Raw genomic sequence first — 125,446 nt, forward strand, 5'->3', positions numbered from 1 at the left:
TTTATGGCAGACAGTCATAGCACTTGAGGGAAAGAGCCCTATACAATGTCGTTAGAAAACTGTAACAGGGCTCAGCTTCACTCAACTCTGAGAGAGTGGCCTGGCCAGTGGAGACTACAGTTGCCGTGTGTACCCTTAAAGCTGGCCAGAGCTGGGCGCTCTGGGAGGGGAAGTGAGAAGACGCCAGGTGGATGCTGGAGTTAGTGGAGCCCCAAGAAAGCTTGAACCTGGCTTCACCTTGTGATGGACCCACACCAAGGACTTGGGTGCCAGCACCTGTGTAGGACATCATAATTCCTAAACAGATAGAGTCTGGTCAGGTCCGGCCCTTTCTGAGCCGGACACTCTGGCTAGCATGATGTCTTGGAAAGGAATTTCCAGACTATTGCTAATGCTCCCAAAGCCTCTGCTTTTTCCATGTGACTTCAGACAACTCCATTCTGACTGTGACTCTCCAGACCTTCCATGCAAAGCATCCTGGGAGGTTTCTTGTAGAAAAGCAGAGTGTCTCCTCTTGTCATGAAAGGCTAAGCAGTTACAGATAAAACAGGCTACGTAGTCTGCAGGCTACGATGTGGCTAAGGACAGTAACTAGAAAAATACCCAAGAAAGCAAATAAAGAGTGGGGGTCAGAGTTTCCCGGGAAGATGGATGTCTGACGTGAAGGATGGGGCACACAGGAGAGGAAAGGGTCTTATCTCCCATCCCCCACAAGCTTGCAGCTTCCTGATCCATCACAGGCCAGGTCTCAGGATGCTCTCTCTCTCTCTCTCTCTCTCTCTCTCTCTCTCACACACACACACACACACACACACACACACACACACACTTGTTCCTTAAATTCTACAGCCTGCCCCCTGAATTCCCCTTCTGGCCCTTTCCTAGGGTCTAATGTGGGGAGCTGGGGGCCACAGATGCCCCATGGGCCTGGGAAGCCAAGGGAGGCCAGGAACACACAGGGTGGCCATCTCCTGGCCTGGTTGGCAGTGTGGGAGGAGTTTATCAGGGAGTTCACACAGATGGTAACATGCATAAGAGACCCTGCCATGGGGCAAGTGTGGGGCCGGGTGCCTGGTTAAAGAAGGCGGCGGTCACAGCCGAAGATGAGCTGCTTCAGGCCTGTGATCTCCAGAGTCTGGGGGAAGGACAGGGGTCTCTCAGCATTGTCCTATTAAGTCCCTAGGAAGACACACATGAAAAAAGAAGCCAAGTTTGGGAGACAGACACACTCATCAATGAAATGTCTTTGCTGAATTTCTTACAAGGACAGGTCTAAAAAGAGTCCTGTGACCAGACACACCCCCCTCAAAAAAAAAGCATTCTGGTGTGAAGGGCCAGGGAAAGGTTCTTGTTTCTCAACCTCAACTTCTTTCCAGGGAAGGGAATGCTGGGCACACCCTACTGGCAAGGCTAAAAGTAAATGTGACACCCTCCATAACGCTATGGTCCAGCTAATGCCAGCCATCTTCCCTCTCTCCCCACCCAAGAAGGTCAGAGACTATAAGGGAAAGGGACTGGAGCAGTCTGAGACCCAGCTGGACCAGGAAGGGAAAGGATTCAAAGAGACCAGTGACTAATGTATTGTCAGGTGGCCAGGTCAGTGGCATCATGGTGGTGGTCCACGGTGCTTAGCACCAGGTCGCCAGGTCAGAGGCAGCATGGTGACGGTCCACTGTTCTGAGCATCCATTCATGTTCCTCCTCTGATTCTCTTCCAGGGGCGCTGCATCAACTTTACCAGAGTGAAGAACACTCAGGCCGCCAAGTACCCCCTCAACAATGCCTACCACCCCAGCTCCCCACCTCCTGCTCCTATCTACACACCCCCACCCCCTGCTCCCCACTGCCCTCCTCCAGCCCCCAGTGCCCCCACTCCTCCCATCCCCTCCCCACCTTCCACCCTCCCCCCTCCTCCTCAGGCCCCGCCCCCTAACAGGGCACCACCCCCCTCCCGACCTCCTCCAAGACCTTCTGTCTAGAACCCAAAGTCTGTGCTCTGGGCTGCCTGAGAAACTCCCGGAGGAGGTTCCTCTATTAGAAAGATCTTCCCAGCCCAAGGTGGTGAGCGGTAACTGACCTGGCACGATTTCAAAGCAAGTCGTGATGGGCAGAACAAAATGGAAATTTTGAACTGCCTGAAGACGGACAATGAGACAATTGCAGTCACATTTCTAGCCTGTGACCCCTCACCTCTAGAAGAAGGTTCCAGGGATGGCTACACTGCCAAGATGCTCTCAACCAGATCATGTCCCATGGAGACCAGGAAGAAAGTAATTTCTGAGAACAGAATACAGCATTGGATAAGAAATAACCTGGTTGAGATTCTGAATGCCACCTTCCTCCATGACTTGACTCTTGACCCTTGGACTGGGAACCAGGCCATCTTTACCCCTGGGCACTGGCCAGCAACTCTGAAAAGGTGTGGTGTCCCCAGGGTGCATCAAGCAGGTATTCACCGGGGATCTGCGGGATGTCTTGTATAAGAACACATGCTCTATTCTCCTTCCCAAACCCCCCAGTTTCCGGTGAGGAGGGAAGCAGTCTTGGCGGTGGGAAAGGTGTGTTGCCATGCTGAGACGTTAATGGAGCCAGTCCTTAGCACCGATGAGCAAGTCTTGATGGGAGCATCCAGCTGGTACATCTAGAGGTGGCTGGCTTCAGCCAGGCTCAGTACCTAAACCACCAAGCCCTATCATTGTCAGAGGCAACCTGCTAACAATTTGCCTTATACATAGAGGTTTGGCCTTGGCATAGGTCAGAGGTGATCACATGGCACCTTCCACATGAGGTCACAAGGTCCTCTGTCTTCAGTACACCGGAGATTTCGAGAGACAGTAGTCCTGACCTGATAAGAAAACTATTCCCCGTTGATTCACTCGGAAACAAGCCATTGTGTATAGAAGCAGGTGTGTTTCTCCTTGGCCCTTCAATCTATTCACAAATATTAGCAGTTGTTGAAATACACCCTGTGTGTAACAAGAAAAGCCCTGCCTGAAGCTGCCACCACATTCCTCCACATCTGCCGCCTGATCAGTGAGCCCTGTAACCTCACATGAATCCTGGGCATTGTCACCCAACCATGAAAACAGAGGTCATTGTCAAAGGCAGTATGCAGCCCCTCCAAAACCATGCTCCTACCCTCAGTTTTCCATGGGTCCTGAAATTCCCGTCTCAGGCACCCAAAACTATAAACTCTTCGCTGGAACAAAAAATTGAAAATAAATAGCAAATAAATAGGTTTAGGGACTGTGTCTGTGTCTGCGGCCCACAAAGACCTTAAGAATGAGTTAGCCTCCTTCCTTCTGCTTGTTTAGAGCAGAGGCGTCAGATGTGGTGCGTTCAGTAGGCGCAATTCCTGTTCCCCAGGCCGACATTCCTAATTAGCCTCAGGACTACTTCTCAGTTTAGCCCAATGATATTTTGCCACAATACTTCAAACCGCAGCTCTAATGGCCTGTCAGTCATTACTTAGAATTGACAGAGATAAACACTATTTGCAATCCCCACCTTAGAGAAGCAGAGGAGAATGGGGGAGCTACCGGCATGAAAGGTATTGTCTGGGGAGAATCGACCTAGGGGTGCCTAAGTCCATGACCCATGATGGCCCATCTGCAGTGCCAACACCAAATTGACACTTTTGTACCCCAGACATGGCCTCGCCATGACCTGCTTTTCAGGACTTAGGGACGTGACCTCCCTTACTCTTACTGTGCCCTGCACTTGCCACTTGTAGAACAAAGCTTCTTTAGTGCAAGTCCCTCATTAAACAAGGGTGGTGGCATTGCTGGGCCCCAGACACCCATTCCCAGGAGAATGGGCTCCCCAGGCTCACAGCATGCAAATGATGAGCCCCCTCCCCCTTGGCTACTGTTTTGACTGCTGGCAGTACAAAACGGCCCCCCACACACACACCACGACTGCACATTTGTGTGGCCATAAGAAAGTCTGAACCAAGATGCTGGCGTTGCTGTTCAACAAAAGTGGGCTCCAGGGAAGGCAGCAGGCTCCCAAGAGCAGGCCACCCTGTGCCCCGTACGGTTTCCCAAGAGGCCATAGTAAAGTGTCTGAGGAATAAGGAATGTTGGTACATGGTGATTCTGAGAAGAATTTGCACGGTTTGACCTTAGAATTGACTCAGTATGTCTTCCCTGGTCATTCAGAATTATGATTAGAAGTTTCTAGAAACTGGACAAGGTTACTACCTTTCATAGTAGGCTACTCTGGGCAGGAAAGTCTACCTGGTTTACAAAGTCCATTGGTTCTATGTCATTCCCAGGAGATGGTGGTTCTAATTAGGAAACCGTGTGTGTTATTTGTTTGACCCCTTGTTATTGTCCTTATGGAGTTTTTTTTTATATAAAAGCCAAATTTTGTTGTATATATTCATATTCCACGTGACAGATGGAAGCACGTCCTATAGGTGTGAATAAAAAGAACAGTTGTAGTAAATTATTAAAGCCAGTGATGTTTCACGGCAGGTTACTCTCCAAGCTGTGCTTGTTGATTTCCCACGACCATACCGCTTTAATGTACCAATAGTTACTGAACCGACGACACCCTCATTTACACAACATCAATGACAGCCTTGCTGAGAACTGCAGTCAGTCCCTCTGCTGACAGCTCGCTCACAAACAGGGTCCTCCCAGGCACCAGGGACAAAGCTATCAATAAACCAATGGAAAGTCTTGACTCTCAGCCAGGGAGGGGGGGTCTCACTAGGACCCTTAGGAGGAGCAGACATGATCTTCACTTGCCACCTGTACACAATGCGGTGGTGGGAAGTCCATCAAAGGATGAGTGTAAGATACTGACCAACAGTTCAGGAGCAGAAGGAATTCATGCTGTGTAAAAGGGTGGAATTCGTTTGCAAACCCTAGCAAGCCTGTTCGTACTCACCAAGAGGAAGGGAAGGGAGCAGCATTCTGGCCAGCTGTCATCTTAGCTGAGTCTGGCTACACTATCATGCTTGGAGAACTGATTTCAAAGCATTAGAATATGATTTCTGGATGCACATAACATTAGACTCTTCTTTTTTCTATGATAATTTAGTTATGGATGTTCAGCACCTCCGAGTCGTTGTTATGAAAGACCTATCATCACTGTACCGTGCTGTAGGAGACTAGGCTGAACCTGTACAATGGTATACCCTGGAAGTTGCTTTTTTAAAAGAATAATAATAAATACCTAAAACCAGCTCTTTTCCTTTTTATTTGTGTGCTTGTCATTAAAATAAAGTACACGCTTTTGTCAAGTGCTAACCAAGGGGGTCATAAGGAAATAGCTGGCAGGCTGGTGAGAGGGCTCAGCTGGCAAAGGAGCTTGCTGCCAAGCCTGACAACCTAAGTTGGATTCCCGGAACACACATGCTGGAAGGAGAGAACCACTCCTAAGAGTTGATGTCCTCTGACCTCCACAGGCACACTGAAGCACACAAGCACCCGCATACACGCACACACAGGCACACTGAAGCAACACAAGCACCCATATACACGCACACACAGGCACACTGAAGCACACAGCACCCGCATACATGCATACACAGGCACACTGAAGCACACAGCACCCGCATACACGCACACACAGGCACACTGAAGCACACAAGCACCCGCATACACGCACACACAGGCACACTGAAGCACACAAACACCCGCATACACGCACACACAGGCACACTGAAGCACACAAGCACCCGCATACACGCACACACAGGCACACTGAAGCACACAAGCACCCGCATACACGCACACACAGGCACACTGAAGCACACAGCACCCGCATACACGCACACACAGGCACACTGAAGCACACAAGCACCCGCATACACGCACACACAGGCACACTGAAGCACACAAGCACCCGCATACACGCACACACACACAGGCACAAAATAAATGTAGAATAATTAAACAGAGTAGCCATCATTCTGAACACTGAAACACATTCTTCTTCAAATTATTTTCTATCCCTTAAAAATCTTTACTGCTTTCTTTAGCTCTAAGATTTAAAATGGTCCTCATTTCTAGTAATAATTTTCTAATTTATTTTTTAATTAATTTATTTTTATTGAAAAAATTTCCGCCTCCTCCCCGCCTCCCATTTCCCTCCCCCTCCTCCCACTCCTCTCCCCCTTCCCCCACTCCTCTCCCCCTCCCCCCACTCCTTTCCCCCTCCCTCTCCAGTCTGAAGGGCAGTCAGGGTTCCCTGCCCTGTGGGAAGTCCAAGGTCCTCCCCCCTTCATCCAGGTTCAGGAAGGTGAGCATCCAAACAGGCTAGGCTTCCACAAGGCCAATTCATGCAGTAGGATCAAAACCCAGTGCCATTGTGCTTGGCTTCTCATCAACCCTCATTGTCTGCCATGTTCACAGAGTCCAGTTTTATCCCATGCTTATTCAGTCCCACTCCAGCTGGCCTTGGTGAGCTCCCAATAGATCAGCCCCACTGTCACAGTGGGTAGGTGGGTGCACCCCTCGTGGTCCTGACTTCCTTGCTCATGTTCTCCCTCCTTCTGTTCCTCGTTTGGACCTTGGGAGCTCAGTCCAGTGCTCCAATGTGGGTCTTTATCTCTATCTCCATCCATCGTCAGATGAAGGTTCTAAGGTGATATGCAAGATATTCATCAGTATGGCTATAGGATAGGGTCATTTCAGGTTCCCTCTCCTCAGTTGCCCAAGGAACTAACTGGGGACATCTCCCTGGACACCTGCGAGCCCCTCTAGAGTCAAGTCTCTTGACAACCCTAAGATGGCTCCCTTAATTAGGATATATACTTTCCTGTTCCCATATCCACCCTTCCTTTATCCTACCATCCCATTCCCCTAAGCTCCTCCCATCCTCCCCTACTCACTTTTCTCTCCCCATTTCCTCTTACCCCCATCCCACCCCACCCCCAAGTTCCCAATTTTTGCCCAGCAATCTTGTCTACTTTCCATATCCAGGCGGATGACTATATGTTTTTCTTTGGGTTCACCTTATTTAGCTTCTCTAGGATCACAAATTATAGGCTCAATGTCTTTTATTTATGGCTAGAAACCAATTATGAGTGAGTACATCCCATGTTCATCTTTTTGGGTCTGGATTACCTCACTCAGGATAGTGTTTTCTATTTCCATCCATTTGCATGCAAAATTCAAGATGTCATTGTTTTTTATCGCTGAGTAGTACTCTAATATGTATATATTCCACGCTTTCTTCATCCATTCTTCCATTGAAGGGCATCTAGGTTGTTTCCAAGTTCTGGCTATTACAAACAATGCTGCTATGAAAATAGTTGAACAAATGCTTTTGTAATATGATAGGGCATCTCTTGGGTATATTCCCAAGAGTGGTATTGCTGGGTCTTGGGGTAGGGTTGATCCCAAATTTCCTGAGAAATCGCCACACTGATTTCCAAAGTGGTTGCACAAGTTTGCATTTCCACCAGCAATGGATGAGTGTACCCCTTACTCCACAACCTCTCCAGCAAAAGCTATCATTGGTGTTTTTGATTTTAGCCATTCTGACAGGTATAAGATGGTATCTCAAAGTTGTTTTGATTTGCATTTCCCTGATCGCTAAGGAGGTTGAGCATGACCTTAAGTGTCTTTTGGCCATTTGAACTTCTTCTGTTGAGAATTCTCTGTTCAGTTCAGTTCCCCATTTTTTAATTGGGTTAATTAGCATTTTAAAGTCTAGTTTCTTGAGTTCTTTATATATTTTGGAGATCAGACCTTTGTCTATTGCAGGGTTGGTGAAGATCTTCTCCCAGTCAGTAGGTTGCCATTTTGTCTTAGTGACAGTGTCCTTTGCTTTACAGAAGCTTCTCAGTTTCAGGAGGTCCCATTTATCCAATGTTGCCCTTAATGTCTGTGCTGCTGGGGTTATACGTAGGAAGTGATCTCCTGTGCCCATATATTGTAGAGTACTTCCCACTTTCTCTTCTATCAGGTTCAGTGTGTTCGGACTGATATTGAGGTCTTTAATCCATTTGGACTTGATTTTTGTGCATGGTGATAGATATGGATCTATTTTCATTCTTCTACAGGTTGACATCCAGGTATGCCAGTATCATTTGTTGAAGATGCTTTCTTTCTTCCATTGTATATTTTTAGCTCCTTTATCGAAAATCAGGTGTTCCTAGGATTGAGGGTTAAAATCCGGGTCTTCTATTCGATTCCATTGGTCGACTTCTCTGTTTTTATGTCAATACCAAGCTGTTTTCAATACTGTAGCTCTGTAATAGAGTTTAAAAGCTATTTACAGCAAGCCAACAGCTAACATCAAATTAAACGGAGAGAAACTCAAAGCCATCCCACTAAAATCAGGAACACGACAAGGCTGTCCACCCTCTCCATACCTCTTCAATATAGTGCTTGAAGTTCTAGCAATAGCAATAAGACAACATAAGGGGATCAAGGGGATTCATATTGGAAAGGAAGAAGTTAAGCTTTTGTTATTTGCAGATGATATGATAGTATACATAAGCGACCCCAAAAACTCCACCAAAGAACTCCTACAGCTGATAAACACCTTTAGTAACATGGCAGGATACAAGATCAACTCCAAAAAAATTAGTTGCCCTTCTATACACAAAGGATAAGGAAGCAGAGAGGGAAATCAGAGAAGCATCACCTTTCACGATTGCCACAAATAGCATAAAATATCTTGGGGTAACTCTAACCAAGGAAGTGAAAGATCTATTTGACAAGAACTTTAAGTCTTTGAAGAAAGAAATTGAAGAGGATACCAGAAAATGGAAGGATCTCCCTTGCTCTTTGATTGGGAGGATCAACATAGTAAAAATGGCAATTCTACCAAAGGCAATTTATAGATTCAATGCAATCCCCATCAAGGTCCCATCAAAATTCTTCACAGATCTTGAGAGGACAATATCAACTTTTATGGCAAAACAAAAAACCCAGGATAGCCAAAACAATCTTATACAATAAAGGAACTTCTGGAGTAACTTTCTAATTTAAAAGTGAATTCTTGGGGGCTAGAGAGATGGCTCAAAGGTTAAGAGCACTGGCTATTCTTCCAGAGGTCCTGAGTTCAAATCCCAGCATCCACATGGTGCCTCACAACCATCTGTAGTGAGATATGGCACCCTCTTCTGGCCTGCAGGCACACATGCAGACAGAATACTGTGTACATACTAAATAAAGCTTTAAAAAAAAAGTGAATTCTTGGTAAGTGAGAGATAAAAAGTAAAGACAGAGAAATGCCGACAAAAAATATCCTGAGGCAGAAACAGGATGCTTGCTGCTAGTGAATGACTAGCCAGGGCTGTGTAGTCAGCTCCTGTCTCGAATGAACACACACAACCACTGTGTGGGTGCTATGAGTTGAGATACACCTCCACAGGCTTCTGGGTTTGGACACCTGGGACTCCCAGACCTTAAGGAGCTGGGGCCTGGATGGCAGAGGAGAGTCACCCAGCAGGATTGAGGGTTGAAACTGTAGATTTGCCATGGAGAAGCAGTAGCCACCTTGCTCCTACCACCATGAATTCACTCGGCCACGCCTTCCTTGCCGTGATAGATGTGACTACACCCACTCACCTCAAGTTGTTCCTGCCAGGTACTGGACCTGATAGGGAAGTAGCTAATATAACCAGTGAGGACTTGACCTTGTAGGGAAGTAACTAATATAACCAGTGAGTACTGGACCTCGTAGGGAAGTAACTAGCATAACCAGTGAGTACTGGACCTCGTAGGGAAGTAACTAATATAACCAGTGAGTACTGGACCTCGTAGGGAAGTAACTAGCATAACCAGTGAGTACTGGACCTCAGAGGGAAGTAACTAGCATAACCAGTGAGTACTGGACCTCGGATGGAAGTAACTAATATAACCAGTGAGTACTGGACCTCGTAGGGAAGTAACTAGCATAACCAGTGAGTACTGGACCTCGGAGGGAAGTAACTAGCATAACCAGTGAGTACTGGACCTCGGAGGGAAGTAACTAGCATAACCAGTAAAGACTGACTTGGTTGCTGGCGCAGAAAGGAAATGAATTCTTCTCACAGAGCAGTTGACCAGGCAATGCTGTGATGACTCCCTGTCCATCACAGACTATGTCACTGTTTTTATCCTGTCTCTGCCATGACTTCAGTTGTGCTGTGCCCCGGCCCTTCCAAGGCAGCTGTTTGCATATAGGGAGATTGTCTTTTCCTAGTTTCCTGGCTTGTTTCTTATAGGACTTCATTAGGCCTAAATTCAACATCTGTCAACACAATCAGACCACCATTTTTTCCAAGTTTTCATTAATATTCACTTTAAAGTTTTGGGTAATGGATGCATTTTTTAATTGCATCCTTAATACAAAATCTGGGATAATTAACTAGCAATTTGAAGGGAAAAAAAGAAAAGCTGGATTCCTATCTTACTTCTTACACCAACATCGATTCCAGTTGTCTTATATTGAAAATTGGGGCTGGAGATATGGTCAGCAGTTAAGAGCACCTGTTGCTCTTCCAGAGGATCTGAGTTCAGATCCCAGCACCCATGTCAGGGGATCCACAAGCACCTATGACTCCAGTTTTAGTGGGATCCAATGCCCCCTTCTGGTCTTTGAGAGCACTGAATTCATATGCTCATATACACACAGATATATACACAATTTATGAACATAAATAAAGGCAATAAAAATAAATCGTTTTTAAATGGAAATTTATATGGTATGGTATAATTTAAAATTTTTACATTCCACTTTCATGGACTTGTCAACTTTCTCCTGAAATCACTTCTAGCTCTCTGAGTAGTGTCACAACGCATCATCAAGATGGGAATGGGAATATGAACCAGCTGCCCACCATGAGCAAGAACTGGAGTCCCATGGGTACTAGATCTCATCTCAACCTGCCTCGGTTAAGGTTTCATTTGCTGTGATGAAACACCATGACTAAAAGCATCTTGGGGAGGAAAGGGATTATTTCACGTTACACTTCCTCATCAGAGTCCAGCATCAAAGGAAGTCAGGGCAGGAACCTAGAAGCAGAAACTGAAGCAGAAGCCATGAGGAATGCCGCTTACTGGCTTACTGATATTGACTTGATCAGAGTGCTTTCCTACACCTGCCCAGAGGTGGCACTGCACCCTATATCCTGGGCCTCCCACATCAATCATTCATCAAGAAAATGCACAATAGACTTCTCTACAGACAAATCTATGGACACGTGCTCTCAGTTGAGATTGCCTTTAGCTTCTATAAAGTTGACCCCCCCCCTCAAAAAAAATAGCCAGCACACGGTCATTTTGAAGCATTTGTACTCAGGCATAAAACATTGAGAATACTATAATATAGATAATATAAAATATATACTAAATTTTCTGTTGCTGTGATAGAATACACAGACAATAAAAGCAATGTGGGAGAGAAAGGGTTGATTTTGGTTTGTAGTTCCAGAGGCCATGCAGTCTGTCATGGTAGGGAGGCATGGGGTAGATGCAGGAGGCTAGCCTGGCAGGAGGAAGCAGAGAGACCACACTTCTTCTGCACACAGGAAGCAAACAAAGAGAAGCGGAAGTGGGTTCAAGCTACAAAATGTCAAAGCCCGCCCCCAGGGGTGTACTTCCTTCAGCAAGACTCTACTTCCCAAAGGTTCCAAAATTCCCCCAAGTGGGGACAAGTGTTCAAATCCATGAGCCCATGAGGGACATTTTTCCCTCAAACCACCACATGTGATATACAGGCAGGGCTGGCATACACCAAACACGTGGTTTTTGTTTTGACGATCGCACTGTGATCATTAGAGCCACCATAGCCCATGCCAAAGCTAACCACATCTAAGAAGTCTTGTGCTTCCACCTCATGTGACCCGACTCCTCTCTTGTCCCCTCAACATTCACATAGCCACAGAATTAGAGATGCTGTCTTCTCTGTTTGGTAGGACATGTTATTTAAATATTTGGAAGTCAAAATTGCAACATTTTTATCATTTTTCAAGCGCCACTTCATGGCATTTGGTAAAGCAGTGGCGGCAGTCCACACAGCTTTGCTAGTCAATAGAGAACGCCAGGCAGAGCTCCTTTGGAAGCTGCCTAATTAACTGCAGTCAGGACTTCCAACAACACGCCGCCAGACTTCTAACACACCGCCAGTGCGGAGCTTACCGGAAACACTAAAATGGGAGGAGCTCGTAAAAGGCGGTTTCCCGTATGTAACCATTTGAATTTTTACAAACAATTTGAAAAGCTTGGGACTTGATAGCTGTGTGTGCCCCACCCAAGTGCAGAAAACATGCTTTCTTCTATTAGAGAAGGTCACTAAACGAGGGACCTGTCAGTTACCCATGCTTCTTTCATGCCTAAAACTGTTCGCTCTGAGAGAACCAGAGCATACTGACACCCCATCTATGGATGCCACCCCAGCTCTGCAGGGTGCACAGGTTATGAACTTTTACTTAGTGTTATTCTTCATGTTACTTACAGACTAGAATGACGGCTTCCTGCTCATGCAGAGGGCCAAAGTTTGGTTCTCAGCAGTCACGTCAGGCAGTTCACAACTGCCAGGGGATCTGATGGCCGCTTCTGGACTCCTTGGGCACACGCATGCACATGTACATATCACACCTGCAGGCACATGTCAAACACACAAAGATGTATTAGAAATAAAATCATTTTTTAAAAAAAAGATGGACTGGAATTAATGATGGTCTTATGTTTCCAGCCACGTTTCACATAGATAAGGATTTCAGGCAAATCTATAAGACAGAGCTAACCCACTCTGTGATCCATTATCTTGGAGACTGGCTTCTGCCTGAGCTCCACTGAGCTCCACTGCGCTCCATTCTCCAGGTTCCTGCTGACCGCAAGGACTGCAGACCCCAGGCATCCAACGGACAAATCACCTTGCAGGGAGAGCAACAGGTTGCAGTTCTCTCTCCAGCAAGAGAGGTTTCCTTTCTCACCTCAAACTGGCACGTGTTTGCTACAGTCAATCCTCCTAACACCAAATCCTGGAGTGTCCTCTTCCCTCCAGACAAGAACTGGTACGAGGGGCAATCCTCAGCCATGTCTAGTGTCTCCTCTAGCTCAGTGCTATGATCACATGGGGATCGAGATAAGGTAGAACCCCCATCTCTTCCGCATTGAAAATTCCAGATGTATTCAAGCTGCTGCAAAAGAAGATTGCTTCTAATCAGCAATAAGCCACCCTGTGGATGCTGACTCTCATCACCTTGCCAGCCAACCAGGCCTTGCCCCCCAGAAAGGAGCAAGAAAAGGGTGGAGAGGAGCTGCCGTGTTTGTGGCTGAAGTGGGGATTCCGAGGAGGCTGGGTCCTGCGGCCACTATCTGTCCCACAGATGCAGGACGTCTGTGCAGCCCAGTCACAAGCAGTTCCACATGCAGTGCCTTGCTCAGTCAAGCCAGGTAAGGAAATAAACATAAAAGAGGAATTTCCAAGAGTTCAAGAAAACTAGCAATGGTGACAGAAGCTTTGCTTGGGATAGGAGTTCCTCTCAGGAACCAAGGGCCGCCAGGTATGGCGACATATGCCTTAAGTCTCAGCAGAGGCAGGGGATCTCTGCCAGTTCCAGGCCAGCCTGGTCTGCAAAGTGAGTTCCAGGCTAGCCAAGGCAGCATAGTGAGACTCTGTCTCAGGAGAAAAACAAAACCAAAAACAACCAGAAAGTACTTGTCTTGCAAGTATGGACCTGCGTTTGGATTCCCAGCACCCACGTAAGATCTAGACACAGTGTGTGCCTGTAATCCAGGTACCGCAGGAACAGGGTTGGAAGGCTCACGGGCCTGCCTATCTAGCTGACTTGGTGGATATCAGGTTCAGTAGGGGACCGTGTCTCAAAGAATAACATGGATGAGCCAGTGAGCTTGCTCAGCGGCTGACGGTACTTGCCACCAAGCCTGATTCCTAGGACCCACAGGGTGGAGGAAAAGAAATGACTCCTGGAAGCTGTCTTCCAGCCTTACACACAGGCTCTGGCAAGCACATATGTGTGCCTGTGAAGTTAATAATGTCATTTTTAAAAAAAGATGGAGAGTGGACAAGGAAGACACCTATGTTGACCTCTGGCTTCTACACACAGGTACACAACTGTACACACACACACACACACACAGACACATTAGAGAGAGAGGGAGAACACAGAGGCAATAAATAAGATCTCAGTTCCCACTTCCACACCCCCTTCAAGCAAATAACAAAGTATTCCGAAGTGTGGATTCTCCCCGGATGGTACTGAATGGGTCCCTCTGTCTTCTCTGGGTCACTCCTCAACGTGTACATACATTCTATGTCAACTGGGGTCAAGTCCCTTTGGACTTTTGGCTTGGGTAGAAAACTAAAAACAGCTGCCAGGGACTCGGGGTGGATGACAGCAGACAATGCCAGTCCTGGCCTTCACCAGGGACTCATCAGCTCCATTTTGCCTCGTTTGTTTACCGAGCATCCTGTCATGGGACCGGATCCCTGTTATGTCACAACTGTGTGGAGCAAGCTGCGTGTCTGTGTCAGTCATGAGTCAAACTCTTGTTGACAAGCATGTTTGTGTGCTCACAGTCTGGTTGTCCTCAACTGCCAGAAAGCACCCCTCTCTTCTGCTGCTGTTCAGTTCAGTCACGTGACTACTTACAGACATTAATTGCTCACTTGCTATCTGTTTCCCTTTGAATTAATTGAACTTAGTTTTGAATATTTTCTGATAGACAGAAAAGTAAGCGAAGAGAGAACCTGACATCGATCACCCCAACCGTCCCTGCTGTCAACAGCCTCTGTGAGCCCAGTAAGTTTATTGGTCTTGACTTGGTGTTGATGCCTTATTGTCCACCCATGTCCACAGCTAGCCTTTGCCCTGCTTTCTAGAGGTCTGTGGAACAGGCGAGTGCACTGCTCTACACACGCACCCACCAGGAGTCACACAGTGATAGGTGGAATAGATACCTCGCCCTCAGGAGCTCCATGCTTTCCTGTTTCTCCTTCTTCCCCTCCCCCAGCCCTTACCCCTGTATATAAGAATCTCCAAAGGGACAGAATCCATATGCATGCAAATCTGCATCTATATAGAGGTAGGGCAGGGATAAATTTCAAACTGTTTGCTGCGAACAATCCTTCCTAATGCCAAATCCTGGATTGTCTTCTTCCCTCCAGACAAAAACTTAAGGATTTCATTCATGTGACTATCTATGATGACTAAGAAATCTATCTGTCTTTGTTAGGATTTCTATTGCTGTGAAGAGACACCATGACCATGGCAATTCTTTTAAAGGAAAACATTTAGTTGGGGTAGCTGACTTACAGTTCAGAGGTTCAGTCCATTATCATCATGGCAGGGACCAAGGTAGTATGCAGGAAGACATGGTGCTAGGGAAGGAGCTGCTACATGTTGATATGAAGGCAACAGGAAATGGACTGAGACACTGGGCAGTTTCTTGAGCATAGGAAACCTCAAAGCCCGCCCACACACACTTCCTCCAACAAAGACATACCCACTCCAACAAAGCCACACCTCCTAATAGTGCCACTTCCTATGAGCATATGGGGGCCAATTACATTCAAACTGCCACACGTCAGCCTGAGAACTGCAGCTTGAGGAACAGAGCTCAGATCCTACAGGGATAAGGATCTGACCTCTCTCTATCAGGCAGTTTATCTAGAGAAGTCAAAGATGACCAAGATTCATGTCAGCTTCGGCATCAGCTACAGCAACAACTGAGTGCATTCCGCCGACTTTTTCTCACATTAGTGTTGGGGACTGCGGACCACCAGACCCTGATTTTCTTGTAAACAACTTGTTTTCCTCTGCTCTGAGCAGCCTGTAGCTTCTCTGAGCACGAGACCCTGATGCTGAAAGATCCCGAGAGCTGGGACATGGCCAGAGCCCTATATAAGCTACCCCTGAGCACAATAAAGTGGACGTTCTTGGCATTCTTGTCTCAAGGATGTTCCCGTGGCCCTATCTGTCTATCTCTGTCTCTGTGTTATGTTTTTAAATTTTCAGTCTAGTTCCCGAAGCACGTAGTGAGTAGAACATGGAATGGAACTAGTGTAGTGTTAGAATCAGTTCCCAAGAATTGAGACAAATTAGAACCTAGAAATAAAATACTCAGATTCGAAGAGGAGGCACCAAGGGCTGCTATGGCAGAGTGGGTTCTCTGCTCAGGAACCCTCTGCAAGGTCAGCGCCTTGTTCTCACACTGCTGAGACTACCAGGGCTAAGGCTCCTAGCTGAGTCCCTTCTGAGACAACTCCCTCCCCAGCACAGAGACTTCCTTAGTTACATTCCCATCCAGGAAGACAGACGAAAACCACAGGCTAGCTGGTAGAGTGCCGCAAAGACCTCCCCCTCGCCTCAACTTCAGAACATTCTGAAAGACTCCCTGCTCTGGAATTCCCCTCCATCCGTCAAGGCCTCTTTACCTACGTTGCACAGCTACTGTTCCTTGCTTGTTTATGTCAACAATCTGACTTGATTACATTCCAGCCATATTTTACAAACTGAAAATATAATAAATTTGTTTGAGTGAATATGTTCAAACCCTTATCATTTCAGTATATATTCAATATTTTAAAACAAACTTAAAAGAGATAGTTTAATTATTTTCTATTAAATCCTCACAGCCCACGGGGCATTTTATATTTACAGTGTTTCAATGCTAGCTTGACGCATTTCACAGACTCGAGAACCACATGTGGCCAGCCACTACCACATTACACAACACAGTGATTGGGAATATTCCAATAAGTAGAATTGCTGGGTCATAAGACACACACTTCAACATCAATCAATGCTGAATTTTTTTTTCCAGCTTTTGTACCAATTTACACTTTTACTGAAGCCCTTGAGAATACTGTTGTCCCACAGCCTAGACAAAACCTGGCTTTACTCGGAATCTGTGAGCTCTGGATAGGGGTGGGAGGGAAGCACAGGAAGAAAGAAAAGCATCTAGAAGTATTGCAGAAGCTAGACGACTGGAAAATGAAAATAAACATCAGGACAGCCCGCACTTCAACGGAACTTGTAAGGGTTCCTCTCATTATCATGACTGTATCAACTCCCACCTGGTGTGTTGTCCTACTTAGGGTCACCATTGCTGCGATGGAAGGCTGTAATCAAAGCAAGCTGAGGAGGAAAGGCTTATTTGACTCACACTTCCACAGCAGTGTTCACCATCAAAGAAAGTCAGGACAGGAACGAAGCAGGGCAGACCTGAAGGCAGAAGCTGAGGCAGAGGCCATGGAGGGTGTTATTTACCAGCTTGTTCCCACGGCTTGTCCAGCCTGCCTTCTTATAGAACCCAGGACCACTTACCCAAGGATGGCACCACCCACGTTGAGTTGGGCTCTCCCTCATCGATACTAACTTGGAAAATGCCCTACAGGTTTAACTGCAGCCCAGTTCTTTGGACACATTTCTTTAATGGAGGTTCCCTCCCCTCAGATGACTTTAGCTTGTGTCAAGTCAATATAAAACTATCCAGTATAACTACACTCATGAACACTGTCATCACAAATATGACTTACTAAGGCTACGATTTCAAACGCTCATTATGTCATAAGTGCTATGGTGGGAAAGAGGAAAGGACTCTATGACATTGCAAGGAGCATAATGGAATATTTGGCAAAGCTTCAATGAGGTCTATGGATTCATTATTAATGTAATGGGTTTTGCCAGTGTTGTGTAGTTATGCGGGAGAACACACCTGTCTGAAGGATCCACACACGATCTTAGGACTGTAGTCATGGGTACGGATGAAGCTGTGGCTGTAGACACAGGAGGATGCAGATGCTAACAGGATGGGGAGGAGTGGAGCAGCCACATCTGTAGCTCGTCCAGGGCAGCTGAGTTGAAGAATCAGAATGGAAAGAGCTGAGGGTTTGAGGTGTGGACGGAGCAAGCAGAGGTGGGGGCCCTAAGCAACAATGGGGTACAAAGAACTGGGCCAACAATGCCTGGTGCTCAACACCTACAAAATCGCAAAGCTTTGCTGGCTGCAAGCAACAAAAGTCGACTCTGGAAGAACAGCGTCCAGAGCAAGCAGGGACCCAGGCTGTTCAGGGTTTGCAATATCTACTTTGTACCACACAGTCTCGTGGGGACTCCTCTGATGTAAGATTGGACATTCTGGCAGCAGGAACTAGTGTAATACCTGCAGACCCACACCAACCAATACAACCTCACTAGCCACACGTGTCTGTTCTAATTTAAATATGTAAAATGTAAAACCCATCCCTCAGTCTCACGAGTACACACGTAACAAGTGATCACCAATGACTGTGATCACAGTATAGACAGAGAAATTTCAATCATTGCGAAAATTCCAGACATTCCACAATTCTGCAGAAAACACTGGACGTCGTGTTCGAAAGGACATTTGACTGTTTTGACAATTTATAGATGCAGATGATGTTGTCCTCAGAGGGTCCTCGAAGGCTCGGAGTCATCCAGACGAATCCCAAAGAAATCCATCAGCTCCACGTGGCTGAGACCTGTGTGCAGGTGAAGCCAGGTTCCTGGGTTTCTGAGTCAGTGGAGAACCCCGTCAGAGTTTACTGAGAAGATTATTTTAGGAGTGATTCAACAAGGGTGCTAACCGAGGGAGAAGCACTCGGGGAAAGAATCAAACACACCAGAGTTGAGCATGAGCTTCTCGTGAGAGATTCACACAGCTGCTATAGTCTTCTGAGTGTTTAGTAGAACTGGCTGGCTGAGTCATCAACAACTTGGGCTTTCATTCATGAAAGATGTATTGCGATACCGAGTTTAATCTCTTTTCCCACAATCATTGGCCTGTGAAGATTTTCCCCTCACATTTCATTTTGATAAGTTGCAAGTCAGAAAGTCACCCTTGTCCTTGAGGTTATCCAGTAGTTGGTGTATAATTATTCATAATTCCCTTGTGATAATTGATGTTATTATTCTTTTTGCTGCTGAGACTTCTGTGCTTCTTAGTTGATCCAACTAAATGTTTGTTGACCTTGGGGGACAAAAATAACAATTTAGCTGGGTGGGATGGCACACACCTTTAATTGCAGCATTTGAGAAGCAGAGGCAGGTGGACCTCTGAGTCTAAGGCCAGCCTGGTTTACAGAGTGAGTTCCAGGGCAGCCAAGGCTGATTTAATGAGACTGTGTCTCAAAAAACAAGACACACACAAGAGAGAGAGAGAGAGAGAGAGAGAGAGAGAGAGAGAGAGAGAGAGGGAGGGAGAAAGAGCCAGGAGTATGGAGAGAGAGAGACTGAACCTCAATTCTGTACTAGAAGCCAAAGAGATTTTTGCTGATAAAGATGGCTGTAGTTTTAGTTCATAGTCCTTGATTCATGGAAAAATATCCGGCAAAGCATGAGAAACCGTCTTCCACAAAACCCAAACATTCCACTTCCTGTCGGGTTCAATACCAGGGAAGTTCTTTGTGCTGAATGGGAATGGTTTTGTTAAGGAGAAAGATGGTAGAGAGAGCCTCGGGAACATTCAAGCTGTGGAATCCTATGAACTAACTTACGGTGGAGCTGTGGGCTCCCCCTTCCAGCCACCCCACCTCTGCATTGTGGAAAATATTGCTCACAGTTTATCCATTACACAGAATGGTTTGGCAGGAATAATTCTTGACCAAGACAGCGTCCAATAATTAGGCCTGTAATATTATCCACGGAAGTGAGGAAATTGACCTAAACATCCGCATTCAGAGCTAAAAAGTTGGAGCGTTGACTCATGCTGAGAGAGAGAACCGTGAGACAGGGCGCTTTCCAGCAGCTGTGACTGCCTCATGTCAGAGCTGACAAAGGCTGATGGCTCAGCGCAAGCTGAAGACGCCACCTATGTCCCCAGGGTAGACCAGGAATAAATACAAAGTCTGATGCTATTTATTCAATATCTGAAAACATGAAAATAACCCATGTGCTGTTTCATGTGTAGTCATATATTTAATAGAAATGCAAACCCTTAGAGCTGGAAAAATAGCTGTCATTAAAGTGGTTACCACCCAAGAATGAGGCCCTGCCTTCAGATACCCTGCACTGATGTAAAGAGCAGGGGTGGACATAAACGGGTCTGACATCCCAGCTCTTCAGGGGTGGATATAAACAGGTCCCTGGAACTCACTGGCCAGCCAACCCACCTGAATCAGTAAGCTCAAGTTCATTGGGAGACCTTCTAGAGAATGGTTCTCAACCTGTGGGTCACAACAGTAGCAAAATTACAGTTATGAAGTAGCAGCAAGAATAATTTCATAGTTGGGGGTCACAACATGAGGAACTGTATTAAAGGGTTGTGGCACCAGGAAGGTTGAGAACCACTGGTTTAGGACAATCAAGGTAGACACCTGACACTGGCCCTGGGCCTCCATGCATATGGACACACACACACACACACACAAACATGTACACACACATACACATAAATGAATATTGACACATACATGGAAAAAATAAACGCCAGCATTACAGAGTGGCAACTCCTCAAGAGAAGGAGACTTCAGGAAGGGATTCGGAGCCTGCACTAGATGGCTTATGTCAATTTGACATAAGCCAAAGTCATCTCTGAGGAGAGAACATCAATCAAGAAAATGCCTCCAGCCGGGCGGTGGTGGCGCACACCTTTAATCCCAGCAATGGGGAGGCAGAGGCAGGTGGATCTCTGTGAGTTCGAGGCCAACCTGGTCTACAGAGTGAGCTCCAGGACAGGCTTCAAAAGCAAAGAGAAACCCTGTCTCGAAAAATAATAAGAAAAAAAGAAGAAAAAAGAAAATGCCTCCAGCCAGGCAGTAGTGGCGCACACCTTTAACCCTAGCAGTCAGGAGGCGGAGGCAGGAGCATCTCTGTGAGTTCGAGGCCAGCCTGGACAGCTAGGGCTGTTATACAGGGGCCACCCAAAAAAACCTCTGTAAGATCAGGTTTTAGCCATTTGTTAATTGGTGAATGATGGGGGAGGGGCCAGCCCATCATGGGTGGGGCCAGCATTGGGCAAGTGGTCCTGGGTTTTATAAAAAAATCAGACTGAGCAAGCCAGGGGAAGCAAGCAGGTAAGCAGCAACCTCTGTGGCCTCTGCATCAGTTCCTGCCTCCTAGTTCCTGCCCTGCTTGAGTTCCTGTCCTGACTTCCTTTGGTGGCAAACGGTGCTGTGGAAGTGTAAGCCAAATAAACCCTTTCCTCCCCAGCTTTCTTGGCTACACTGTTTCATCACAGCAATAGAAACCCTAAGACAGAGTCTCTGCTGTACACAGTAACATTTCATTCTCCTTAAAGAAAATCTGACAGTAGTGGCTTCATGTTGGCGTCTTGCAGAGCTATTGGTAAGAGGCATCAGTTACCACAGCCATTTGATGTTTGTTTGTAATATTTCATAACAGGGGCTGGAGGAAGGGCTCAGTGATGGAGAACACTGTGTACTGCCCTTGCAGAGGACCAGAGTTCCTATCCCAGCATCCACATCTGGGAGTTCACAACCACTGTAACTCCCACTCCAGAGGAGATCGGATGCCCTCTTCTGGCCTCTGCGGATACCGCATTCCCACTTAAACTCACACATAGAAACTCACATATGTACATTGTTGGAAATATTATTTTCAGGTGTGTGACTTTTGTTTATGCTGCATTTGTTTACCTCTGTGAAGCTGTGTTACTGTGCCTGTATGAAACACCTGATGGTCCTAATAAAGAGCTGAACGGCCAATAGCAAGGCAGGAGCAAGGACAGGCTGGGGCTAGCAGGCAGAGAATAAAACAGGAGAAATCTGGGAGGAGAGAGAAGGAGAAGCAAGAGAAAAAGGAGAGGAGGACATCAGGGGTCAGTCACCCAGCCAGTCACAGAGTAATAAGGAAAGTAAGGTATACAGAAACAGAGAAAGGTAAAAGCCCAGAGGCAAAAGGTTGTCAAGATGATTTAAATTAAGACTTGCTGGCCAGGCATTCATAACTTAAGCCTCTGTGTGTGATTTATTTGGGAGCTGGATAGGGTGCCCCCAAAAGAGTCCAAAAAGCCAAAAGAGTAAAATATCCTACAACAATGCACAATTTATTTTTTTATCTTTAAAATGTTTAAAAGCAAAAGAATCTTGCTTTGTGTTTTAGTTGCTTCAATTGTACTGTACTCCACACTTTCCTTGAGTCTCTGTGCAGCCCAGGATGACCTTGAACTTCTTATTCTTTGGCTTCCGCCTCCCCAGGGCTAGGATTTCAAGCCTGTATCGCCACACCCAGTTCCTGTGCTGGGGATCGAACTGAAGGCTTTATGCACGCTAAGTCAACACTTCCCCAAATGAACTAGGTCCCCACTCCTGCAAAGGAAAAGTTTAATGAAATGATGTCCGCTTCCCCCATTTAGTATTTATATGACCTGAGCTTCCACTTTTCTCCAGCTTCAAGCCATAAAAATTTACTGCCTACTGGACAAGGTGTCAGAGCATCCTCAGGAAAGGCGTGACACACACAAAAGGTGCCTGGAAGCCAGCCAGACTCCTCCCAGACTTCCCCCACTGAAGTGAGGCTGCCAGTGTGGCTGTGGCACCAGGTATGTGTGTGTGGTGGCCTGGACAACTGGACACAAGGTCATTATGATTTGCCGCAGAGAAGGTCCAGCAGCAGCCCATTCCCATTGGATCAGCAGATGGAGGAGTGGAGCTGGTCCTGGCATTCCTGCTGGAACAGAAGGAAGGGGTGCACTGGAGGCCTCTGCTTACCTTACCTTCCTGGCGAGGCTTGCTCTTTCCACCTGTCCGCAGGTATTCACGCTGTGAACAGGAGCAATGGTCCTTGTGTGCTAGCACTTGGGGACTCAGGTTCCATTCCACCCTGGTGATCTGTGTCTTTCACCATCTGAGCAGACTCGGGGCTGGAACAGCTAAGAGCACAGAGGCCGATTTGGGATACCTCCTGCCTTGCCTCACTCACCTTCCAGTCATCAAAGAACCTCTCTCCACCTCAGAACTTCTCTGGAACACTACCTTCCTTAGATATCTGATCAAGAGCATTTCAAGTCAAAACAACAGAAGAGGTTAAAAAAGGGGGGCTGCTATACATCTATATACATGTATATATAGATATATATGATGGATTGTTCTCTTTATTGAGACAGATAGATGATAGATAGATAGATAGATAGATAGATAGATAGATAGATAGATAGATAGATGGATGGATGGATGGATGGATGGATGGATGGATGGATGGATAGATAGATAGATAGATAGATAGATAGATAGATAGATAGATAGATAGACAATTGTAGGCATGTATGAACTGAATCCTGGGGCTCCCAATTTCATAAGACAAACACCAGTGAACAAAAATTATGTTTGTGTGTGTGATAGAATTCCTGGTACCATAACAGTGGAGCCTTCAGCACTCCTCATCTAATCTGAAAATCAACAAAGAAAGCTCACATTTGGGGCTGAAGTGATGTCCTGCTGCCCAAGAGCACATACTGCCCTTGCAGAGAGCCTGAGTTCAATTTGCTATCTGCACCAGGAGGCTTGTACTTGTCTAAACCTGAGGCCTCTGCTAGCCTCTGAGAGCAACTGCGCTTGGTTGGACATCACCACACAGAGATACATGCACAGATTCACGTAATTTAAAATAATGAAAATGAATCTTTAAAAAAGGAAATCAGAGGTAAACTGTGCCATACATGACACAGGCTGAGTAGACAGCTATGGAATATTCCGCCACCCGATAGCTGCAGAACACACATTCTTCGTGGAACTTTGTGCAAACAGATCATGGTTCAGAACATAAAGCAAGTCTTAAGAAATACAAAAAAATCAAAATGCATCCTTGTATCAGATCATAGCGGCATAAAGCTAGAAAGTAAACAGCAAGAGCACCCACAGAAGCTGCACCAGTACTAGAGATTAGAATTGCCCTCTTGAATGGCCGGTGAGTCATTGATAAAACCGTGATAGAAAGAACAACTATCATGACTTCTGGAAGGTGGTTCAAAGAAAAAATTATAGCTCTAAAATGTTTGCATTAAAAGATCAGAGCTCTCAAAGAAATAACGATGCATCCCAAAGTCTTACGAAAGCAATAACAACCGCAAAGCAGTTAGTGGAAAGAAATAGCTAAAATCAGGGCAGGAAATAATTCAAAGGCCACCGAAAGAGTAAGAGTCAATGAACAAAGAGATCAAACTAAACAGAGAGAGAAGGCCCAAGTTAATGAAGGCGAGCTGAGAAAGAGGCTATTACAACAGATGCCCGTGAAATGCAGAGGACTATTAAACAGTGGTTCTAAAAGTTAATTATAGAAAATCCCAGAATGTCTAAAGGAAAATGGATTGAGTTAACCTGAACGTTAACAAAGCTAAGTCAAGAGGATATAAGCCACTGAAACAGACCCAGAAAAAGCAACAAGATTGGAGCCGTAATCACCTACCCCAAACAAGAATCCCAAAGAACTCACTGCATTCTACCAAGTCTTTGGAAAGAGAGCTAAGAGCACCCATGCTCCCCAAACTGTCCACAAAGTGAAGGGAAGGAGCACAACTAATAATTCTGTGAAGTGGACATTGTCTTGATACCGAAGCCAGAAAAAGACACAAAAATCAATAAACCGTGGTGTTGTACACCTTTAATCTCAGCACAGGCAGGCAGAACTCTGTGAGTTCAATGCCAGCCTGGGCTACAAAGTGAGTTCCTCTGGAGGTCCAAAATGTGAGCCTGATTTCCACCTTGTCTGATGGTCAGAGAGTTTGGAGGTAGCTCAAAATGGTTGACAAGCATAGTTGCATGTCCCAACTCGGAATGTGATTGCTTGGTTCTTTTTTTTTGTTTGTTTGATGTTTTCTATTGATTTTTTTTTTTGAGCTCTGCATTTTTCTCTGCTCTCCTCCTTGCCTCTCCCCTCCCCTTCAACCCTCTCCCAAGGTCCCTGTGCTCCTAATTTACTCAGGAGATCTTGTTTGCTTGGTTCTTTTGACGTGAAGATAGCTCCATTCCATCCTGATATACTTCTGCCCCTTCTTTTGTAACTATGAGGTCACCTGGGAATGGGCAGCCTTCAATACGCAGCTTCAATGAGCAGCTTCGCTACATAGCTACAGAATGCTAATGGTTTGATGTCCCAGAGTGATAAAGTGAATGGCTATGAGTTATCTTTTATATTACGTTAATAAAGTATTTTGTCACCGTCTTCCCCCACCCCCACCCCATTTACATTGGGTATAAAAGCTGTGGAAAAATAAACGCGGGGGATTTCAGGGTTTCGGTTATCACTGGAATACCCTCCTGATATTATTATATGGTTTCTGTCTTATTAGTTTTCATGTGTCTTTATATTCTTTACTTATATTTCTAAAATTCCAATGCCTCTACCCTGGCAAGAGGTATTTTGTTGAAGCCGGTCCTTGACAAGTTCCAGGTCAACCAAGACTACATATTGAGACCCTGTCTAAAAATATATAAAATAAACCATGACCCTGAACACAGATGCTGAACTCTGCAACAAAGACTTGCAAACAAAATTTAAGAATAGTTTATGAAGAGCATACACCATGATCTCATTCCAGGGATGCAAGGATAATTCCACACCTGCAAATTAATAAATGGAACAGCACACAGGCAGACTTATAGACAGAAACCACAACACTTCAATAGACACACCACATGCCTTCAGCGAGGCTGACTGTCCCTGTCAGAAGGTTGACAGAGGTTCCTAGGATTCCTGGACATGCTGAAAGCCCTACACAACAAGCCCCTAGTAACTGTGATGCGGCGCGCGGTCAGGATCTGGTATCAGCCACCGAGGAGGCCGCCCTCTGGGCACACCTCTGAGTTGTTATCTTCCTTAGGGTAACTGAGGCAGGAAGGCCCATTCTTATAAAGGAGGGCAAGGCAGTTCCCTGGACTCGGAGAAAGCAGCTCTCCTCTCCAGCCATCTGCTTTGCCATACCCCTGCCACCTTAACTCACCACCGCGGTGTGTACCCTCCAACTGCGACCCACAATGTGCTCTCCTTCCTTAAACTGCTTTTGTTGGGGCACTTTAACACAGCAATGGGAAAATAGCTAAGACACTAACACGTCTAAAGTCCTCTAAAGTCTAGAATAAGACGAGAGTCCCCATTCTCTCGTCTATTTAGATTAATGATAGAAGTCCTAGCTACAACTACAATAAAAAAAAACAGTAAATAAAAGGGATTGTGTTGTATACTTAAAAACAATAAGATGGCCAGGCAGTGGTGGCGCACGCCTTTAATCCCAGCACTCGGGAGGCAGAGGCAGGCGGATCTCTGTGAGTTCGAGACGAACCTGGTCTACAAGAGCTAGTCCCAGGACAGGCTCCAAAACCACAGAGAAACCCTGTCTCGAAAAAAACAAAAACAAAAACAAAAAAATAAGATGATAAGTAAATCTCTAAAACTGGTTCCCCCAAGGAAGAAGAATTTAGGGAGGAAGATGATGGTATGAGAATGTCTTACCACATTTTCTACTTGTTCATTCCCTTTTAGTCATATATGTGTGTGTGGTGTGTAGTCTAAAATATATGTATTTTTATATCTATCTATAAATACATATATTAGACTATATATACACAAGTATATATGCATGTATATATGTATGTATATGTGTATATATATATATAAACTTTCCGTTTTATAATTTTCTTTTAAAGCTGTAACTCCTTGACAAAAATCTAATGAAAAACGGAAGCTTACTTTTGGCAGCCTTTGCAGAAGCACTGCTGGAAGCCTAAGGTGCCCTAAAGATCGGAAGAATGATCATCAGCACTCCAGCTTTGGGTTGGGCAGGAAAGAACAGTTCAGAGTCTGCAGAATGGCATCTGCAGGAGGTGCGGGTGCTAACTGGACGACTGGCCCACAAGTGTTGCCGAGGTCCTTGTTGGGTGCTTAGGGACACGGTCACAGGCAGGTGCTTCCAAGGGCCAGGATGGTAGACATGCAAGCATAGGCCAACACGCCCAACAGTGTCCTTTGAAATATTCCATTTTTCTGCACTTACTAGAAAAATGGCCCCAAGCTGGACTTCCTTTTTCTTTTCTTCTCTTTTTCTTTCTTTTTTGCGTTCTGGAGAATCGGCTTCTTCTCTGGTTCCCAGGAGGACTGGCTCTCACGGTGCCAGCCCCAGGTCTCTGGGAAGGGAGGAATGGAAAATGTGCAATTTCAGCCCAAATCCTGACAAATCCTGGCTCAGCATAACCGGTGAGAATTAGCTTCTCAAGAAACACTGGGCCGGGCGATGGTGGCACATGCCTTTAATCCCAGCACTCAGGAGGCAGAGGCAGGCGGATCTCTGTGAGTTCGAGACCAGGCTGGTCTACAGAGCTAGTTCCAGGACAGGCTCCAAAGCCACAGAGAAACCCTGTCTTGAAAAACCAAAAAAAAAAAAAAAAGAAAGAAACACTGGGGCTGGGGAGAGTCGGTGTTCAATTCCCCCATGCCTGATGGCGTCCAGATTTACAGCAGGACGTCCCTTTGTGAATCCCAAATATGCTGTCTAGTCCGACAAGACCTTCTCCAGCTGGACTGAAGAAGTAGGTGCCAGGGCTTTGTGAGGAATCCTAGGAGAGACAGACAAGACCACAGCCCAGTGAGCCTGGGAGTGCAAAGGCTCAGCCTGACCCTGTCTGCCCTGCCTGAGGGCTCCCAGCTGTGAGGAAGCGAACCCCCTCCCCTAGCTGTGCCCAGAGGGGCAGGAAGTCATGCCAACACAGATTACACACCCAGCAAAACTGAGCGTGCATTTTTGAACCAGGGCGATGGGGTGAGAGCTGTGCTCTGGAAATGGGACAAAGAGCTGGGAAGCATCAGGACTCACTGGGGAGAAGGCTCAGTGGGTAAACGGACCCGAGGTCAGGTCCCCAGCAATGAGGTAAAAAGTCAAGATAGTGGGACATGCCTGTCACCCCAGCTCTGGAGATAAAAGGATCCCTGCAACCCAATGGCCAGCAAGCTTCAGGTTCAAATCCTTTCTCAAAATACAAAGTGAATGGCCAGGAGTGGCAGTGCACACCTTTAATCCCAGCATTCAAGAGGCAGAGGCAGGCTGATCTCTTGAGTTCAAAGATAGCCTGATCCACAGTGAATTCCAAGTCAGCCAGGGCTACATAGTGAGAAAGATATTTGATACTGACCTCTGAACTACGTGCACACACACACACACACACACAGAGTATGTTTTCTTTTTCTTTTTTGGGGGGTGGGGGGGTGGGGGTTCGAGACAAGGTTTCTCTGTAGCTTTGGAGCCTTCCTGGAACTAGCTCTTGTAGACCAGACTCACAGAGATCCACCTGCCTCTGCCTCCCAAGTGCTGGGATTAAAGGCGTGCGCCACCACCACCCGGCATTTTTTTTTCACACAGTATGTTTTTATAAGCAAAGAAAACACATTAAGACCTTACAAGAGAACGCACCCTAGTGAGGAGAGGCAGGCTCCAGCTCTGGGCAACACCAAGGAGAGGAGATGCAAAGGGAAGATGGAAAGGTGGCTTCGTGGGTAAAGTGCTTGCCCTGCGAGCCTGAGGACCTGAGGTCTGATCCTGAGAACTCATGGTAAATCAGGCACGGAGCACGTGTCAGCTATACCAGTGTGCCCTCTGGTGAGAGGACAGGGAGGGGCAGCTCACACGCCAGCTATGCAGTGGAGAGCAAGAGAGGCTGACATAGTGGGGCACGGTGGAAGGTGAAGGTAATACCTGAGGTTGTCCTCCAACGTCCACGTGTGCGCCGTGGCACGTACGTACCGGAATCACACACACATGCGCATGTGCACATACACACACAGGGAAATGGCATACCTGAGATAGGACGTAATAAGAGTACAGGAAAAGGAAGGCATTGTAGCTCATTTTTCCTTTATTTCACTTCCTCCACTGATGACGATCTTATTTGAAATCTTTGAAAAATTATACGCCAAGAAATATGCAGCTGACTCCTTAGGGAGGGGAGTCATTTTCCTCCTCGGTGTAGCCACTGGCAAGTTTCCCACACTCCAGCAAATCACCTGTTTACTGGAATAAATGGAAGCAGCACTAATTCAATTCAATGGGTCACAAAATAAATAAATAAATAAACTAATTAACATTTTAAAAAGCAGGGTTGATGAGATAACATGTTGAGTGAAAGCTTGCCATGCAAGACTGATGGCCTGAGTTCAATCCCTGGAACCCGGTGTGGAAGGAGAGATCTGATTCCCAAAAAAGTCCTCTGGCTGCCACATGCATGCTCACATACCCACATTGTACATATATGAAGAGAAATAATAAAAAATTAAAATTTTAAAAATTGCTGGGTGGTTGTGCTGCATGCCTTTAATCCCAGGGAGTTCGAGGCCAGCCTGGCCTATAAGAGCTAGTTCCAGGACAGGCTCCAAAACTACAAAGAAACCCTTTCTCGCAAAACCAATAATAATAAAACAGCAGGGGTTGGAGTGATGACTCAACAATCTAGAATGCTCACTGCTCTTGAAGAGGACCCAGGGCACTTCCCAGTACCCACAGAGTTTACAACCTTCTGTAATCCCAGTTCCAGGGGTCTGATGCTTCTGACCTCTGCAGGTTCCTGCACTAATATGGTACAAATATATACACACTCAGGCACACACACACAATTAAAATGTGTTTTAAAAAATCAAACAAAAGGAAAAATCTCTAGTTTGTTTTATTATTATTTTAATTGCTAGATATAATTTTTATTATTTTTTAATTGCTAGATATGAGAATTACATTCTTATAATTCTAGCACTTTAAAAGCTGAGGCAGAAGGAGCACCATGAGTTCGAGTCCAACCTGGACTACACAGCAAGACCCTGTCTCAAAACAACAGAAAGCAAACCAAATAGTCTCTTGCTATTTTCTTCTCATTTCTGTCCCATTTAAATATATTTTATTTTCATGTAATTGGCAAAACACTTCTTTTAAAAATTGCTGATGCCTGACCTGGATTCCATCCATAGCAACAAGGGCTGGGGTGGAAAGAGACACCACATTCACATTCGTGCAAAATTCTGATCCCAGGTCTTCCGTTTGACCCTGCAAGGAGAGTACAAGTCCAACACAGGCAGGGTTTGTGACTTCAGAAAACTCAACCATGAAAGAATGGACTTGAAACACGTCATTCAAAACTGTAAAATGGAATCCCACCGTTCACAGTCAGATAAATGCCAGTTTCTCGGGCAATTCTGTGAGCCGAAAAGGGACCTGAGAGGCCTGTTGAGTCACACTGTCACCAATCTAAAACTGGACGCTCCGTGACCACTCAGCCCTGGCGGAGATTTTGCTCCCTGGAAAGAGGGGTTCTTACAAAGCACAGCACCTGCTTGGAGCTCCAGGGAGCCTCCCAGCACCCTGGAGAAGCCGCAGTTGTCACAGCCACCTTGCTCTAAACTGAACGCTTAGCTCTCTGCAAACTTCATCCTCTGGGACAAGCAGTCCAGACACGCTGTCCCGGAATGCACGTAGCATCTGATCCCTTTAGAGCTGAGGATTGTACTCCTTTCTTAACAGAAAAGCAGACAGAGCTCTCTGGTGCTCATAAGCCCCGAATCAGAGGATCATGTGTGCCTAGCTCTAGCGCTCCATCGTCTCGCTTAGCTGAAACTGTTTTCTGTCCAGGACAGCCAGTTGTTTCTGAACATCTGCCACTGGCCCGTTTCAGGGAATTTTCCCTGTGATGAAAGGCAGCCATGATGGCGTCACATCGGGACCCAGCTGGCCGGGGATGAGTGTAGAGAGACACAACTCTTCAGGGTCCTCCTTTATAATCCAGGTGCGTGCGTGCCGGCGGGCAGGCGGTAAAGTAGGTGTCTTATATTTTTACATATTTTATTGCCCAAGACAGTTTATTAAAGGGCCTGTTAAGGAGGCTGAAGAAAGGACTCAGCGGTTAAGAGGGCTTGCTGCTCTTGCACAAGACCTAAATTCAATTCCCAGCACCCATGTGGGGCAGTCTCCTACCTCCTGTGACTTCAGCCGCAAGAGGTCCAGGGCCCTCATCTGGTCTAGGAGGGCTCTGAATACGCATACATACTTGCAGACATACAAACACACAAAAACCAAATGAATCTGCAAACGACCTGTTACAATCACTACTTCTTTTTTTTTTTTTTGGTTTTTCGAGACAGGGTTTCTCTGTTTTGGAGCCTGTCCTGGAACTAGCTCTTGTAGACCAGGCTGGTCTCGAACTCACAGAGATCCGCCTGCCTCTACCTCCCAAGTGCTGGGATTAAAGGCGTACGCCACCACTGCCCAGCTCACTACTTCATTTTTAAATTGGAGAAAAAGAGACACTCCCCTAAAGTGAGGTGTAGTGACCCTGTCTGTCTCCGTCCGTCCATCAGGTTCTTCACTCCGCTACGGCTCGGCATCAGGGTTTGAGATCTGGCAGGGCAGCTCTCTCATCCCCACAGTTGTTTTTATTCTGTCCCTTGGCTTTTTTGGATATGTCTTTCCCAGTTCTGCCATAATTATCTTAAGAACTTTTATTGAAATTGAGTAAACTTGACTAGGAATTGTTTATTCTGCTGACTCCTATACTAAATCTTTCTCTCCGGGATATTTTGTCTCTCACTAGCTAGAACTGGCTTTATGCCTTTTAATAATTGCTCTTGGGCTGGGGGTGGAGTGCAGCTGGTAGAGGCTTGCCTAGCATATCCAGAGGCCTAGATCTGATCCCTAGGGCCACACAAACCAGACACGGTAACATCTGTAATCTCAGCACTAGAGAGGTAAGGGAAGGAAGATCAGAAGTCTGTCATCCTCATCAATAAAGACAATTCGAAGATAGCCTTGGGCAGCATGGGACCCTGTCTTTAAAACAGATAATAAATAAATAAATAAATAAATAAATAATAAATCACTTGTTTTCCATAAAGTCTTACACTCGTGTATCTCCTTCTAGAAGTTTGTGGCTTTAGCCTTTGCTATCGTTATTGTAAATATATCTTAACTACAGTTACTGGCTGTCTTAGTTAGGGTTTCTGTTGCTGTAAAGAAACACTATGACCACAGCATCATTGCATATAAAGGAAAACATTTAATTGAGGGGGCTGGCTTACAATTCAGAGGTCCCGTCCACTATCATCATAGTGGAGAGCAACAGCGTGCAGGCAGACCTGTGCTGACTACACCTTCATCAGAAGGCAACAGAAGTAAACTGAGTGTCACACTGAGGAAGGTCGAGCAAGAGAGACCTCAAAGCCTGCCACCACAATGACACACTTCCTCCAACAAGGCCACACCCACTCCAACAAAGCCCCAACTCCCAAAAGTGCCACCCCTTTTGGGGCCATTTTCTTTCAAGCCATCATATTCCAGTCCCTGGCTCCCAAAGGTTTGTAACCACATCATAATGTAAAAAAAAAAAAAAAAAAAAAAAAAATACATTCAGTCCAACTTCAGAAGTCCCCATAGTCTATAATAGTCACAGACTTATTTAAAAGTCTAAAGTTCAAAGTTTCTTTTGAGATTCATGCAATGTCTTAACTATAATCCCCTGTAAAATCAAACCCAAAAACAGATCACATACTTCCAACATGCAATGACACAGGACACACATTACAATTCTAAAACATAGGGAAGGGAGCACAGTGAGGAAACACTGGACCAAAGCAAAAACCAGCCGCGCAAACTCTACATGTTTGATGTCAAAGCGCTCTTCTGATATCCATCGCCTTTCAGCTTTGTTGATTACAGCACACTTCTCTCTCATGGGCTGGTTCTACTCCCTTATTCCATTTCTTAATCTCCTTGAACACAGAGTTTAGCTCCATTCTACTTCCTCGTGCCCCTGTTCTCAATCTGTACATTCTGTATTTTACCCTTCTCAGCTTGCTCCTTTTCATTATAAATCTTCACAGAATTACCACTAATAACCACACAACAGAGTTTATTCTAGGCTGTTTTGAGATTCCCTCTGCCAACAGAATTCATCCAAAACTCTTCACTTTAGCCTTAGGCAGACTTTTCGACAAGGGCATCCACGTTCTTCACTAACACATCACCAGAATGATCTCTAGGAGCACACTAAAATTCTTCTCCTCTAAAACCTCTTACCTTAGTACCTGACAGTCCAAATCACTCTTAGCTCTGATTTCCATGCTCCTACCAGAAGGGCTCACTAAGCAGCACTTAAACCATTCTGCTGCTTCCAAACTCAAAGTGCCAGCATCAAATTTCCCCAAACAAAAACATGGTCAGGCCTATTACAGCAACACCCCAGTTTCTGGTACCAACTTCTATCTTAGGGTTAGATTGCTGTAAAAGACACCATCACCATGACAACTCTTAAAAAGAAAAACATTTAGTTGAGGTGGTGGCTACAGTTCAGAGGTTCAGTTCATTATCATCATGGCAGGGAGCATGGCAGCATGCATGGCATGTGGTGCTAGCTACATCTTGATCAGAGGCAACAGGAAGTTGACTGACAATCACACTGAGGAAAACTTGAGCAAAAGACACCTCAAAGCCCACCCCACACTGTGTCTCACAACCTCTGTAACTCCAGCTCCAGAGCATCTGACGCCCGCATCTGGCCTCTGCAGGAACCAGGCATGCATGCAGTGCCCTTACATTACATGTATACAAAGCACACATACACATAAAAATAAAGCAATCTTTAAACTCCCCCCCAAAAAAACAACGTAAACAATAGCAACAACCAGAAAATGAACAGGAAAAGCTTTCTTGACATCTTTCAAATTCATTTCAATGGATGACTTTTTTTTAACCCTAGGCCCTTTTCACTGAGCATTCAGCCACATAATTACCCAGCAGACTGCTTTCTTGTTCCGGTTCCTGTATAGAACTGGCCCAAGGCCTCCACTGTCATCTGCTTAGTCCCCATGGGGCCCACCTAATAGCAGCAGGACAGGCACACCCTTGCTCCAGCTGGGTGCTTTGCTCCCCTCCAAACCCTGCCTTTCCATTGCTCAGGTTCCAGTAACTTGTCTAATTTGCTCTCCTTTGTCCCACATTTCTGTTTTCTTGTTAGTCTGCTTCTCCTGGGTCCCCCTGTTCTCCATAGAGACCCTCCAAGCTGACCAGATCTTAGAGCCTCTGATTGAATCAGGGTCTGTGAGTGTAAGCAACCCCTGCCAGCAGAAACTTCTCCAGAAGTTGGCCAGAATCTTCTGGGGAAGAAAGGGCTGGCTCTGTCTGATTGCTGACTGCCTAACTTCTGCCTAACAATCACCTTTCTGTGCTTGTGCTGAGTGAGATTGGAATGCTTCTCGCCTGCCAAGTTCAAAGGATGAGCTCATCCTCACAGGGCGCTGGGGGAGAAGCTCAGGCAGGAATCTTGTACAAAAGAAGTGGATGGGGCCTGTAAGACTCAATGCAGTGGACCCTGGAGAGTGCCGCTGAAGCGGGGGCTTGTGGCAAAGCGGGCTGCTGCTGGGGGCCGTGCCACGGATGCTGCTAGGGGCGGTGCTGTGACTGATGGTGGTGGTGATGCTATGGCTGATTGGTGGGGCTGTAGCCCTTGCTGCTGCTGCTGCTGCTGCTGCTGCTGCTGCTGCTGCTGCTGCTGCTGCTGCTGCTGCTTCTGTGGCTGTTGCTGTGGCTGTTGCTGTGGCTGTTCCCGGTGTTGCCACTGCTGTGGTGGCTGCAGCTTCTGGTGGGGGTATAGTGTTGGTGTCATTGCTGAGGCTTCAGCTGCGGCTCCTCTTTGGGAAAGGAAACACAGCAGGTTTTTGTTTTTGTTTTGTTGTATTATTTATTTGCCTTTCTCTTTTTAAGCAGCACGCACACATCTCTTCAGGGTTGAGCAGGCTTAAGGGTCACAGCTGAACATGCAGTGTTTGGGAGTGTCTCTTCCATGTGTGAAGCCAAGAGGAAAGTCAGTATTTCAGAGAAGGGGAGCTGTGGAGAGTCCTGATTCTAAAGCCCCTTCCAAACAACCGGAGCACCAGTGCTTTCTCTATAGACGCTGTGTGTGGAAAGGCCAAAGGCGCATGGCTGCACTTGAGCAGTGATCAGCCAAGCCTGTGTGCCCATCCCAGGGAGACTTTCTGGTTGGTTGTGTTTGCTGTCTGGAAAGGGGAGCTCGTGAGTCCCAGGATGACCTTGTCCTCACTGCTGTCCTTAGCTTCAGCTGTCAGTCTGACACAAAACTGTCACCTGAGGAGAAAGAACCTGGAGGAACTGCTCAATGAGTGACCCATGACTTTGTCTATGAGGCGTTAAAACAACAACAATAACAACAAAGCTATTGATTGGCGTAGGTGGTGCGGTGCCCTTTCTAGGCAGGTGGGTTTGGGCTGTATGACAAAGTTAGCTAAAGCAAAGTAAGAAAGGCACTGTGTAGCCAGAGATGACCTTGGACTTCTCACCCTCCTGCTTTTTCCTCCCAAGTACTGCGTCTACAGTCCTGTTCTACCTTCAAGTCCTCACATCTTAACCCCTGTAGGTCTTGGACCACCATCCTTTGGGTACCAAGACTGTAAGAGATGTGGGGGAGTGTCCCATGAACTTGCTGGTGACAAGAGTGGACAAGAAGGTGTGGTGTTTTGTGTGACTTACATTTAGGGCACTCAGACTTCTCCTGTGGATCTGAGTGGTGATGTGAAGCACGATTCTAATTAGATCTAATTAGTCTAAAAACCCGGTCAGACATCGAGGGTGAAAGCTGACAGATTGGAGAAGCCAACCAGTCAACCACTAGAGAGTTCCTAACGCTACGAATTCTCAGACCAAATGGGGCAATCCTGTCTTTACGAATTCTCAGACTGAATGGACTCTCTTTATATTTCTGTCACCACCTCCCTACTGCTGGGATTAAAGGTGTGAGCCCCCACTGCCCAGCTCTGTTTCTCTTTTAGACTGGTTCAATATCCTATAGCTCAGGTGGTCTTGAACTCCTGATCTTCCTGCTTCCTCCTCCCAAGAGCTGGGTTTAAAAGTCTCTTCAATCTAGAAGAAACTATAAGCTAAGGAGTGATTCCCTCTGTTGCATCCAATTTTCCTCTTCTTTGTAGGCTGATAATGGTTTTGTTCTCCACTTTGAAATCACAAAGTGGTTCCTCTGGGGTCTCTGTGCTCGAATTTATAATGTTGGTTGGTGGAGGGAAGGGAGTTGGGAAAATGTGGTTTCATCTCATCCTTCAATAGCCTTAGCCTCTACTGTGAGCACAAGAAACACGCGTGCACTGACAACAAAGCAAAACAGAAATCTATTCAAGGTCATGCTTGCTGACTGAGATTCAAATACGTTTGCTCTGGAGCCTAGAGCCGTAGTACTAGATAAGAGATAGCTATTTTATCACTACCTCTCCCAAGTGTTCTAACGAATGGATCCAGAGTCTCTTTAGACCATATAAGTCTTTAGATATGGAGACAGGTATGCATTTTCATTGTTTGACCCTATATTGATAGTTGCCCATTCCTTCTTCCTGCTTGGCTACCGACAGAAACCTGCCATTGTTGAGACCTGCAGTTGTCCCGTGAAAAATATTACCTCAAGGTTATTTTAATTTTCAAATTTAAATTTTTAGATTAGCCTAGAAAGTTTTATTGCAGACTGTCATACATCTACGTATGGCGGTTTGAATTCTCGGCCCATGGGCTCATATGGAGTAGCACATTAGGAGGGGTGGCTTTGTTGGAGAAAGTGTGTCACTAGAGGTGGGCTTTGAGGATTCAAATGATCATGCCGGCCAGGCCCAGGGTCTCCTGGCTCTTCCTGCTGCCTGCTGATCCAGGTGTAGAACTTTTGGCTCCTTCCCCAGCACCATGTCTGTGTGTGTGTGTGTGTTGCCATGCTTTCTGCCATGATGATAATGATAAACCTCTGAACTTGTAAGCCAGCCCCAATTAAATGTTTTCCTTTATTAAAATAAAATAAAATAAAATAAAATAAAATAAAATAAAATAAAATAAAGGTGTGTGCCACCACTGCCCGGCCTCTGGGGTTAACCAGTGGTTAGCTCTGCCCTCTGATCTCTAGGCAAACTTTATTTGTCAGAACACAAGCAAATATCACACAACAGTACTGACTGTGGGCAGCAGCTCCAAGAAGTGCCACCCCCACCAAGAGCACCCTGTCCAGACTTTCACCCTGTAAGACCCAGGCCTTACCCTGCGGCTCCCAGCACATAGCCCGCTCTTTCCTTCAAAGCAGAGGCAGTCATCCTTCCCAAGAGATGAGCCAGGTGGGGTATTTGCCCTTTTCCCGGGCTGGGAACATTCCTAAATAGCTGCCCAGGTTTTCCAGGAAGGCTGAGTTTCACCACGACACCTGGAAAGTGCGGGCATCGTGGTGTCCCCATATATAAGGGCAGGGTGGCAGACGAGCAGAGGCCAGACCAGAGCTCTCAGCCTTCCTAAAGCCTCCCTTTAGTCCGGCTCCTCGTGGTGGGACTCCCAACCGTAAGATTATTTTCATTGCTACTTCATAACTGTATTTTGCTACTGTTATGAATCTTAACATAAAGATCTGTGTTTTCCAACAGTCTTAGATGTGAAAGGGTTGTTTGACCCCAAAGGGGTTGAAACCCACAGGTTGGGAATCTATACCATGGCTGACTTCAGGGACAGGGCTGTGCTCTGTCCCAGCAGGCTCCTCTATATTGTGGCTGTCCCTGACAGTATCAAATTTACAGTATCTAGGGACAGCTTTCCATAGTCAGACATGACGTAAGTAGCTCGGAGAGGGCCAGAGGAAAGCTCAAAATCTCAGGCCCAAGTGGCTTCTGCCCTCCAGGATCTATGTGTTCCCCGGGGATGAATGTGAGGGGGCCTGAAGGAACAAGACAGCAGTTCTTGGGCCGGAAACACAGGCCATTTGGTAGAGTGCTTACCTAGCATCTGCAAACCCCTGACTCTGTCCCCATGACCACATAAACTGAACATGGCCGTGCACATCTGTGCACATCTGTAATCCCAGCTCTCAGGATCAGAAGTTCAGCACAGGTCTACATAGTGAGTTCAAGGCCACACTGGGGCATGTAGAGTCTGCTGCAGAGGGAAGCAGTTCTTTCCCAGAGAGCTAGTTAGAAACAAGCTTAGAACCTTCTGCAGGCACAGACTTGGATCAAATGGCTCACACAGACACCACCTAGTTCAAAACCTCAGAGAATAAAGGAGCAGAGCTGTGTAGTCAGAAGGTCAGGAAAGCTCAGAAAAGGGGAGACTGGGAGGATGGGCAGACAAATAGGAGAGGGGTTTATGGGGCAGGGGTCTGGAGAGAACCAGTAAGGTCATGGCAGAATCTATAAGGAAGAGACACTCCCCACAGATGATTCTGGTTATGGCTTATTGTGACAGATGGTTTGTCCAGAAATGAGCCCAGGAGAGGAGCATGTGTTTGATACCTTGTCCCAAAACAAACCGGTGAGACAAGGAGACCCGCCAACCTGGGGCAGTGCTGGACAAGGGGAGCGTGAGTTTAAGAAGCGGTATGAAGAAAAAGCCAAACTGTAATTAGGCTTATCTATGGGCCACCAGCTCACAAAAAGCAACACAGAGACTTATATTAATTATGAAAGTTCAGCTTTAGCTTAGGTTTGTTTCTAACCAGTTCTTATAACTTAAATGAACTCATTTCTATTAATTTACTTTCTGACTCATAGCTTTATTACCTCATCTCTGCAATGACCATCCTGCTTACTCTGTGTCTCCACCTTCTTCCCAGTGTCCTCTCTGCCTGGAAATCTTGCCTTGCTATGGGCTTTTCAGCTTTTTATTAAACCAAGCAGAGTGACACAGCTTCACAGTGTACAAAAAGATTATTCCACACACTTCCTTCTTTCTGTCTGGAAAGAAAGAAAGAAGGAAAGAAGGAAAGAAGGAAAGAAGAAAGAAAGAAAGAAAGAAAGAAAGAAAGAAAGAAAGAAAGAAAGAAAGAAAGAAAGAAAGAAAGAAAGAAAGAAAGAAAGAAAGAAGAAGCAGGTACTTGTCACCTCCAACCCTCACCCCAGAACTCCAGGGCAGGCAGCCTGCTTACCTCAGTCACCAACACTCTTTATGGGTCCCTGATGGGCTGTGGACTGAGAACTGTCCCTACCTCCCTGACTTCAGCTATTCTCCTGGTGCCAAAAGGAATAGAAGCCCAAAAGAAAGTGGTGTGAGAACAAAGACCTCATGAGAAAAAGTGCCAAGAGCTTCCCAGTCCTGCTTCTGCCCTTCATCTCCAAAGCCTTGGGAAGATGCAAAGTTACAGTCAGATGTCAGATGCCTCCTAGCTGGAGGACACAGCAGCCGGTGTCCTGGGCGCTCCTAAGTCAGTTCAAGAACACCCAGGTATCCCCCCCACAGCAGGGTAGAGGGGCCTGAGCCACAGTAAGAGAGCACCCAACACACCTAGGACTTCAAGACCCAGCCAGAAGCCAGCTTCCTGTTGCTCCTCTTCCCGGAAGCCAGACTCTCCCAGGGAACTGTCATTTCCTGCTCAGTTAAGGAGACAGAAAGAAACCTACAGAGCAGGAGGGGAAGGGCTTTGGTCCAGGTGCAGTTTCTGCCAGGAACTGGGTGAAAATGGCAGGACCTGCAGTCTGCTGGCTCTCTGTGCTCTGAGAACTAGGAATGCTCTGAGCCAAGGGTGTGGCCTTCCAAGGGCAAGCGGGCCTGTTCTGCTGCTGGGGCATATATATATATAATTTTATATTTATAATACATATCAATATTTAATGTATTACCCTACAAACTTATGGGCTTGTGACATTTTATACACCTATGCAATTATACGTTGCTTTTTATCATCCTCCTCCACTGATTCCCCCTCCCCTAAATATTCCCCCTTCTGTTTTTGTTTTGCTTTTTGAAACTACATACATTGATTGTCAAGGCTTCAGGTAGCCTGTGTTCATAGCTTAACCCTACCCCAGAATGAGATTTGCCTTTTCAAAGAGAAGCAAAGGCCCACCTTGGGTGCCCCGCAGGACACTGTGAAGTTACATGACCCTTGGATGGAGATGCTGTGGGCTGATGCGGGTTCTCTCTGATGCCGAGGTGGAGGAAGGGGTGTATCCCTGTGTATGTGGTGTGCTATGGCCTCCTGAGTTCCCTACCCTCGGTGCTTCCTCGGTCCCCAGGTCTCTCCCTTCACTGTTTCTGCGAACCTGTTACTATTTCCATGTCCTGGATGTTTACATAAATTTAAATGTCGGTTCCTCGCATGAAAGCAAGCACCAGGCATTTGTCTTTCTACAGCCTGGCTTCTTTTGTTTAGCTTCACATAATGGGCTCCAGTTGCAGCCATCTTCCTGCGAGTGTAATTTCATTTTTAAAAAGTTTTTCAGATTTTATTCTATAAATAGTATTGTAAAAACATTTTATTTAATTAATAATTCTGTTAGAGAAAACTTTCTCCTACTTACATACAGTAACACTGGTCATTCTTATTAATTGTTTTTATTAATAATTGCAGTATTTTACAGCTTCTTTATTTCTTTTTTATTGAGGATAGATTATTTTCTCATGCAGTAATTTCATATTTTACAGTTATCACCATGACCTCCCTGAGCCCCCAGCACTCTCCCAGGCTCGGGCGCCGCCTTGCGGTCATGTGCTCCCTGCAGCTATCGGTTCCTGCCGAAATCAGGGACCTAAAGAGTGCCAGGCTGCAATCGCCCCCAATCCTCTTAAAAAAATCACCTGAGACCCGGGTGCAGGTAAAGAGGAGACGCACGAGCCATCTGGATCTGCGGGGACAACTTCTGTCCTCCCGGGAGGAAGGAGCTCTGGGGGAGGGCAGCGGGAGCAAGCTGTGTTCTTAGCCGGGTTTGCTGAGCCAGGTGCTGGCAGGGTTCCTTGGAGGTGGGTCCGCTGCCCTGGGTGGTCCAGAAGCCCCACTTTTCGAGGACAGGCGCCCCAGCTGCTTCAGCCGCAGTACTCTTCATGAGGTCAAGAAGTGCCGTCCCCCTTCGCGGTTTCCGGGACTGGTGGAGTGCTGCCCCCTGCTGGCCACGTTATGGAAGCCGCTCCAAGCTGTTCTTCCTGGGACCCTCTCCAGGGCTGCACTCCCCTGGCGGTGGGTGCAAGGGGCCCCAGGAACACCAGGAAATATCATTTGCTGGGTCAGCCCCTCCTGGGGAACTGCGGTTGCTTCTCAGTGTTGGAGTAGCCCCTGTCTTCCCCATCTCCCTCTTTCTTGAGCTCATGTCTGAGCAACACTGTTCCAGCTGCCCCGCTTCCGTCACGGGCCAGGCCAGCCAGGTGCGTTTTCCTCACACCAGTGACAGTGACTAGATAAAGGGGTGCCAGTTGCCCCCTTCCTATAAGTAGCTCCTTCCCTGGAGGCTCCTCAGACCCTCCGGAAAATTGCTGCTGCACGTTTCTCAGATTGGCTTCTCAGACTGACCCACCTCTAAGATTTATAGTGATCTGTTTTGACATTTTAAAGCAACAGTCCTTCCAGTTATTACTGATGGAGAAAGTGTTGATTGAACATATAAGAGGCAGTGAGTGACGATGACATGGTCTTCCGGGAAAGACTGTGACCCCAGAAGTGGACTCTGTGGAGAAGTCTGTGCCTGAGCTTGGAAACGGGCCATCACCACTCCCTACCAATCTAGAGGCCACAGAAGGCAGAGACAGGGACCCCAGGAGGGTATGGGGCTGTCGCCAGATTTTCCCCGCTGAGAGATATGGGCTATTCTGGATGAAATGTAAATGAGTTTGCTCCAGCTGCTGAGATGCCTGGCCCCTTTGGAAATCCCCAGGCCAAGGATGCCCAACAGCAGTTCCCTCAGAACTCAGATTTCCAAAGCTTGTAAGCTGAGTGTATAGCTTCCTGGCAAGGCATTCACTTACCCAGATATGAGGCCGGGATCCTCAGAAGTGAAACAAGAAAACTGCCCTTCTGGACTGGAGCTGGGAGATGCTGGGCTCTCTGGGTTTATGGACGCTGCTTCCTGGACCTTCCTCTGCCGCTCCAGCTATGTGATTCAAAAACAAACCCTCTTCAGTTACAAGGGCCCATCTCAAGCCTCCTCTGCCTCAGTCCAGTAGCAGAGTATTACCACAAGAAAGTCTTCACGCCACTGGCATTAAAGATTTCACAGATAACCAGACAGGGCTCAAAACAGGGAGGGGGGGTGCACCTCTAGACAACGAGCCATGAAGGCTGCAGAGCCCTGGAGGGAAAGATGGCCGGTTTTGAACAGTAAGTACCTGAGCAGAACCAAAGGAGAAATCTCTGTTTCTGCATGCTCAGTTGGGGGCCAGCCCCCGCCGACTCCAGCTCGGGAAAAGCCTGCTTTGTGTTTTCATGTTACTTGCCCCCCCCCACCAAGCACCTCTGCCTTTCTAGGTATCAGTATTTAATCTCTATTTCCAAGTGTCTGGGGTGTCGGGAAGCAACTCAATAATAAAATTCTTCCCCAGTTAAAATGGCATGAAGAGGCCCCTGTGGACTGAGGTTTATTAAATATGAAGTATGCTTGTCAGGGAAAAAAACTTTGTTTTTATAAACAGTAGAAGCATTGCCATGGTAACTCCGCTTGGTTTGCTCTGCAGCCCATAGAAGCCTCAAAGCCAAATTATGGCCGCCTTTCTCTCTGCTTGCCTACATTTCTAGAAACATCTAAGCCAAAATTCCATGATTTGCCTGCCTGCTTTCCAAGCCCAGAAAATATCATTTTAAAAGTCTTAGGGACACAGTGGGAAGCACTGCCAAAGTTTCTAAATGAAAGTCATTTCTCACATATACACAAAAGCACATTCTGTCTTCCAAACTACAGTATGCCCCCCCCCCTTAATTTTTATTTTATGTAACCCAAGTTTCCTTGGGCCTTACAAGCTCTCGGGGCTAATGAAATGGCATTAGCATGTGACCCATAGTGACTCCTAGTCCCCTCTCTGAGTTTTTCTCCCATCTGCTCGCGAAGGCTATGAGCATCCCTCCTACACATGCCCCTGAGAACTTGGTGTGGGGGGCGTGGGGCTTATTAGATGTGGCACAGGCAAAAATCTACTTCCAGGAGCAGTGTGGCCTGTCAGCATCACTGTGCCCAGCTTCTCCCATCAACGCTGAGATCTTCCCAGACGCTAAGCACTTGATTCTGTGTGAAGCAGCCCTGAAGAGCATCTCCCAGCTCCGTGGGTCACTCTGCCCGCTGTGGGGCTGGCATTGTGGTAGACTTAGACCGTACTCATACAGCCCTGCTAGGCAGAGAACCCAGCATCCATCCAGTAGCCAGGGATCTGGAATCTTCCATTAGCCACACTGGAAGCATGTCTGTACCCTTAGCCCCAAGCAGGGATTCCCTTTGTCAGTGTGATAAGGACCCACTAAAGGCTGGGAGAGTGACAGTCACCCTGCGGCCATCTGATGGAGTGGAGGAGAGCTGGCACCCAGCAGTGGAGGAAAGGATTGCTCCACTCCAAGAGAAAAGCAAATTGACAGCAGATTATTTTCCTACGGTGCGTCCCACTTCAGTATTTACCACATTGCGCTCCACGGTCCAACTCTACGGACGGGAGCATTAGTAACAAAGTCAACAGGATGGAGAACTTTATTGCCTTCGAGCACATAAAGTGTGAGATTTATGGCTGAGCATGGGAGATGGCTTCGACCTGAAACAGTCTCAGAGATACCAGGAGATGTCCTGGCACAGAGCTAGGCTTGCAGGCTCTGATGCTTCAATAAATCAAGTTACAGTTGTTTATCAAGTTCGAGCAGATTTTGGAATTCTGTTTCTTATTTGGGTCACTATAGTTTTGCTTTCTTTTTTTATGTCTTTAACGTTCTTAATAGAGAGGCAGGCCGTCCCTCTCAAGTACCCACTCCCTATCCACATTTAGAACGAGTGTCACCTCCTATGTGTTACAGACAGTGCTGCACTGAAAGGCTACCCCACCCCAGACATTTAAAAGCTTCATTGTCTGTTTTCAGTATCTGCTCAGGCTTCAAATCACACATCTCTAATTCCAGCGAGGGTAGCTCGGAATCAAGATGGCACAGGGGAGAGTACATTCTAGAGGTTCAGTCCAGCAGAGAAGGAAAGGGCAGCTCTGCTCTGGCACCACCCGAAGAGGAGAGAGAGAGACTAGACCTTTTGGAATCCATTAGGATTTTCGCATCGCCATTTTCCTCAAAGTATTGTAAACATTTGAGCATTAAGGGCAAGAACTTCTGAGCTCATCTCCTTGAGGTTGAGGTCTGCAGGAGCGTATGCAGGCTCCCTCCACACAGAGGTTTACAGTCGGGGAGATGTAGATAGATTGCCCATGTATGTGAGGAGGTGGCCAGCACCGAATGGGACCCCTGCAGTAAGACCCGGAGCTGTGACTCCTGTACACTCTGGCAGCAGGTTGATGGGACTCAGTCAAGTTTGAGAGCAAAAGATGATGTTTCTCAAAGTGTGTGCCTCTGTCCTCTGCATCTGCTTCGTCACTGGAGATTGTTAAAAATGCACTTGGGAGGCAGAGGCAGGTGGATCTCTTGAGTTTGAGGTCAGCCTGCTCTACAGAGTGAGTTCCAGGACAGCTAGGGCTGTTACACAGAAAAACTGTTTTGAAAAAACAAATCAAAACATGCAAATTCCTACAATCACCAGCAAAGCTCATCTGTTGGCCAGGAGTCTGTTCCTTTTTTCTAGTCCCTCAGACATAACACCACGTAAGAGCTAGCTCTCTTCATGAGGCTAGTTCTGCTGGGAATCAGGGGGGACCAGGACACTAATAGTCTTTGTGGAACCAGAACTGTGCAGTCCGAGACACAAATTCACATCAACAAATTTACAGCCAAAAGCCATGAGTGCAGAAAGCAGACTTGGGCTTGAGAGTCTGGCACGTCACAGAACCAAAGCAAATGCTCTCAAAGAATTCCCAGAAGTGCTTTCTCAAGAATAACAAAGCACACAAGAAATCAAACACTAGGACCCCATATCAGACAGTCCAAATACCAGAAATACCTGTTACCAACCTAAACAACATACACATCATACTTAAAGAAGTAAAAATGATGACGCTTAGAATTAGCCTCAAGGGACAAAACGATAATAGTAATAATAATAATAATAATAAATTACTACAACAAAAACAACTGATATGCACTTAACCAAAGTGAACCTGGTCAACAGTACAAGAAAGTAAGTTGTAAGAGGCTACGGCAGAAAAATTGTAAGTTTGAGACTAGCCTCGACCCTATCTCAACAGATGCAAATATATTTATCCATAATTGACACTTGAAAGCCAGTGCATGGATTGTAGTGCAGCACCATGAAACACTCAAAGTTCACAGTTCGTAAAGACTTTCTTCATAGACCTGTTTTAAGGCTGGAGAGAAGGTTCAGTGGGTAAGCACACCGTATTGCTTTTTCTGAGGACCTGAGTTCATATCCCAGCACCCACAGCAGACAATTCAGAACCAGATGCAACTCCAGCTCCGGGGGATACAACACCTCTGGAAGCACCTGCACCAAGGACATCCCACACAGGAAGCGTGAGAGTCAGGGCAAACGGAAGACAAGTGTGGGGAAATCTAAATCAACACTGACAATGCAGTAACCTTGTGAGGTGAAGTGGAAGTATAATTCATACGTTAACAACGGCACTTGGACAAGGAAGAGATGAAGAGGACACTTTCCAAAGCCATCCTCTCTGGGATGCGTCACCAAAACCGTGAAGGTCAGATTCGGATGCATTGAACTCGGGTATTGTCATTTCTACTAACCCTAAGAGCACAGAAACAGGTGCCACAGCCAGGAAATGAGATGGGAGAAAGAGATGATGGAAAGAAAAAGGACTCAGGCCTGGGGGCCAAACAGAAAACACAAATAAGATCACAGATGTAAACTATTTTTAGTGTAAAGATGTTACATGTGAAAGGCAATTTCAAGCTCATTTCTGTCCAGTAACATATTGTTTATAAGAATTCATATCTAAGATAAAGATTCAAAAGGCTGAAAATAAAGATTAAAAGTAAGTAGGAATTCCCCTCAGGCCTGGAAAGCCCCCTTACATGATGGGGCAGCCAATCCTAAGCCTGGAAGTCTGGAATTCCCCTCACTCCACTAGGGGGCAGCCAAACACACATCCTTATATAAACCCCTCTGTCCACCACTCAGGGTCTCTCCTGCATTGTTCCTGTTGCTGCTGCCGCTGCCACTTCGGACAGATGGAGGGACCCGAGTTAACTCACAAAAATAGACTCTTCATTTTTGCATCAAAGTTGGTCTCGTGGTGGTGATTTGGGTTCTGGAATTTGGGCATAACAAAGGGCTGCTGTAAGCTCCAGGCCAGGCAGAGCCACATAATGTGAGACCATCTCAAAAATACAAATAACAAATAATAAAAAATATATCTGTGTACAAATACCAACCAGAAAGAAGTTGATGAATTACATTCCTAGCCAACGAGCTACATTTTAAATTGAAAATTATAACTAATGGATCAAATTAATCTTTTTCAAAGGAAAATAATTAATAACTTTAAAGTACATTTACAGGAAAACAGTATCAAAATTAAGCAAAAGGAATACATAAAACAGCAATGAAAAGAAATGAGACAAGCCCTTATAGAAAGAAGTGTTGAAGCAACTGTCTCAGTATCTGACAGAACAAACAAAAAAAGGAATCTAATGAGAACATGACTTGAAGAGCACCCAAGTGACAGGTGACATAGTGGACAAGAGTAGAATTCCCATATGAAATCTGGACACAAAGAAATACTTGAAAATACTGTCCATCCACCACACTGACAGCGAGTTCCAAGAGCAGAAAGATAACAACCCCCTAGAGCATGTGCCCTGGCTATGCCAGAGTTCAGGACAAAGAGATAAACAAAACCACGTCTGGAAATTAAGACACACTTCCAAGTAAGTATGACTCAAAACAAAACTTTATAATGCCAATTTGAACATATCTTGGACTGAATGATTCAGATATCATACATTACAATATATAGCAACTCATAAAGGGAAATTTGCAGTCCCAAAACAACCAGTCAATTCATCCAGAAGACCGTTTCATTCAACTCACAGATAAAAGCTAGGCTAGGCCAATGTGGTAGTTTGAATTTAACTGGCCCCATAGTCTAATAAGGAGTGGCACTACTAAGTAGTGTGGCTTTGCTGGAGTAGGTCTAACCTTGTAACATGGAGGAAATGTGTCACTGTGGGGGTGGGCTCTGAGATTTCCTATGCTCAGCATACCACCCAGGGTCTCTGTCCAGTTCCTGCTGCCTGCAAGATGTAGGACTCTCAGCTACTATTCCAGCACCATGACTGCTTGCATGCTGCCATGCTTCCCATTATAATGATAATGAACTGAACCTCTGAAATTGCAAGTCACCACCTCAATTAAATCTCTTCCTTTATAAGAGTTGCCATGGTCATGGTGTCTCTTCACAGCAATAAAAACCCTGAGACAACCAAACACCTATAATCCCACATTGTTTAACAGTTTTCTCTGAGATTGAAACATTCCCTCCTGAGGAGAAGCTTTCAAAAGAAAGGTAAACAACTCAAAATAGCTTCAGGAAGTCCCTGAAATTGAGCAAATTCACTAGACCCATCCCTGCAGATTAAGTGAAACTGATCTGAACAGAATACCTTTAATCCAGTTGAGCTACCAAGAAGACTCCAGAAATTTAGCTGCAAAGCCAAGCCAAGCTGCAAAGATGACTCTCAGACCAGAGCAGGTACCATAGCCTAGAGTCACTAGGAAAGGAGACTCTCCAACCGTTGAGCTGCCTGCAGGCTGTGCAGTGTGCTGCAGGTTTCCCAGCTTTGGCGAGGTTTGGTGCCCAGGCTGGGGTGGGCCTTGGGGATGCAGCTCTTGAATCCCCTCACCCACAGTCCTGCAAGCAACTCCAATGAAACTCGCTGGCTCACCAAGTTGGACTTTGGTATCTGTATTTTGGTCTGCCATAGGATTCCTATGGGGGTAAGTAGGTGTGGTTGTGTCTCTCCAAGGACAGTTTTGTCACACAACAACCCAGCACTGTGGTGGGGGCAGAGACAGGATCCACAAACCTTGCCAAAACAAAACAAACCACAGAGCTCCAGGTTCAGTGAAAGAACCTGTCTCAGAAGAGTAAGGTGGAGAGACGCCCAACAGCTAGTCTAGCTCTGCATGCGCAGGCCGGGCTAGGAGGGCTCACACACACATACATGATAGCAGAAGGACTAGGGATGCCCCCTTCATTAGTAGAATGCTTACCTAGCCTTCATAGAGCACTGCATGAACTGGATGTAGCTGTGAACCCCTGTAATCCCAGCACAAAGCAGGAAGATTGGAAATTCAAGTCATCCTCAACCACATAGAGAGCTCAAGGCCAACCTGGGACTCAGAAATCCTATCTTTCAAACAAACAAAGAAAAGGAAGCAGAGGAGGAGAGAGAAGGAGAAACAACAGAAAGAAATCAAAACATAGAAACAAAAATCTTTTACGAAAATCAAGACTAGTAAAGAATTAAACAGAAAACAAGCCCCTGGAACTGAAGGTGTGGCTCGGTGACCCGTGCTAGGGGCTGGGGCAGGAGGGGCTTCTGGAACCTGAAAGAGTATCTATCATGTTAAATATATGAACTCTGTGCTCCGTGTGACATCAGCACAGTCTTCAGCACAGACTCTCTCCCGCTGGTCCCTTATGCATTCCTATGACAGTCCTGAACTTCTATCAGCGTCTCTCCAGTCTTCCTTTTTACTCCTCTGCCATGTTTAAAGGAGACCCCCAAACAGTGGGGCTTCCTTCCAGTTCCCAGATTAGGCACAAACTACACCCAAACACCTGTTTTCCTTTATTAAGCAGGAAAGTTAACATGACAGCTTTCTGACTCAGACAACAGCAGCAAATGGCGTTGCAGGAATCATTTTGAAGAGAAGGGGAGGTCTGTTAGAATGGGCTAGGATGTGGTGGTAGAGGAGCTAGGGGACAGGGGAGAAGGGGAGGGGGACAAAGGAAAGTAGGGAGGGGTATCTGTCCCAGAAGGACAAAGAACTGCCTATGGATATAGGGGAGACAGACATAGCATATAAGCAAATGGTGGTTTATAAAGGTAAAGGGGGAACCCCTGTGTAAGGATGAGGTGTTTAATTTTAATTGAGGATGTTAGAATTAGGTGAACCAAAGGGGGTTTTTGATGGTTGCACTTTGGTAGTCAGCCTCAGGAGGAGGAAAAGGCCAAATAAGAAGATAGTCCTTGGTGACTAGCTTTAGGAATGTAATCTAGCAGACTGTGAGCCAGAGAGGGGGTGGGAAAGCAGGGCCAGAGTCATGCTGGCCACACTCAGGCTGTCCAGAGTCCCTTCAGCGTTAGCCTCCTTCTGGCACATTTTGGAGGCTCTGCAAATTTGATTCTATCACTTGCCAATTTATTTTATGGATTCTGAGCTTGTGGGAACTGCTGTGAAGCTTGTGTTTCAAATACGTTATTCTAGGCCGGGCGGTGGTGGCGCACGCCTTTAATCCCAGCACTTGGGAGGCAGAGGCAGGTGGATCTCTGTGAGTTCGAGACCAGCCTGGTCTACAAGAGCTAGTTCCAGGACAGGCTCCAAAACTACAGGGAAACCCTGTCTCGAAAAACCAAAAAAAAAAAAAAAATGTTATTCTAGAAAGGGGTTTGGGTTTGCTTTTGGTCAGGGCTCAGGGCACCACTGAGAGTAAATAAGCCCATGGGAGTTCTCACGACGCAGCTTGGGAAGGGGACATCTGAGGCAGGAGGTGATGGGAAGACTTCTCCCACCCTAGCGCCGAGGCCTGCATTCTCCGTCATGCCCGCATCTCTGGCGAGCTTCGTTTGTAGCATGGCTTTATTAGGATGCTATGTTCTACTCTGCTCAGACTTCCTGTCTTTAACCAGCTTTCATCTGTCTCCTGACTGGGTGTACAGCCACTGAAACAGACACCCAACAGATGCCCCTCCTGGTACAGCCAGTGGCTTCTGTACTTGTTACTCCCTGTTCCTTTTGCTTTTTAGGATCCTTTTATTTCTTGACAGATCACCTATTTAATTTAAACTTGGGGGTTCAAAGTTGTTTTTGTTTTTATTTTTATCCAGCCTAAGTTTTCTGAGAAAATTTGTTGGGCTCCCTTAGACTCTCTCTCTCTCTCTCTCTCTCTCTCTCTCTCTCTCTCTCTCTCACACACACACACACACACACAGTACCACCTCACTAGAAAGAGGAAATTCACATCCTGTCCTGATAAGTCACAACGTGATGTACAGTAAGACACAAGGTAACAGAAGATACACATATAATACTCTCAGGCACTTGTCTATGCTAACACTTGAAAAATTAGGACCTTACTGGCAATACATAGCTTACATAGCTTTCTTCTCTTACTTGAGGCTAGCCCTCAAAAGCGCTAGAAGGTGCTATAGCCTGCTGGGGAGAGCTGTCATCAGTATTACTCAGCAAGCGACACTGAGCAGTCTGTGATTGTACTTGCTGCAAATGGCAAGTCTGTTGGCTGAGGGTGATAAAAATACTTTTTATTGGATCTGAGGCCATGCAACCAGATTCATGTCACCTTATTCAGAAGCCCAGGGCTGGGGAAGCCATAGGCCCTCGTGCTACAGTTTTCTAAGAAAATCTGCCTGTCTGTAGATTAGAGCTGCTGTCAGCTTTACTCAGAGAAACTTCTTGCAGTGGCCAGAATAAATGCGGAGTCACACCTGGTTAGCCATGAGAATGACGGCTAATCCACAGCACCCCCTTGAAGGCTCAGGCAGCATGGAAGGGCAAAGAACCTGAAAGCTGAGGGGAGAGGGAGAGGGAGTGGTTGGCACAGACATCTGGACCCCATCGCTCTTGCACTGTTCAGCTCACAGCCCTTGCCATTGCTGGCACAAGACTGGGCCTGCCAGCATCCTGTCATGGAGAGAGAAGTACTCATGGGACCCCAGCCTTCCCTTAAGGAGTGTATGTAGTGACGGTTGCTGCAAGAGAGACATTTTCTTGAATGGTGTAGTAGCCACTGTTAAGGTGCCCATGTTTGTGTGAACAAACCCTTGCTCATGCCCCTGTAAATGACCCTAATAAAACTGAGTCACAAAAAAAGAAATGAAAGTAAAAGCTAAGAGGCTGGTAAACAGAAGAGCAAGAGATAGGAGTGTGTGGGGCGTTATGATCAAAAAAATACATAACATACACAACGAAAATGTCACAATGGGACCCACTATTATGTATAATATATAATACAGACCACCTTAAAAATATCGTGGGGACTGGAGAGATGGCTCACCAGTTAAGAGCATTTGCTGTTCTTCTAGAGGACCTGTGTTCAATTATTAGTACTCCCGTCCAGCCACTCACAACTACTAATTCCAGTTTTAGGGAATCCAAGCGCCTCTTTTCTGGTCTCTGCTGGTGCCTGCACACATGGCATACAATCACCCAGACACATATCCACACAAAACCAAGTATTTCTAAGTTCCATAATGTAACTTACTTGTGACTTTGTTTTTTAAGTACTACTTTTTTCTTTTTATTTTTAACTATATAAACTAATGTAAATATACATGCACACACACGTATATATGTGTGTGTGCACTAAGTGCAGTGCATGGAGGACAAAAGAGGGTAAGAGGACCCCACAAAGCTAGAGTCACAAGTGGTTGTGAGCTGCCCAACATGAGTGTTGAGAACCACATTCAGGTCTTCTGGAAGACCAGGACAAGATCTTAACCACTGAGTCATCTCTGCAGCCATTAGATGTGTCTAAATCACTCAGCATACCACTGAAATCCACACAAACGTCCTACTTGTCTCCACTCCAATGAGCATGATGTAAATCTACTCAAAACATAGAGAGGTAGACTGGTAAATGAATGGGACTAATACTTGTATCCAGAAAGTTTTCCAATTATTTAAAGGCTTTTTAAACCATATTTTCAATTACACATCCATACTTCATATTCACAATCTCCTGAATAAGGAATGTGGCTCTATCTAAGCACTCTCCTTTGGAGAATATTATTTGAAGGTGTGTGACTTTTCTTTATGTTGTATTTGCTTAACTCTGTAAAGCTGTGGTTCTTTACCTACCTAAAACACCTGATAGTCCTAATAAAGAGATGAAGGGCCAATAGCAAGGCAGGAGCAAGGACAGGCAGGGCGAGCAGGCAGGGTATTGATGGAAGGCCAAATGTGAGAGGAGGAGGAGCAAGAAAACAAGGAGAGAAGGTCATCAGGGGCCAGCCACCCAGCCAGTCACAGAGTAAGAAGGAAAGTAAGACATACAGAAGTGAGAAAGATAAAAGCCCAGAGGTAAGAGCACGGGTCCCACTCCGGCAACATGGAAGTGTCACACAGCACCTGTACAAAAAGACCTGGCCAACTCCCTCTTCCTGTGACTTGGACCTCTCCCTGACTTCCTAACACTTATTAATTTATGAAACTGTTTTTCTCAGCGCAGTTTTGTTGTATGTCCATTGGATTACAAACTTTATTAAAAAATACAAAACACACACACACAAAAAAAAGCCCAGAGGTAAAAGGTTATTGGGACAATTTAAGATTAAAAAAAAACTGGCGAGAAACCAGCCAAGGCTGGGCATTCACAGCTAATAAGCCTCCATGTGTGATTTACTTGGGAGCTGGGTGGCGTCCCCCCTCCACAAAAAAAAAAAAAGCCAAAAGAATAAAACATCACACAACACTCTGACAGAGTGAGCCTTGGCATCCGAGTCAAAGGGTTAACACCCAGTTCACAAGTGCGCCCTTCAGTATTGGAAATAACGTGCTCAGTCATTGGAGAGGCCGTTCAGAGTCTGGTAACAGCCCTTCACTTTAGCGCGTGTATTGGTAGTCAATGGAGAGACCTCTGCTGTACCCCCTCATTAGGGCAGCTGAAGAACCATTCTGCTCTCAACGCCACCCCTGGGAAAGCATATTTTTAATTTTTAGGACTTCCTGGCTCTTGTTAAGTGTTCAGTCAAATCAACATGCAACTGAGGCAAATTTAAAGAAATATTTTATATCAAAACCATGGTGGGGAGGTGAGGAGGTCATGATCCTGTTGCAGAAAGCAGAGGGAACAGAGGAAGACGAGGGGAAGAACAAGGGCAGAGGCTGAGCTGTGTGAGAGGCCGAGCCAGGGCAGGCCAGCATGGACCTGCTGTTTCTGGTTCTATACTGGACACCTTACCTATGCAGTGCCCAGTGCAGGCCAGGCGTGACCACCACTCACCCTCACTCTTCCTGCTCCTGTAGCTATCACTGTTGTCTAAAAACCTGTTCACGAATTATTTTTCAAAATATGAAGTACTATGCATCAGAGTGTGATATCAGAGTGCTGTCTAATGATAAAACAGCTGGGAGCTGGCCTAGAGACATGTGGGTCTGGATAATTGTACGATCATTTCTTTTTTTAAAGCAACAGAAATAAAACATGAGACATGTTTACTAACAATGAAAGAAAACACTGCCTATATTAAGACAGCACCTTTTAAAAAATGCTACATGCCTGTGTGTTTGAAACACTGGTAAATCCTTCAAAATGAAATACTATGGATTGTGGCCTAGAGTGTGAGGCCCAGGTGCCATCCCAAGCCCTATCAAAAAGGAGCAAACACACAGCAAGGTTTTGGGTAATTTATTCACAGTTCCGGTGTAGTCACGGGATTGATTTAACAGGACATGAGGATGAAATAACCATCTGGCTCAGAAAACTAAACATTCATTGAAAAGAAAACAAAATCAAAACAGAGCAATGATTATTGTAACCCCCAGTCCCACAGAAGTGTAATTTCAACAAATATCAAAACTTTATTCATGGAAAAACACATTCACCCAGAGAACATTGAAAAGTTAACAAGACCATTACTACACTCACTCTGGAAACTGGTACAGAAAACAAGATAATGCGAGAATTTCCACGCCGTCCTCATCAGCCTTCTGTCCTGGCGTCTTTTACAGCACACCACTCTCAAGCTAGTTACACAACACAGCTCCAGTTGCTTACCCACGGGCATCACTATTCAAAGCCAATGCCAGCTTCATTATTTGTCACCATCCTGGGTCTGAGGACGTGTTTCGATTCATCAAGCTACGGAGACACTGAAATACTTAACAATCTTTAAATACAGTCAGAAAGACCAACTTATATGTTAAAACTTTCAAACTTGAGAGTAAACAGAATCATGTGAAATCCATCTCCAAGTTTAAAACACTGCTAGTATTCTTGAAGACACAACTCACTACACATGTGGATGTCAGGAACCAAAATGTCTTTACCACTCCCTTCCATTTCTTTGGCCTTCCTAAATTCAATGTGAATTGTGAATTCTTTTTTAATAAACACTTTCCAATGAGATTGTGCTTTTGATTTTTTTTAGAAAAATCATACCAGTTACAGTATATAATAAACAGGTAACCTTAGTTTCTTTTATTGCTATAGAATATCCTCATTGTAAAAAAAAGACAAAAGACTGCCCCCCCCCCAAAAAAAACCCTGAAAGTGTGTTTTTTAAAGTTCAGCTGGTTTCCTTCTCTAAAGAGTGACAAAAACGACTTTCAGAGGAATACTACAAGGGACCAAGAACAGGCTCCTTTCCTCCCTCCTCAGAACTACTCAGGTAAGGGCCCTGGATTCAAAGGGAGACAACCGTGTTACCTCAGAAACCACCCAGGACACAGAACAGCCTCCTGCACAGTACCTGAAGCGTCCCTCTGAGGAGCGGGGACACACAGTGGCTTATCTCAGCATATTATTAACTGCGGCTCTTTATCGTACCATAGACCCATGGATCGTGGACAGACCGGGACAGCTGCTTACAAAGATGCTCCAGAACGCAGAGCACTGTTTAAGTAAACAAACCCTTTCACAGCATTTAACACCTCAGTTCAGCTCCATCTCTCCACTCTTCCACCTGTGTCTTCACAAGAAACAGACCCACTAGGGACGTCAGAACTGCTCTGAAAGTGTAGCTCTGCTGCCCAGCACACAGCTGCTCACAGCAGGGGTTCAGACACAGCTGCAGACAGCCACAAACTATGAGTGAGCACTGCACTTTCTGTAGCCTTTTCACTCCTATGGCATAGGTGATTTTTTTTTTAAATAAAAGTTGACTTCAAAGTAACCATTAACTGAGTCCTCCACAGTCCTCCCTGCCTAGCAAGGGCTCCCAGGAAAGGATGTATGTGTGAACTTAAACTTTAAACACACTACAAGAAAGAACTTTTATAGAAAGCCTCCCTTTTGCAGGATATTTTGTTTTGAAAAATTAGATTTCCATGTCCTATATTATACTAATTTTAACTGGGCCAACTCATTTACTCACTCAGTGGCTTGCCTCACTAAAATATCAGGGTGTTAAGAACTAACTTAATAAAAGAATTTAAAATCACTACATTAACCAGGGTAGAAAGCAAAATGGGATAGGAAGAGAAAAATATTTGTTTAGAAAATACTACTCTGGTCTTCATTTGGGCTTTTGACTGGTTTTTAGGATTAATCCTACTTTGGAGTGTGTATGGAAGGGAAACTGGTGAATGGGTTCAGAGTCAGAGCCAGACAGAAGAATTAAGTTCCGATATTCCATTACATAGAGGGTGATTAGTAAAACTGAGCTGTATAATTCAAAACAGCTCCAAGAGGACTCTGGATTAGTAACTGAGGTGATGGATGACCTAAGACTACTGTGGTGATCATTTCACAATGTCTCAGTGTACCAACATCACCCAGCACTCCAGAGCAACACATGAAAAAGACAACAACAAAACACACACAACAGTGAGTAGCCATGCTATTATATCAAACACAAGAAATGACATGATACACATGCTGGACAAACATGAAATCTTGGAAATAATTAGAACAGATAAACATAACTAAAGCAGCTACATGGGGTAGAAACTGTGGCCCTGTCTTACGTTTTTAAAAAAATCAGGTTTCCAGTCTCTATCAATGGAAGTGAAACCTTCCAAAGTTACATAAACTCTGTCTTCAACCCACCTTCACAAGAAGTCCACACTTCTGGCATAGCATGAACTGCTTAACATCAAGTTAAAACACAAAGAGTGAGCTACCAACTCCACTACTGCACTTCTACAACAACGGTGAAAGCTTTTGAAAGAAATGGACCTAACTGAATATAACCATCTTCCTACAGCCACATGATCTGACCCAAATAATTCTATGAAGAAATTATTCCACACATTTATAGGGTGTCAAACTAATGTTCTACTTTAAATACTTTATCCCAATTGTTGACCTCCATTTCTGACACTATCAGCATGAAGGCATGTCAATATCACTTCTTCATACTGCATTCATTCCTAAACAGGAGTCAAGACAATACAAAGGAAAACATCTAGAAAGCAACCCTAAATCATGTCACTCCACAGCGGAAAGTATGTGAAGTTCTAAGCCTCATCTACCACATACACTGAAGATCAAAGACCGGTGCAAATATCACAAGTTATCAAAAAGAACCTCCAAACTGCCACAAGGGGATGCTTTCTGCAGCAAGGTAGGGAAGGGACTTGGGACAAAGCTGAAGAGAGAACTGAACATGCCAATACCAATCTGAGATGCTTGACAGCAACTCTGCTGTGATGTCAAAGGAGACAAAGGGTATCATTCAACAACATTTTTTTTAATTAAGCTCTACAGTTTCAAGGCAATGCAAACCACTCTGAGGAGGTGAGGAAACAAGGAGTAGGATGCCCAGGTTCTATATTCAAACGTCCAGCCACACTGTTAGGGTCTAAAGTAGTTCAGATCGGAGCGCTACACAACTCCACATGGTGTTTTATTCGAGCATGGAGGACACAATGTACCGCACACTGCCCCCATGCTCTCTCTACCTAGAAATGACAGCCATGTTTAGACCAATTTAATGAACTTAGGTTTTTTTAGGTGAACAGTTTGATTTACAAACAAAATATAGACAAGCTTCAAAATAAACCACAGCATCTTCAACTTATAAATAATGTAACAAAGCCTTCAGCAGGTACTAGCACACACTGGCTTTTGACTTTGAGTATTCCAATGAAATGCATTGGTCTTTTATCAGTCTGACTGAATCAAGGCATGGGAAAACAACAATCATCTCAAAAACTCAACAAACCTCCATGATTGAAGTGGAGGACCCAGAAATTCATTATCCAGCTCTTTTTTTTTTTTGATTTTTCGAGACAGGGTTCCTGTCCTGGAACTAGCTCTTGTAGACCAGGCTGGCCTCGAACTCACAGAGATCCACCTGCCTCTTCCTCCTGAGTGCTGGGACTAAAGGCGTGCGCCACCACCGCCCGGCCTATCCAGCTCTTTATACAACACTACAGCTAAAATCGCTCTGACTTCAGGTTCAATTTAAATTCTATTAATCAAATGCCCCCAAGTATTATTGGAAATGAGGCAATTGCACAAAATCATTAATTGAGAGGGATAATTATAACTGATATATAAATAAGAATTTACTAAAAAAGGCTTTCAGGAGGCAACAGTTTAAATCAAAAATTTAAATACAAAAGGTGTCTCATGTTGCTTAACTGTCATAAGTTTCAGATGCCTTTTATTCTACAGTTACAGATTTGGCAAGATTCCGTGGGAAATCAACCTGCAAAAAAGAGAATTATATTAAGAAATATAATCATATAATTTATCTTGTAAAATAACTGAAAAACAATAGAGGAAGGTGCTAATATATACTGGGAGAGCTACCTCAGTCCCTCTATGGAGGCAGACCTCACAGGGAACCCTGGAAACACGACAGGATATTTTGGTTCCCACAATAGCAAGAATGCTACAAGTCCTGCAGCCCTCACTGTGGGAGAGATCCAAACAACACAGACTTGTCCCACCCCAAAATGCCAATCACAGCCCCTGCCCAGTCAGTCTAAGGCCTGGAGTAAACACCAAGGCTTCTTCAAATCCTATGGGTAAGAAGAAAGCTGTGTAAAGTACGGACTGGGCTGTGCGAAGACACAGATGCAGCAGATCTTCAAGAGCTACTGTGAAAGTTGGGAGGGCTGGTGAGACACCACAACAAGCAAAGGTGCTTGCTGACAAACCTGAATTCACTCCTTAGGACCCACAGAGTGGAAGTAACCAGTTCTTACCAGTTGTCCCCTGACCTCCACCCATGAACTGTGACATGTATATACACAAACTAAATAAATAAATATCTAAAAACAAAACAAAAAAGTTGGGACTAACTATATCAAGATGTACCCTAGAGTTCAAAAGCCACCCCGGAGTTCTACAGAGGTGGTCACTCACATCGTAGCCTCTCAGCACGGCCAGATGGAAAGCCAGCAGCTGCAAGGGGATCACACTGAGAATGCCCTGCAAGCAGTCTACTGAGTGGGGCACCTTGATTGTCCTTTTTGTGTTCTTAATGGTCTCGGTATCCTCCTTATCACAGATCACGACCGGGCGCCCCTGGGAAGAAAACCACATGCAGACACAATCACGAGAAGTACTTGCTAGGCAACAAGTGAGCATGTGCTCCACACTGCAAGATACATAGACACGCTCTGACTGCTCATGTAGATGGGCACGAACAGGTTTTGTGGAACTCAGTAGATTTTTGTCAAAAATTTACACAAGAAAGAAACGCCACACTTAGTACTTGAATACAGGTTCGCCTTCCTTTGAAGTTCATTTCCAGTACACTGTGTTTAGGGAGAAATATCTCTGGAATTAAACATAAGCCAACTTATGGTGGAGAATGTGAGGCACAGCATTCATGATGTTAATGTAAACTCTACACATTAGAGTTTCTTTTGAAGGAAATACTTCATCATGTTAAAGTAAAAAGAAAACATTGTGTTAACTGACAGAAGAAAGAATCCGGAGACTAGGGCCTAGTTTTGGTTTAGATCTTATGAGAGCTGATTATGAGAGAGAGGATGGTCAGGAACCATCAAAAGCTGAGCCTCTGGCTCCCTATACATAAACGGCACAGCAAGGAAGTTGGCAAGCATGCATGGTTTGCAGTCGCCTCCCAGGCTTGGTCTGGCACAGTTAGCATAAATCCATCTGTGCTTTGGTAACCCCGCTCACAGAGCTCCAGGCTACTATCACCGTGCTTGACCTACCTGCCGTGCAACCACTTGCTGTAGCGCATTCTGACACTTGGCATAAGTGTGGTCTCGCATGATGATCATGATGACAGGCATCAACTTGTCCACCAAGGCCAGAGGGCCATGCTTTAGCTCACCAGCAAGGATGCCTTCAGAGTGCATGTAAGTAATCTCCTTGATTTTCTAGAATTAAAGAACCAGGTAAGTCTTTAGTTCATTTTTCAAAATTCTACTTTTAAGGAAATATTACACAAAGCATCTGAGATAGTTAGGTCTACTAGGAAGTATTAAAGACTACTACTGATCTGTCCCTAGAGCTAACAACAGATCATCACTTCCAAAACACCAAGAACCACAGTGTTGAAGTTCTACAAGAGTATTCTTAAGGATTCGGACTATCAACATCAGTCATGCTGTGCCTTATAATTCACTTCAACTTCTTATCTAGTGAACCTTAAGTCAGTAGTTCATATTTCAATTGCATGTATACCCAACTTAAAATGCTAACCCCTAGTTCCCATGTAAACACTTTTCTTGGCTTTCACTTTTGAATTAAGTTTTATGACATCTTCTTAAGGCAAACAAACCACAATATAGAAACAGAGGCATTTTAAACATTTTGCCCATTTCAATTCATTTGTTTTACAAGTATGTGGGGAAGTCAGCAAGATAAGGATGCTTGCCACCAAGCCTGACAACCTGAGTCTGATGTCCAGGACTCAAATGGTTGGAAGAAAACTGACTCCAGCTTGAGCTGTCCCGATTCCCACACATGCACTGAAGCATACCACCTCCCACCCATGCATGTGCTCACACACACACACACACACACACACACGCACACACACGAGTGCGCACGCACGCGCGCACACACACACAACTAAATGAATGACAAGGCACAGTGATATTTTGAATGCCTGGCTCTCTGTGGGTTAAATCCCTAGTACTGCAGAATAAATAAAAGTACATGTTCCCACCGGGTAAGGGTGGCACACACCTTTAATCCCAGCACTTGGAAGGCAGAGGCAGGTGGATCTCTGTGAGTTTAAGACCAGCCTGGTCTACAAAACGAGTTCCAGGACAGCTAGGACTGTTACACAGAGAAACCTTGGCCCGAAAAACCAAAAAAAGTGAATGTGCCCTGTCCCTAAGTCTTTAGGAGTAAAATCAACTTAAGTGAGAAAACGCACCAGGGCTCCTTCAAGACACGTAGCATAATGATAGCCTCGTCCCATGATCAGGACTGACTTCTGGTGGTACAGTTCTGTGGCCAGCTTCTGAATTTCATCATCCATGCTCAGCACTTCCTTAATCAAGTCTGTTAAGACAAAGATTAGCCCAGCCTATGAAAAAGGAGCAATACATAGATAAAGTAACAATGCTATACTGGAAGCAAACAGCGAAGACCAGTACTTCCTCTCTTCTGTGGTATCAGCATGAAATCCTCTTAACATGGAGGCAAAAACAGAAAGACCTTCTAACCACAGCACCAGGAGTAAGATGAGAACTTCATCCATTGTTCAGTCCCTTCCACATCAAACATATAGAAAATAAAATAAAGAGCCTTAGTTTAGACTTCCAGATAGGATGGTGGGCCAAAAGCTGCCTCCTGTGATAGTCAGGGAGAAAAGTTAGAATTAAAAAAAAAAAAAAAAAGACTCAAAGGGTCAGAGATGTAGTTCGACTGGTAGAGTCAGAGTGTGCTTGCCTACAATGAACAGCAGCACAGGGTCAAGCCCCATAACTGCATACAACTGGGCATAGTGGATAATACCTGTAATCCAAGCACTCAGGAGGTAGAAGCAGGAGAATCAAGAGTTCAAGGTCATTCTCCCCTACATACTAAGTTAAACTCCACCTGGGATACAAGAGACCTGGTCTCAAAAAAAGATCAGAAAAGCCACCAGGCAAAAAGTAACCAAATGGAGCATAGCTCTAGACCTATGGCTCCCTTACTGGGAGAAGGGAAACAGAAGTTTCATCCAAAAGGTAAGGCACACACCCTGAAAAAGAGATGAGAAGTCCCACCCACAGGACAAACTACAGCCCTCAAAGTCTCAAGTCAGGAACTGGTCTGCAGACAGTGCATCCTCCAGCAATGGGGTTCCTTCTGTCATTTTATGACTCTGTGGTCAGACATGAGCTTAGAAAGAAACCTACTTCTTAAAACTAAGCTAATCAGAGCTAGATAAATCGCTTATTGGCTAAGAACACCGACTGCTCTTCCAGAGGACCCAGGTTCAAATCCAAGCACCCACACAGCAGCTCACAACTATCTATAACTCCAGTTCCAGGGGATCCGATGTTCTCTTCTGGCCTCTACAGGAACCTGCATGCATGTGGTGCACAGATATACATTGCAGGCAAAATACCTATACACATAATAAAATAATTAAATTTAAAAACTGCACTACTCTAGGCCTAAGACTAGAGAACAGTCTCAAGTCAGAAGCTAAAGCTCAACCTGCACACACCAGTGGGAGACAGCTGGAGAGGAAAGGAAGGGACAGACTCTGACATGCCAAAAAAGTCCAGGCAGCAGGAGGCTCAGTCCAGGCAGTGAAGTATGTGGGAAGGTAGCACTGCTCTAGGTACCTAGAAATAACTCTTGAGCAGACAGGTCTGAGCCAGCTCTCTGCTGGTCACTGCTGTGAGGGAAGGAACGCTGAAGCTCTACAACAGTGGTTCTCAACCTGGGGGTCAAAGGACCCTTTCATGGCGGAAAACATAGATATTTGTTTTGTGATTCATAACAGCAGAAAAATTACAGTTAAGAAATAGAAACAAAAATAATCTTAGGGTTGGGGTCACCACAACACGAGGAACTGTATTACGGGGTCACAGTATTAGGAGGGTTGAGAACTACTGCTCAAGCAGAACATAAAAAGTACCAAAGATTCCAACTATTCAGAGCCATCCTAAGCAGAAAGGGTAATGCAGGAGGCTTCCCAACACCCAACTGTCCTCTGCTTAGTCCTAGGACACTGAGTAGATGAAGACTATACTACAGAGTGAGAGCGACTAACATAAACTCAATATGAAGACCAACAGAAGAGAGGACCCAGGGACAGACCACAGGTAGCAGCCACCATTTCTGACAAAAATGTTGAGAAAAGTCACCTCTGAAGAAAAATTATGTCTTCAATATACAAAAATGGATACTGACATATAAAAAAAGTTAGATTCATTATTTTTCACCCTGAAGAAAAACCAAACCTTAAAATTCCTGGAGAAAAACATATTGTGAAAATACTTCAAGACACTGGCACAGGCAAAGACAAGGACTTCCACAAAGGGCCTCCCACCAAGACAGGAAATGTTCACAAGAATTGACAAGTAGGACTTCGTGCAATTCAAGTTTCCGCAGTTTTGCGCAGTGCAGTACGGCAGCCAACCAAGTTTAACCAGAGTGCAATTACTGCTAACTAAGAAGCTTCTGCACAGCAAAGGGAATGATTAACAAGGCGAAGAAACAGTCTCTAAGATCGAATCTTTGCCAACTGTGCTTCAATAGATTAATATTTATAGTCTATAAAGCAATCCAGGGCTGGGGATGTGGTTCTGGTGGTAGAGATGCCTGCCTAACATGTACCAAGCCCTGGGCTCATCCCCAGCATCACATGAACCAAGCAGGACACCACACCTGTCATTTCATCACTCGGAGAAGAAGCAGGAGGATTAGAAGCTCAAGGTCATCGTCAGCTAAATAGTTACTGTTTGAGGCCAATCTCAGCTATGTGAGACCCTGCCTCAAAAACAAACACCAAAAAAGAAAGAAACCTATTATTTTCGATGCTAAGAAAAATTATATTTTAAAACACCTCTAAAATATGAGTGTCTTCATACCTGGCAGCCGCTTCAATCCAAGCATGATCTCTTTACGCCTCTCTTGCATGGAGATCCTGTCATCACACATCATGAGGGCAAACATCACAAGGGACACAAACTGGCTGGTGTAAGCCTAAAACACCAAAGAAAACAAAAATTAATTCCAATTCTTCATAGTATACACTGTTCATCTTTTAAAAGCAACACTGTTGCTGCTGGCCTGGCTTAGCATCTACCTCTATTTTTAATCACAAAGCACTTAGGTATCTCAGACCCACATAAAATACTAGTGCTTATGAACCTCCTCACACCCCTCAAGAAGGGAAAAAGAGATTGAAGGAAGGTACAGATAATCTGAATGTGCCTAACCACAGTGAGGAGAAAGGACAGAGCTCCTGGCACTAAGAGATCTGTGGATAGCTATAAAATGCCCCACCCCTGCTCCTTAATCTTTGCCTACTGGCATTTCCTCGTTTTCACTTTTTTTTCCTTTTTCTTTTAAAGATAGGGTCATACTCCATACCCTGGGTTAGATTCAAAATAATTCTCCTGCCTCAGTCTCCCAAGTGCACAAAGTACAGGTGTGAGCTACCACAATTAGCTCATTCTCATTTTGCGCTTGAGTTACAGAAAGAGGGCACCCTGGGGTGAGATTTACCTACGTGTGTGCATGTGGAGGCCTAAGGCCAACCATAGGGATTCCTCAGGAGCTGCCCCCTGTGCATTTTTCACTGAGAGAATCTCTCACTGGGACCTAGGGCTCACTGATTATACTGCACTGGTAATCAAGCCCTAGCAATCCACCTGTCTCTGTTTCCCCATGATAAACGCAAACTACCAGGCACAGCTGCTTTCTGGGTGCTGGAAACTTAACTGTCCAGACAGAGGTATCCCCACACAAGTCCTCATTCTTACTTTTTTAACAAACAAAAAGCAACTAAAAGTTAAAGGAAAATCTAAATATATGTAAGTAAGTAAAAATTAAGCATCTGCAAACCTATGATAACATATTGGTATTTATAACTTACATTTACTTGTGAGTGTGTGTGTGCATAGGTCAGAGGACAACCTCTAGAAGTCAGTTCTCTCTTTCTATGGGGTCCACAGGGTAAAACTGAAGTTGTCAGGCTTGGTAGCAAGCAACTTCATTCACTTAGCTACCTTGCTGGCCCTAGTTTTTCTTTATTTATTATGTATGAAAAAAATATTTTTTCAATAAAAGAAAGTTATTAAGCACACATGGTGGCACACACCCATAATCCCAAAACTTGGAAGGCAGAACCCAAGGAATAAAAAAACCAAGACCCTCTTTAGCGACAGAACAAGCTTGAGGCCAGCCTGAGATACATGAACTCCTATCTCAAAAAACATTCAATTAAAAAAATAAGCATAGGCTGGGCGGTGGTGGCGCACACCTTTAATCCCAGCACTCAGGAGGCAGAGGCAGGCGGATCTTTTTTTTTTTTTTGGTTTTTCGAGACAGGGTTTCTCTGTGGTTTTGGAGCCTGTCCTGGAACTAGCTCTTGTAGACCAGGCTGGTCTCGAACTCACAGAGATCCACCTGCCTCTGCCTCCCAAGTGCTGGGATTAAAGGCGTGTGCCACCACCGCCCGGCAAGGCGGATCTTTTTGAGTTCGAGGCCAACCTGGTCTACAAGCACTAGTTCCGGGACAGGCTCCAAAGCTACAGAGAAACCCTGTCTCGAAAAACAACAACAACAACAAAAAAAAAACAAAAAAAAAAAAAAAAAAAGAAGAAGCATTAAGTGACAGAATTTTCTAACACTCTTTTACACCTGACGTCTTAGCACTTTCCTTTGTTTAGTGTTGTGTAAGAACCTTGAGCCGTTTTCTTCCCTATAGCCTTTGATGCCCTATATGTTAAGGGTTCAAGACCCAAGACTGTCTAGAGAGATTTGCTCGGACACAAAAAGCACCCAGCACAATCCTGATACACAGCCAGAATACATCAAGTAACACTGGTGGAAACTGCACAGAGAGACATTTCTTCTGTTATGAATACAACGTGAATCTTCACGACTACAGACACCGCGAGTCGCTTTCCCATCAGCCGTATGTGAACGTAAGATGCTCCTCTGCTGTCACATTTTGTCAAAGAGTCAAAACTATCTTTCAGACAAATGACTGCCATCTTAACCTTTTTCAAACGTTTATTTATTTGGAGCTGGTGGCTCATGTGCTTGTCCTGACAGGCATGTGAAAGTCAGAGGACAATCTATGGGAGTCAGTTCTTTCCTTTCACCACATCGGGGTCTTCTCCCTTTGTTGCCAAGCTGATCTCAAACCTAAGGGCTCGAGTAATCCACAACAGGTGCACACCACCACAAGAGCCTGTCATTCACAGCTTCAGTCCAAAGAAACTAAGATTTTTTTCATGTGTGTTAGTTAATAATATTCACTCTTTTGACAAATTTATTGTTCTTTATCTGTTTTTCCTTTTCTCTTACTTTTGTGGTTGTTTTCTTTTGAGACAGGGTTCCTTTGTGTGGCCTTGGATATCCTGGAACTCTCTGTGGACCAGGTTAGCCTTAAATTCAGAGATCCACCTGCCTCCACCTCCATGCTGATTAAAGGCATGTGCCATATGCCTGGAGCACTCAATATTATTTCAAAGAAAGCTTTTGTGTTTTAGGCCTTTGAGACTTTTACTTAATTTTCATCGCTAAATTGTTAGGTATATCGTGCTGTGCATAGGTCTTTATTCAGGAAGTGTATTGCTGTTTTATACCCAGTTTCTAGCATTCTTCCCTGAGTCACTTCCTAAGTGATTATGCTCCTGTCATGCTGAGGAGACACCTCAGCCAAACTATTATGTGAGACCCTGCCACTTCTGCTGGACACCTTTGGCCGCCACAGCCACCTGTCCCCATTTCATCCCCCCAGCAGATTGGAACCACATACACGCTGAAGTATGAATGGAGCCTATGTTCTGAATTCTAAGTGTCAGCTTCCCCTTGTCACTATGGATGTGTCTTTCAATGAACAGAAAATCACTAACAGGATCTTGGTCCCCTAAGATATGAAGCTGCTCCAAATCCAACTTGATCTAGCAACAAGCACTCAGTCTAGCCGCTCCAGTCCACCACTAATGTCACGCTACCAATGAGTGTGTGTCCCAGCCACCATAGTTTTGATTTCATCTGTGCATACCAAGAAACTCAATATGATAAAAATAAGTTACACCTCACATTTACCATCTACTAAGGTCTGAAAAAAAATTTACCCAGAAAATGTTGGCTGAACTTTCCAACTTGATTTTCTTTTTATTAAGTCCAAAACAAAATTACTTAGGCACATTAAAACAAAAAAAAAAAAAAAAAAAAAAAACCCTAAGTCAGCAGTGTGGTAAAATTTTAAACACCTGCAATAACAAGAACTACAAATTCTGCACACTGGCACCATCAATTCCGAAAGAAACACCAAATTATCATTGGTCTGATATTATGTGAAAGTCAGTAACAGTCTTCTAAACCAACCATCTTCTCAGGCAGAGTTGGAAAATTGTACATAGGCTCATCACTGAGCAGTGATGGGGAGCAACAGCCAACTTCTGTGACTACTTAAAACATACAAACTCACTTCCCATTCAGAAACGGCTGTAATGAAATAACCCAGAACCTATCTTATAGAACACCAAGCCAAGAATATCTAAGACAGTTGAAAACAAAATTACTTTGGAATCCAGGAAGAATGAAGCTGTATTACATTAATAAATAATTAAATAATAAATAAATAAGCTGCCATACTTACTAAAAGATTTTAATAAAGATATTTTTATTTATTAAAAGATTTATTTATTTAGAGGGGAAAGGGGTACATACCACAGTACACGTGTGGAGGTCAGAAAACAACTTACAGAGAGTCAGTTCTCTCCTTCCCTTACACAGGTTCTAGGGATCAAACTCAAATGTCAGGCTTGGCTGATGTTGGTGGTGGACACCTTTACCTGCTAAGCCATCTTGTCAATACTCACTAAAGCTGACACTTTAAAAAGACATTACATACTTTAAAAGATACTTGCTTTCTTATTCAAGATGTAAGCACTAGGGAACGGGGTGAAGGGTACATGGAGCATCTCTATTGGGGCTACTACTAGGGTACCAGTACATGTGCTAAAGGCTTGGTCCCCAGGGTGGTCCTCCTGAAAGATTACAGACCTCCTCCTTTTGGTAAGAGCTGATGTCTAGTAACGGATCCTTTGGTTATCTAAGAAAAAATCCTTGAAGTAGTTTGTGGGCCCTCTGACTCTCAGATTATCTCTGCTACCTGGCTCACTCCCTACTGCATGACTGACGGCCTAACCAGAGCTACAAAACAACGATGTTGCCTCAGCTATTGTTATGATAATGTGAAGCTGACTGATAACACAACTTTGTAACTTCCTATAAATCTGAATATTTCAAATTTTAAAAAATTAAAAGGATTTGCTTTTAGAGAAAAACTGCTGATACTATAACAACGTGAACAAGCTTCAAAGGCTTCGTGCTAAGTGAAAGCCAATTATAGAAGACACGTCTCATAAAACTCCTATTCATGAGAACTATCTGGAAAATGACACAATATTTAGTAAGAGAAAGCAGTAGATTTGAGCATGAAGTCAGAGGTTGGGAGTGGGCACGAACTGGCAAGAGCACAAAGGAATAACTGCTGTTCTATGAACACAGTCTCCTAAAACTGTGTGGTGATAGCCGCACAACCAAGTAAGTTTACCACATGGCAGTGCAAGCTGCACCTTCCTAAAACTGTAGAAAAGACTCATGGTGGAATCCAGGCAGTGGGTAAATGGGTGTTAAGTCATTATAACTGCTACATGCATGAAAACCTTCATAATAAAACGATGGAGAAATTCAAGCTCTCATAAACTAAAGGATCAAGAATACTTTGTAAAGTACATCCCCTGCAACTCATCAATCATCTGTCTCTCCACACATGCTGAAGTGTGGTGGTTCATGTGCTGTGGACAGGAGCCTGTGTGCCCATCCCTGATCGGGCCTTAAGCTTGTACAAGACAGGATTTCTCTGTATAGCTTTGGAATCTGTCCTGGCACTTACTCTGTAGACCAGGCTGTCCTTGAACTCACAGAGATCAGTCTGCTTGTGCCTCCAGAGCCATGGGATTAAAGGCTTGCACCACCACTGCCTACCACATCAACCATTCTTAAACGATGAACATCTACCCAGCACCCAATTAGCTTTTCTTTTAATTGTCAGTTTTACAAAGTATATTCTTTGTTACGGTTTTTCAAAAGTAGTGTCATATTCTGACATACTTAAGGAAACCAGGAATACATAAATAAAAAATAAAATCATCAACAATTGTTTGGATTAAACTGTCCATTTCTAATTTACTGCTTTTCTAATCCCAACTACACCAGTAACAGGGCGGTGTATGACTGCTTGGAGTTACTGTACTTGGAGAATAGAGACTGCATGACGAACAGGAAAAGCTGGCAGAGATCTTTTCAAAGCAGACCTGGTAAACACTTGTCCTCTGTAAACTCTTTAAGACTACACCAGGGAAAAGAACACATCAATTGGCCCACAGACCAGCACCCCTCACCAACAGGATGCTTAGGTAACCACCGTGGAAGAAAGTAAGGATTTACCTTTGTACTGGCCACGCCAACCTCAGGACCAGCATTGATATGAACCCCACAATCTGTCTCCCTGGATATAGAACTGCCGACTGTATTTGTGATCCCCACAGTTAGGGCTCCTCTCTCCTTACAGTACCGAAGAGCCATCAGGGTGTCAGCTGTCTCACCTGTGTGAAATGGACAAAAGTAACACAGCAGTTTCAGAGTATGCCGCTTCTTACATGAAAAGCTGGCCACACTTTCAACTTTGTTTGTTTTAAATAAAGCATGAGGCAAGCTCTTATTAAACTTAGAAGATATAGCCAGGCACAGTGCCGTGCACCTTTACTCCCAGTACTTGGCTTGAAGAGACAGTCAAATCACTGAGTTGGAGGCCATCCTGGTCTACCTAGTGAGTTCAGGTCAACAAAGGCTACATAATGAGACCCTGTCTCAAATAACAACAAAAACCATACATTTACAAGACATAGACTTTCTAGGATCTCTTTTGTTTCTCATCTGAAAATTAAGCTCTTTAAGCTGTATGTATAAATGGTGTTCATTTTTACTGAATCATAAAGAATGTATTAGTATGACTGAAGTCAATCTGTACTTACCAGGTCATTGAAATAACAGTTTAAGCATTAGTTCTTAGAAGATTTGCTAGAATTATTAGGAAAATTGACTTACAGTGACTTTTTTTCCCCTTAAAGTCTAAAATGAACATACCTGATTGACTAATAAAAAAGCAAACATCATCTCGAAAGACTGGAGTGTTTCTATCCAAGAAGTCACTAGCGAGCTCCACCATCACCGGCAACTCTGTCAGCTCCTCTAGAACCTGACGGGTCTAGAGAGAAAAGAGAACACAATCTACCTTCAGACATTCTTATTCATTGAACTTCTTTGGTCTTAATATACAGTTTCTACTTTTGTGTTTATAAAAATAGCATACAGACTAGAAGTATAGTTCAGTGATGAGCACTTGCCTAGCATGCATAAGGCCAATCAACCCCATCACTGCTTCCAACCCCAGCGCTGCCAAAAGAACAAGGCATAAATTTGGAAAACATTAAGTAATACAAATTAAAGAATAAAAAAAATTAAAGGTATTCAACATCCCACTATCCAAGAGATAAGCACTGCGAACACTTTAATACAAGTGTTTTAAAACAATCCTATTTTTCAAGACTAGACTCGTCTGGAACTCACTATACAGTTGAAGCTGGCCTCAAATTTGCAGTAAGGTTCCTATCTCAGCCTTCTGAGTGCTGGGATTACAAAGTGTGAGTCATAATTCTAAGCTCCATGCAAATGTTCTTATAAGCAGATATATCCGCACAAAGGAACATTCTGAGGAGAAAAAGCACTGTTTTGAATGAACTTGTGTGTTATCTCTAACTCTCCAATTCCTGATATTTAAAATTAAAATGTCAACGATACATATATTCCTTCTACTTCAAATGTTAGAAAATTAGAAACAACAGAACACAAATTTGTAAGCACCAAAATCTCTTAAGTCTTTTAGATGTACAGACACATGGTGGTGCTTTAACACTGACAACACACATTCTCGCTCACTAGCCCGTCACCTGTTTCTTCAGGCCAGCCCCGCCCTGCCTGTCTCTAGTCTTATCTCCATGTGTTCCTCCTTTATAGCAATAAAAGCTACAAAGGCTGGTGCAGGAGAGCTGCTTGCAGAGGACCTGAGTTTCTTCGCCAGCACCCAGGACTAGTGGCTCACAACCATTTACACCTCCAGTTCCAAAGAGGCCTACACCTCTTCTGGCGTCAGCCAGACCTATACATGTGTCACATATGCATGCAGAGAGAGAGAGAGAGAGAGAGAGAGAGAGAGAGAGAGAGAGAGAGAGAAGCTAAAAGACCCCTGCAAAGCTGTCCATACTCCACAGCTTTGGAACTTCTGCTTGCCCACAAACTGAAAGAGAATTGTTTTGTTGTGCTTGGTTCCAGTTATTTTAGTTTGGGAGTTTTTTACAACATTGCAGCAACATGATAATAACAATATTACAGAAATATGAACGCCAAATATGTGAAAATTAAGTGCTCCTACTTTTATGATGGTGTGATTTATAATTATTCATAAATCAGATACTGACACTAATAAGCTAAATGTTTTCCTTCAAATAAATGTAAGTAAAAATTTCCCCTTAGATTACAAATGTATTAGATTGGAATTTTATCTTCAAACAAACAAACCTAACAACCTACCAGATATTAAAAATAAACATAACTCATCAGGCAGTGGTGGCTCACACCTTTAATCCCAGCACTCAGGAGGCAGAGGCAGGCAGACCTCTGGGAGTTTGAGGCCAGCCTGGTCTACAGACCAGGACAATCAGGCCTACGCAGAGAAACCCCGTCTCAAGAAAAACAAAAATTAGCTTCCACAGAGTAAGAGGTAAATATTTATATTGCAGCAAATAAAAAATTATTATCATGAACTTTGGAAACCAATCTTAAAGCAAAAACTGAGTGCAAGAGACTTGTGTATGCCAGCGTGTAATCTACACTTATGAAGAAACTACAGCTGAATCTAACTCAAGTGGCCATCATGTCCCAGTTTCTTTACTGACAACCAATGTAAGTCCCCAACACAGGACTTTCCATTTCTAAACACTAATTTAGCAAAGTCTGGGCTGGTGAGATAGGTTAGTAGTTAAGAACATCAGCTGCTCTTGCAGAGGATTCTGGTCCAGTTCCCAGCAGCCACACAGTGATTCACAGACATCAGTAATTCCAGGAGATTCAATGCCCTCTTCTGACCTGCAAGGGCACCAGGCACACCAGTGGTGTACAGACATTCTTGCAAGCAAAACACTCACACACATAAAATAAAACAAATAAATCTAAAATAAACTAAGTCTGTTAAAAAGCAGAATTCCTTTCTTTGCAGAAAAGTACCTGTGAAGTAAAGCCTGCTGAGGCTCACAGAAGTCACTGGCCATCTGTCTGAGTCTAGTGGGCAATTCTAAGCAAAATAAGCAAACCCTAAAAGCTATATTAAGAGGCTGAGGAAGGAGGATCTTAGACCTGGTGTAGTAGGAGGCTGCTTTTTGTTTCGCGGGTGCCCAGACTCCCAAACTATATTATTTAAAACACTGCTTGGCCAATTACTTAAGTATATTGTTAGATAGTTTTTACATTTAGAATTAACCCATTTTTATTAGTTTATATTCTCAAAAAACAAAACACAACACCTAATGACTACAAGAAGGCATGCTCTGTGGGCTACTTAGGTCAGTGCAAAGCCCTTCCCACTGTAGTTATGATGTCAATCAAAGGCAGCCTATATGTATATGTAGCTTTCTTTCTATAGCACATCTTCCATTAACAAAGCAACTAGAACATCCTCTATCCCTTTCCTGAAATGTCATGTAAAAAAATGACACAATAGGCCGGGCGGTGGTGGCGCACGCCTTTAATCCCAGCACTTGGGAGGCAGAGGCAGGCGGATCTCTGTGAGTTCGAGACCAGCCTGGTCTACAAGAGCTAGTTCCAGGACAGGCTCCAAAACCACAGAGAAACCCTGTCTCGAAAAACTTAAAAAAAAAAAAAAAAAAAAAGACACAATAACATGTTTTAATAAGATAGTTTTACAAGGCTAAAGCAAGATCGCTCAATAGGTAAAGGACTTGTCACACAAGTCTGGAGACCGAACTGTACCCTCAAAATTCTCATGAAGGTGGAAGGAGAGAACCTACTCCAGTTGTCCCCTGCCCTTCACATGCATGCCTCCCTATACATATCATGTACACATACAATAATAACTTTTAAAGTTTTAAATAGTTTTACGTGGTATGTTACTAGAAATACTACTGAGCTGCAGATACCTATTCCAATATACTGTAACTAAAATGTAAAGAGGCCACTTACTGCCACACCAGCATGGTAACTTGTGCCACAAGCAATTAGAATCAACCGCCGACACCGCTGGATCTCCTTAATGTGATCTTTCAAACCTCCCAAATTCACTGAAATACAAATTTGTATATATAATTACTTAGGAGAGAACCATATAAACAGAAAATTCTTTTCATAAATATCCACTGTCAATTTGAAAAACCAATACTACTGTTTTAAGCAATTCATATTTACCAGAAGACTATTCTGTTGTAGCTATGTAAATTAACAGTTCACAGTTTAGCTGGTCCCTCCCCTCACTCAGCAGGCACTGACTCACTTTAAGTCACTTTTCATTCCTCTCTGTAGATTAAAAGTTACCACAAAGGAAAAGCTACAGGGGCAGGACCAGCAGATCAGCTGACACTGAAAGCTGGATTTGGACAACAGGGGCATAAGGAAGTTTCCAGAATGTTAGAACTCTTCTATGTCTTGAGCCTGTTGAGCCCATGATTATGACTGTTATAAAGTTCTGTCAAAACTCAGAATCTTATTAGAAAGCTGAGGCAATAGAGCCATATGACACTAGTAATTCAAGACCAACCTGGGCAACATAACAAGATCCTGCCTCAGAAAAAAAAATGAAGCAGAATGTTCCATTTAGAATGACGAGTTTGGTGCTAGAGAGATGGCTCAGTGGTCAAGAGGACTTCCTGCTCTTTCAGAGGACACAGGTTCAGTTCCCAGCACCCACATTGCAGCTACAACTGTCTGTAACTCCAGGTCCAGGGGATCTGACACCTAGCACCAGGTACACATATGCACATGATGCACATACATACAACAGGCAAAACATGCATACACATAAAATAAAAAATCTTTTAAAAATAGTTATTTTTTAAAATTTTATTTATGCTTTATGTATATGAGTGTTCTGTTCGCATACCTTCATGCCAGAAGAGGGCATCAGATCCTATTATAGAGGGTTAAGGTTAGGGCTAGGGCTGGGGTTAGGGTTATCACCATCTATAACCACCATGCGGTTGCTGGGAACTGAACTCAGGACCTCTGGAAGAGAGCAGTCAGCGCTCTTAACCTCTGAGTCATCTGTCCAGCCCATAAAAAAAAAAAAAGTTACTTTTTAAAAATGATGAATTTGGGTAGGTGAGATGACTTAGCAGGTAAAGGCATTTGCTGCTGAGCCTGATGAGCTGAATTCTACTCCCAGGACCCACATGACAGGAGAGAGCTAACTCCTACAAGTTGTTCTCTGACCTCTACCTGCATGCCATGACACATGTGCCTACACACATATATAAAACAAATCAAAGTAAGAAAATACATGATAAATGTAGGGCTGGGAAGATATACTAATCCATAAAGACTTGCCACACAAGCATGAGTTTGATCCCCAGAACCCATGTAAAAATCTAGGCATGATGGGATGTGCTTACATTCTCAGCTCTGGAGAGAGAGACAGAATGATCCCTGGGGCTCAATGCCAAGTCTAATCCTAATGCCAAATCTCAGTGAGAGACCCTATCTCAATAAACAAACAAACAAGCAAAATAAAACAGCAACAACAAAGCAAAACAAAGTGGAGTAAGTCTAAGAAACATCTCCCAAGGTTGGCCTCTGGCATCCATAAAAGCACATGCATGTACACTTGTACACACATACACAAACCACACACACCTAAATCCATCAACATGGGCTGTATGTACAATCACCATACAGAATGATTGTGTTCATTACATCTAATTATACTTCAATAAAGCTACCTAGAAAATTACCTTCATTATGTTTATTTCTATGAACTCCAAACTATGGTGATATATTTTTCTAAAAATACTTAATGTCTTCATGAGACTGAACTACTGCCAGGTCCTACAGCCAAATTAATAATATGCATTGAGACCATTAAGACTATGTACTAAACCTGTTATCCTATTGTATGATGAGCCTGCTCAAGCTGCCTTTAAGAGAACAATGTAACCAACATTAATTACTGTGCCTTGGATTTTCCATGCAATCAGCTTTTACAACTTAAGCTAAATGCATAGTTTTAATCTTAAATTATGTACTTTCCATGCCTCTGACCCATAATAATGCTTATGTGTTGTGGTAATCATTTGCCAAAAGCAGCCAACAGATTGAAAGCAACCTTAAACAAAACAAGTAACACACGAACTGTTGAAAGCAGCATGTGCATATAAGTCTGTTTGTGGTTCTGAGTGCTATTCTTGGTCAGTAAAGTAATTTCTCCCCTTGTAAAACTCAAAGATTTTGTATAATGAATTCCTCATTTCTTTCCCAGACCATGTTGTTCAATATAAAGCAAAACTGTGTTAGGGATAGCACAACAGACACACACACACGCACACACACACACACACAGAGAGAGAGAGAGAGAGAGAGAGAGAGAGAGATCAGGATCAGGCACAACAGAGAAGCAACAGGGACAAATGGATCAGTCATAGAATAGACATGCTACCAACATGCCAGTAACCACAGATGAAAAGCAATGGGAGGGAAGCAGAGAATTCAATTTGTTCAAATTTAAGCTCTTTCTTGGTCAAACTACTCCAAGAGAAAGTTTCTGTTCTCATCCTTAATGCAACACTGATGTATTTTGAACCTCCCCCAGGTTTCTTTAACATGGTATCAATGTACCAACACTGTAGTATTGCTTGTATACAAGCCCATTCTTTCTCAATCTTTGTTATTACCACCTGCCTAACTGCTCCAGTTCCAATGTCGGCATTACCTGGACTGCTTAGACACTCCTCCCTCAGCCCACCTACCACATTCCCCTACGAAATCCCTTTGGATCATCATCTCTCTAAAGATGATGACACCAACATTCTCTCAACTTTCTCTCTTTTTAATTACCAAAACTGGCCGGAGAAGGCTCGATGGGTAGTGTTAGCTGTGCAAGTATGAGTACCTGATTATGGATCTCTAGCACTCGCATAAAAAGCTGGCCATAGTGCCAGGTGGTGGTGGCGCACGCCTTTAATCTCAGTACTTGGGAGGCAGAGGCAGGTGGATCTCTGTGAGTTCAAGGCCAGCCTAGTCTACAAGAGCTAGCTCCAGGACAGATGCCAAAGCAACAGAAAAACTGTGTCTCAAAAAACCAAATAAATAAAAAAGAAAGAAAAAAACTGAGCATAAAAATGGGTGTCTGTGGGGCTGGAGAGATGGCTCAGCGGTTAAGAGCATTGCCTGCTCTTCCAAAGGTCCTGAGTTCAATTCCCAGCAACCACATGGTGGCTCACAACCATCTGTAATGAGGTCTGGTGCCCTCTTCTGCCCTCTTCTGGCCTGCAGACATACACACAGACAGAATATTGTACACATAATAAATAAAGATTTAAAAAAAAAGGGTGTCTGTAATCCCAGCATTAAGAAGGTGGAGACAGGCAATGTGGTTTTGAGTGCTATTGGGAATGTAGAGCTCAATGACCTGCTAGTCAATCAGTGAGCTCCAGATTCAGTATAGAGACCTCATGTCAAAAATAAGGTGAAGCCGGGCGGTGGTGGCGCACGCCTTTAATCCCAGCACTCAGGAGGCAGAGGCAGGCGGATCTCTGTGAGTTCGAGACCAGCCTGGTCTACAAGAGCTAGTTCCAGGACAGGCTCCAAAACCACAGAGAAACCCTGTCTCGAAAAACCAAAAAAAAAAAAAAAAAAAAAAAAAAAAGTGAAAGGCAACTGAGAAAGACACCTCCACGTGTTGTGGAATATTAGTTTAGGATGTGTTATATTTGTTTATCTGTGGAACACTTGCTTAATGACGCAAAGATGTGCTGTATTCTTTTACATTGCATTTGTTTAACTCTGTAAAGCTGTGTTAAACACCTGATTGGTCTAATAAAGAGCTGAACTGACAATAGCTAGGCAGTAGAGGGACAGGCTTACAGGCAGAGAGAATAAATAGGAGAAGAAATCTAGGCTTGAAGAAAGAGTAAGCAAGGAGAGAGAAAAGAAGGAGAGGAGGATACCAGGGGCCAGCTACCCAGCCACACAGCCAGTCACAGAGTAAGAACAAAAGAAAGGTATATAGAATAAAGAAAGGTAAAGAGCCCAGAAGCAAAACACAGTTAAAGAAAAACAGGATAATTTAGGTTAGAAAAGCTGGCTAGAAACAAGCCAAGCTAAGGCCGGGCATTCATAAGTAAGAATAAGTGTATTTATTTGGAAGCTGAGTGGCAGGCCTCCCAAGAGCAAAAAAAAAAAAAAAAAAAAAATGCACACAAACATGCTCACACATACTGCTCCCTAACCCCCACACGTGAGCAAAGTAGAAACAAAACAAATCAACAAAAAAGTACTACTGATTTCCCAAATGACTTAGACCATATATATATATAAACCACAGTACTTAAGGCTTTCAAGTCTCCTGTGACTATATTACCCGGTTAGCTCCTGTGCCTGCTCTAAATTAAGCCACAGTATAAGAGCACATTGTTTCCACAGGCCTTGGCATATGCTATGAAGGTTTAGAAAGTGAAATGTATGTTATATTGGTAAATTGTTGTGTGCTGTCTGAACTCACAGAGAAACTGCCTCTGGAAGAGGGGTTACCACACACACACCCAAGCATGTTTGACTCTAATTTGTGAAGATGTCCCACCCCAAGTTTCTGCTAGATGTTCTAAGTGCCCAATTTGTTCTATCAACTATGTATCCATCATTTTCTACTTATTCTTTTACTTTGGCTTGCCACATACTTAATAAATTCATCATTCAAAACCAAATGTATGGCTATAAAGTAGAAAAAAATGGCTGGAGGCTGGGGTGGGGTTATACAAAAGCAAGTTAGGAAACTCAATATAAAAACAGACAAACTAGCATGGTGGGGGCACACCTTTAATTCCAGCACTCCAGAGGCAGAGGTAGGTAGATCTCTGTGTCTGAGGATAGCCTGATCTTCAAAGCAAGTTCTCAGGCATTCAGGGCTACATACCACCAGTCCAGCCCACCTCCCAAAAGAGCAGAATCTACCAAAGAGGCTAATATTGTTGATGGAGATCAAGAATGACAGACAGGTTAAGATGTAGTTAGCTAAATACCATTTTTCCTAAACTTGGTCCTAGCAAATTCCCTGATGGCTATAGGGGACTGCGGACCACCAGACCCTGAATTTCTTGTAAACAACTTGTTTTCCTCTGCTCTGAGCAGCCTGCAGCTGTTCTGAGCACAAGACCCTGATGGTGGAGGAGTGATTTCTGGTGAGCCTACAGCTGAAAGATCCCAAGGGCTGGGGCATGGCCAGAGTACTATATAAGCTTCCTCTGAGCACAATAAAGTGGGCATTCTTGGCACTCTTGTCTCAAGGATGACCTGTGTCCTCGTGTCTCTGTCTGTCTGTGTGTGCTTGTGTTTTTAAGTCTCCAGCTTAGTTCCCGGCTCACATACCGTCCCATAGTGCAGGCACTACAGATGGCTTTTAGGATAATTCTAGGAGTCCTCCAAGGTCTGAAATGTCTTATATACTGATGTGGGAGGGTCATATATCAATCTGTTGATTTCATTGGTTAATTAATAAAGAAACTGCTTGGCCTGATAGGCTAGAACATAGGTGAGTGGAGTAAACAGAACAGAATGCTGGGAGGAAGAGGAAGTGAGCTCAGATGCCATGCTGCTCCTCTCTGGTCAGACGCAATGGAGCAAGTCGCCAGGTCAGACATGCTGAATCTTTCCCGGTAAAGACACCACCTCATTGTGCTACACAGATTACTAAATATGGGTTAGTTGAGGTATGAGAGTTAGCCAAGAAGAGGCTAGATATAATGGGCCAAGCAGTGTTTAAATGAATATAATTTGTGTGTTGTTATTTTGGGTATAAAGCTAGCCGGTGGCCGGGAAGCAGCTCGCAACTCCCACTACAGAATGGCGCCAACATGTGGACAACTGCATCCACAGAAAGCCTGAGAAAGCTAGGGAAAGAATAGAGTACAGAATGTTTTCTTGGTAGCAGCAATTTCTTGGTTCTGCTCTGTTTGCTAGAAGCAAGCAAGTGCTCTCATCTAAGAGAGGCTTCCTGACTCAGCTTAGCTGCAAAACCCTGCAGCTCTTAAGAGGTCCTGCCACAAAACACTTAAATGGTGTTGAGAAAAGCTGACTGCATGCTTGTTTGTTTTCAGCTGTAGCAGGAAAAAAGTTGTGCTGTTTTAAAATGCTGGCTTTCTGCGGTGGTGGCGCACGCCTTTAATCCCAGCACTCAGGAGGCAGAGGCAGGTGGATCTCTGTGAGTTCGAGACCAGCCTGGTCTACAAGAGCTAGTTCCAGGACAGGCTCCAAAACCACAGAGAAACCCTGTCTCGAAAAACCAAATAAATAAATAAATAAATAAATAAATAAATAAATAAATAAATAAAAATAAAAATAAAATGCCGGCTTTCTGGGCCATCCTGCCAGGGCAAACTCTGACTCTTTCGGGCAGACGGTCTGGTCCGACTGAGTGTGGTCTATGAGCAGAATGCTGCAGCTTGCTTGCTGGCAGGGACCCTGAAACACCATAGAGTTGTGGCAATAAAAATGGCCGGTACCTCTGCCATGAGGCTGGAAAGCTAAGGAATGGGCTGGATCTGGCCATCAAAGCCACGGCTTTAATCCTACCCATGTCGCTCAGTAATTTAAAGGCTCGTGTGGTCAGTAAAAAGAGATTCAAAGACAAAGAAAACCTTTAAATGATTTACAGTGTGTTAAAAATATATGCAGGCTAAAAGTTAAAGTTCTTAAAGTAAAAAAAAAGGAAGAAAGAGAGTAGTTGAGTGTGGTAGTACACACCTTTAATCCCAACACTTGGGAGGCAGAGGGAGATTGACCTCTGTGACTTCAAGGTGTGGTAGCACAAGCCTTTAATCCTAATGCCTGGGAGGCAGAGACAGCTGGATCTCTGAGATGTCAAGGACAGCCTGGTCTACAGAGTTATTCCAGGACAAAGATATACAGAGAACCTGTCTCAAAAAAAAAAGTAAAATAAAAGAAATAGAGGTTAAAATAAAGCCGCACAAAGATGGAAAACACACAGAGAATCTTGATACTGTATGCTATTATGCTCTGTTTGAATTGTTTGAATGCTGAGGAAGGAGCAACAGCTGCTAAAAGATATTTGTTTATAAATGCTGCTGAACTAATCCAACATAGATATTTTGAAAATACCTTGACTTCAGAATTTGGATCTAAGGATATGATACTTTGGAAAAGAGTTTCTTCTTTTGTTTTCACAGAGGATGAGACACTGTGGATTGCTTCTAACCCAATATGGTATAATAGACCACGCCCTCCTGAAGGGTTGCTGTGAACACCTTCAAAAAATTACTTTGCCTTTAATCCCAGCACTCGGGAGGCAGAGGCAGGCGGATCTCTGTGAGTTCGAGACCAGCCTGGTCTAAAAGAGCTAGTTCCAGGACAGGCTCCAAAACCACAGAGAAACCCTGTCTCGAAAAACCAAAAAAAAAAAAAAAAAAAAAAAAATTACTTTGCTCAACTGCTGACTGAGAGGAACCTACCACACAGGTTACACCATGAAAGACCTGATTAACAGCGCCCCCATACAGCAGGAAGCAGTTTGGAGAGAAATAACTGCGCCCATATTCCCAAATATTGTTTATAAATGTTCTTTTACATTTAAAGGGGGATATGATAGAGATATGAATAATTTTCATTGGTATGGATTTGACTTTATTAATATAAATTTAAGGTCAATTTTGTTGTATGTATATGTATTTCTGATCTTGATTAAAGTATTGTGATTGTGTAGTTCATTTAAAAATGTAATGTATATAGGTTGTTAATGGATAATCATCGATAATAGTCAAGCATGTAGTTATGTTAGTTAGATTTTCTAGATGTACATAGATATATTTTAGACAAACATTCTTCATATCTTTCAAAGACTACAGAATATAACATTTAATGTTTTAATAACTTAGGGTTTTTCATGACAATGAGACACGTCTGCTCCTGGCAGTACCAATCTACTTCAAGAGGAAGATGGGTATTGAAGAGGCACTTTATGGAGTTTGATAGCCATTTGGGCAAGAAACTGCTCTTGCCTGGACTATTGCATAAACTGGACACAAAGAACTCTCAGAAAGAGGACTGCTGAACTTGCCTAAAGGTAAGATGATCTTTCGGGGTTCCTGATTCATGAAAGAGTCTGTGAGACATTCTGCAGGACACAGCAGATAGTGACTGAACTGCCTTTGAAATTTCCTGCTTCATGGAAATGTCTGCTGGAAACTATGGGCCTGTAGGCCGAAGATGGATGTCCCAATGGTACAGAGGAACTTTGGGTGACTATCCAGGCAGCGAGATGTCTCTGTGATTTCTAGAGTTTTGTAAGTTGCTTACTTCTCATTTACTTAGGTAATATTATATCCTTCTGGAGTCTTTGATGGAGTTAAAGAATAGATAGATAGTTATAGTTAAAGTTTTACTTAGTTATGATAAAGATAAAATAGATATAAATATTGTAATTCTTACTTGATAACTGTTTTGTTATATGTAATTTTGCTATGTTAAAGTTAAAGCCTTCCTTTTTTTTGTTTAAACAGAAAAAGGGGAAATGATGGAGGAAGGTCATTGGTTAATAAAGAAACTGCTTGGCCTGATAGATTAGAACATAGGTGGGTGGAGTAAACAGAACAGAATGCTGGGAGGAAGAGGAAGTGAGGCAGACGCCATGCCTCTCCTCTCCTGAGCCAGACGCCATGCTGCTCCTCTCTGGTCAGACTCAATGGAGCAAGCCGCCAGGTCAGACATGCTGAATCTTTCCCGGTAAAGACACCACCTCATGGTACTACACAGATTACTAAATATGGGTTAGTCGAGGTGTGAGAGTTAGCCAAGAAGAAGCTAGATATAATTGGGCCAAGCAGTGTTTAAATGAATACAATTTGTGTGTTGTTATTTCGGGTATAAAGCTAGCCAGTGGCTGGGAGCTGGGAGGCGGGAAGCGGCCCGCAGCTCCTCAACAATATACAGTCTGTGAGAATGATAGATTCTCACTATGTAATACCAGGCAGGCCTCAAACTCAATGCTCCTGCCTTCCTCACATGCATTACTACAGCTGGATAACGCTTTAGTCTAATTCTGATAACATAAGCCATAACTAGTGGAAATAGCAAGAAAACCTGGGAGATGGGGAGGAGGGTACTCAGGAAGACCACTGAGCACACATGAAGACATGGCTCCATGAATGTGACCTTTGCCTTTGACAAGCCATCCAAACTGACAGAGCCCTGATGTCCTCACCTTAAAAACAAAGAAGATAACTGCTCTCCCATTTGGATTAGACAACTTGTATGCACACAACACACATAAGAGTTTCTAAAAGAGTAAACGTCTCAGAGCTGAAGGTATAGCTCAGTAGTACACTACACACTTAGCACATGTAAGACCCTAGTTTTAATCCTCAGGATGGAGGGTGGTCACGTAGGAACACACAACAGGAACAGGGATAAAGACTTACCATGAAGTTCTCAGGCTCTCTCAGTCTCTTCCCTTAACAAACAACTCTTCTTCTTGACTTTAGTTCTATAAATCCTTTGAGCACTGTTCTCTGGCCCTCCCTGAGTCTTGGCACTCACAAATAGATATGGGTCTTTGTTGTCTTGCTCCTGTCTCTCCCCTGGATCCCCCTCTTTCTCTTTTCATTGTGTCCCAGACAGATCAACATTCTACTGACATAGGTATATAACTCAGGCTCTCACTCCTTCTGTATCGTAGAGACTGTCACCCGGTCTTTTAAGCTCTTTAGCTTCTTTAGCAGAGGTATCCCACTGAGCTTCCCCTTCTACTTCCTCAGAACAGTTCCTCCCCCCTTCTTTCCTACACTTACTTTCTTTTACAACTCTTCAAATACTAGATCTGGAACATACCCTAGACTACAGAGTACTTCATAAGCAGCCTCCTGATGGTTTTCCCATCAATGCCCTTAGCTAATGCTCTTCTAGCCAGATGAATGTTCCCATCTGACATCCACTTATTTACATCTTCCAAACCCATACCTTCTTATTTCATGAGGCATTCCATTACTTCAAAACCCTTTCCACAAACAGACTCATTCTTCATATTTCATAAATTCAATATTAAGCTTAAAGCATTTTCTAGTGCTAGGATCACATTTTACTTTTCTTAAAATTATAAATTATATATTGATCTCCTTTACACATGATTAAAATATTGAAGGCATGACTACATTAGAAACTTTAATATAGTCTACTCCTATGACATGCGTTGAAGACTAAGAGTCTATGATCATAAGATATCTGTGTAAGCTCCTGTGATGTGTGTTCTGGAGAGTAGTGTTGCACTTTGACTTCTAGCTTAAACATGGAGTAAGGTGCAAACATTAAGAAAGAACTCTACAGAAGTTCATGCTTTAGCTTACTTATGAAAAAAACCCAGGGGCTAGAGAGATGACTCAGTGGTTAAGAGCACTTGCTGTTCTTGCAGAAGACTTGGGTTCTGTTCCCAGGACCCACATGATAATTCACAACTACATAAGCCCAGTCCCAGAGGATCTGATTTCTTCTTCTAACCTCCAAGAACACCAGGCACAAATGTGGTGCACATACATACATACAGGCAGCCAAAGCTCTCATACACATAAAACAAATAAACCTGAAAGAAAAAATTTAGAAAGAAATCTAGCCTAGCCAATTAATGTAAACTGAGTGAGAAGACAGGCTCTTTTCAGAATCTACAGTGCCCAACACATGCAAAGAACTGTCCCTGACAGCCACAGCAGGAACACAGTATGTGACAGTCACCCCCTTTACCGTTTTTTAATATGCCATTCAGTGGGATTACATACATTCACACTGTTGGGCCCCCATCACTACTAACGAACTCTAAAACTTTTCATCATCCCCAAGAGAAACTACCTAAGAAGTCATGACTCTGTGGTCATCATCCCAACACCTGGTAACCATCAGACCACTTCCTGTCTCTGAGTCTGATTACTGTGACTTCACCATAAAGTGCAATTAGACTTGGATGTCTGGCAATCTCAGCTGTTCTACCCATCTATATAAAGAACAATAAACTTTCAGGTTGCTAATGGCAATCCTACAAGAGATTGAAATGAAAAAAAAAGTAAATGTTATTACCAGTGTAGTCATCAAAATTGACTCTTCCTCTCATTGTGTTCACAACAGACTCTGGCTGCTCAAAAATTTCTTTCTGCATAAATGAACTAAAGTTGCCTGCAAAAATAGAAATTACATAATTAAAACAACAGTAAATGAGCTACAGAATAAGAAATCTGTACACAATCAAGTCTATCTCTTTTCAACATAATCTTGATAGATGAAACAAAAGGTCAAGCAATAAAGAAATCAGGTTAACTTCCTAGAAGCCTCTGTGAGTGCTTTACTCTATATGAAAAATGAACAAGGAAGAAAGTCACCTTTATATACTTAGTAGCTAAAATACATAGTTACACAAAAACAGAGGCATAAGATAATGTTTGAATCAAATTTAAGTTCAAACTCATAAAGTTATCTTTAGTATGTCAATGTGAAAATTCCTTATAAGTAAGATCAGTTTATACTTCCTAGTATGGACTAAAGTATAGCTCATGGGACTTTGCAGACAGTGGTTCTACAATATAATTCCTATTACAGCCCAATGAGAGAGTAGAATAAAAATCCTAACACTTAATGGCAGGATACATTATGTAGGGCACACTCATATCAGGTACTGTTCTAAGAGCTTTATACAGACCAGCATTCTTGATCTTCAATACAACTTTAATGAGATGAATTCTATTTTCCCCTCTTAATACATGAGAAGGATGAAGCAGAGGGAATACAAGTAATACTGAACAGAGCATGAGCCATATTTACCCTTTAAACATGTGGCACTATCTCCTTACAAAGTTCAAATCAAACCACGCTTTAATTTCAAGAACTATTCTAAGACTAGCAGATAATTTCTCCAGTCATCCCTTTTCCTGGGTTGCCCACCCACTCATCATATGGAAGTTTCCTAAGCAGAATGGGAAGTAGCATGCTTCCTTTCCTTAAGCATCCCAAGTCCTAACATTGCAAAATACTCACCCTTCATGATCTGCTGGAGTTCCATCTGGAGGGTTTGCACAGCTCGACCAGGATGGTCTCCTGCAGTTCGCTTAATTCGATGGATAGAAAGACGACCATCCACCACTGCTGCAACATCGTCATCTTCCAGAAAGATGACACGGTTGGTGTGCTCTATCACAGCACTACAAAATGATCGTGGAGATGTAACTATCAATAACCAAGGATCATTGTCACCTAGAAAGCTATCATTAGAACACACAGACCAAGCTCAAACACCAATTCTCATCTTACACCACATGTTAACTGCCAATGTATTCACTTCCTACAAGGCCATATAGAAGATGTGGTTATTGTGAAAATAATAACAACAATAATAAAGTGGACCTCTGCACACCTAACCAATTAAACAAAATCAGAAGCCTTGGCTATTTCTACTTCATTCTAGCTTTCACCAAAGCCTGTCATTTTAACCCCTATTTCTGGAGAGTTCCATGTCACTGCCACTGATGAACACAAGCCACCAGCAGCTCTTTGGCCGGCTTCTGCAGCACCCTCCTAACTACCCACTACTCTCTTACCGCTCTTCCCAGTTTCCTTTTCTGCTCAAGTCAACATCAAAAGGTAATGCTAATAAAAACTTTTCCTTCACCCAACAAATCACTTTTCAGCTCCCACTGGCTCTCAGGAAAACTTCAAATTGCCTCGCATGTCCCACCAAGCAGTCTCTAATTCTACTATGCCCTTCCCAAACTCTCACAGTTGAGCCAACTGCATAAAATGAATGTTCTTCCCTCAAACCCTTCACCTAATTAGCTCCTAACTGTCCCTTAGCTCAGTTTGAGCTTCATTCCCTTAAAAAAGGATATACTCATGAGGGCCTAAATGATCTTGTTATAGGTAAGTGTTATCTCCTCCGTTATGACAGATCAAATAATATGTTTCATCTTACCATTCTCCTAAGGGAAGCATATGGCATTGTTCATTAAGATTACGAATGAATCAAAAGTTTTTCTAGTTTAGGTCATGACTACCAACTCTCTGTAGCAAACCCACTTAATAACAGCAAAGACAAGTTTGCAAAATCTAGAAAACAGTAAAGTTTGTTTCTCACTCAGATAATACATCCTTGGAAGTACTAAGTGGTACCATTTTCTCATTCTTATTTCCTCTTATTTTCAGTTACAGTGAATGAATCAAGTATCTGAGTGATTCTATCTTAACCCCAGTCCTAGAGTTTTCAAATTACCAATGCCTATAAATATTTCACTACATAACTACATAATTCCATAACTGCTAGAAAAAGCAATCCCTCCTCCCTAGAACACTTGAGGACATCCTGGGAATAAAACAAATACTCCAAGTAAATATATTAGAATAGGTCTCTAAGAATGCATGTGTTTTGGTAAAGTGATTAACATGCTTTGAAGTGGTAGAAAAAGCATTTTTATTGTCCTATGTCTAATAAAGTGAGCTCTGATTTCTCAGTTAAGAGAGTTCTGGAGCTAAGGCATCATTAATAGCAGGACTGCTTGCCTGGCAGACAGGAGTCAGAGGTTCTTTCTTAGCAACTAGAGTTTTACAAATGCCTTCATGGTTTGGGGATGTTTTCCTAAATATTGAATGAGGAAGCTCACCTTGCATCAGAAGCAAAGTAATATTCAACTGCCTTTTCCTCAACAGGGAAAAGACATGTTGTGCTGTCCACACGGGAAAGATTGCAGCTTCCTTTCTTGTCTTTGCCTAGAGCACAGAGATAACATAAAGTCAGCAAGCACAGAAAATCATGCTACAATTTGGAAATAGGCATAAATGTTCATAAAATCAACAACAAAAAGAAAAAAGGCAGCACAGACAAATTCAGCAGTTCTCACTGGATTTCCATGCAAGTAAGCCGGGAAGAAGGAGAAGTGCAGAGACACAAAGACAAAGACTGGTGAACAGCAGCGCTGCGCTGCAAACTCCGTAATGCCGTTTCTCTTCAGGTAGAAAAGAATTTGCTGATAACAGTTTATTAATAATAACTTTTAAAACATCTAGAAGCAGCAGGGCTAGAAAAATGGTTCACAGACTGTGGAGGTATGAATAGGTATGGCACCCACAGACTCGTGTGTTTGAATGGTTGGTCCATAGGAGGTGGCATTATTAGGAAGTGTGGCTTTGTTGAGTAGGTGTGGCTTAGCTGGTGGAAATGAGTCACTAGGTTGGTGAACTTTGATGACTCAGAAGCTCAAGCAATTTCTACCTGCAATCCAAATGTAGAACTCTCAGTTCCTTCTCCAACACCTGTCTGCCTACACGCTGCCATGCTCCCCTCCATGATGATAAACGACTAAACCTCTGAAACTGTAAGTCAGCTCCAATTACATGCTTTCCTTTACAAGAGTTGCTGTGGTCATGGTGTCTCTCCACAGCAATAAAATCCTAACTAAGACAAAGATAAAGACACTTATTGCTACTGCAAAAGGACCTAAATTTGGTTCATAACACTCATATGGTGGCTCACATCCTCCTCAACTCCAATTCCAAGGGTTCAGACTCCCTCTTCTGCCTCCCTGGTTACCAGGTACACTTGTGATACACAAAAATACATGCAGGTAAAACATTCATACACATAAAATAAAACATTTAAATTAAAAAAACTAAAAAGCAATCAATATGGTACAATGAAGAGTAAAAGCAGACTATAGCCAAGTTAATTTTTAAAATAAAATCTCTTGTGATTTTAACAGCAAACCAGGCCTAGAATATTCAATTAAAATCAAAACAAAGGGGGCTGATGAAATGGCTCACAGGTAAAGGCACTAGCTACTAAGCCTAAAGACCTGAGCTCAATCCCCAGGTCCCACATGATGAAAGGAGGACACTAATTCCCACAATCTATCCTCTGACTGCCAGACATATGCTGTGGTATGTGCACAATGTATATGTGTGTGTATGTATATATATGTATATACATACATATGTACATATATACAAATAAGTAAACGTAATTAAAAAGCAAAGCGCATGCCACTTTAACCATGGCATGCCAATGGCACCTACTTGTAGTCACAGGCAAAGCTGTGAGCCAAGAATCTCTCCTATCTTAGAAGTGTGTGTGTCTTTCAGTGTCTTTTTAATTCTGGCACTTATTTCTTCATCAGTAATAATTGTTTTGGTTTCTGTTTTTCCTTTTGGTTAATTCTTAACTAACAGAAATGAGGAAGTACGCTGGTATGACAAATTCTCTAAGTTAAAGCCAAGCTTGTAGTCCTGGGAGGTCAGAGGCAGGAAGATTAGTTCAAGGTCAGTTTCAACTACACAGTTTAAGGCCAGACTGAGCTACCAGGAAGTTATATCCTTTCTCCAAAGTCAGAGCATAGGAGATCTTTATAAACCAAGGGCAGAATAGCCATAGAATACCACAAGTTACTTGTAAAAATTCACATCTTATCCTCTAAAATGTATATACAATGACTAGATAATTATTCTCAGAAATATGCATTCAAAGTTCTACCTGTAGGTATCTGGAATGATTTAAGCATGAAACCAAAACAGTACTTTCCAGCCAAAATCAAAAGCAGAGAAGATAGCAAACTTTAAAACGTAAGTATGCATTGACATATTATAAAAAGGTAGCAAGTGCTTACAAAGGCATAGCTTCAAGGGTTCCATTGCATTGGTAATTTAACAGCTACTTGCCTTTGGCAGGAATCTTTTTTTGTTTGTTTTGTTTTTGTTTTTTTGGTTTTTTTGAGACAGGGTTTCTCTGTGGTTTTGGAGCCTGTCCTGGAACTAGCTCTTGTAGACCAGGCTGGTCTCGAACTCACAGAGATCCGCCTGCCTCTGCCTCCTAAGTGCTGGGATTAAAGGCGTGCGCCACCACTGCCCGACTGGCAAGAATCTTAAAATTGTCCATCAAAAAGTGAATTTTAAACCAAGGAGCTTAATGGCACACAACTTTTATTCAGTACTCAGGAAGGCAGAAGCTAGCAGATTTCTGCTGAATTCAAGGCCAATCTGTCCATATAGCCAGTTCTAGGCCAGTCAGAGCTACATAGTGAGATGCTGGAGAGATGACTCATTGGCTAACATCATTGGCTACTCTTTCAGAGGACCTGGGTTGGATTCCCAACATCCATATGGTAGCTCACAACCATCTGTGTAACTCTAGAGCCAGGGGACTCAATATCTTCTTTTGGCCTCTGCAGGTAACTGCACGTATGTGGAATATAAACTTACATGCAGGCAAACACACATACATCAAAAAAAAAAAACCTCAAAAATTGTTTAATAATTCTTAAGTAAAAATACTGAATTGTTTGTTTCTAAAAAGATTAATGTCACATGTGTATGCTTCTAATCCTAGTACTCTGGAAGCTGACGCAGGAGAATCAACAGTTTGAGGCCAACCTCAGCTATACAGTAAGACTCTGGTCTCAATACACACAATCTAAATTAAAAAAAAAAAAACAAAAACAGGTAGAAGTAAAGCCCAGAAACAACATTTTTAAAAAGACAACTAGCTAGCCAGGCAGTGGTGGTGCATGCCTTCAATTCCAGCACTCGGGAGGCAGAGGCAGGCGGATCTCTGTGAGTTTGAGGCCAGCCTGGTCTACAAGAGCTAGTTTCTAGGATAGGCTCCAAAGGTACAGAGAAACCCTGTCTCAAACAACAACAACAACAACAAAAATACAACTAGCTTTGTTTATAAAATGTTCTAGAGTTGAGTATAACCCCAAATATTTGTAACTTCATTGTTAAGGTAACAGAAGTATATCTGATTGAAATATTTAAAAGAAGCTGAGGCATCACTGCCTACAAATATCTATAATTTTTTTCCATTTGGGGATTCTCTTGTTCAACTGAAATGAAATACAGTATCACTCTGTTGGAAGCAGTGAGACCCTAGATCCTGAATTTCTTGTAATCCCCTGATCTGAGTGCCTACAGCTGCTCTGAGCACGAGACCTTCAAGAGTTCCTGATGGCAGGAGAGTGGTTTCTGGTGGGTTTGGCTGAGGCGTGGCTATCTCTATATAATCTGCCCCTGAACACAATAAAGAGGGCATTCTTGGGGATTTCAAGGATGACCCGTGTCGCTGTCTCTCTGTCTGTGTGTGTTTGTGTATTTTAACCTCCAGCCCCCTTGCCCAAAGCTCGTGAACTGGGTGCCAGTGCACAGAGTGCAGACACGGGGGCGCGGTGCGCGGCAATTGGAGGTCTCCACCGAGATTTCGGCATCACTCGTTTTTCAGTGGGAAGAAGTGGCTTTAAGTTGTAGACAATGGCAAAGGCCTGAAAACTAGCCAAAGCTTTCTCTATAGCCCTCCCACCGATACTGTTCTCACGACAGCATGGCACTGAGCTCCACACCAACTACCTACTAGAGTTAGAGAAACGCAGGTACCAAGTGTCATCTCCCAGGATCAATGTTTCGCCAACTTTGGAAGATCTCACTCAACTTATTATTATTATTATTTCTAAAAGCCACCTAAAATAGCCTATAAGGTAGCGTTTATGACATACAACAAGCAGTACTGTTATAGGAATCCACAACTGTAGAACCAGATTATGTGTTATCACTGGTGGAAATCTTCTTGCATGGACTGGGAAAGATGTACTACTTCAGGGAAAAAAAATAAAGAGTATCATCAAGTATTAAAGGCTGTTTAAGGAAATAATTTTCTTCCCAGGTAAAACATGAAAGCAGTCATCCAAAGATGAACAGGCTCAGCATTCTTTGGTAACTGTTGTTCAAGAAGCCAAGAATTACATATTACTAATTAAGGTTTCAATTTTTTGAACCCAGCAGTCCCCTACCTTACACATGGAAAGTTCTCAGTAGTAAGAAAACAAAATATACACTGTTGTTTTCTATTTCTGTGTAAGTCAATAAAATGATTCAGAGTTTGCATAAAGAGAGACTAAAAAACTGGCCAAGTGTGGAACACACTGAAGCACTCAGGAGACAGGGGCAGGATTGTTAAAAGGTCAGCCTTGCAAGTTTGAGGTTAGTGTAGCCTATGCAAGATCCTGTTCCAACCTCCTCTCAAAGAAGAAGGGAGGGAGGGAGGGAGGGAGGGAGGGAGGGAGGGAGGGAGGGAGGGAGGGAGGGAGGGAGGGAGGGAGGGAGGGAGGGAGGGAGGGAGGGAAAGCAGGAAGGAAGGAATTGGTGCTGGAGAGATGACTCACCAGTTACTAGTATTTCCTGCTCTTTCAGAGGACCCAGGTTTGGCTTCCTGAACCCATATCAGGCAGCTCACAACCATATCCAGCCCCAGAGGATCTGATATCTCTGACCTCCCAAGATAACTTTACTCTCATGCACACACACACCCACATGCAGACATACATGCCTACATATAATAAATAAATAAATAAATAAATAAATAAATAAATAAATAAATAATCTTTAAAAAAAAGTGGGGGAGCTGAGGATACAAGCCAGCAGTAGAACACTTGCCTAGTGTGTATAAGGCTCTGAGTTTGAACGTCACCCCAGGACCAATAAATAAAAATAAACCCCCAAATATAAAGACTAAATAAGACTTTAAAATAAAATAAAACCAATCAAAATCTAAAAGTAAAATGTCATGCATGAAATAAAGAGCATTTAATCTAGTTTAGTTAAAAGTGATGCTAAATCACTCAGTAAGTGGCTGCTTAGTTCCATGCTCCTTCCCTAATTAAAGCATTAATCTATATAATTTTAAAGCAGGAATGGAAAAAGGGCCTTAGATTTGAAATACTCCTCAAACCTCTCATTTTAACAAAATAGTTATTAAATAATGCAACTTTCAAAATGGCAAAAGCAAACAGACAAAATTATTTTGCAAATTGGGAAAATGTCAAAACATTTCCCCATAAAATAAGCATTTTTAGAGCCTCAGTTCACTTCAAAAACCAAGAATTAGTAAATGAAGGGAAGCAGGTAAAATCCCTCCATCCATGCAGAGTGCATTCCCACCTCTTTCTGCCTGTGATCCCCACCATGTGAATTTTGATCCAATCTGAGTCCTAGCTAAGGATGCACAACAGAGAAAAATTCTTCTTATCAGAGTGTTCACAAGTTTTTTCATGTCTAGATAGAACTACGTAACTGTATGCATATGTACAAACAGATCTGATCGAACAGCATTTACCATAGCATTCTATGGTTCTCAGAGTCGCCCTGTCTTACAACGGAATGAAGCTGGCTTACCTGTTCTGTAGAGAATTGGAATGTGATCTGTAGAAAGCTTATGTTCACTCCGCACACCAATCAAGAGGGGACTACCTCGCCTGAAATGCAAGATGAGTTACAAAAAAACTTTCTCATAAATAATGCGCTAACAATATAAAAAAGTATTAACTCAAAATTCATTTTAATTTGAAATATAATGCTCTCCAAATGATTTAATTTAGAAATGATCATGAAGTTCTTTTAGCAGAAAGAACATTTAAGATCGGCTAACAGAAGGATTCTTACTCTGAAGGCAGGATGCCTAAGGATATACTGCAATGTGTATACAATTGAATGAAAAGTTCCAGTTCTTATTAAAAAAAGAACAATTTAAAATACAATGCTATAAAATATGACTTACATATGCATTTTTGTATGTATATCATACATAATATATGGAAATATATTATGCATAAATATGTATTTATAACATATGCATTATAAAAAATGAATTGAACTTCAGGAGTAACAAAATAACTACATTAGAAACCTGAGTCCCTAGGCCACACCTGTGTACTTCTAATAAAGTTTTCAACTGGCAAATTACAATTGCATTAAAGTTTTACTGAGACAGTGAGGTCCTTTTTCTGCAGCTGCTTCATGCTTGACAGCAACTCTGAGTGCTGGCAAGGAGGCCATGTGTCCCAACAAGCTTAAGTATTTCCTATCTGACCTATTCTGGAAAAATTTGCCAACTCATAATTTATAATAAATTGTTCTTCTTTTAATGTGTGGTGCAACTTTTCATTCAATTACAAACACACCCCAATATATCCTTAGGCATCATGCCTTCAGAGTAAAGATCCTTCTGTTATTGAATCTTTTTTTTTTTTTGGTTTTTCGAGACAGGGTTTCTCTGTAGTTTTTGGAGGCTGTTATTGAATCTTAAGTGTTCTTACTGCTCTAAGAACTTTATGATCATTCTAAAGATAGTCAGCAAAAATCTAGCAAAATCAGTGGTATTACAATTACTTAGGAATCTGATACATATTTCCAAAGAATATGGAGAAAGTTAGTGCTTTGGAGCTGAAACTAAAGAATAGTCCATATCCAAATTCATAAATAGCCACAGTGCTCACTAAAGACAAATCACAATGCCAAAATGTATTTGTTTTACCATGAAATTCTGTTAAAGAATGGTACAAGAAAGGAGTGTAGAAAAACAAACACAGTCAGACCTCTAAGGAAACAGTAAAGGGCACTTACAGGCTACTGAGAATTATCCTGCTACCTGAGTGCTACAAAGGGCATGTCATCATTAGTCTTAAATCTATTGTACCTTGTGCCAACTGCTTGCCCAGGAAAATGAACACTTTTAAACACAAGTGCAAAAGCACCTTCCTATGGAGGAAAAAGAAACATCAGCAATATTTCTTGGTAATAATTATCAAACAAAAACATTTAAAACATATTGGCTTCTGCATAGACACTTCTTGTTCATAGCAATGCTCTTTTTTAACTATTTAAAACAAACAAACAAACAAAAAAAAACAAGTCTCCATTTTAGATCACAGCAAGATCTCCCTAACATCCAAGCCCACATTTCAGGTAGACACTGACCCCTAAGCTCCAATGAGAACAAACTAAACTTTATCACCAAGCTTACCTTCAAATACTGCTTTTAAAGACACATCACCTGGAAAGCTACCTGTGTGCATAGCACATTTCTCAATAGACACATCTCTCTCAGACTAATTTGTTCAGGGAGGACAGAATTAGCAAAGATCCCAAGCTCCACAACCAAAGCCCATCCTTGGCCCTCATCATCATATTCCACTACAAACCTCCACTCTTGATGCCCTCCGTCTTGGACTTAACAAATATACACGATCATAATTATTAAATGGGATGGAAAAGTCAGGCAGTGGTAACTCATGTCTTTAGTCCCAGTACTCAGGAACACTTAGGAGGCAGAGACAGATAGATCTCTGTGAGTTCGAGGCCAGCCTGTTCTACAAAGAGAGTTCTAGGACAGACAGGGCTCTTTCACAGAGAAACCCAGTCTCAAAAAATAAAATGAGCGAACAATGAATGAATGAATGAATGAATAGATAGATAGATAGATAGATAAATAAAGGGAAGCGGACTCCCTGCTCTTGTAGAGGACTTTATTTTGGTTCCCAGAACCCACATTGGGCAGCTCACAATCACTTGTACCTCTAGCTTCAGAGGGTACAACACTTTCTTCTGGTCTCCACAGACACTAACAGTGATACCTTACTCTTCAAAAAAAATAAAAAATAAAAAAATAAAAAAAAGCCGGGCGGTGGTGGCGCACGCCTTTAATCCCAGCACTTGGGAGGCAGAGGCAGGTGGATCTCTGTGAGTTCGAGACCAGCCTGGTCTACAAGAGCTAGTTCCAGGACAGGCTCCAAAACCACAGAGAAACCCTGTCTCGAAAAACCAAAAAAAAAAAAAAAAGATACCTTACTCTTCACATGTATGCACACAGGTACCATCACCACCACAAAAAAAAAAATCTTAAAAAAAGATAAGATGTTAGAGGGCACCTTTTCTGAAGCTGGTTCTCTCTACGGTGTCAGGCTTGCACAGCAAATGCTTTTGCCTACTGAACCACTGTGCTAGGCCAAACTTACCTTTCAACCTCTAACTATAGTGAAATAACTAGAATACAGCTATAGTGAAGTAAAAGAAATGGTAAATGCAGGAAAAGCAAGTTAGTAAGTAAAACAATCATCAAAATTCTCTGCATTTTGTGTGTGTGTGTGTGTGTGTGTGTGTGTGTGTAATAGAAGCCTAAAAATCCCTCAGGAAACTAGCATAGGGACTAGGGTGATGGCTCAGTTGCTAAATGCTTGTCACCCAAGCATGAGTTCAGTTCCCTAGCACCCACATAAAAAGCTGGGCACAACACAGTTTTAAGAAGATACCCAACACCAGTCTCTGGCCTTCACTTACACCACACACACACACAAACACACACACACACAGATGCTGACAACAAAATACCTTAAAAATAAAGTTGTCTATTGTTAGAGTCCTTTGAATTAAAAATAATGTATCAGCATAGTTCCTGTACATCAAACCTCGTTTTAAGAAAGTTACTTGAAATTAACATTAGCATAATTCTTTGTTTTGCACGTGTGTATTGGACATGCATGATAGTATGTGTGTTAGTACACATGGTTGTTACAGATGTGGGTGTGCAGTCACATGGGTGAGTGTAGGAAGAGGCCAAAGGTCTGATGCTAGCTGTCCTATTCGATTGTTCTGTGTCTTATATAATAAGGTAGGGATCTCTCACTTGAACCAAGAATTTGCTGATTCAGCTAGTACAGTCAATCAGACAGCTTGCTCCAAAATCCAGTTCCACCTCCTGGGAGCTAGAACCACAACAAGGCATCCCTATCTACCCAGCATTTATGTGGGTGCTGGGGATCTGAACTCTGGTCCTCAAACTTGCATTGCAAGTGCTTTACTGCTGAGTCATTATCTCAATCTGACATAACAATCTTAAAAAGAATGATTTAATACCAGTTGTTGGATAACTCTCTCCACCAAGGTAGTAAAACTGACGTCCTGACTTTCCCAGTTATCATACATGTATTTGACAAGCTTGGCAATGGTTTCTGTGTCTGTTTCAGATTCAAAGTCATAGCCTTTGCTTTCCTGAAAGTAAAATAAAGAAAAAAGACATATTTAAATAAATACAATGTTTAAATATTCTTTAACTTAATGGTTCTTTTATGTTAATCTTTTTAAATTTTTTATTATATTTATGTTATTATATGTGTGAATGTTTTGCCTATATATATGTCTGTGCATATATGTGGTTGATGCCCTTGGAGATCAGAAGAGGGCATCAGATCCCCTGAAACTGGAATTACAGAATAGTTGTTAAACACCCTGTGGGTGACAGGAATCAAACCCAGGCCCTCTGCAAGAACAACAAGTGTTTTCAACTACTGGTCCATCTCTTTAGCCCCCATGCAAATATTTTCTAGAATTTTTCTTTCAAAAACCAAATGAATTTCTAATTGTATGTGTGCACATATATATGTGTGTGTGTGTGCACGTATGGTATGCGAGTATAGGCAGAAGTGTGTCACAGTGCGTGTTTGGAGGTCAGAGGACAACTCTGAGGAATCAGTTTTCCCTTTCCACCATGTGGGTTTCAGGTAACGAACTCAACGTTGTCAGCTTTCAGTGACAAACATCTTACCCAAAGAGCCATCTCACCCCTCTAAAATCTTACTAATTATTAACTTTTTTTGGATGTCATACAGAATTTCCAAAAACTTTAAATTAATTTAATTAGTTAAAATTAATTTATAATAATAAATTTAATAAATTATCCAATTAGTATAATTAATATAATTCAATTAATGTTAATCAAAATTAAAGTCTGATTATAGAGAAACAATAACATTATTGAGTACAACTCAATACATTTAACATATATTCCTCATATAAATTAAATTATAAGTAATTAAAATAGGGGTTGGAGAGATGGCTCAGTGGTTAAGAGTACTGGCTGCTCTTTCAGAGGACCTGAGTTCAATTCCCAGCAATTACATGGTGGCTCACAGCCATCTGTAGCTCCAGTTCCAGTTTCTAATGCATAGAAAATAAAAAAAATCAATAAAGCATTTGAATAAATACATAAATAAATAAGGTGGGATATATGATATTAAAAATGCTAGTTCATAAGTAACAATTCTTTGGTGATCCTCAACTGTCCAATAAAGAGCCACTGGTTATACGGGGCTATTTTAAAGTTAAATGTAAAATCTAGCTTCTCTGTCACAGGCGCTCAGCAGTCCCATATGCACAGACCCTGCTATGCTAGATACAGACAATTTCACTGTGGAAACTCAACAGGTGCTGGGTGCCACTATCTCAGTACAGCACACAGCTAGCCCTCAGAATGCCCAGTGTCAACAGAGAGAACTAAAACAAGCTGTGGTTAACCTGGGAATTACTTAAGCAGTCTAAATAATGTTGCATGTCCCTGACTCTCAAAAGTAGTCTCAAAGATGGTATCTTCTGGGCTCACTTTACTTACCAAAAACTTTTTCAAGTCTTTGTAGTTGGTGATGATTCCATTATGAATAACAATAAATTCTAAAAGAGATAAAGTATTGACAAACTATAAGAAGTTTGATAAATGCTATGAATAGCTATGATTGTGGATAGATTTTCCTTTATATTTCCTTTGGGTTTTTGGCAGTGGTGCTGGGGTTTGAATCCAGGACCTCCTGCATGTTATGTAAATACTCTGCCACTAAACTACCTCCTAACCCTGCTGTTCCACATTTTTGAGACAAGGTATCACATACAATGTAGCCCAGGCTTGCTTTGAACTAGTGGAAATTCTCCCATGTCTGTAACCCAAATGCTGGGTCTATGAACAGTCTTCTCAAGTCAAAAAGTTAGTATACTAGTGGGTGTCCTCCAGTGTTGTATGCTTCTTACTGTGGCTTGCCATCGAGCAACTCAAGAGCACTGCTTCTGTGCTGATGTACAGTGTTAGTGTCCATGAACATGAGGAAATACACCAGTTCTGATTTTTGCTACACTCAACTACTATCCTAACACGGGGAATGAAAGAGGCAGAGCAAGTCTCCTGCGCCTGTTTCCTCCCTTGCAGAGTGCTACTCTACTTGACCACACTCTTTCTGTTCATTTATGCTTTGCTTAAGTATAAAAGTCTTTTCAGTTAAAACAATCTCAGTGACGCTAACTAAAGTTTAAGAACTAATAACTACATAATAACCAAGTTCTATAAATTGATTTATGTAAGGTCCAGATGACTCCTGGAATGTCACATTAAAATGTCAAAGTAGCACTCCAATAGCAAATAAATATAATTCTGAGAGATCAATTTCATCTATTTTTATTAAACGATGACTGAAAAATGTTAAAAACAGCTAACTAAGAGTTAACAGTGTTATGTGCAGCCATGGCAGTACCCATACAGTGTAGGTTTAAACTCACAAATCAAAAGAATAATTATGTTTGGGTATGGCGACTCATGCACTCAGAAGGAAGAGACAGGAGGATTTCTGAGTTCAAGGCCAGCCTGGATGATGTAGTGAGTTCCAAGCCAGCCAGGGCCTCATAGTGAAACACTGTCAAAACAACAACAAAAAAAGAGTAATTATTACTAAATACAATGGTTTTGTTGCCCTGTCTGGCCTGAACTCCTTTACTGAGGCATTCCTCCTGTCTCAGCCTTCTGTGTAACCAGGCATGTATTACCACACTTAATGTAAATCTAATTTCATATTATAGTATTCAAAATGTTCTCAGTATACCTAAGGATCTCATATTTGTCTCAAAAAAAGAAAAGTAATCAAGACTACTTAGCTTACTGGGATTTTAAAAAGAAACAGGAGCCAACTTGAATAAGCTCCCAGTGGGGCAAAACAGAAAAAGTGCTGCAGCGATACAAAGGGCTACCTCAGTACTGAAATAAACCAAGGGTCTACCACAAGCTACATGGAGGTGTCTCAGTAGCACAGCACATAGCACTTCAGTCTCAAGAACTATCTGTGGAAGGAAAAGAGGAGCAAAAGGGGTCAAGAGGAGAGCAATGTGGGATGTGTAATGATGTACGTTTGAATGCCACAAGGAAACCATTTTTGTATGCTAACTCAAAAATCAACTTTAAAGACACTCAAAATAATTACTATGAGTTTATAATAATGAAAAAAACAATGCTTGGAATAACATTAGAATCACTTAATGTTTGAAAAATGGTAACTAAAGGAAAATAATCAAATATTCACCCTGCCTACACAAGCTATACCTAGGAGTGACCAAGCAGCTGATGAGAACTTCTTAGGGACACACCTGAGCTCGAAACTAAAGGAGAACTTGAGGCCCTAGACCACTGGCATGTGACAATCCCTACAACCTCTGCAGTAATCAACAATGGTTAACATGCCAAAGACTGTGAGCCTCCACGTGGAGATACTCAGGGCTACAGATACATCTCATGGGAGAGACTTCCCTAGCATCAATACACCCTGGGTTCAATGCCTGAGGCTGGAAAAACAAAAATTAGTAACAGGTCTGTTTAGCAGGGCATGATGGCACACAGCTATAAGGGAGGTAAGGAAAGGAGGATTGATGCAAGTTCAAAGCTGGCCAGATCTACAAAGTGAGACCATTTTAAAAAACAACAAAGAAAAGACCAAAAAAAAATTGAAGACATGGGGAAACCTTAAATAACATAATAGGAGTAGATATAATTAGCAATACTTAGACTACAGGAAACTCACAGATAAACAATACACTAAATTACAAGTGAAAGAGAGAAAACAACTATCATATTGAAGAGTTACCAATATTTATTATTGGAACCCCAAAATAACTAATACATGGAGGACTGTTGAAATTTGGTGATGGAATCAAGTGTTGTGCATTCACTGAATATGTTTTGAAATTTCTAGATGAGAATCTAATTAAAATAATAACATAAGCACCTTGATTCTCCTTCCATTACTGGCCCACTAAAATCATTTCAAAGCACACACAAGCCATTCATACCATTATTTTTATCAGAGCGTTGGGGGTGACTATTGACAGGACTAGGTTCTCCATGTGTTGCCCAACGGGTATGAGCTATTCCAAGATGTACATCAAATTCTATATCCAAGTCCATATCTTGTTGTTCTGTAGAAGATAAAATTTAAAACTCTAGTATTTGATAATGCTATAGATACATTATATTAAATATAACTACACCAGCCCCCCTATCCACAGGTTTGTGTGTCAAGATACTCAGGGATTCCTGAACCTGCAGATGGTACAGCTCTACATATATAGCATGTGTTCCTGCATGTTTTCCACCTTAGGGAACTACTCACTGTGGCCTGTGGCTTCTAGCCAAACCGTTTTCTGCCTGAGATGTGACAGCAGAATTAGCACTAATTTGTTCCCTTCTGAAACAGAAGGTTCATTCTTACCACACCTCTTGGCAGACTCAGCATTTGATTTGCCTTCTTTCCTTGTTAAGTAAGAACTTTCACCCTCTCCCGTCACAAGAAGCACCTTCTGGTTTCTCTGGCAGATCAGCAAACCAGCATCTTGCATTTGGGGTGATTATCAAGCAAAGTAAAAACTATGCCAAGTGGAGACATAAGCAGGCCACCTATGCGAGCCCCATCCTCAGGATGATGCTTCTGAAGCTTCTTCACTTAGAGCTCTGAGCTGCCCCCTATGCCCACTGCACCTAATTTCCTTCCTAGTTGCTATGATTATTTTTGAAGCGCAGGGACAATTTAAACCCAAGCAGTCAACAAAATTACTTTTCTTTCTTCTCTTCAACCTTTAAGTCTACCTTAAAATGGGTCCCAAAAAAGGGTAGAATGGGAAAAATCAAACTAAGTACATTACTGTGAACTTCTTCATCCAGTGCCTTAACTTTTCCTTTCTTCTTAATGAGCTGAATTTTGCAGGCATTCGCTTCCCAGTCTTTGTCATTACCTCCATCAAGTCCCACTCCTAAATTAGCAAAAGGTAGATAAGAAAGCAAGACTTAGAAATTGGTTGTTAAGAATACCAATATGAGGCAAAAAATAGTAATAATAAAGGGAGATTATATATCCATCTAATTAATTCATTTACCAAGTAGATTTTTCTGAAAATCTACTATGTGTTGAGATAGTGACAGATGCTTAAAACAAAAACTGAAAATAAGGCTTATTTAGCATGAATGGGGCCTTGTGTTCAAACCCAGCATCAGAATTCTAAGAGGGTAAGAGAAGGGAGGTCAGGAAAGGGGTTATAATAGAGAGCTCAATTCTTGTCTGTTCAGAAAACAGGCAGAAAAAGAACAACGATAATCATCATTATTACTTGTACAAACAATTGCTGCCAGGCAGTGGTGGAGCACGCCTTTAATCCCAGCACTTGGGAGAAAGAGACAGGTGGATCTCTGTGAGTTCAAGGCCAGAATGGTATACAAAGTGAGTTCCAGAACAGCCAGGGCTACACAGAGAAAACCTGTCTTGGAAAAACAAACAAACAAAAAAGCCCAAGCAATTGCTATAGAAATTATAAACTGAGAACAAGTGCCATAGGCACTCACTTCTGAAGGTGAAAACCAGTCATAGTCAGGAAAGTAGCTCTTGAAATTTTACTTAGATTACTAAGGAACTTGAAAAACTTCCTTAGACCCTGAAGGTCATTTCAATCAAAAATAATATGTCAAGAAAAATTAGCAAATGCTCTGAAAATGGTACAGAGAGGAGGATGGGTTGGTGAGGGGAAAAAGAGGACATTACAGCTGCAATACAACAAAAATGGAGAGGGCCTGACTTAAATTTAAGCAGGTGATGGTGATGAATGAGAGAAACACAAAGCCTGGATGAGAAGGCATTAGACAAGGTTTTCTCCTGAGTTCAAAGGATCTGTAGAAAGATTATTGGTAGAAGGGACATAGAACAGAATGAGGTATGAGTAAGGACTACAGTGTTCAGTCAATTATGAACCTGAAAAGTGATCTGTCCAGGAAGATACTTCTAGAAGGTAGCTGGAAACACGAGCCTGCAACTTAGGAAGCACACTTGGACTAGAAATACATAAGCCAAATGTGGTACCACGTGCCTGTATTCCTAGCACTCCACAGACTGAGGCAAGAGGATGGTAAGGTTTGAGGCCAGTGTGGTCTATGAAGAAAGACTGTCTTAAAACTGAAACCAAACACGTGGATTATAAATCACAATGTATGGGGTAATGAAATCATCTTATGAAAATACAAAGACAAGTGGAATAAGGAAAGAGTCTCTGTGGCTGGGAAAAAAGCACTTGGGAAAAAAGGTCTGCCTGGGGGGCTAGAGAGATGGCTCAGAGGTTAAGAGCACTGGCTACTCTTCCAGAGGTTCTGAGTTCAATTCCTAGCAACCACATGGTGGCTCCCAACCATCTGTACTGAGATCTGGCGCCATCCTCTGGCGTGGGAGAATACATCGAGGCAGAATGTTGTGTACATAATAAATAAATCTTTAAAAAAAAAAATGTCTGCCTGGGCTATAGATAAATAAAAATCAAAATTTATCAAATAAATAAAAAAAATCTTAAAGAGCATTACTATTTAAGCAACAGCCATAAGGAAAGGCATCTCCAAAGCTGACAGAAAACATAATCAGCATTCATATGGAAATATATGTTGCTAGAATCTGAACAATAAAGGCACAGGACTGGGCATAACTTAGAACTGCCCTAGCATCTGTGACCTTGGCCTCTATTCCCCGTACTACTAAAATAGGAAGAGAAACCAACCCTGCAATCCTTAGAAAGACTTTCACGGTTGGCCCTTGATTGGCATCTAGCATCTTAGATTTCAGGAGCATGTCTACCCCTGACAGGGGTGAGTGTGCTTCCTGTGCCTAGACTGTTCATGGAAACAGTGTGTCCCTCTGGGATGGACTGCTGCTAGGGAAATCAAGGATACCCTGTTAAAAGAGGCCTCCTGGAAGCTGGAGCCTGCTTTCCTGCAGAGTTCATCCTACACCCACTGCTGTTCTGATTTTGTTCTGGATTCTTCCGCTGTAGTGAATCATAGAGCTAGCTATGTGTTCAGCTCTTCGCTGAGGCTCATGAGTCACTCTAGGAACCATGGAATGGGAGCTTCTGCTGAACCCCAGCTCGGAGCTAGAGTCAAACTAACCCTGCCAGAAAGTAAGTTTTACTTAGCTTGTCATTTACATAAAACAGAAGGATCTTGGTTTGGGATATCACTCAGTAGTAGAGTGGTTACCTAGCATGGACAAGACCCTAAAGTTCAATCTCCAAGACAAAAAGAAAAAAAAATTCATGTTTAAATGACATAGCATGGGTCCATGGAGAAAAAAAGAAATGGAAAAACATGGTTAGGGGCTGGAGAGATGGCTCAGAGGTTAAAAACTGTTCTCGCAGGAAATCTGAGTTCAGTTCTGAGCACCCACGCCAAGCAGCTCACGACTACATGTAACTCTAACACCTGTGCTCATGTACACACAAATTTAAAAAATAATAAGAAACCTTTTTAAAAAGAACAAAGAATGTATAAGGTAAGGTGCTCTACAACTTGTTCCCATAAAAATGTGCTATGATTTATGTTTTTATAGTCAACTTTTGTTTTTTTGTTCCTGCAGACCAGGCTGGCCTCAGACTTATTATGTATCTAAGGATGAATCTGAACATACCTTCCTGCCTCCACCTCCTTGGTGCTGGGATTATAGGTATGAACATCAAACCCAGTTTGTGTGGTGTTAGGGATCAACCCAAGGCTTCAAGTATGCTAACAACTAAGCCACATCCCCAGTCCTTCAGCAGCATCTTTTATAAAGGAAATTACCACGAGAAGCAATATCCACACAAACAATAGTACTCTTGAAATGGCATAAGGAAACCCTTTAGATATGATGGAAGGCAGAAATTCTTCAGACTTGAATTTACAACACAACAAAGAATACAGTTAGGTCTCCTAAAAATAATAAAAAATACTATTTAGATTCAAGAATCAATGCAAACCCATAGTATATTTTTAATGAAAATACCAGCAGAATCATATCCTCTGTATTCCAGTCTCTGAAGGCCTTTGATTAGGGTCTCCAAGATTTCTCGTCTTGTTCGGGGAACATGATAATTTAAATAGGCAAATATTCCTGCAAAATAAATAAATAAATATTTAATGGACAACTCTAATGAATCAAATCTGATATAATTACGTTTAGGCTATGCAGAAATATAAAGCTAGATTTCACCTTCAGAAAAGAAACTGTTGGGAAATATTATTTTCAGGTGTTTACACTGCATTTGTTTAACTCTGTGGAGCTGTGCTACTGTGCCTGCCTAAAACACCTGATGGTCCTAATAAAGGGCTGAACAGCCAATAGCAAGGCAGGAGCTAGGACAGGCAGGGCTGGCAGGAAGAGAAGATAAAAGGAGAAATGAGACAACCATCCCAGCGCTCAGCCACCTAGCCAGTTATGGAGTAAGAAGGAAAGTAATATATACAGAAATAAGAAAGATGAAAGCCCAGAGGCAAAAGGTAATGGGGATAATTTAAGAAAAGTTGGTAAGAAACAAGCCAAGCTAAGCCTTCGTGTATAATTTATTTGAGAGTTGAGTGGCGAGTCCCCCCAAAAGCCAAGAGTAAAAAAATCATACAATAATAAACCTTCATCTCAAATTATTGAGAACCCATGGAACTTTTTCAAACAGGATCTTCTTATAAACATAAAAGATTAACAAAAATATGTCAAAATAAATGTCTAGTTATTTTCAACAAAGCTTAAAAAGTTAAGTCATTTGTAGGGATAAGTCCCGCCCCTTAGGGGGCATGTTCGCCTCGGGCTAATTTTTACCTATAAATCTGGCGAGCATGCTTGCAGTGCTTGCTTCTGCTTTCCTGGTCTCCGTGGAACGGTGGCTCTGTAAGTCTATTTCCCCATTAAAGCTGTATATATTTTTACAATCTGTCTGCATTTGTTTACGCCGTTACAGTCATTTATTTCCTTCACTGCCATTTTTCAACTAAAATCTATTTTTTAAAAATTAAATTTGTGCCGGGCGGTGGTGGCGCACGCCTTTAATCCCAGCACTTGGGAGGCAGAGACAGGTGAATCTCTGTGAGTTCGAGACCAGCCTGGTCTACAAGAGCTAGTTCCAGGACAGGCTCCAAAGCCACAGAGAAACCCTGTCTCGAAAAACCAAAAAAAAAAAAAAAAAAAAAAAAAAAATTAAATTTGTGAGCTATATACTATATTACATTAAACATACACATACCTTCTAGCAAGTTTCCCTCTGCCCCCCAAGAAAGGGCTTCTTTGTAGCTTTGGAGCCTTCCTGAAACTCTCTCTGTAGACCAGGCTGGCCTCAAACTCACAGAGTTCCTCCTGCCTCTGCCTCCCGAGTGCTGGGATTAAAGGCATGCGTCACTGCCCAGTTCTAGCAAGCATTTTAAGTCACAAGTAGTTCATATAACAATAGCGAAAATGACTGTTTACTTCCACTAATCAATGAAGTTTAGGGATAAACAGTGTTTAAAATTTTTATTTTGTTGCCGGGCAGTAGTGGCACACACCTTTAATCCCAGCACTCAGGAGGCAGAGGCAGGAGGAACTCTGTGAGTTGGAGGCCAGCCTGGTCTAGAAGAGCTAGTTCCAGGACAGGCACCAAAGCTACACAGAGAAACCCTGACTCAAAAAACAAAAAGAAAAAAAAAACAACAAACTGATTTGCTTTGTTTTTTTGTTTTTTTTTTTTTTGAGACAAAGAAAAAAAACAAACGGATTTGCTGTCCTGGAACTTGCTCTGTAGAGCAGGCTGGCCTTAAACTCAGATCCACCTGCTCTGCCTCCTTAGTGTTGGAATTAAAGGTGTGCACCACCACTGCCAGGCGACAATTTAGTTTTTTTTCCCAGAGCTGGAGACCACATTTGAGTCAAATGTTCTATCATTCAACTACAACCCAACACAATAATTTAATAATAGAAAAAACTCACCTAAATATATAACTCAAGCCTCAAAATGGCTTAAATGAGGTTCAGGTGCCATCACGGAAGAGGAGGAGAGACTATGGAGCCATAGACAGAGGAGGACCAGAGCACAAGTGTCTCCAGGGCACGGCAGGCCTCTGCACTCGTGAACTCACACTAACCGCGGCTGCCTGCTCTAACGTGGAGTGGGACAGGATTCATGAGCCTCACCCTAACTGAAGAGCTATGGATAGTTGAGCTATGGCTTCTGAGGGAGAGTCAGTTGTCTTATGGCTCCTAGTAGGTCTTAGCACCCTTCCGCATCCCTAAAGTCCGTTTTACCCCGCCCTCTTCTAATCTGTACTTCTACAAGGGCGACTGATTAGAACATCTATTTGCTGCTGTATGTCTGGATGGTTTCACTCAACACAATGTCCTGCAGTTTTCACCATGTTCCTGCAAATGGAACTGTTTTGTGACTGAGTAGTATTCTATTGTTACACTCATGTTCCTTATCCATGCACCAATTAAAAGCATGATTTGTATTTTGTAAAGTGTTGCAATAAACATAGGGTCGAAATTCTCTTTGGCTGAAGTATTTAATCTCAAATGCTCACTAGTGGAATTACTGGGTAACAGTTTTATTTTTAGTTTCTGAGACATGAGTGCAGGTGTGTACATGCAACAGTGCAATATGTGGAGGTCAAAGGGCAACTCTTGGGAATGGGTTCTTCTACTGTGAAGGTTCAGGGAATCTAACTCAGGTTGTCAGGTTTGCAAAGTCCTTCTACTGTCTGAGCCATCTCACTGGCCTCCCTTTGAGACAGAGTCTCACTATGCAGCCCAGACTGGCACAAATTTACAATCTTTCTGCCTCTGCTTCCTGAGTGCAAGGACTACACATGTGCAGCATCATGCCTGATTCCCTAATATTAATTTATTAAAAAATTAAATGCTAACTACATAAACAGATTTGTTTTTGTTTGCTGGCTCAAATATCTGGATTCAAGTAATCCCCAACTCAGTTTCACTAGAACCTAGGACCTTGGCTGATGAGGGAGAGTCTTCTGTTTTGTGTTAATTTCATTGGTTAAATAAGAGACTGCCTTGGCCCTTTAATAGGACATAAAATCAGGTAGGCGGAGTAGACTGAACAGAATTCTGGGAGAAAGAAAGTCGAGTCAGTCAGTCGCCATGATTCTCCCACTCCAGACAGACGCAGGTTAAGATCTTTCCTGGTAAGCCAGCTCATGGTGCTACACAGAATATTAGAAATGGGTTAGATCAATATGTAAGAATTAGCCAATAAGAGGCTAAAACTAATGGACCAGGCAGTGATTAAAAGAATACAGTTTCCATGTAATTATTTTGGGGCATAAGCTAGCTGGCGGCCAGGAGCCGGGCGGCAAGAATGAGGCCCGCAGCATGCGGGCGGCCGGGCGCTGGGAAAGTGGCCCACTGCCCACTCTACACTTGGCATGTGCCATTATGCCCAGCCCAAAGTAAACTGTATCTAAGGTATTAACACTGTTTTAAAATTCTACTTAAAAACTATTTTTAAATGTTTTATTTATTTGTATGTATATTCTGCACATGCACTTTACGTGGAGGTTAAGGACAACTTGAAAGAGTCAGTCCTCAGCCGGGCAGTGGTGGCACAGGCCTTTAATCCCAGCACTCAGGGAGGCAGAGGCAAGCAAAACTTTTTGAGTTCCAGGACAGCCATGGATACATAAAGAAACCCTGTCTTGAAAAACCAAACAAAGAAAGATTCAGTCATCTCCTTTTCTGCGGATTCCAGCGATAAAACTCTGGCCCCCAAATATTCTTTTTTTTTTCGCAGTTTATACTTCTATTTAATTTTTTTTTTTGAAAAAAAATTTTCCGCCTCTTCTTAAATTATATTATTTTGTGTGTGTGAGTGTGCACATGTGTGTGCCATGGTGCGTGTACATAAAGGACAGAAAACGAGAGTCTCCTTGCAGTTCTTTCTCTCCTTACAACATGTGGGGTCTGGAAATTGAACTCAGATCATCAGATTGGCAGCAAACAGTACCTTTACCCACTAAACCATCTTGTCAGCCCAAAAAACCCACTCTCCTGTGTCTGACGAATCTCAGAATGCCAGAGATAGCACTGTGACAGCACCTGCAGCCACTGTATTTGCATTCAATTTTGTTTTCTCTGACCAAAGAACAATCCCTTGAAGGCAGCTCCCTTGAGTCATCTCTCCAGAGACAGCGCTATCAATCACTTCATAATATCTTCTAATACTTTCTAGGTAACCTGAAACATACAGTTGAAAATTCGCAAGTCACAAGGAACAACACTAACTTTTGCTCAGTGTTAAAAAGGGGTAAAATAAAGGTTTCCTAATTAAAAGCTTAAAAAAACTGAGTCAAAGTCAGGTGCAGTAGTGAACACTTTTAATCCCAGCACTCTGGAAATAGAGGCAGGTAGATCTCTGTGAGTCTACACAGCAAGTTTCAGGACAGCAAGGGCTGCTAAACAGAGAAACCCTGTCTTGAAAAACCAAGAGTAGTAGTAGTAATAATAATTTGAATCAAAGTTACTAGGCTTAGGTTTTAAAAGTTTCTAGAACCTTTTTTATTTTTATTTTTTTTAATATTTATTTATTTATTATGTATACAATAGTCTATCTATATGTATGCCTGCAGGCCAGAAGAGGGCACCAGACCTCATTACAGATGGTTGTGAGCCACCATGTGGTTGCTGGGAATTGAACTCAGGACCTTTGGAAGAGTGGGCAATGTTCTTAACCACTGAGCCATCTCTCCAGCCCTATTTTTATTTTATTATATTAAAAAAAAAAAACCTTTTTTATTCTTGTGAATTTTAGATCTGCAGGAGTAGGCATCAGACAGGTATTACAAAACACTTTCCCTCTTCTATGGCTCATTTCTAGTAGCCTTAGCATCTACTAACCTCTCCCTTTCCTAGGAAATGTGTCCTAAGCAATTAGTAAATTCCCCTCACAGTTTCTCTATATCCAGTATGATTTCTAAGGCTGTTAAACAGTACTGGTTTTATGAGTCACCCTAGCAACCAGTTTCGGCATCCCTCAATTGCCTTCAAAGCCATTTTTTTGTTTAATTACAAAAAAGTTTTTAAAATATTCATTTCAGGATACTTTCAAATCGCAAGCTCTCTTATTGTTTTTGAGTAGAGACTGTCATTATAAAAAGTCATTTATATATAACATCACATTGAAAAGATGCAACTCCAATTTATTTAATATCCAGCAAGACCTATGAAAAGCAGGGGTAGTTTTAATGAACTGAAGATACAACTCAGCAAAACCAAAATGAATACAAACATAACGGACATAGGATTTCAAAGGATCAAGAGGCTGGAGAGATGGCTCAATGGTTAAGAGAGGGCTGGGGTTCTCTCAGAATTAAAGGGCTGGGGAGCTGGGAGTGTAGCAATTTGGTAGAGTGAGTACCAAGTATGAAAGAAGCCCTGAGTTGATCCCCAGGACCCTATATGAAACACGGCAGCACATCTCTAAAATCTCTGCACTTGGGGAGGTAGAGGCAAGAATCAGAAGTTCAAGGTCATTTTTGGCTATGTAAGTTCCAGCCTGGACTACACCAGAACCTGTCCAAATAAACCAACCAACAAAGAGGGGAAGCAGGAACACAGCACTGGTGATATAATTCCTGAGTGGTGGAGTGCTTTGTGAGAAGCCTTGGATTTGTCTCCAGAAACACCAGATACAAAAACAAAAATGGAGCTAGAAAATGAGGAGAAGGCTATGAGGTTGAGAGAGCACTTGCTATTCTTGCAGAAGACCAGGGTTTGGTGCCCAGCACCTACATGGCAACTCAGAACTATCTGTAACTCTAGTTCCCAGGGATTCAATGCCATCTTCTACCCTCGTTTGGGACACTGCACTCACATGGCACACACAAATATATGCAAGAAAAACACTTTCACACATAAATACATAAAGAAATTAAATTACTAAGTTAAAAAAAAAGGAACCATGCATGATGGCTCACACCTGAAATGTCAGGTAGGAATAGAATTACTGAGTTTGAGATCAGCAGCCTGGACTACATATAGTTTAAGATGGTGTGCTGATTATTTTTTCTTTTTTTTTTTTTTTTGTTTTCTTTTTCGAGACAGGGTTTCTCTGTGGTTTTGGAGCCTGTCCTGGAACTAGCTCTTGTAGACCAGACTGGTCTCGAACTCACAGAGATCCGCCTGCCTCTGCCTCCCGAGTGCTGGGATTAAAGGCGTGCGCCACCACCGCCCGGCTCTGATTATTTTTTCTAAATTTGATATAAACTGGATCACCTGGGCAGAGACCCTCACTGCCTCCACCAGATTGGCCTACAAATATGCCTGAGAGAAATCTTGACTAATCGATGTGGAGGAGCCGAAACCACTGTGGACAGTACTGCCCATGAACGGGTAAGAAAGCAAGCTGGACAAGCTTTAGAGAGCAAACCAGTAAGCAGCTCCTGTTTCTCCACAGTTCCTGCTTCAGCTCCTGCCTCAAGCTCCTGCCCTTGCTTTCCTCAATGAGACTTTAACCTGTAAGATATAATAAACCCTGCCCTCTCCAAGCTGATTTTGATCATGACAGTATCAGGAAAGCAAAGTAGCCTAGGTAAGCACCTCCAAAATAAATAAACAAACAATAAAAAGAGGCAAGAATCAAAAATAAAAGACAAAACAATTAAAAATAGGCACCCTATTCTCTGGGAAATATATAATAATAAAGTATTACTGGGTTAATATACTGCTTTCCAAATTTGCTTGACTACAAAATCTTTTTTTAAAATATTTATGTAAGGCTGGAGAGATGGCTCAGAGGTTAAGAGCACTGCCTGCTCTTCCAAAGGTCCTGAGTTCAATTCCCAGCAACCACATGGTGGCTCACAGCCATCTGTAATGGGGTCTGGTGCCCTCTTCTGGCCTGCAGGCATACACACAGACAGATTATTGTATACATACTAAATAAATAAATAATTTTAAAAAGTATTTATGTTATGAGTGCTCTATCTGCATGTACGACTTTATGCCAGAAGAGGGCATCAGATTCCACTAGAGATGGTTGTGAGTCACTGCGTGGTTGCTGGGAATTGAACTCAGGACCTCTGGAAGAGCAGTCAGTGCTCTTAACCACTGAGACATCTCTCCAGTTCCATACAAAATCTTTTGATTGATGGCCCAAACATATAGTAAACATTTCGACAGTTTTATCAGAATATTGAATTGAAAAACACATAACATAGAATTTTAGTTCTTATTCTTTTGCTTTAATGTTTTACAATACTGAAAAAAAATGTAATCTTTCAGAAAAATTAGGTAGCAGTAAGTTTGTAAATATTCTCACATTTTCATGAATATCTCTGCCTAAAAATTATTTCAACAATTAAAACATTAAAATAATTGTTTTCCTAGTTCTAGTTTTGCCGCGGCTTTTTCAGTTTTGCTAGTGGATAAATGAATAAAATATACTCAATAGTGAAAGTGTAAAATCTAATCTAGAGCTTCACAGCTTGAGAATAGCTATTGTAATTATACAGAAAGTCATGTAGAGACTTTGGGCAGGGTTAATTTTGACATGTGATGTTTATTTGAGAATAGCTATTGTAATTATACAGAAACTCATGTATAGACTTTGGCAGGATTAATTTTGACATGTGATGTTTATTTGTAAGTTTTTTTTAAAAATAAATTTTATATAGATTAAAGTAATTCTAATAAATTTTTTTTTTTTTTTTTTTTTTTTTTTTTTTGGTTTTTCGAGACAGGGTTTCTCTGTGGTTTTGGAGCCTGTCCTGGAACTAGCTCTTGTAGACCAGGCTGGTCTCGAACTCACAGAGATCCGCCTGCCTCTGCCTCCCAAGTGCTGGGATTAAAGGCGTGTGCCACCACGGCCCGGCTCTAATAAAAATTTTTAAAAAGTTAAAAGATATGGGAGGTAGACATTGCTATAACCCCAATCCTGGAGGAGCTAGGGTAGAAGAATAGGACTCATGGCTGTTTGAATAAAAATGGCCTCCCACAGGCTCACAGAGCGTGGCACTATGGGGTGAGGCCTTGTCAAAGTAAATGTGGCTTTGTTGGAGGAGGTGTGTCTTTTGAGGTCTCAGAAGCTCAAGCTGGACCCAGTGGCTCACAGTCTCTTCCTGTTGCCTGTGGATCAAGATGTATTGCTCTCAGCTCCTTCTACAACACCAAGTCTGCCTGTAAGTCACCGTGTTTCCTGCATTAAATAATGAACTACACCTCTGAAACTGATGTCTCTTCACAGCAATAAAGCCCTAACTAAGACATAAGTTCTAACCTGGCATACATCAAAGTCTGGAAAAGGAAGGAAACAAAATGAAACGGAAGAAAAAATAACCTCATCTTTAAATCTCAGATTTTTACCTTAAAGGCAATGAGCTGAAAGGCAGGGTCTTAGAAATGTTTCAAATACTGTGTGCTAGCACACTCATTGTTCGTAGTCAGTGAAACTCGGGCTAATGGCTGGGCTGCACTAGTAGCCACTGTAACTAACAATGTCTCCTAAGGCTTCAGGAACTAGATTTGATTTCTGTTTTCTTTTTGTTTTACACTTTCCTTCCTGGAACAAGATGAGGAAATAACCTGCAACCAGAATGTCAGGTACTTTACTACGTACACAACTCATCACTCAAACACAGTTAATTAGCTGGGAGTGGTGGCAGAGTCCTGTAAGCCCAGGATCTTAAGGAAGATCAGAAGTTCAAGGCTATTTCCAGCTACAGTGAATTCAAGGCCAAGATAGGTGAGAAAACAGCTAACTACCAAACGCAACACACTAGTAATTAGCCAGCTTGGAAGTCCCCCACTTACAACTCCAAACTACCTTACAGATATTTTGCAAAACCGATCTACTAATTAAACAGTAAAGGCTAACTGGTTATGAAGTCAGCCCTACACTGACTTCAATACACTATAGGTGTCTCCTTTTTGATGCTTTAGAATCTAGAATCTCTTAAGCCTTAACCTGCTCTTCGTTTTCAGAAGGAGAAATGATTAGACCCAGGGAAAACCGCACTAATGGGTACAACCCACCTCCTGCTCAGCTCTTTCTTAACAGCTTCAACCCTACAACACCTCTCCTTAAAACGTCTTTCTTGGGAGCCAGGCACGGCACGGCGGTCCATGCCCAGAATCTCAGCACTCACGAGCTGACGGACAGCTATGATCTGGGCAGAGAGCATCTCTAAAAGGTGCTCTTTCTTCTAGTGGTGACATCAACTGTCAATTGTAAAAGAAAAGGTAAGAACACAACTCTTTTTATGGACTGTCAATGCCTTATTCCCATTTTAGAGTCTTATTAGTCATGACACACAATTCTCATAGTAACACTTTCAAATAATCTTAAAACATGGAATAAAAGGGCCTAACTTTGTTTTTTTTAATGGTTCTAGTAAAGGCATACGTTAAAGAGCTGCACATGCATGACGTGTGATCTCTGGCCAGGACTCTTGCCCTGTCTCTTTCACAAGATCAGCTCTGAGGCCACTTCATCAAGTTATTGATTTAGTAATGGTTCCTCTTGAGAGACTTAAGAATGGCAGGAAGTTAATGTGCAAAATCACTGTCGGCGTTCTAGCTTGAGTTCTACTAGGTCTGCCTAACATACAGTGACTAGAATTAAGTATTTTTTTTTAAGTGCAAGATAAATTCAAGAAATGCTACCAGCCAGGTGTCATTTTTTTTTTTTTTTTTTTTTTTTTTTCCGAGACAGGGTTTCTCTGTGGTTTTGGAGCCTGTCCTGGAACTAGCTCTTGTAGACCAGGCTGGTCTTGAACTCACAGAGATCCGCCTGCCTCTGCCTCCCAAGTGCTGGGATTAAAGGCGTGCGCCACCACCGCCCGGCTTGTCACTCATATTTTTAACCACAGCACTTGGGACAGTGAGGCAGGACACTGAATTCCGGGCCAACCTAGACTACTGAGTGGGACCCAGTTACAAAAAGAAAAAAAAAAAAAAAGAGGGGCGGGGGAGTGGTGGTGAAGGAAGGGCTGGAGGTGTGGGGGTGAGGGGGTGTGGCTAGGGGGCAGAGGACTCGCTTAGCAAGCTGACTTTATGAGTTTAACCCCCAGTACCACACAGTGTGCCCACCGGTTGCCTCACTCACCTGGTGGACCCTCCTGCGGGCATCCCTCCATACCTCCTCTGTGGGCACTTTCAGCCCCGCACTTCCTCTAATGTAGACATTTATCTATCCTCGGAGCTCCACGCAAAGGTGCCCCTTGAGCTCCCTGATATCCTTCCAGGCACCCCCACCGCCCCACAGGGGCCCCACAATCTCCTTGGCGGCCCCGTCTCCAGTATAGTAACTCTGGCCGCCTGCTCAACCCAGGAATCCCCATCTTGGAGTCCCTGCCCCACGCACGCCCTTCTCCCCAGACACCCTTCTCCTCAGGACGCCGGCCCCTCAGGCCATCTCTCTCCTCGGGACCCCCGCCCCAAGGCCGCTCGTTGACTCGCACATCCACGTCTGCCTTCACTGCGCTGGCCCTGCGGCCGCCACACGCCCCCATCGCGGCCCTTACCGCACATGATGCTGGTCGCGGAGCGAGAGCCGAGCGATCGGGCGCGCGAGAGCTTCGGAAACGAGGACGAGCGTGGGCCGGGGTGGCGGCGACGAGACGGACTCCAGGACGCGACAGCACGGACACGACTGCCGGACTCGCGGCTCGGCCCTCAACCGCCGCCCCGCCCCCCGGCAACGCGCGCCGCCGCGGCTCTCCCATTGGGCCACGCCCGCGCCGCTCACGCGCAGGCCTCGGCCCCCCGCCCAATGCGCGCAGGCGCGGGGCTCCGGGCAGCGGAGACGTGGCAGGGGCTCGTCCAGCATCCGGCTCAGGTTCCTGGAGCCGCCCGCCTAGGGTGAGCCGTGCCGCGGAGGCGGTGTGGGAAAGAGGGAATATTTACAGAACACTTTGCAACCCGCGAGGAGCAGAGAGAAAGAAAACCGGAGGAGGGAAGGGAGAGCCTGGGACAGACACGCCAGTGTGTAGCAGGGACGGTGGCCGGAACTGGGCGGGTGGCACAGAGGTGCCGTAGCCTGCAGGCCGCCCTCGGGCTGCCTTTCCGGTGATGGCCTGAGCAGTAGGCAAGATGCTCGGCGCCCCACCCTTGCCTTCCTCACTCTATTCTTTGATTAGGGTACCACAGCGCCCCAGCACTGCCCACCTGAGAGGACTAGAGGGTTTCTGAGGGCACGGTGCACCTGCCTCGCTCATGCCGTAAATGAACTCTCCATTGCGAAGAGGGGAGACGTTCTGAGAAGCTAGTAGCGGGCCTTTGCTTCAGGAAGGTTGTCAGCCCTCTGTTGATAGCCCTAAAGGAAATAAATGAACAGGGCCAACGCAAGCTGGTGTGCTGACAGTCTGTACCCCCTTCCTACCGCATGTTCGAGCCCCGTGTGTCCTAACAGAACCGGTATTCAAACCTGCACATCTGGGTTACTCTGCAGAGTCCCACATCCCTGTCACTATTAAAGGCGACCTCTTTTTGTCTTCCCCGGGCTTTAACTTCTCTTCCTTTGATCTACCTCAAAAAAAAAAAATATAGGCTTCTGTGTTAATGGCTGTTTTCTCCTTCCCCACTAAGTTCTAAGTTCCTTTATGATGTAGTGGGTTTTTTATATACCTGCTTAGTATAGACCCTAGCTAGCGAATCAAAATTGTTCTTGTGGCTGGAGAGATGGCTCAGGGGATAAAGACACTCAGAAGACGCCTGAGTCCCATCCCTGGGCCCCTCAAAGGTGTCTTCTAACCACACGCATACGTGACCGGCTCTACCCCAAAACTGAATACATAAATGTTATAAAAAAATGTTTTTGAAGGAGTGATAAATGCCATAGGCACAGAAATGACCATCACCTGGCTATAGGTGCAAGGAAGCAAAGGCATCTCAGTTTTTCATCACCTACCTCAAACAGAGACTAGAAAATGTAGGCACGGTATTTCTCATCTGAAAGTGCTTCATTATTCCAAGCCATTAAACATGTCTCTAGATGATCTTAGCAGAGTTAACACACTGGACTGTTCATTAAAGAGCAATGCCTTTCTTAGAAACAGACCCCTGGATAGACACCTTAGCCTGACGACCAGCTGAGAGAGAACTAAGATGATCCTGCCCAAGAGTCCAAAGCACTTTGCATCCCTAGTTTGCAGGACGCAAACCTGTTGGTGCCACACAGAACATGGCAACGGCACCAGGGAAGTGTTCCAACTGTGGTAATCTGCCCAGCCCTTTCTGCCTCCTACTGGTTCAGCCCTCACACAGCTCCATTCTCCTGCTCTCTCCGTAGGTGCTCGGCACCAGCTGAGAGGAAACTTAAGGCCAGTGTTCTCCAGCCCAACCTTGAACAAGCTCACTAAACCACCAGGACAAAGAGCGCTTTGTAACTGTGTGCCAGCTGAGCCGCTGCCTCTCCTCTATGTAGAGCTCTGCCTTCCCTGGGCCTAGAGGAGAAAATAAACAAGTGTGGAGGAAAGAGGACATCTGTGTCTAACTTGAACATCTGGGACCATGGAAAGGATTTCTACTAAACAAACAGCACTAAACAAATTTAAGGAAGGATGGAAAAGGGAGAAAGGAGGGAGGGTATTTGTCTTAGGGTTTCTATTGCTGCAATGAAATACCATGACCAAAAAGCAAGTTGGGGAAGGAAGGGTTTATTTAGTTTACGTTTCCACATCACGGTCCATTATGGAAGGAAGCTAGGACAAGGACTCAAACGGCAGGATCCTGGAGGCAGGAGCTGATACAGAGGCCATGGAGAGGTGCTGCTTACTGGCTTGCTCCCTCATGGCTTGCTCAGCCTGCTTTCTTATAGAACCCAGGACCATCAGTCCATGGGTAGGCCCTCCTCCAACAATCATGAATTTAAAAAATACCTTACAGCCTGGTCTTATGGAGGCACTTTTCTCAGCCGAGGTTCCTTCCTCTCAGGTCACATTTCAAGCTTAGACTAGCCAGCACAGTGTTATCTGTCCTCTCTTCATGGGGGTCTACTTCCCTATCCACAGTCAGGCCCCTTAGCCCTGGTGCTTCCATGCTGTGACCCTACCGAGCAGTCAGATAGGCTGAAGGCCGCCAGCGCTCCTGGTCACTGAGTCTAAAGAAAGGGGCCTGTGAGGTTAGGCTTAGTTGGTAAAGGACGGCCTGAGTTCTATCCCCAGAACCCACACGATGGAAGGAGAACTGACTCCCCAAGCTTATCCTCTGCCCTTCACACACCTGTGCACACACAGACAAATATAAAAATAATGTTTCAAATGAGCCACCATGTAAATAGCTCTAAGATTTTTCACCTTCCTCATTTTTGTGAATTTTGTTACCCCTTATCCAAAGTCTAATAAATAGCGATAAAAGTATTATTGTGTGAAATGAAACTCTGGGTTCTAGGACATATATGTTAGAAATTTTAGGGAGTTTTGTAGAAAATCTTACCCAGGGGGTAGAAATGATGGTGGCAAATAGCAAAGGAAGAACACAAACTCTGCCTGAGGCCTGTGAAAAGGAAAGCACTCGGGCCAGAACTCAGGTTGAGGCAAAGTATCAGGAGTTTATGGTCATCCCTGATAGCAAAGAACGTTCTAGGCCAACCAAGACCCTGTTCCAACACACACCAGGCTGCAGAGACAGCTCAACATTTGGAATGCTTGCTCTTCTTCCAAAGGACCAGAGTTCAGTTCCCAGCACCCAAGTAAGGGCTCACAATGTCTGTAACTCCAACTCCAGGGGATACAGTACCTTCTCCAGGGTTCCACCATTACCTACACACACCACCAGCAGCACCATTTGACTGCAGAAAGACCCTGGACTGGGCCCCTTTCGCTCCACTACTACCCCAGCTCAATCTGCAGACCTTCTTGGCAGAATAGCCCTTCAAATACAGACCTGATCATTCTCTCTGCTCCAGGGTTAAGCCCACATACAGATGAAGCACATGTCTCCAGACAGTCTTCCAGCAGCTTTGTCAGCGATCCCCTGCCAAATGCTTTCAGCACCTTGTAATCCAGCTACCCTGAGCCCCTAGGAAATAAAATAGTCTCAAACCATCTCAAGCTTTAACAATTTTGCTTTTTCTTTCATTTTCTTTTTGAGACAGTGTCTCCCTATATAACCCAGACTAGCCTGAAATTGCTGGTCCTTTTTTTTTGGGGGGGGGGGTTGAAATGGGGTTTCTTTGTGTAGTTTTGGAGCCTGACCTGGTACTTGCTCTGTAGCTCAAGCTGGCCTTGAACTCACAGAGATCCGCTTGCCTCTGCCTCCCGAGTGCTGGATTAAAGGAGTATGCCACCATTGCCTTAGGCAAGAATTGCTGACCTTTCTACCCCCCTCGCCCTAGTGCTGGGATTACAGATACATACCACCACACTTAGGTCTTTACATTGACATTTTAAAAAGGAAAACTGCCGGGCGGTGGTGGCGCACGCCTTTAATCCCAGCACTTGGGAGGCAGAGGCAGGCGGATCTCTGTGAGTTCGAGACCAGCCTGGTCTACAAGAGCTAGTTCCAGGACAAAACCAAAAAAAAATAAATAAATTAAAAAAAAAATAAAAAATAAAAAGGAAAACAAAGTTTTTCCCCAGCTGCCATGTGGTCGCACGGTCCTGTTGAGAAAACTAAAGCAGGGCCAGGTGAGGTTCTCAGTTCGTGTGGCACTTAATCATGCCTAGCGAATCAATCCTGCCTTGCCCTTACCACGGCCTCCTCTCTAGGGCCCCCGCCTCTACCCTCATTTTCCTGACAGTGAGGAAACCATCACAGAAGATAAGATCAATGCCCTCATTGAGGAAGCAGTGTAAAAGTAGAAGCTCAGCAAAGGTCTTGGCCACTGTGAGCACAAGTCTCGCTTGTGCTGTGGGACTTCCAGCAGCTGGCACAGCATCAGGAGGTCCTGCTGAGAAGCAGCAGCAACGAATAAAAGAGTGCTAGAGTAAGATGGTGACTTGGGCCTTGTTCTTGACTAAATCTCCTTCATGACAGGCTCTAGGCGGCAGATGTAGCTTGGTTGCAGAGCACTTGGCCAGCATGCTCCCAAGCCTGGATTTGGTCCCCAGGATGACATACAATGGGCGCTGTGGCACAAACCTGTAATTCAGCACTCAGAAGGTAGAAGCAGGATCAACTCAGGCTGTCCTCAGCTAAAAAAAATGGTGAGTCTGAGGCACCATGTTTCTTGGGTTCTAAGAAAATCCTCCCTTCAAAAAGGACAAAAACTGAACTGTGAGGAAAAAAAGCTTTACCAGTGAACCATATCCCCGACCATAGAGGAACTAAGTCTCTTTTAAATTTTATTTTTCTTTTACTTCTGTCATACTTATTGTTCTCTTGCTATGATGAAATACCAGGACCAAGGAAACTCTTAAAAGAAAGTATTTAATTGAGTGCGTGCTTACAGTTTCAGAGCCTACTTCATGAGCGTCATGGTGGAGAGTGTGCTGGTAGGCAGGCATGGCACAGCACTGGAGAAGGAGCTGGGAGTTTGCATCCTGATCCACAGGCAGGAGACAGAGGGAAAGACAAGGAGACCAAGCCCACCCCAGTGACACAGCTCCTCCAACAAGGCCACACCTCCTAATCTTCCCCAAACAGTTCTGTCAACTAGGGACCAAGCATTCAAACATAGGAGCTTATGGGGGCCGTTCTAACTCAAACCACAAACAGTGAGCCATATTCCCAACCTTAGAAGAACAAAATATATATTGTAAGATGTTATTTATTTCTATTTTATACATATGGGTGTTGCCTTAGTTAGGTTTTCTACTGCTGTGAAGAGACACCATGACCATGGCAATTCTTATAAAGGAAAACATTTAACTGAAGTGATGGCTTACTAGTTCAGAGGTTCGGTCCATTATCATCAAGGTGGGGAGCATGGCAGCGTGCAGGCAGACATGGTGCTAGATACATTTTGGTCAGAAGGCAACAGGAAGTGGACTAAAAGTCACACTGAGGGAAACTTGAGCAAAAGAGCCCTTAAAACCTGCACCCACAGTGACATCCTTCCTCCATGGCTGCAAGTAACTTCAACAAGGCCACACTTCCTAATAGTGCCATTCTCTATGAGCTTATGGGGGCCAATTACATTCAAACTGCCACATTGTACTTCCTGGCCTCATAAACTTTCAACAGTGTCATGATGCAAAATGCATTTACTCCAACTTTACAAGTCCCCATAGTCTACTACAGTCTCAACAATGTTTAAAATCCAAAGTTCAGTCTCTTCTGAGATTCATGTAACCTCCTAACTGTAGTAACCTATAAAATAAAAAAGCCAGATCACACACTTCCAACATACAATGGCACAGGATATACATTACTGAAAGACCCTACGGACCTCCACCCCCTTAGAACCCGCAGCTAGCCTGCTCCTGTGAGAACATCCTGTTTGTTTGAAAGATTTTCAGGACCTGCAGTCGGCTGTTCCCATGAGAACATCCTGTTTGCTTGAGACCCTCAGGACCCCCTCAGGATCTGCAGCTAGCCTGCTCTCATGAGAATATCCCGTTTGCTTAGGAGAACAGGATATCTGTGGCCATACATCTGTGCTGGGAGAGGATGTCTGAGGTCAGGGCCCCTAGCTGCAAAACAGGATATCTGTAAAATAGGATATCTGCAAAACAGGACATCTGTGGCCATACATCTATGCTGGGAGAGGAAAAACCACATATGCCCCTCACCTCATTCCAACCGACCAATGAGATCCCTGTAACCATGCATCTGCTTCTGTATGCCTGCTTCTGCCACCCTTTTCCTATAAAAAGACCTTCTCCCAGACTGCAGGTGCGCAAGTCCGAAAAGACTTTGCAGCCTGCAGGTACCTGTGTACACCCAATAAACCTCTTGCTATTTGCAGCCAGTGGTCTTGGACTGTTCCTTGGGTCTCGGGGTCACCTCCTGAGGGAAGGTCCTCTCCGAGGGTCTTTCAATTACCATCCAAAATGTATGGAAGGGAGCATAGTAAGGAACACTGGGCCAAAGCAAGACCAAAAACTGGCTAGGCAAACCCCAAACTCTGCATCTCCATGTCTGATGTCAAAACTCTTCAGATCTCCAGCTCCTTTCAGCTTTGTTGAGTGCAGCACACTTCTTTCTCTTGGAATAGTCCTACTCCCTATTGGCAACTTTCCTTGGCAGGTATCCCACAGCTGCCATCTCCAACACAATCCAGGCTTCAGTTCACAGCTTCATGGAATGGCCTCTCTAGGCCTCCACTCAGGGACACCCCTGACCTGTGCCTGGCCTCGGCAGCTTTATAGTCTTGGGGATAAATTCCACTTCCCCTTTCTTCTATCCTTAACTCTAAAGCCAGAACCATGTGGCTGAACTTGCCAAGTTCTGCTGATTGCCAGGGCTGGAACATGGCCCCCTCATTCAATTACATCTTCACTGGCTTTCTGGTTTTGATTGTTACCTTTACTGCCTAAGGTTAGCTGTCCTTGAACTTGCTCTATAGACCAGGCTAGCCTCTGCCTTCTCAGCGCTGGGAGAGCACTAAGCTTTTCTTTAGTTCCTTTTTACAGTTGAAAATTTAGCTGGGTGGGCTCTTGACCAGAGGCCACCACTCCCTGCATTCCGTGTCTTAATTTGTTTACTCCTTGAACACAGGATTTAGCTCCATTCCACTCACTGGTATTGCTTTTCTCCTTAAATTTTACATTTTGTAGTTTACACTGCTCAGCTTGATCCTTTTCATTATAATTCTTCATCAGAGTTATCACTAATAACCCCACAACAAAGTTTATACTAGGCTGTTTTGAGATTTTCTCTGCCAAGGGAATTAATCCAATACTCTTCACTTTAGCCTCAGGCAAACTTTTTAGACCAGGGCAAAAAGCAGTCACTATTTTCACCAAAATTTCATAAGAATGATCTCTAGGCAACATACTAAAACAACTCTCCTCTTGAGCAAGTCCCCCACAGTCCATCAAATCACACTCAGCACCACTGCCTTCAACGCTCCTACTGGTGTAGCCCATTAAGCTGCACTTCAATTTCTTTTCTAATCCACAGTCCCAAGGTTCACATTTCTTCAAACAAAAACATGGTCAGACCTGTCCCAGCAATATCCCAGTCCATGGTATCAACTTCTGTCTTAGTTAAGGTTTCTCTTGCTGGGGAAAGATATTATGACCACAGCAACTCTTAAAAAGGAATACATTTAATTGAGGTGGAGGCTTATAGTTCAGAGGTTTAGTCCATCATCATCATGGCAGGGAGCATGGTGGCGTGCAGGCAGACATGGTGCTGGCTATATCTTGATCAGAAGGCAATAGGAAGTAGACTGAGTAATATACTGAGGGAAGCTTGAGCAAAAGAGACCTCAAAGCCCACCCCCAAAGTGGCAGACTTCCTCCAACAAGGCTACACCTACTACAACACTCCTAACAGTGCCATTCCGTATGAGCTTATGGGGGCCAATTACATTCAAACTACCACAGGTCTTTTGCCTACATGTATGTCTGTGCACCACATGAATACAGGACCTGTGGAGGCTTGAAGACAAAATTGGTTTCTCAGAAGCTGGAGCTATACAGATGACTGTGAACCACTGTGTGGATTCTGGGAATTGAAACCAGATTCTTTGGAAGAGCAGCCAGTGCTCTTAGCTACTGAGTCTCCAGCCCATAACTCTCCTCTTGAGAAACATCTTTGAACCTATCACTGGCTTTACTCACAGGTCACTAAGCACACAGCCCCTTCCCAACATGCACCAGGTGTTACCTGACCCATCAATTCATAATGTTTGGCATGTGTGGCAGCGCTCCATTGCCACATGAAATCACACAAGCAGCCCCAACGGCACAAGTCACATAAACTGTACACCTATGTGGTCCCCATTAGGACTGCACTGCCTTCCCTTGCTCAGCCTGAATGCCCCAAGAAGGGAGTAAACTGTGAACAACTGAGGAAGGGAACACTGGCTTGTAAGAACATGGTTCTGCCTGACAAGCAAACCTCACCCCAAAATAGGTACACCTAGCAAGACAGACCCTTCCTGATGTGCCCCTGAAGAACAGTGGGGGAAGAAATTCTCCCAGGGAGCAACACTTGGGGGCTTTCATGGCTGATGGTTGATGATTTGGCTAGATGGCCGTGGTCATGGAAGAATTAGAAGATCGGAGGCAAAGATGTCTGGGGAGGAAATGTGGGCAGACCTTTTTAATGGGCCAAAAATGTGAAGCTGTGACAGCTCCTAGAGCCTCAACCTAGCCCAGCTCTAACAAAGCAGGGATGACTTTCTCTGTGGACAGCAGGCAGTCTCTTTCCCAGACATTGTCATTGCCGGATGGGTCCATGCACAAAATGACTACAGCAGCATGGACAGGGACTACCATGGGCTCAGAAACACAGACCTCTGTCCTTCACGGCTGACCTGCTGCACACACTCCAGGGTACACAGAGCCTATAAGATGGCACCAGTTCTTCCATCGTGGAAGTTATGTTTTATTACTGGAGCCAGCACTCTGGGTAAGGATTTGCCTTCCACACATACAGCACTTCTGACGAAACCTGCCACACACATTTACAACCACCAGATTACACACAGTGGCAGAAGTTTGACCAGGGAACTCATCTCACAACTGAAGGGCAGCAGTGGGCCTGGCCCATGGACTTCACTTTCAAGTTCCCACAGGAGGCAGCTGGCTTGGCAGAATGGTGAAATCACTTTTGAAGATAAGTTACAGAACCAGAGGGAATAATTCCCTGCTAGGCCAAGGCAAGAGGTCTTGAAGGCTGGCTGTGCCTAGTATGTGATACTTTCTCCCATAGCCAAAACTCAAAGGTCTGGAAAAAAGGGGCCCATTTGTGTGGTTTGTCACTGTTACCCCTAGTGACCCACAAGCAAAATTTCTGCTTCCTTATGCTGTTGATCTGGAGGTCTTAGTCCCAAAAGAAGGAAAATGTGTATGGGGTCATACAACAGCTACTCTATTGACCCAGGTGACTGTCACCCTGCTGCTCTGTAGTATGAGCTGTGGGCCTCTTCCCACAGCCCGGCTCATGGCTGCCTGGCTAGCTTATGCCCCAAAATAACGACACACAAACTGTATTGGCCCATTTCTATTCATGTGTGTAGCACCCCAAGGTGTGCTTACCGGGAAGATTCTAGCCTACGTCCATCCTGGGTCGGAGCTTCATCGTGTCTGCTCTGGAGAAGAGAGCATGGCGTCTGTCTCTCAGAGGAGCTGCCCTGCATCTGAGCTCACTTCCTCTTCCTCCCAGCATTCTGTTCTGTTTACTCCACCCACCTAAAGGCTGGCCCATCAAATGGGCCAAAGCAGTTTCTTTATTAGCCAATGACCTTCCTCCATCATTTCCCCTTTTTCTGTTTAAACAAAAAGGAAAGGCTATCACTTTAACATAGCAAAATTACATATAACAAAACAGTTATCAAGTAAGAATTACAGTTATAATATTTACATCTATTTTATCTTTATCATAACAAAGGAAAAATATAACTACAACTAACTATTCTTCAATTCCATCCAAGACTCGAGAAGGATACAATATTACCCAAACAAACAAGAAATAAGCAACTTCCAAACTCTAGAAATAACAGAGACATCTTGCTGCCTGGACAGTCACCCAAAGTTCCTCTGTACCATTGGGGCATCCATCTTCAGCCTACAGGCCCATAGTATCCAGCAGACTTTTCCATGAAGCAGGAAATTTCAAAGGCAGTTCAGTCACTATCTGCTGTGTCCTGCAGAATGTCTCGCAGACTCCTTCATGAATCAGGAACCCTGAAAGATCATCTCACTTTTAGGAAAGTTCAGTAGTCCTCTCTCTGCGGGTTCTCTGTGTCCAGTTTATGCAATAGTCCAGGCAAGAGCAGTTTCTTGCCCAAATGGCTATCAAACTTCAATGCCCATCTTTTTCTTGAAGTAGATTGGTGTTGCCAGGAGCAGACGTGTCTCATTGTCATGAAAAGTCCTAAGTTATTAAAACATTTAAAATACCATATTCTATAATCTTTGAAAGATATGAAGAATGCCTATCTAAAATATATCTATGTACATCTAGAAAATCTAACTAACATGACTACAAGCTTGACTATTATTGATAATTATCCATTAACAACCTATATACATTACATTTTTAAGTGAACTACACAATCACAATACCTTAATCAATATCAGAAATACATATACATATAATAAAATTGACCTTAAATTAATATCAGTAAACCAAGATTCATATCAATGTAAATTATTCACATCTATATCATCTCCCCCTTAAAATATAAAAGAACATTTATAAATAATATATGGGAACTTGGGCGCAGTTTTTTCTCTCCAAACTGCTTCCTGCTGAATGGGGGCGCTGTTAATCAGGTCTTTCATGGTATAACCTGTGTGCTAGGTTCCTCTCTGTCGGCAGTTGAGCAAAGTAATTTTTTGAAGGTGTTCAAAGCAACCCTTCAGGGGGACGTGGTCCATCATACCATATTGGAATAAAAGCAATCCACAGTGTCTCATCCTCTGTGAAAACAAAAGAAGAAACTCTTTTCCAAAGTATCATATCCTTAGATCCAAATTCTGAAGTCAAGGTATTTTGAGAATATCTATCTTAGATTAGTTCAGCAGCATTTATAAACAAATATCTTTTAGCAGCTGTTGCTCCTTCCTCAGCATTCAAACAATACAAACAGAGCATAATAGCATACAGTATCAAGATTCTCTGTGTATTTTCCATCTTTGTGCAGCTTTATTTTAACTCTATTTTGTTTACTTTTACTTTTATTTTATATTTTCTGTATATCTTTGTCCTGGAATAACTCTTTAGACCAGGCTGTCCTTGAACTCACAGAGATCTGTCTGTCTCTGCCTCCCAGGCAGTGGGATTAAAGGCGTGTGCTACCACACCTTGAAGTCTCAGAGGTCAATCTCCCTCTGCCTCCCAAGTGTTGGGATTAAAGGTGTGTATTACCACACCCAACTACTTCCTTATTTTTGTTTTTTCACTTTTAAGAACTTTATCTTTCAGCCTGCATATATTTTTAAACACACTGTAAATCATTTAGAAATTTTCTTTTGTTTTGTTTTTGAGTCTCTCTTTACTGCATATCTCTCTTTTTTTTATCTGACCACATGAGCCTTCAAATTACTGAGCAATATGGGTAGGATTAAAGCCGTGGCTTTGCCAGCTAAATCCAGGCCATTCCTTAGCTTTCCAGCCTCATGGCGGAGGTACCGGCTGTAGCCATGTTTATCACCACAACTCTGTGGCGTTTCAAGGTCCTTGCCAGCAAACAAGCTACAACACTCAAATGCTCTCTCTGTAGCTGACCTCCTGCCTCAGAGTCAGAGTTTGCCCTGGCAGGACGGACCAGAATGCCAGAGTTTTAAAACAGCACAACTTTTTTCCTGCTACGTCTGAAAACAAACAACATGCAGTCAGCTTTTCATCAACACTGTTCAAGTGTTCTTGGCAGGACCTCTTAATGAGCTGCGGGTTTTGCAGCTAAAGCTGAGTCAGGAAGCCTCTCTTAGATGAGAGCGCTTGCTTGCCTCTAGCAAGCAGAGCAGACCCAATAAATTGCTGCTACCAGAAAACATGCTTTACTCTATTCTTTCCCAAGCTTTCTCAGGCTTTCAGTAGATTCAGTGCCCCATGTCTG

The 125,446-nt window shown here is 43.5% G+C and overlaps 2 protein-coding genes across 3 annotated transcripts in view; one reads left to right on the forward strand and one right to left on the reverse strand.

The window, feature by feature from the left end:
* Antxr1 (ANTXR cell adhesion molecule 1) overlaps positions 1-5,186 on the forward strand; it is a 197,312-nt gene extending 192,126 nt beyond the window's left edge. Inside the window, exon 18 of the mRNA XM_057766193.1 lies at positions 1,718-5,186. Coding sequence (XP_057622176.1) covers positions 1,718-1,978 — 261 coding nt within the window. The 3' untranslated portion in view covers positions 1,979-5,186. The remainder of the gene's footprint in view (positions 1-1,717) is intronic.
* Positions 5,187-53,349: 48,163 nt separating this feature from the next.
* On the reverse strand, positions 53,350-113,586 carry Gfpt1 (glutamine--fructose-6-phosphate transaminase 1). 2 transcript variants are annotated; one of them, XM_057770632.1, is made up of 19 exons: positions 113,352-113,586; positions 102,859-102,966; positions 99,713-99,820; positions 98,864-98,989; positions 96,375-96,433; positions 94,844-94,978; positions 92,628-92,689; positions 91,328-91,407; positions 85,780-85,885; positions 84,164-84,327; positions 83,213-83,308; positions 72,119-72,216; positions 68,951-69,071; positions 68,252-68,409; positions 62,644-62,758; positions 59,988-60,115; positions 58,813-58,980; positions 57,992-58,153; positions 53,350-57,329 (listed from the first exon to the last, which is right to left on the reverse strand). In XM_057770632.1, the coding sequence occupies exons 1-19, from the start codon at positions 113,356-113,358 to the stop codon at positions 57,285-57,287; spliced, it is 2,046 nt and encodes a 681-aa protein (XP_057626615.1). In that variant the 5' UTR covers positions 113,359-113,586; the 3' UTR covers positions 53,350-57,284. The 2 variants fall into 2 exon arrangements, with proteins under 2 accessions (XP_057626615.1, XP_057626624.1); XM_057770641.1 differs by lacking the exons at positions 102,859-102,966; positions 113,352-113,586 and having other exon boundaries at positions 99,708-99,820.
* Positions 113,587-125,446: the final 11,860 nt, after the last annotated feature.

The sequence above is a fragment of the Chionomys nivalis genome, chromosome 1 (genome assembly GCF_950005125.1).
Source record: "Chionomys nivalis chromosome 1, mChiNiv1.1, whole genome shotgun sequence".
NCBI lineage: Eukaryota > Metazoa > Chordata > Mammalia > Rodentia > Cricetidae > Chionomys > Chionomys nivalis.

Bases quoted from the DNA above. Each gene is read 5' to 3' on its own strand.
- Gfpt1 (XM_057770632.1), bottom strand. The intron at 69,072-72,118 runs GTAAGTGGCCTC...TTTTCTCTCTAG, and splicing joins GTTACCATGCTGGTGTGGCA to ACCCGTCAGGTTCTAGAGGA. The intron at 60,116-62,643 runs GTATGAAGACAC...TTGTCTTAACAG, and splicing joins TGGATTGAAGCGGCTGCCAG to ACTTGATTAAGGAAGTGCTG.